The sequence below is a fragment of the Culex pipiens genome, chromosome 3 (assembly GCF_016801865.2).
Source record: "Culex pipiens pallens isolate TS chromosome 3, TS_CPP_V2, whole genome shotgun sequence".
In the NCBI taxonomy this organism is placed as follows: Eukaryota; Metazoa; Arthropoda; class Insecta; order Diptera; family Culicidae; genus Culex; species Culex pipiens.
The window spans coordinates 65,461,305-65,594,660 of NC_068939.1; the positions used below are offsets into that span (position 1 = coordinate 65,461,305).

General features: G+C 37.7%; 12 protein-coding genes across 12 annotated transcripts; 5 read left to right on the plus strand and 7 right to left on the minus strand.

Moving 5' to 3' along the window:
• Positions 1–2,970: 2,970 nt before the first annotated feature.
• On the plus strand, positions 2,971–100,327 carry LOC120421624 (uncharacterized). The gene is made up of 4 exons (XM_039584852.1): positions 2,971–3,246; positions 54,232–54,419; positions 54,496–54,982; positions 99,837–100,327. The coding sequence occupies exons 1-4, from the start codon at positions 3,220–3,222 to the stop codon at positions 99,912–99,914; spliced, it is 780 nt and encodes a 259-aa protein (XP_039440786.1). The 5' UTR covers positions 2,971–3,219; the 3' UTR covers positions 99,915–100,327.
• LOC120421623 (juvenile hormone esterase-like) lies at positions 14,670–21,395 on the minus strand. The gene is made up of 4 exons (XM_039584851.1): positions 20,847–21,395; positions 19,751–20,779; positions 14,894–15,186; positions 14,670–14,826 (listed from the first exon to the last, which is right to left on the minus strand). The coding sequence occupies exons 1-4, from the start codon at positions 21,084–21,086 to the stop codon at positions 14,670–14,672; spliced, it is 1,719 nt and encodes a 572-aa protein (XP_039440785.1). The 5' UTR covers positions 21,087–21,395.
• On the minus strand, positions 60,565–64,608 carry LOC120421648 (cuticle protein 19-like). Its single transcript, XM_039584881.2, has 3 exons — positions 63,847–64,608; positions 63,545–63,790; positions 60,565–62,394 (listed from the first exon to the last, which is right to left on the minus strand). Exons 1-3 carry the CDS (start codon positions 63,853–63,855, stop codon positions 62,335–62,337), a joined length of 315 nt encoding a protein of 104 aa, XP_039440815.1. The 5' UTR covers positions 63,856–64,608; the 3' UTR covers positions 60,565–62,334.
• Positions 77,008–77,410, plus strand: LOC120421638 (cuticle protein 19-like). The gene is made up of 2 exons (XM_039584869.2): positions 77,008–77,016; positions 77,078–77,410. The coding sequence occupies exons 1-2, from the start codon at positions 77,008–77,010 to the stop codon at positions 77,408–77,410; spliced, it is 342 nt and encodes a 113-aa protein (XP_039440803.1).
• On the minus strand, positions 78,347–78,735 carry LOC120421651 (cuticle protein 19-like). Its single transcript, XM_039584884.1, has 2 exons — positions 78,712–78,735; positions 78,347–78,652 (listed from the first exon to the last, which is right to left on the minus strand). Exons 1-2 carry the CDS (start codon positions 78,718–78,720, stop codon positions 78,347–78,349), a joined length of 315 nt encoding a protein of 104 aa, XP_039440818.1. The 5' UTR covers positions 78,721–78,735.
• LOC120421649 (cuticle protein 19-like) lies at positions 79,176–79,549 on the plus strand. The gene is made up of 2 exons (XM_039584882.1): positions 79,176–79,184; positions 79,244–79,549. Exons 1-2 carry the CDS (start codon positions 79,176–79,178, stop codon positions 79,547–79,549), a joined length of 315 nt encoding a protein of 104 aa, XP_039440816.1.
• On the minus strand, positions 81,306–82,620 carry LOC120421645 (cuticle protein 19-like). The gene is made up of 2 exons (XM_039584878.2): positions 82,317–82,620; positions 81,306–82,257 (listed from the first exon to the last, which is right to left on the minus strand). The coding sequence occupies exons 1-2, from the start codon at positions 82,323–82,325 to the stop codon at positions 81,952–81,954; spliced, it is 315 nt and encodes a 104-aa protein (XP_039440812.1). The 5' UTR covers positions 82,326–82,620; the 3' UTR covers positions 81,306–81,951.
• On the plus strand, positions 82,790–83,924 carry LOC128093270 (cuticle protein 19-like). Its single transcript, XM_052709439.1, has 2 exons — positions 82,790–82,819; positions 82,879–83,924. Exons 1-2 carry the CDS (start codon positions 82,811–82,813, stop codon positions 83,182–83,184), a joined length of 315 nt encoding a protein of 104 aa, XP_052565399.1. The 5' UTR covers positions 82,790–82,810; the 3' UTR covers positions 83,185–83,924.
• LOC120421642 (cuticle protein 19-like) lies at positions 84,057–84,693 on the minus strand. The gene is made up of 2 exons (XM_039584873.2): positions 84,604–84,693; positions 84,057–84,541 (listed from the first exon to the last, which is right to left on the minus strand). The coding sequence occupies exons 1-2, from the start codon at positions 84,610–84,612 to the stop codon at positions 84,236–84,238; spliced, it is 315 nt and encodes a 104-aa protein (XP_039440807.1). The 5' UTR covers positions 84,613–84,693; the 3' UTR covers positions 84,057–84,235.
• An 8,747-nt stretch (positions 100,328–109,074) lies between the features above and the next one.
• Positions 109,075–109,454, plus strand: LOC120421664 (cuticle protein 19-like). Its single transcript, XM_052709899.1, has 2 exons — positions 109,075–109,083; positions 109,143–109,454. Exons 1-2 carry the CDS (start codon positions 109,075–109,077, stop codon positions 109,452–109,454), a joined length of 321 nt encoding a protein of 106 aa, XP_052565859.1.
• Positions 109,455–115,703: 6,249 nt separating this feature from the next.
• On the minus strand, positions 115,704–116,182 carry LOC120421640 (cuticle protein 19-like). Its single transcript, XM_039584871.2, has 2 exons — positions 116,131–116,182; positions 115,704–116,069 (listed from the first exon to the last, which is right to left on the minus strand). Exons 1-2 carry the CDS (start codon positions 116,137–116,139, stop codon positions 115,758–115,760), a joined length of 321 nt encoding a protein of 106 aa, XP_039440805.1. The 5' UTR covers positions 116,140–116,182; the 3' UTR covers positions 115,704–115,757.
• Positions 116,183–127,283: 11,101 nt separating this feature from the next.
• Positions 127,284–128,055, minus strand: LOC120421628 (uncharacterized). The gene has a single exon (XM_039584856.1). It carries the CDS (start codon positions 127,903–127,905, stop codon positions 127,399–127,401), a length of 507 nt encoding a protein of 168 aa, XP_039440790.1. The 5' UTR covers positions 127,906–128,055; the 3' UTR covers positions 127,284–127,398.
• Between the last annotated feature and the right edge of the window lie 5,301 nt (positions 128,056–133,356).

Genomic DNA, 133,356 nt, shown 5'->3' on the forward strand with positions numbered 1-133,356 from the left:
CAACCCTCTCCGCGGATTTTAACAGGCCGGAATTTTGTACGGAATTTTTCGCATAATACGTATTTGTACAGAATTTAAAAAACTTGATTGCCCTTTTGATTGGGCAAAAGTTTTTGCCAATTAGACGTTTTTATTCAACTGTCAGGTTGATTTTAAAGTGATAACTTGCATAGTTTCGGGAGCGGCCGTGGCTGACTGGTTACGGTGTTCGCTTTGTAAGCGAATGGTCCTGGGTTCGATTCCCATCTGTTCCCAACTTGAAAGCATAGGAAATATAAATCTTGAAACTCTGAACATGAACGAAAAATCAAAGTCACTCGAGTCGGGGTTCGATCCCCCGTCCTTTGGATTGGTAAGCAAAATTGCTAACCACTAGGCCATCGCGACTTGGTGAGCTATGATTGGAATTAGGAATACTGTTACTACCAACTATATACGCGCTGGGTCCCTTGTCCATTTGACAAGGGTTCGGAAGTTCTAAATAACGTTTGAATCCGATGGGTCCATACGTTCTTCAGGGCGGGGCTTGTCGATAAAGCTGAAGTACCTCGCGCTCGGCTAGCCAGCGTAGAAATGGATCACCGAAGCTCGGCAGAGCTAACACCTTCAAAATGCCTATGCGAGTTATTTGCATGTATAGAATGTAGATCTAAAAATACATGGAAACAACTCAATTTGTAAGAAGCGGCCGCGTGGTCCCGTTTGGTTGGTTGCACACACACACACATAACTTGCATAGTTTCCAGGTTTTCCTCAGTTCAAACTTGATTATCAATAATTCTAAAGCAACATTTGAAAGGGGCGGTATGACATTGCTCTTACGGCCTTTCATTACCAGCCCAGGAACATGTTGACAGCTTCCATACAAACTGAGCGTACCTCGTTTTGTGGGCCCAGTAGGCCTAAGATGACGGCCTTCGATATTATCTGGACAAAATAAGCATTCTGGAATCATTTTCTTTAAAAACATGTTCAGAGATACGCCACGTTCAAGTATTAGTCTAGAACAGTTGAAAGGAGCGTGCCGCAAAAACCGTCACGAAAAAAAAAGTTTCCTATGAGAATTTTGAGTAAATGGTATAACCATGGTATAACAAAAACTGTCAAGAAATTATTTGGAGAAGTTTGGAATTTGCGAACCAAACAAATTTTTGTTAAACGTTTAAAGTTTACGAAGTGTCTAGTTTGCTTTTGCGAATAATATCGTTGTCAGTGTTTTCATGAAAACATTTCTAGAGTTTTTTATTGAAAAGGTCCTATAAGCACAAACACAACACAAGGATTTTATAAGCTTTAGAAAGCCTTTGGATCTTTTATCTGATAAATATGTTTTGCAAGGAATTTGAAAAGACCAACTCTGGAGCAACATTTGAAAGGGGCGGTACGACATTGCTCTTACAGCCTTTCGTACCATTTAAACGCGTGTTCCCTGCGTTTACAAATCAAAAAATATAAAAATTTAAATTACAAGCCATGGTTTTAAAATTTGAATGAAATAATTGTTTTAATTTGCATTTTACACCTGCCCAGATGTTTGGCAATTTTCAGTTTTTATAATATCAATGTTTTGGTGAAAATTTCTGTCGACGGAATTTCCCAATAAAAATTAAATATTGTTGATTGATCTAAAATTTTCAAAATTTTATTAAAAACGCATTTTAATTACACTTCTTTTTCCATTAAAATGTTTAAGTTTAAGAAGCACTTTTTGATTTAGGACACAAAAAATCAAGAATTTTGAGTTTCTGTAAATTATTTCGATTTTATAAATTTTCAAAAAAAAGTAGAGCAGAGATAACGGATTTGTATTCATACATCAAAAGTTATTAGAATTTATTGAATTTTAATTTTGATCAGTTAATAGAAGTTCTCATCCCTTTAAATCAATATTGTGTTCTAAAAAGAATTTTGTTCGGAATATTTAAAAATATTCAGAGCATTGTTATTCAAAATTTCTTAAATATTTTTTGAGCATTCGAAATTCGACAGAATGATGCCGAGCTATTCTCAGTTGAAAACTGAGGAAAATTTGGATATTTTTATTGTTTCAATTTTTTTAGGCTCATAGTACTAAGATAATATAGTTCAGTCATCCTACACAGAAAAAAAAATCATGGTAATATTACATCTGGGAAGGGGTACATCTTTTATGTCAGAAAAAAGGTGTAATTTCACCTCTGGAAATGTGTAATTTCACCACTTTTCTGGTGTAATGTCACTTTTTCAGTCTAAATTGAATTTAAATTACATCATAAAAGAGGTAATATTCAACCTTCAAAAATTACAGCTTCCAAATTTACATTATTTTTTTCTGTGTAGGGGAACAGCATCTAATTCCAGCGTACTTCTAATGTTGGCAGGTCAGAACTTTGACATTCAATTAAAGCTAATTAAAAGCGTTTTCAACTGAAATCGAATGATAAATAGCTCAATAAGAAGTAAGCAAGCAAGTTTCTACCAAAAGTTTTGCAAAATTAGTTGTTTAAATAGTGAAAATCAGCAAATTCGATGGAGTTAGGAGCGATTGCTTAACCTGCCAAAAATACGAGAATTTCCCCTACTATCAAAAAATTCAAAATATTAATGCATCATGAAATATTTTTTCCTTAAGTTTTATGCCTTCTTCCGGTCTATATTCCAAAAATACAAAGTTTGTCAACAATTCTAAAAATGTCTCACTTGATAAAAAAAAATTAAAAATGAAAGTTATTAAACGTATTTCAAATAGTTTACAATCAATTGCAAAAGTTTTTATTTACCTTGATATTTTCCAGAAATTTTATTTCTGCCCCAGGATTTTTTGAAAAAAAAAACTTATTATTTGCCTTAAGCTGAATTTCAAAATATTAAATAAAATTCAAATATTGCTATTTCAACAATAAAAGTGTCTCACAATCAATGCTTCAACGAATACTCATGCTTAATTGTAATATCTTAATATTAACGCAACTTCTCTTATTTTCAGAAAAATTAAGTGCAGTTTTAAAAATCTTCCACTTTGAAGCAGATCAAAGAATTGAAGAGCAAAAGTTTTCAGTAAAATTAGTGTCTTGTGAAATCAAGTGTCCTACTAGTCAGAGGGTAAATCGCAAAGTGAAATCTTGAAAAAGTGCACTGTTCAATCTGAAACACCCTAAAAAATCTCCCCCCAAAAAGAGCCAAACCTAAACAGAAGAAGAACCTGCCTCACCTGCCGTGTGGCCAACCCGGTGATCGACCATGGCGCGAGTACTGCATAACGTGGTGGTAAGTTTTGGGGGAAAAAAGTACACCAAATATTAATTTAACACTCTCCTCGGGCGGCTTTCTCAGCGGTGGTGGTGCGCAGTCCATTCAATATTTAGTCGATTAATTTACATTCAGCGCCACCTCTCAGTCAGTGTCGGGTGGAAAAAGCCGCCAAAAACTGGCCTTTCATTTTGGCTTTTTAAATTTATGCTGCCAGTTTGGTTCGCAAAAAAATTCAATGGGTAATTGTTAACTTGATAGATTATTAATTGCACAATATGGGCGTTTAATGGCCGGTCTGCAATATGAAGTTTTCTTTGGAGCATTATTTGGCAGTTTTCTTTCACACTGGAAGGAGGTAAATGTGGATAAAAGTTCAGCAAAAGGCGTTTCCTCCAACGATGATCTGATGCAATTTGAAAATGTTTAAACGATTTCCGCGTCTCACAAAAAAAAACATCATAAATCATTAAGCGGAGTTACAAATGTTGCAAAACGCCCCAAACCAGCACCACCACCAGCGGTGAATTTTTAATTTCTCATCAATGTCATCGAAAACGAAACCAGAGCCGTATCCAACACTGTCAGACGCACACGCCTGAGGGTAATTTGCATAATTATCACCGCCTAGTAATTATCCAATATTCACTGCTATTACTCGAAACAGCTAGGGAGGGAGGGGGGAGGACCTCAGCTGGCACCTATCGATCAATATCCAATTTGGTGGCGGTTACGTTGGTGGCTTAGTGCGTACTTCTAGGTGATTACCATAATACACGACCACAGTTTGGTCACACCTTTTTATTATAATTTTTGGTTTGGTATAAAGTTTAGAAAAGGCTGAAAATTATCTCTAGATCATGTTTTGAGACAAAATGTCAAGGTGTGTTCGAGAAATTATCATTAATCTATAAGCAACTTAATTTAGACCAGTTAATTGATTTTGTTCAGTAAGCATAAGAGAATGTATATGAACGTTATTATGATGTTTAACATTTTAATTGGGATCCAGAACATTTACGATTATACTGATAACAAGTTGATAACGATAATGGCTATGTAGTTGATCTTGCAGAAATATGTTTTCAATAGATTAACAAAAAATCATTAAGTTAAAAAAATACATAAATGCCAGAAAGACTGAAAAAGACTAGTCAGCAAATTTTATATGAAGAAAAGCTTAATTCCTACCGTTTTGCCTTCCTCAATGAGGTAAGGCTATAATCCTGCTCTAAAAATGAACTTTTTACTAAAAGCTCAAAGACCTACCTTCATGTATACATATCGACTCAGAATCGAAAACTGAACAAATGTCGGTGTGTGTATTTGTGTATATGTTTGTTATGACCAAAATTCTCACTGAGTTTTCTCAGCACTGACTGAACCGATTTTGACCAAACCAGTTACATTCGACTTGGTTTAGGGTCCCATACATCGCTATTGAATTGTTTGAAGTTTCGATAACTAGTTCAAAAGTAACGTATAAAAATGTATTTTCACATACATCCGCATCTCATTTATATGCATGTAATCGATGTCCGGATCCATCATCCGACCCATCGTTGGTTAGGTAATTGAAAGATCTTTCTAACGAGTCCACAACATTAAAGATCTAGCAACCCTGTCTCGAGTTATGATCATTTAACTGCCCCTGATCGCATAGATGTCCCATATGCATTTTTTTTTATCAATTTCGAGTTATTGATGCAGTTTGGTTCAAAATCGTGTGCTCTTTCAAAAGAGCCTATAACATTCAGTACCTACTTTGTTCTAGAAATCAGGAGGAAATCCCGTTTTTTCGCGACAACTTTACATGTAGCCTTATGTTTGGGATAAACTTCAAATGCGTTTTTCTCAGCTTGCTGTTTTTGCATATGGGACATTTATACGAACATGGGCAGTTAAGTGATATTTATGTATTTTTTTGAAGCCAGATCTCACTCACTTGACCGAGCCACGTAGCCTAGTGGTAACGCTCCCGCCTAGTAAGCGGTAGATCGGGGTTCAAATCCCGGCTCGGACCAACACAACTGGTGATCGTTTCTCTTCTGGATTCGATTGCTTAGTAAAAGCGAAGGTAGTGTATCGTCACAAACTGGACCTTTTCACGACACCTTAGGAAGGCGACCTATGGAATGTTTTTTTTTTTTTTTTTTTTTGTTTGATTGCCATGAGTCCACTGCGACCATTTATTTGATCTATTGTCGACCTGCTGATCTATTTTTAGATCTGCAGAGGCTGCCAATTTGCTGTTCTTGGGCATTTGGGGAACAAAGCACACGAGCTATTGTTGAGCAAGTGTGTTGATCTGTCCACACGCCGTAACATTTTTTCCTTTCCTCTGTGCTGTTGTACTTTCCATATGTGTCGCTAGAACTGAAGTGCACTTTTTTATTACGCTACTTAGGATGTGTTCCCAGTGAAATCCCAAAAGCCCGGGACTCTTGCTAAGCAGTTTTTTTTTGTCCCTCCAAGCACATTTTGCGGTTGGGCCCAGCGCACTCCGCAGATGCAAATATACAGAGCACAGCCGGTCCTCGAAACATGTGAAAAGTACGAGGAAAGGTGGTGCCAAGCCATGTGGGTTTCAAACCACGACCTTCCGTTTATCAAACGAAACCTGTAACCAATAGACCACAGGAGCTCGGCTTATGGAATGTTAACATTAACCCTAACATGTCAACATTAAGTTGAGAATGAAACTGCCACTGAAACCGCTTTGTAGATGCCGGCCCCGATACTCTTCAAGGGTGTTCCCCTCAGGAACTGGGAAAGATTTACTTTTTTTTTTTTTTTACAGATCTCACTTAAATGAATGTAAACGATGTCCGAATCCATGATCCAACCTATCGTTGGTTAGGTAATTGAAAGACCTTTCCAACGAATCTAATACATTGAAGATCTGGCAACCCTGTCTCGAGTTATGATCTCTTATGTTCTATTTAAGTATCTTTTTTACTCATGACCTAAACAAAATAGCTGAAATTTGTGTCCGAACCACTCATATTACCCATTGTTGGTAAAGGTAAAGTAAGGAAGGCATCAACCACATAGGTGAATTAAGTCAGTTTTTATAATGACCATTGCTGGTACACATTTTTCTTTGGTTTTGATCAAGCCAAACATTTTTAATTTCGAAGCAATAGATATCACATAATCCTTTATAAATTATTACACTTATGCTTCTACCGAAAGTAAACTTAAGATTATTTTTTTCTAAGGTTTATTGACATCTCCGATCGGTGGCCTCAAAATTCAAAATTTCCAGAAAGAATAAAAGTTCTTCATTTAATTATAAATTTTATTCTTTATACAATATAATTCAAATAATTTTTAGTCATTTGTATAAATTTTCATATGCAAATTTAAATTTTCGACAAAATTTATTTTATTTAAACACTTAATATTACTCACGGAATGTACACTTTTTACAAACGCAAAAAAAAATTGCAGCCGACGGGATTCAAACCCAGCACCAACAGTTAGGACTGGCGCCATAGCCCACTTGGCCATCAGACCGATAAAAAGCTGTAAGGATAAACGCATATATCAACTTGACATTTTGGTCATGTAGGTTTCCCATACTGATGGGCTACATATTTCAGGGCGTAAAATTACATAAAATTTCATACAATAATGCACTATTTATTTTACACCCAACACGCAACTGGATTACTACTTTTTTTAGCTGTGTATTCTATGACCAAAGTAGTTATTATGCATCATTAGTGCGTCCATATAAGTTGTCATATATATGTAGCAGTTTTCCATACAAAATTCAAAATATAAAAAAATGTGTCTTGATTATGGATTTTCTGATCGATTTTGTGTCTTTGGCTGCGATGTATGTACCATAATGTTGAACCAAAAATAAAGAGGCAGTGGTAGCTCTGTGTTACTCTGTGGCTAAGGTATTGCTTAGGACTTCTGACTTCTCCAAAAATAAATACACTCTAAAACAAATTTACACATTTTTTTATTCGACTTTTCAAACAAATCATGCGCCATAAAAAAAATTGGACGAACATCAACTATTAACTCTAACATTTTGTATAGTCAAAAATGACAATTTTACATTTTTAATTTATTTTCCACGTATTTCTAAAAATAGGCAACATTGCTGAATTTTGAAGAACTTGTGCATGGCTTAGAAGATAGTATTTCAGTCTTTTTAAACATATCCGGGTATATTTGTAAGAAGAACAAATAAGAAGGCCAAATATTCAATATTACGCCCTCTTGAAATGTTAGTCTTGATTCAAAAAAAAAATAAATTTATTTTTTTTCGAAAAGATCAGAAAATTTCACGAATGTTTCATATTAAAAATTAAAAATCGGAAAACTAGTTGCTGAGATATCGACATTAGAATATGGTGGGTTTTTTGGGTGAGACTTAGAAAACATCAATTTTCATGATTTTAAATCTTTGCATGGCGATATCTCAGCAACTTAGAGTCGTTTCAACAAAGTTCAAAAATGGGTAAATATAGAGAATTTTCTGAGCTTTTCAAAAATATTTTTTTCAAGAGAGGGCAAACATGTGCACTAATTTAAAAAAAAATAACCATGACTTTTTTCAGAAAAGTTACCTAAACTATAACTAGAGCGTCCAATTTCCCGTCCCGGGAAAAAAAATCCCGGGAATTCCCGGGATTTCCAGAAAAAAAATATTTCCCGTTTCCCGGGAATTCCCGAAATTCAAGCAAAAGTATACATTTTCTTAAATTTTTTGAGCTATTTTTTGAAAATTCTCTGAAAAAATAATAAATGAACAAATTCAATATGATTTTGTTCAATTTAATGTATTGTTTGGTTTATATATAATTAATCAGATTATCAGAAATTATGATACATATCAGAATTATTTCTGATAATATTAATTTTTGAAGCAAATGGGAATAGATCTTGATTAATGAGTATTAAATTATTACAATTAGGTAAGCTTTTATCAGATTGATGTTATTTCATCAAAACAATATTAACTCCTTACCTCCAAATTAAAATTGAGATTTTTTTACGCTCTAAAGTAAAAGAACTATGGAGCGCTGAAGCAACTTACAGGTGTTAGAGGGTTAAATGTGAAAAAATAGAAGACTTTTTGTAGAATGATGTTAATTTATCGTATAATTGAAATCATGTTGCATAATAATACAAAAAAAATCATTGAAAAACTACTTTCTATTGTTTGTTCTCAAAAAATGCAAAAATATATTCAAAGCTTGCTTCAAATATTTGAAATCATTGGGTTGTTTGGAATAAAACCAACACTAAAAAGTTTTACCATTTGTTCAAGAGCTGAAACCAGTATATCGACGTCGTCGTGCTATCATGTCGCACCCGCCATTTTGACGTTCCGAGAAAAACGCGTTTTAATGTTTGACCTTGAATATTCAAAAACGAGAGCACGCAATGTAAACAATAAAAAACACGTTTTGTTTGGCTGACCATTCTGTGCATTGTCCCAAAGTTTGGTTGAAGTTGGTTGCTGGAGTCCCGAGTTATAATTACAAATGTTTACGGTAGTCTAGCTTGTACGTGCGACAAACGCATCCTGACTTTCCTGGCCTGAAATCCCTTTGGCCTTTTGTCGCACTTACATCAATTTTCATGGAGTGACAAGATAGCACGACAAGATTGAAACTACTTTCATATGTAAAGTGACAAAAATGCACGGAGTTTTTTCGGTTTTTGTTGAATATCTCAGGATTGAAATCGAATTTTGGGGATCTGTGAAGGTCAAAAGGTGAGGCATTGTGAGCTGCACAAAATGGCGTTCTTAACTCAATTTGGTCCAAAATGCACGTACGACAAGTTAGCACGATGGCGACGATATGTCATGAAAAACATAATTTCTGCGTGTTTTTTTTTCTCATTTCAATAAACTACTCACAGAGGCAAGTTTAAAATACCAAAATAAATTTTCTTGTAGTTGAATGATTTTTTACATGCAGTCAAGCTGTTAATTGATTGTCACACTTATTTAATCCATTAACGTTGATGTCCTATACAATTTTGTTGCATAATATTAATTAAAACCAAGATCATAACAACTTTCAATAAATTTAAAATTTTCCGGGAATTCCCGGGATTTCCCGGGAAATTGGCTGAAAATTTCCCGTTTCCCGGGAAATTTGTAACCCCGGGAAACTAGACGCTCTAACTATAACTATAACTTGAAAACTTTATGAAGATTTCACTAAAGTACTATTTGATTTTAATTTCGATTTTACATCGAAAAATGAAGGTGAAAATAATTTGCGACCAGTATTTGGATTTGAGCATGAGCATGGTTGACTGCCAATGAGCTGCTACTCCGTTATTGACGGATCAGCTGAAGTTACACAATGAACCAACAGATGATTAGTGGGAGCTAATCATCCTCACTGTATAACCCCTGAAGATCTCTGCTTCAAGTCAATACCGGCGCCCCCCCAAGGAGATGCAGTTCAACAAAGGTAGGAATGTTAGTCCGATAGTTGAAGTTGCAGACTCATCAGACACAGAGTTTGTCGCTCTATACCTGTTGACACCGCATGAGACCGTTGAATCCACAGCATCTCCTTCAAGCATCACGGGAAGTGGGGGAATTGTGTTAGTAGGGGAAGGAAAGGGAAGGTCAGGATTCATCTTGGTAGATGATATGACCAGAAAGTGAAACATAATCGTTGCCTTCCGAGCTACGACGCTATGAGAAGGACTTATCAATTCCTCAATCGCGATTTTTCACTTCTACCGCCGGCGTGCCATCCGAGCAACGATGCTATGGGAAGGACTTTCAAAATTAAATGTTATTGTATTTATCGATTTATTCGGCGACGTGCAATTTTAAATAGATCAGGGAAACATACTCGTTGCCTTCTGAGCTACGACGCTATGAGAAGGACTTATCAATTCCTCAATCGCGATTTTTCACATCTACCGCCGTCGTGCCATCCGAGCTACGATGCTATGGGAAGGACTTTCAAATGTTATTGTATTTATCGATTTATTCGGCGACGTGCAATTTTAAATAGATCAGGGAAACATAATCGTTGCCTTCCGAGCTATGACGCTATGAGAAGGACTTATCAATTCCTCAATCGCGATTTTTCACGTCTACCGCCGTCGTGCCATCCGAGCAACGATGCTATGGGAAGGGCTTCCAAAACTAAATGAAAGTGAATATACACACGACGACGTGAATCCCTTTTTCAATGAAATCCTGAAATCTCCACCACTTTCTCGCGGATTCTCGCGCGCAACGTCACACACCGATCCCCCCGACGAACACCACACGACTAATGGCCCAACTTCCAAGGCCTTGACGCGAACTTCTTTTCAATGATTCCAGAATCTTCCACCACTTTCTCGCGGATTCTCGCGCGCGACGTCACACACCGATCCCCCCGACGAACACCACACGACTGATGGCCCAACTTCCAAGGCCTCGACGCGAACTTCTTTTCAATGATTCCAGAATCTTCCACCACTTTCTCGCGGATTCTCGCGCGCGACGTCACTCACCGATCCCCCCGACGAACACCACACGACTGATGGCCCAACTTCCAAGGCCTCGACGCGAACTTCTTTTCAATGATTCCAGAATCTTCCACCACTTTCTCGCGGATTCTCGCGCGCGACGTCACACACCGATCCCCCCGACGAACACCACACGACTGATGGCCCAACTTCCAAGGCCTCGATGCGAACTTCTTTTCAATGATTCCAGAATCTTCCACCACTTTCTCGCGGATTCTCGCGCGCGACGTCACACACCGATCCCCCCGACGAACACCACACGACTGATGGCCCAACTTCCAAGGCCTCGACGCGAACTTCTTTTCAATGATTCCAGAATCTTCCACCACTTTCTCGCGGATTCTCGCACGCGACGTCACACACCGATCCCCCCGACGAACACCACACGACTGATGGCTCAACTTCCAAGGCCTCGACGCGAACTTCTTTTCAATGATTCCAGAATCTTCCACCACTTTCTCGCGGATTCTCGCGCGCGACGTCACACACCGATCCCCCCGACGAACACCACACGACTGATGGCCCAACTTCCAAGGCCTCGACGCGAACTTCTTTTCAATGATTCCAGAATCTTCCACCACTTTCTCGCGGATTCTCGCGCGCGACGTCACACACCGATCCCCCCGACGAACACCACACGACTGATGGCCCAACTTCCAAGGCCTCGACGCGAACTTCTTTTCAATGATTCCAGAATCTTCCACCACTTTCTCGCGGATTCTCGCGCGCGACGTCACTCACCGATCCCCCCGACGAACACCACACGACTGATGGCCCAACTTCCAAGGCCTCGACGCGAACTTCTTTTCAATGATTCCAGAATCTTCCACCACTTTCTCGCGGATTCTCGCGCGCGACGTCACACACCGTTCCCCCCGACGAACACCACACGACTGATGGCCCAACTTCCAAGGCCTCGACGCGAACTTCTTTTCAATGATTCCAGAATCTTCCACCACTTTCTCGCGGATTCTCGCGCGCGACGTCACTCACCGATCCCCCCGACGAACACCACACGACTGATGGCCCAACTTCCAAGGCCTTGACGCGAACTTCTTTTCAATGATTCCAGAATCTTCCACCACTTTCTCGCGGATTCTCGCGCGCGACGTCACACACCGATCCCCCCGACGAACACCACACGACTGATGGCCCAACTTCCAAGGCCTCGACGCGAACTTCTTTTCAATGATTCCAGAATCTTCCACCACTTTCTCGCGGATTCTCGCGCGCGACGTCACTCACCGATTCCCCCGACGAACACCACACGACTGATGGCCCAACTTCCAAGGCCTCGACGCGAACTTCTTTTCAATGATTCCAGAATCTTCCACCACTTTCTCGCGGATTCTCGCGCGCGACGTCACACACCGTTCCCCCCGACGAACACCACACGACTGATGGCCCAACTTCCAAGGCCTCGACGCGAACTTCTTTTCAATGATTCCAGAATCTTCCACCACTTTCTCGCGGATTCTCGCGCGCGACGTCACACACCGATCCCCCCGACGAACACCACACGACTGATGGCTCAACTTCCAAGGCCTCGACGCGAACTTCTTTTCAATGATTCCAGAATCTTCCACCACTTTCTCGCGGATTCTCGCGCGCGACGTCACACACCGATCCCCCCGACGAACACCACACGACTGATGGCCCAACTTCCAAGGCCTCGACGCGAACTTCTTTTCAATGATTCCAGAATCTTCCACCACTTTCTCGCGGATTCTCGCGCGCGACGTCACACACCGATCCCCCCGACGAACACCACACGACCAATTTGCGACCAGTATTTGGATTTTTTGAAAAAATCGGTATTGATTCAAAAAAAAATTTACTGCTCGTTCTGGAAATTTCTGAAATGTTGGCATTTGATGTCTCCTAAAACATATCAGAAAAAAAGAACTAAAAATAGAGTTTTTTTGCAAATCAAGGTTAAGTGACAAAAAGTGAAATTAAAAATCAACAAAAATAAATTTTATCTTGTATCATTTCTTCAGTGTAGTTCTTATCCATACCTACAACTTTGCCGAAGACACCAAATCGATCAAAAAATTCCTTCAAAAGATACTGATTTTTGAATTTTCATGTATCATTTTTGTATGGTCAGCTGACAAATTTCTATGGAAAAGTATATCGACAAACTAATGATGCAAAGGGCTTCTTTGGGCCTATCAAAGGCAAATGCCAATATTAAAAATAAAAACTAAAAAAAAGACCGTTTTCGTAGAGAATTGCTCAAAACATAAATATATTAAATTTCAAATATAAATGTCAGTTTTTTTAGATTTGCTCAAATCGATTTCAGTCTCGACCCTATCAATTTAGTCAAAATACTCCTGGTCTTGAAATCTCCGATCACTCCAATAACATAACATAATCACTTCTAGAACGAGGTGTCGAAAGATCTATTGTCCGTGATGGTCAATCAATCCGCCCATCATCGGCTCGTTCTCGGTCGCTCTAAGAAAGGGCAGCCCGTTTTCATGATTTATGGCAAATTAGCCAGGGTGAGCTCGATCTGGCATCTGGCCCGAGCTGAATTGTGATTGACTGGCACGGATAAGAGCTTAAAATTGATCCCACTTGGCCCCGTAACACGTAATAATCAACGCCCACCCGCCGCACCATAATAACCTAATTGTCGTCGACGAACCACGAAATCGCGGGCATTCGATCCGACGATAAGCGTGAAATTCGTGATAGGCCAAAAAAGGGGGGCCAAGCCGCTTGAACTCAGTTCAAATTTGTTCCGTGTTCCCTTGGCCGCTTAGATTTGGTCCATTTTCGGTTTGACCGTGCAGGGGAGAGGTATTACATCACGTGCAATCGATAGATTGATAGCCAATCGGTTCGGCTGGTCTTTCACTTTCAGCTGTGCGCGGCAGTTGTGGGGGGCGTCGTGACCACTTGACGTCCAACAATCTGCGGGCGAATCTTCGACCGTTGCTTCGTGGCGGGCCTTCGAGAGTTCAAAAACGAGGCCAGCTTTGGGGTTGCGCCCAAATTTGCAACCGCGACCTCACACTGTGGAACAATTGTGTGAATTTTAAACGTCAAAAAGTGTCCAACATGTAATAACTAGTTAAGGTGCAGTTCCATCGACAGCTGGTCATCATCACTTCTTAAGGGTTTGGCTCCTGTCAAACCAGAATTGCCCCGATAAAGAAAGAAATAAAAGACACACCGCCATTAGTAGTTTAATGTCCCCTTTAATCACGATCTAATCAAATGGCCGTAACTAAAAAGCTCCAAAAACACCGTGAAGAACCGCCTTTGGAAGCTTATTTGAATGTTTTTACATAATCTGCGTGGCGCACTCCGACAAAAGTGTGGTGCATTTTGGAAGGCTTGGCGTCGAATCGCCGGTAATTGAGCGTACCGAAACCATCAAAACATTGAACGCTGGCAAGGTTGTTTGGGGCACAGGCAGACAACAGGTCGCTGTACTGTGGAGGATTGGCAACGGGTCTTGTTCAGAGCCATCACGCGGTGGGTCATCAACGATACACACAGGGTCATTGCTACTTTTCAAGTCAATTGTTGTGCATTTGATTGTTTTGTTGAGGTTATTCGATTAGATTCAGTTTAATCTACTTGAAATGCAATAAATATCTCATTTAAAAATAAAAATCGAGTTCCATTTTCAAAAATAATTCAATTCAATTTCAAAAACATATTCATTGAAAATTATTACCTCATTGAATAAATTCCAACAGGTGGCGAAAATTTAATTATAATGTGTCGCTAGTTTTCAGAAATAAAACCAATTAAATATGTTTTCAATGTTTATTTAATCTATTTGTTTTAATCTCCAACTTTATTAATTTAGCTTTAAGCGTAATGCTCGAGATCTTTTGAAGAACTCCATTCAGGGTGCAAGGACAAAACGAGTGAACATTGTGTAATTACTTTTTTTTTCTTCAAATTCCTTGCAAGCTGTAAAACTTTTGCCAAAATTTGTACATTTCTTCGTCGAATCCATTGATCAAGTTGAGTGCTGCTGGAGCTTTGGGATTTCCAGAGTTGGTAAACTCCAAAATTTTGCAATCTTTGGCACTGCATGTGGGACCGGGAATTCTGAAAAGAAAGAAAAAAAAAACATTTATTTGACCCTTTTATCATCATCGCGTAAGCATAATCGTACCTTCCGTAAGCGATTTTAACAAAATAGTCAACAAATCCCTTCGACACGATCCATTCCGGTGAGCCAACGGGGAAGTCGGCTCCTATCGCGGTGTTCCGGAACAGATAGAGCAGCTCGTCGGAATGGACCACGCCAAAGTCTGCGGTCGTGTAGGTGTACGAGTACGAGTGCGAGGCACGTCCCTTGTAGTTGAAGTAGTACACCCCGATGGGAGCTTTGTGGGGCGCTTCCAGCGCCAAGTGCTGCTTCACACTTTGAGTTGTAGAGTAGGTGATGGTTGACTCGGTCAGGAGCTGTTGAGAAGAGATTTTTGTAAGGGTTATTTTGTTGATTTATCTTCTTTTTTTAATTTAAGGCAAAGTTTATATAAATTTTCACTATGTCCAAGAAAGCATATTTGCATTAAAAGTTCTTCCAGCCGTCGATAAAAAAATATATAAACATTGAAAGTCAACCACGGATTCATGATACGTAGAGTGTCTTCAGAATATTTAAGGTACATATTACAAGAAAAAAAATCAGAGAAATCTATTATCTTCCGAGAGCACTCTACCCGAGACTCTACCCACTGTTATGAATATATTATAACCATATTATTGCAAAATTTAAATTTAGATTTTTTTTTAAATTCAATATAAAAAACAGCTGAAAGCTATTTCTTGCAAAAAAAAAACAATGATTTTTGAAAACGTTAATTGGAAAACAATTTTACTGATGTGTAATCGGGTTACAATATTCAAAAGCGACCCCCTGATTCGATTCCTTAGGCAAAATAAGTCAATGTGAAAATTTTGAGCGAAATCGGTTAAGGGCTAAGCATCGTCGAAGTTGGTGAATAAACTCTTTTCATTCAAAACGTAAGGTTTAACTCTGATCATTTTGCGGTCTTCCACAAAGTTGTTTGTCATAAAATTTTACATAAAAATCCCACACTTGAATTTAGAATTTTTTGCATTTCCCATACATTAAAAAAATCCCAACTTCCCATTCCTTATTCAAAAAATATTTTGACACCTAAAATTGAACATTCATCCAAACATGTACCAAAAATATTCATAATTTGGAAGAAATTGGATGAAACTAACTTCTACTGAATATGCATTTCGCAGAATAATTTTTAAATCTGTTATCATACTTTCATGCTCCCGTTAATATTCCTTTTATTTTTCCAAATTCCATTTCACAATCTTTTAATAGCTCGACATAAATAAGCTGAATAAAAGTTTTTATAAATTAATACCCTCTTAAACACTTTTATTGTGTTTGAAAATTTCTTATTTAAACACGGTATAAAAAACTAGAAACAAAATATATGTAAAAAATATAGTTTATTCAATCGTGCCACCGTTTTTTCAAAGCTTTGTGGAAACTAGCTAAAACTTTGCATTGGCCTGATATCGTCAGTTCAACTGAATAGTATATAATATTGAAAACCCATTTTTTTTCGACAGTAAATTTTGACATCAGAAATCATTTGATAGTAATATCTCAAATTAAACACAATTTCTAAATTATTACAATAAAGTTAAAAAAATAACTAAACTGTAAAAATTATTCAGGCTTTGTTTTTCACAACAAAACCTATTGAATTCATGAGATTTCCATGGCTTTGCTGATCCCCTCCAAGAATGGCAATATTCCTCCTCAGGAGGAAATATCTCCCTGTTTTAGAACCCCTGCTCTAAAAATTAAACACAAGTTGAAGCTCAAATGATTTGGCTTCAAATTGGCACAGCTACTCTTTTTTTAACAGGATCGTTTTTTTCATGATAACCTAGAACACTTTTATTATTTGAATAATTCATAAATCAAAATTAGTGATTTGTACAATTTCGTGGACAACGTTAAAAAATGCAGTATATGGAGCCAATTGTACTCGTAAATAACATTTGAGAAGGGCGTAAGTTATTTAATTTTTATTTTTTTTTTGCAATTTAAAAATTATTGTATCTCGAAGCCGTTGCATCGTATCAAAAAGTAGTCAAAGACAAATTTGTAGGAAATTGGACGGGCGCACTGAAAAAAATTACACTGAAATAAAAATACTTTTATGAGATTTTTTGATTTTTAAGTTTAAAAGTCAAATTTTAAGGTGGTGTCACGATTGTTTTTCGTTCTAAATTTTTGAGGAAATAGCCTTAGATGTTACAAAAAGACTGACGAAAAATGCCGGATGGCATGTCTCTCAAAAAAAAATATTATTTTTTTTTACTAAAACTGTATTTTTGAAAGTGGTCTAAAGTAATTTTTTTTAAACCGGTAGTGAAAATCGATTCCCCTGACAATTTTACAAAAAAATCTCCATATTGACCATTGTCCTATGTCCAATCCTTGGGAAGATACAGCGGTTTAAAAACATGTCTACAAAGTTTCATTGAAATCGGAGAGGGTCGGGTACAAATGTACCAGAAAAATTCTTGATTTGAACTGGAATTGCTCTTGCAGATATCCACAAGAAAATAATAAAATTGAAAAAAACTAAACAAACATACAAATCAAATTGCTAAGAAATCAAAAAAAAAGCTAAAGATAAAGTTAACTGTGTTTCAGAATCTTTACATTAAAAACAACTAAAATATAACGTGTTTGATCAATCTTGTCTTTGATTCAAATTTATAGGGTGCAGATATATTTTTACCAAAAATTGATTAAATTAAAATTATTGGTTATGATTATTTCATAATTTCAGAGATTTTGATTTTTTTTATTGCTTATCTTTATTTATATAAACTAGTAAAGAACTTACTCTTACTTCCGGATAAAAGAAAGCATTTGCATAATTTCAGCATTCAGTATAATTTGTAGATATATTCAGTCGACTTTATATGTGTTATTATTGCTTTATACAAATAGAAATATTTTGAAAATAAGAAAATTAACTTTGGAAATGAAATGTATGAATTTATATTGCCATTAGGGCTTGGATGGAAGAACAAATTATGCAAAATGGAGAATGGAATGTTAAAAGAGAAATTCCAGCTCAAATCAGGATTTTTTCTGGTACTTTTGTACCCGACCCTCTCCGATTTCAATGAAACTTTGTAGACATGTTATCCTATGCCTATATAAGTCATTTTTGTGTATGGAGCAAATAGTACTCGAGAATAATATTTGAGAAGGGCGTAAGGTATTTAATTATTTTAGTATTTTGCAATTTAAAAATTACTGTATCTCGAAGCCGTTACATCGTATCAAAAACTGGTCAAAGACAAACTTGTTGGAAATTGGACGGGCTCTCTGATAAAAATACACTGAACCAAAAATACACGCCACTTTTCTGTCATTTTTCAATTTTTAAGTTTAAAAGTTAAATTTGAAGGTGATGTCACGATTTTTTTTCGCTCAAAATTTTTGAAGAGATACCCTAAGATGTTACCAAAAGACTGACGAAAAATGCAGGATGGTATGTCTCTCCTAAAAAAATACAAAAATCATTTACTAAAACTGTTTAGTGCGAGTCGATTCGATTCCCCAGATAATTTTATATAAAAGTCTCCGTATTGACCATTGTCCTATGTCCAATCCTTGGGAAGATACAGCGGTTTTAAAAATAAAAATGTTGAAAAAACGGGATTTTTGGTGGTTTTTGGCATTTTCTATATGACAGACTTAGTTTTTCAGTCTCGTAAATATTTTTACCGGAAAGCTCGTCCAATTTCCCATAAGTTTGCTTTCGACAGCTTTTTGATTGATATCGTTTTTATATTCACGTAATGAAATTTATTATCCTGGTTTCTACCACACTGAAAAAAAAAATTCTATTTTCAGTTATAAGCAATGTAATTAAGCTTATATCTGTAAGCCCTTACATCCAATTGAAATGCTGTCAAAGGCAAACTTATGGGAAATTGGACGAGCTTTCCGTTAAAAATATTTACGAGACTGAAAACTCAAGTCTGTCATATAGAAATTGTCAAAAACCACCAAAAATCCCGTTTTTTCAACATTTTTATTTTTAAAACCGCTATATCTTCCCAAGGAGCCCAGGGCGGCGAAGTCCTTGAAGATAAAAGGAAGACACTAGTGGTTGGTACTAGCAATGGTGGCCGACAGCTATAAAGTCAACTTCGTTTTATATCTTCCCAAGGATTGGACATAGGACAATGGTCAATACAGAGACTTTTATGTGAAATTGTCTGGAGAATCGATTCCCACTGCCGGTTTTTAAAAATTTTGATGTTTAGACCACTTTTCAAAAAAACAGTTTTAGCAAATGATTTTTGTATATTTTTTAGGAGAGACATACCATCCTGAATTTTTCGTCAGTCTTTTGGTAATATTTTAGGCTATTTCCTCAAAAATTTTGAACGAAAAAAAAATCGTGATATCACCATTAAATTTAAGTTTTAGACTTAAAAATCGAAAAATCTCATAGATGTGGCGTGTATTTTTGTTTCAGTGTATTTTTTTCAGAAAGCCCGTCCAATTTCCCACAAGTTTGTCTTTGACCACTTTTTGATACGACGCAACGGCTTCGAGATACAGTAATTTTTAAATTACAGAATACAAAAATATTTAAATACCTTACGCTCTTCTCAAATGTTATTCTCGAGTACTATTTGCTCCATATGCACAAAAATGGCTTATATAGGCCTAGGATAACATGTCTATAAAGTTTCATTGAAATCGGAGAGGGTCGGGTACAAAAGTATCAGAAAAATTCCTGATTTGAGCTGGAATTGCTCAAAAATAAAGAATTACTCTCCTATCAACACTGTGACAAGTCGGTGTTCAAGTCGGTTAATGTAGGTCCTAGAAGATCCACGAAAAAAGGGCAAGAACTAACAGCATTTTATAGCAGCTGTTTAGCTTTAAACCTTATGCTTCACATAACTAGAATAGAACGTCTTTACTTACTTCTTGTAAATTCAGAAAGTTTTGTGCAGTCAGCCACCGCTCGTCCATTCCGTCGGGGAAGAATCGATCCTTCAACATCGGGGTGGTATTAACATTGTCAACTCCCCCGGCCAGGCGAGGAATATAAGCTCTTGACTTCTCATTCAGCTCGTACAGCAGCGTAGCATTCGTGACAATTCCGAGCGAATCGGCAGCTCCATCGTTCGGTACCGTCCCGGTAATCCACGGGACTTGCTGGTATTTTCCCGCCGCCCAGAGCACACGCGGTTCTTCGTTAAGGAATGACCCGTTTGTTAGATGTCGTTCCGCAACTGGTTGATACAGGCCCGTTGGATGGACGTGGAAATATTTGAGCTCATCGATGCTTTTGCCCAACTCTATGGCATCAACCCGACGGAGGGCTTCGACCAACTGTTCTGTGGAAATTTTGTATGCTGCTGGAATACCCACAACTGCTGCCTGCAGTCTTGCAAGCCGCGGTTGGTCAATGTTCCAATTCCAATACGCTAACGCCGTTCCGCTCATGCTCACACCTCGCTGAAAAGTACCTTGGCTCAGCCGGGACATCATGTGCATTTGAACTGCAGCTCCTCCAGCACTTTGCCCAACCAGTGTGACTCGGTTTGGGTCTCCGCCGAACCTTTCGATATTTCTTTGTACCCAGAGCAGTGCCATGCTCTGATCTTTGAGTCCGTAATTTCCCGGAGAACTACTGTCGTCGGTTGAGAGGAACCCAAATACTCCAAGACGGTACTGAATCACTACCACTATGACCTTCCCGGTGTCCATCAGTCGCTCAGGACCGTACTCGGCAAAGGATGCCGAGCCGGATGCATAACTGCCACCATGGATGTAAAATATCACCGGGAGTTTCTCGCGCACATTCTGGGGTCGGTACAGATTCAAATACAAACAGTCTTCACCTCCTTCCACCAACGACATGGGCCGGGCGTCACTCTTCTGTACACACTTGCCTCGTTCGAAACTGGCATCGTAATTTCCGTCCCATGGTTCAACGTCCACAGGGTCCTAAAATATCGCAAATTCAAATTAAACACTTGCACATCACCAACACAAAAATCTCCATTCATCTCACCCTGAAACGTAACCGCCCTACAGGAGGTTTCGCGTACGGAATGCCAAAGAATGCATCAAACTGACTCCCCTCGAGGGCATCCCGTGTGGTCCCGATAAGGCACCCATCCTTGATGCAAACCAACGGAGCTGGCAACACTATCGGGAACTGGGGAAACACGTTGCCCGAACTGCTGGCGGCCACAATTGCGCACGTGGCCAGTAGGGTGGCCAGGAGCGTTTTCGAGACTGGGTCTAACATGTTCACCGCGCGCAAATCTATCGACAATTAACGACCAGTCTCAACACTTGGAGTGGTTTTTATCGGTTAGAAGAATGTTCTGCATCGCTAGTTTTGGTGCAGGCGTGTTTGCACGAGCTTTTTGAGCTTTAAACTGTTTGAGGTAATTTTAAAACTTGTACACTCGACATGTTTAACTCACTGTTTGAGGACTTACATGAAAGGTTAGTGTGAAACGAGTTTACTTTGAAACGATGAGGGTTAAAACCTCACAACTGGGGGTCAATATGGGCAAACGAGAACAATGGGCTAAATAGGGACATAAGAAGCGTGGAGTAGTCATCCAAGGTGTTGTTCATCAAATAATGGCGACTTGAACCGAATTTCGTTTTTTCGTCAATTCAATTTTGGGGTCAAATTATTAATGCAGAATATTTATTTTTAGGTTTTCAGTACAATTTTAGTTTTAAAACAAGATTTCAATAACTTTGGGAAATGCTTTCTACTTGTTGAAAAAGGTCTCAAAATCTGCGACTACAAGTTGAATTCACTGGCTTTTTAAGACACTCTAAAATACATATAACCTTGCAAAATTAGAAAATAAACCCGAAATTTTAAAATTTAAATTTTTAATCTATACGAGAAAATACCTTTTTGGGTTATTGCAGATTCGAAAAGTACTTTAAATTTTCCCTAATGATGACATGTTCCAAAAAATGTAACAGTCGAGTAACGATGAATTGCAGAATTTTTGAAGCTATTTTCGGACATGAAATTTCACATAAAATCACTGCAATTTGAAATAATGAGTTGGTTTTCAAATATTTTTTATGAGGCCCTTCATTTCCCATGTAATTTTTTTGAAACATCAAAACGTAGAATGAAAAATGAAGGTTATTTGATATTACTTGGAATTTCTTAATGACTGTTTTACATTAGTTAGATTTTTTCAGCTGATATATTTTTTCAGATTTTTGTTTAATAAAACAGTTAATCCTAGATTGAAAATATATAATAATTTTTCTGAAAAAAAAAGTTATGGAATAGGCATTGGTTTTTGGGACTTCAAACTTTTCTTTTAAAACTTCAGTTGAATTTGACGATTCAGAAATAAGCAAAAAAAAATATTTGTATATATTAAAAAAAGAGTTGAAAACATATCCAATCGTCGGGACGATAACGATATTCTAGTGTTATCATTATTTCTATAAATCTATCGGCGATAATCTTATCGCCGATAATGGACGATAAATCATTTTTATAATCGATTCATTCAACCATATCGTGTTAAATTTTCAATGTTCTCACTAAGAATATTTTTTGGAAATCTCGTAAGTTTGAATGTATAAATTTGTACTACATTTTTTTCATAAAATACCGTATTTTTTCGAAAATACTTAAATTTTCAAAATTTGCAATTTAGGTATCAAACGAAGCGAAATTTTGTACGTTTTTTACACTTTATTAAAGTATTTTTGTGAAATACCTAAATTTACACCAAATACCGCATTTTTTCGAAAGTACTAAAAAATGTCTTATTAGCTCTATGGGTATCAAGCGAAACGAAATATTGCATGCTTTTTGACATTATTAGATTTTTTTTGGAAAATACTAAAACTTTCACAAATTGTCGTAGTTTTTCGAAAATATTCCAATTTTTAAAATATGCAATAAGGATATCAAATGAATTGAAATTTCTTATGCTTTTTCAATTTATTGAGAGTATTTTTTGGAGAATACTAAAATTTTCACAAATTACCGTAGAGTTTTTGAAATTACTCAAAATTTTAAAACATGCAATATGGGTTTGCATGCTTCATACATACATTCAAATTGTGTATGTTTAGTATAATTGACCGAGCCACGTAGCCCAGTGGTAACGCTTCCGCCTCGTAAGCGGTAGATCGGGGCTCAAATCCCGGCTCGGACCAACACAACTGGTGATCTTTTCCCTTCTGGAAACGATTGCTTAGTAAAGGGAAGGTAGTGTATCGTCACAAACTGGACCTTATCACGCCACCTTAGGGAGGCGACCTTTGGAATGTTAACATTAACTTTAACATGTTAACATTAAGTTGAGAATGAAACTGCCACTGAATCCGCTTTGTAAATTGGAGTATTTAAAAAAATTGGAGTATTTTTGAAAAAAAATACGATAGTTTGTGAAAATTCTAGTATTTTCCAAAAAAAAACTAATAAAGTGAAAATCATACAACATTTTGATTCGATTGATAACCGTATTGCATATTTTAAAAAATAGAGTATTTTCGAAAAAATATGATAAATTGTAAAACTTTGTATTTAAAAAAACTCTAATAATGTGAAAAAGCATGCATAATTTTGCTACGTTTGATACCTAAATTGCAAATTTTGAAAATTTAAGTATTTTCGAAAAAATACGGTATTTTATGAAAAAAATTCAGTACAAATTTATACATTCAAACTTACTAGATTTCCAGCCATATTGCAAACAATGATAATTTGAGTATTTTCTAAAAAAAAACGGTATTTTGTAAACAATTTTGGGTACATATTTTACTTTGAAACTTACTAGATATTCTAAAAAATATATTCTTAGTGAAAGCATTGAAAAATTAACATCAAATGGTTGAATTATTCGATTTTAGAAAGATTTTAAAAATGATATTTCGTCCATAGCGATTTTCCACGCTCCAAACAAAAAAAGAGATTTCAAAAAAGTGTCCACGTTGGATATGGTTGGTCTCATTGTAAAAAAAATCAATAACTGCCCGACAGTGGGTGCTCCATTGTTTTATTTTATGCTACATGTATTTGGGTAATTCTCTATCAACTCACACGAAATCGGGAAAAGTTGCTCCGACCCCTCTTCGATTTGCGTGAAACTTTGTCCTTAGGAGTAACTTTTATCCCTGATGACGAATCCGAGGTCCGTTTTTTTATATCTCGTGACGGAGGGGCGGTACTACCCCTTTCATTTTTGAACATGCGAAAAAAGAGGGGTTTTTCAATAATTTGCAGCCTGAAACGGTGATGAGATAGAAATTTGGAGTCAAAGGGACTTTTATGTAAAATAAGACGCCCGATTTGATGGCGTTCTCAGAATTCCGAAAAAAAGTATTTTTCTTCGAAAAAAACACTAAAAAAGTTTTTAAAATTCTCTCATTTTCCATTACTCGACTGTAAAAATTTTTGGAACATGTCATTTTATGGGAAATTTTAAATAAGTGTGAAGATCAATTAACAGCTTGACTGCAAGTAAAAAATCATTCAGATACAAGAAAATGTATTTTGGTATTTTTTGATGAGAAATTTTCAGCTCATTAACAAATGGTAGAGCTTTTTAGTGTTGGTTTTACACCAAACAACCCAATGTTTTCAAATATCTGAAGCAAGCTTTGAATAAACTTTTGCCTTTTTTTAGAACAAACAATAGAAAGTAATTTTTCAATGACTTTTTTTTATTATTATGCAATATGATTTAAATTATACGATAAATTAACAATATTCCACAAAAAGTCTTTACCTGTAGTTCATCAGTGCTCCATAATTCTTTTACTCTAAATTGTAATTTCTTTAGTACTAGGTATTCAGCCAATTGAATTAATTCTTTTTGCACAAATTCGATTTTCATCTCATTTGATCATGGTAAACAGAAACGTAAAAAATCTCAATTTTAATTTGGAGGTAAGGAGTTAATATTGTTTTGATGAAATAACATCAATCTGTTAAAAGCTTACCTAATTGTAATAATTTAATACTCATTAAGCAATATCTATTCCCAGTTGCTTCAAAAATTGATATTATCAGAAATAATTCTGATATCATAATTTTGATAATCTAATTAATTATATATAAACCAAACAATACATTTAATTGAACAAAATCATGTTGAGTTTGTTCATTTATTATTTTTTCAGAGCATTTTCAAATAATAGTTCCAAAAATTTAAGAAAATGTATACTTCCGCTTGAATTTCGGGAATTCCCGGGAAATTTACAAATTTCCCGAGAAACGGGAAATATTTTTTTTCGGGAAATACCGGGAATTCCCGGGAAATTTTTTCCCGGGACGGGAAATTGGACGCTCTAGTCGCGGCTGACCGTGAACGACCATGATCGATGACGACCAATTTTTTCAAAACTTTTTTTCGTAAAATCGCGATAACTCGTGATGTTTATAAGCAAACCCCTTATGTCTATATATTAAAATTTTTGTAGTTATCTGTTCTACAACTTGGTAGAACATTGTTACACTCTAAAAAATAACCCTGCAAAGTTATAAAAAACACGAAATTTTAAAATGAAGCATTTTGTTCTACATGAAAAAATGACCCTTCTGGGTCAATGTAGATTTAAAAAGTACATCAAATTTCCCATAAAAAAAATGTTCGAAAAATTTTTACAGTTGAGTAACGGAAAATGGGAGAATTTTTAAAACTTTTTTAGAGTTTTTTTCGATGAAAAATACTTTTTTTCGGAATTCTGAGTACGCCATCAAATTGGGCGTCTTATTTTACATAAAAGTCGCTTTGACACCAAATTTCTATCTCATCACCGTTTCAGGCTGCAAATTATTGAAAAACATCTCTTTTTTTCGCATGTTCAAAAATGGATGGGGTCGTACCGCCCCTCCGTCACGAGATATCAGAAAACGGACCTCGGATTCGTGATAAGGGACAAAAGTTACTCCTTAGGACAAAGTTTCACGCAAATCGAAGAGGGGTCGGGGCAACTGCTGTGTGAGTTGGCGGAGAATTACCCATTTGTCTGTTTCAGAATGAATTTCCATCTTTAAAATTAATGATGAAACGAAAATTTAAAGAAAAATAATGTTCAAGTTTATTTTTCAAATGAAAACAAATATATATTTGTGCTATATTTTAGTTCAACTGCTCGATAAAAAAAATGATAAATCAAATATCCGAAGTGATTTATGTTTGATGATTAAGGATACTCAAGTCACACACACTCACACAAACACATATACACACACACACACACACACACACACACACACACACACCATGGATCCTGTAAGTAGACTAGTGCAGAAAATGCAACGCCTCCCCCCGAAGTTATACCGAAAGGTGGTCCCGGGGGGACAAGGGCACGGCGTTCAAGGACTGGTTTAGTGGGTCGGGAAAACTCTTTTTTGTTTTCCCAACCCCACACTACCTGAGAAATGAATTCTCAGGTGTCTGGTAGCAGATTCCGACCTTGTAAAAAAAAAAACACACACACACACACACACACACTGAAATTTATAAACATTTTTTGAACAAATATTCCTAAGTAGTGAATATAACTTGAAAACGACGCACTTTTTAAAATAAATTGCAAAGTGGTTATCAATTGAAAATTCTGGTTTGCATCTAATCATTTATTTATGATTCTACAATAGTTAGAACTTTTTCAATATTGAAAAAAAACTGTCACCCTTAACTGTTTTTTTATTGTGCTTTTTATAATTTAAAAAAATAATAAAATAAAATAGAATTCAATTCTAAATTACTTAAATATAACGATTTTATGGGTTCACCTTTTTTCAACACAGTCCTAATGATAAACCAACATTTTATCGAAGATATCAAATCGATAAGAAAATCACGATCGATAATAAAGCACGGCATTTCCTGACATATGAAACGCATGAAAGAAAATTTCGAAAAAAATAACAGAATGAATCGACTTAGTTAAAAAATCAAGAAGCTAAATTTTGGTCAAGTTTTTTATTCTTATTTTAATATTTTTGGCTGGAAACCCCGTTACCAGAGTGCGGCCTTTTTGTAATAAATTTAGAGAATAATGTGTTTCAAAGTGTGTATGTATGTTTAGTCAATATTCTTGAATTTGCACCATTTTGGACAGATGCATCCGATTTTTTCATGTTTATATGTTATATGGGTTTATATATTTGGTTTATAATCGGATTGCAATTTTACTGCGGAGCTAGATTTGTTTCATTATGTTAAATGTTGCGTAAAATTTAGCTTTTTTGTCCTCCAAAATACGAAGAAAAAAATTGTTTCATTTTGGAATATAAATTTTATTAAGAATATGGATTTTTTTGTGTGACTATAAAAACGGTCTTTATTAACAAACAAAACTACATCGTGCCTTTGTGTAAAGTTCTTTACATTTTTTCCTTCTCAGTTCGACTGAAAATCTCTACTCAAGTCCCACTTTGCAAATCGAATTACCAAAGAGTATCGAACTGACGGGAACCGTCAAGGTCTGCGTCACCGCGCATCAGTTGCGGAAACCCATCATTAATTAGCATTAGCGCATCCGGCATCGGCAAAACAATCAACCAAACGATGCTTGATGCTCTTCTGCCTTGCGACCACAGCAGCAACAACAACAACGGCAAAACTTGTGAGGATGCACCGATGCGCACATCAGAGCTGTCGGAGATCGTTCAGTGTTTTTTAATCACATAGGGGAACTATACCCTTTCTCAGCCTATTTCTATTATCGGCCTATCAGCACTTTGGTCATGAATTACAGCTTAAATAAAATGTTTTTGACTGTTCCAAAGTAATAAATAGCTCAAATAAAAGTGAGCAAGCAACTCATCATTGTTGTTACATCTGAAAATGTTGATTTAATAGCGGAAAAAGGCAAAAGTGATGAAAATTGGTCGAACGGCTTAGTGTGATTAAAATGGGTATATTTCCCCTAATATACAATTGCAATTTGTGCTGTTACGACGACGACGTCGTCTAGAAGACGTCTATTGTATTCTAAGGCCGGTGTGCGACTTCTCACGACACCGCGTTGATCTGTGAAGTGCGCTACATAATCTGTAATCAACACCTTTGACGTGTTTGTATTTGATGTAACGAGCAAAAAACTATGCCAGCAGCAATGCGAAGATGACTCACGAATCAAGTCGTACATTTATACAACACTTCTCACGGCAATAGATCATCGACCGGCACCGTTGACGTTTCTAAGACTTGAAGCACGATCGGGAAACCTTAAACGCGATACACTTATTCAGCAAATTAGGCTGAAGATCATCCTTATGGAGGATGTTCACGACCTCCCATAAATCTTGGCAGAGTGGCAGGTTCGCTTCCTTGTACTCGGCACGACGTCCAGTCCGGTGAATCTTCAACTCTTGAGTGGGCTCCCCGTAACAAAAAAAAATATAAACAGATGTTCCGTCGTTAAATGACCAGCAGGTTCCAAACCGCGGCACACTGGAAACGAAGCCGCGCGGTTTAACGAAGCAAAGCAAAGCCCCAAGTGACCTTGATCTTGAACGCTAGCGAACTTGCGATCAGCAGAAAAGACCTGCAGAGGCAGAAAAAGGTAGTAGACGATGGAAAATAAGGGGGTACACTGGGGACAACAAGTTTTGATTCGTGGAGAAATCGTGAGCCATTCGAGTGATCTGTGTAGTAGCAATGTTTTGATCTGGTTTGATGAGGTTATTGACATATTTGAATTTTTCTTTTAAGTAGTGGATGATTAATCCTTTCGACTGTATTTATCACTTTAAAATTGCAAAAAAAATTGATCCAATCATCAACTAACTTCGTAAAATAAATGTTCGTACATTGTCAATAGTTTTCCCTCGACACCTTACAATTCAAGGTTTCCAAAGGTGTGCCCAATCGCTTTGTTTGGGATAAGGACCGCGGGTAAACCTTCCTCATCATTAACAACATCACAGCGATAGAGCCGGTTCGTTTATGGCAATCTATGGCTTCGGTTACGATAGACACTGTTGGCGTGCCCATAACCTGTACGGAGATGTGTAAAAACCGGCGAGAATCGATCAGTTAGCGATTAATTAAGGTATGCAATAATTAACTGACACCGGACAATCATCGACTGACACCAGGCAAGGTTGGCAGAATGTCATCTTTTATTGGATGTGTGAGATACATACTTGTTCGCCTTAGCTTTTCCAATTGAATAGTTGTTTACGAATCGTTGATATTGTTGTTGTTGTTCATTTATTTATTTATGGCAGCTTTAACCAACGTGGTCATTCGCTGCCCCAAAATCGTTGATGAGATTTGACATCCAAAGTTATGTAATTTTCTAGTACGGGATTATTTTAAAATAACTATTACTCTTATTAACGCTTTTTAATAATTAAGTTTTAATCAAAAAAGTTAGCTAACATTATTTTTGCAATTCCGTCGTGAAACTACTTTCTTTTCCTGTCATTCTTGAACGACGAAATAGCCTACTTTTCTGTACCAAAAATAACAGAATCGAATAGCAACACTTTTCAAAATAAATGCTGAAAAGTTCTACTATTCAGCACTCAAATGGGTGCTGAAAAGTTGAACTTTTCAGCACTTGTTTCGAAAAGTAACACATTTCAACATTTTTTTGATTTAAACGATTTATTGACAACATACATGAAAATTTGACATAAAATTTCACTCAGTGTGTGTTTTTTGGAATTGCAAAAAATGTTGTATGGAACTCGTTGCAAAACTTGATTTTTTCAGCACTCTTCGTATTTATCCAACTCGGTGAACCTCGTTGGATAAATGTACGACTCGTGCTGAAAAAATCCTCTTTTTGCAACTTGTTGCATAAACTACTATTTTGCAATTTCGTCGTAAACCTACTCACTTTTCCTGCCATTCTTGAACGACGAAATAGCCTACTTTTCTGTACCAAAAATAACAGAATCGAATAGCAACACTTTTCAAAATAAATGCTGAAAAGTTCTACTTTTCAGCACTCAAATGGGTTGGATAAATGTACGACTCGTGCTGAAAAAATCCTCTTTTTGCAACTTGTTGCATAAACTACTATTTCATGTGAGAAGAAAATAAAACTAACTTACTGAGTAAATGGAGAAGAAAACATATTCAAAGGTCATTTAAAACCAAACTCTGTTTTGAATATTATTTCTATTGCAGAGATTTTTTTTATTGATTGATTAACTCGATTTTTTTGTACTCACAAATTCGTTTCCAACTTAAACTTAATCAACTCTTAAAAGGTTTAGAATAATAACTATACTTAATAAAAAAAAAAACATTGACCGAATAAAATAAATGAAATCAAACGAAACTAAACTAATTTCATTTAATGTACACTTCTAATGATAGAAAGACAGAATTTGATATAAACCTAACGTAAGACGGTCCCTAAGAAGATCTCCAAAAAATCTATTCATGTAAATAATCATTAATTAAATTTAAAAAAAAGATAAAAGTTTTGTTCCTGTTTTCAATTGAGTTAAAGTGTTATATTCAATCTACCGAATTTTCTGACAATTCTGCAAATTATTCATAAAACTTGATGGCTGCACCATAGTGCATTTAAACTTCACATTTTCAAATCATTTTGCAGAATGCTTCGGAAAAATCGTTTCGAAACATTTCACAAAGTACAAAAGCAATCATTTTCGTTTTTTATCCAAAGTGTCAGAATTACTGCAAACATTTTGGCCTTTTTTTTTTTGTTTAACAGTGTTTATATGAAAATGAATCAATTTTAATTTTACAACTTGAAAAATTTTCATCGATTTTATTATTCATTCAATTAACTTTTATAACGTTTTCACTTTCTTGAATGAGATCATTAGTTATAAATAAGAACAGCGGCTCTCAACATGAAGACATGTACTCCTAGAGGTACCACGAGTGGTCTCAGAGGGTTTTTTCAAAAATATTATTTTTAAATATGTACTGGGGTACGCCACACAAAGTCCATGCTCTATTTCTGAAAAAAAAAAAATGTTTTTGTATAATGTTTAGAAAAATAGTTACGTAAAAAAATTTCATTTTAAATTCCGGGGTTACTTTGTTAATTATCGATTTATATTACATTTTGAACATTATTATTTTTCCTTTATTTTTTTAATTATATTTAATTTTTGTTGGCCAAACTATGAATTAAAAACAATTTTTTTTGTGAAAGAATCAGTTTTAAAAAAATACAACATGGAATGTTATTGAAAACTGTGCAGTAGTAAAAGATCTTTTCTGATTTTAAAAAGTGCATTATTTTTCAGTTTTTCCCTATTTTGTACATTTTCAATTCGACCGAAAATTAAATTTACAAAACATGTTTTTGCGAGGTGTAATTCAATACGCCTACATTATTTGATATTTATGAATTTTATTAGCAAAATGAAAAAAAAAAAAAACACAAAAGAAAGTGAAATTTGCTGATATATTGTTTTTTTTTAAATACTTGAACCAGGGATGGAATAATCGTAAAAAAATCATTTTCGCTTGCGAACTTCCTTCACCCGCAAAAGAGAGAGGAGGCAAATCATGCATAAGAAAATCGCTTCCTAAATTCTTCAAGAAAATCAATTTCCTGATGATTTATTGTGAATTTCCATGTCAGCACCACTTAAAAATATTGATTTCATTTTGTTTACACACATTGCCCATCTACAAAATGTGACAGGTCATTTATCGACGTGTGACGTTACACTTTCAAGTGTAGTAGTGAAAAAGATGTTTCGCCGAATAATCAAGATGGTGATTTTTTTAAATTCCTTTTACCGATCTTTTGTGTACGAGAGAAGAGAGCCAAGCTCCCGACGGGTTTTTTCTCTTGATGAACGTCCAAAATTTTTCTTTTGGTGATGATTATTCCATCGCTGACTTGAACACTTAAAAATAAAGACTTTTTCTTAAATGATTAGAGAACATATTATTGTTGTTTTAAAATATTTGTCATGGCAAAATTAAATATTAATATTTTTTTTTAAATAATGATTAAAGATGGTTTTAAATGACTCTAGTTAAAAATATGTAGAAATGCCATCAAAAATTTGACATTCAAACATTATTCATACAAGTTTGCTCTTAAAGTCCATTAACACAAATAAAAATGAAGCGATTTAGGTTTGTAAAATTCAAGAAGCCTTTGAAATGTAATAAAAAGACTAACTTAATCCACCTATGTGGTTGGAGCCTTCCTCACATATTACCAAAAATGGCTGATATGATGGAATTGTACAAAAAATTTCATCAATTTTTAGATCCGGAATAAAAAGTACATAAATATCACTTAAGTGGCCATACCGCGAAGCAGGGTTGCCAGATCATCAATGTTTTGGACTCGTTGGAAAAGTCTTTTGATAACCTAACCAACGATAGGTTGGATGGTGGATCCGGACATAGTTTACATACATTTAAGTGAGATCCGGCATCCAAAAAGTACATCAATATCACTTAAGTGTACATATCTCGAGACAGGGTAGCCAGATCTTCAATGTTTTAGGCTCGTCGGAAAGGATTTTTGATTACCTAACCAACGATCGGTCGGATGATGGACCCGGACATAGTTTACAGACAGTTAAGTGAGATCCGGATATATGTGTATTTTGCCTTCCTCACTGAGGTAAGGCTATAATCCTGCTCTAAAATTGAACTTTTTATTTAAAGCTCGAAAACCCACCTTGATGTATACATATCGACTCAGAATCGAAAACTGAACAAATGTCTGTGTGTATGTGTGTGTGTATGTGTGTGTGTATGTGTGTGTGTATGTGTGTGTGTATGTGACCAATAATGTCACGCAGTTTTCTCAGCACTGGCTGAACCGATTTTGACCAAACCAGTCGCATTCGACTTGGTTTAGGGTCCCATACGGTGCTATTGAATTGTTTGAAGTTTCGATAAGTAGTTCAAAAGTTATGTATAAAAATGTGTTTTCGCATATTTTCGGAAGTTGAATAAATTGCAGTAAACTGAACCAAACATCATCATGTTATACATCGTTAGTTAGGTAATTGAAAGACCTTTCCAACGAGTCCAAAACATTGATAATCTGGCAACCCTGTCTCGAGTTATACCCACTTAAGTGATATTTATGTACTTTTTTGTAGCCGGATCTCACTTAAATGCATGTAAACAATGTCCGGATCCATCATCCGACCCATCGTTAGTTAGGTAATCAAAAGACCTTTCCAACGAGTCTAAAACATTGAAGATCTGGCAACCCTGTCTCGAGTTATAACCACTTAAGTGATATTTATGTACTTTTTTGTAGCCGGAACTCACTTAAATGCATGTAAACAATGTCTGGATCCACCATCTGACCCATCGTTGGTTAGGTAATCAAAAGACCCTTCCAACGAGTCCAAAACATTGATAATCTGGCAACCCTGTCTCGAGTTATACCCACTTAAGTGATATTTATGTACTTTTTTGTAGCCGGATCTCACTTAAATGCATGTAAAACATTGAAGATCTGGCAACCCTGTCTCGAGTTATAACCACTTAAGTGATATTTATGTACTTTTTTTGTAGCCGGAACTCACTTAAATGCATGTAAACAATGTCTGGATCCACCATCTGACCCATCGTTGGTTAGGTAATCGAAAGACCTTTCCAACGAGTCCAAAACATTGATAATCTGGCAACCCTGTCTCGAGTTATACCCACTTAAGTGATATTTATGTACTTTTTTGTAGCCGGATCTCACTTAAATGCATGTAAACAATGTCCGTATCCATCATCCGACCCATCGTTGGTTAGGTAATCAAAAGACCTTTCTAACGAATCTAAATCATTGAAGATCTGGCAACCCTGACTCGAGTTATAACCACTTAAGTGATATTTATGTACTTTTTTGTAGCCGGAACTCACTTAAATACATATAAACAATGTCCGGATCCACCATCTGACCCATCGTTAGTTAGGTAATCGAAAGACCTTTCCAACGAGTATAAAACATTGAAGATCTGGCAACCCTGTCTCGAGTTATAACCACTTAAGTGATATTTATGTACTTTTTTGTAGCCGGATCTCACTTAAATGCATGTAAACAATGTCCGGATCCATCATTCGACCCATCGTTGGTTAGGTAATCGAAAGACCCTTCCAACGAGTCTAAAACATTGCAGATCTGGCAACCTTGTCTCGAGTTCTGACCACTTAAGTGATATTTATGTACTTTTTTTGTAGCCGGATCTCATTTAAATGTATGTAAACAATGTCCGGATCCATCATCCGACCCATCGTTAGTTAGGTAATCAAAAGACCTTTCCAACGAGTCTAAAACATTGAAGATCTGGCAACCCTGTCTCGAGTTATACCCACTTAAGTGATATTTATGTACTTTTTTGTAGCCGGATCTCACTTAAATGCATGTAAACAATGTCCGGATCCATCATCCGACCCATCGTTAGTTAGGTAATCAAAAGACCTTTCCAACGAGTCTAAAACATTGAAGATCTGGCAACCCTGTCTCGAGTTATAACCACTTAAGTGATATTTATGTACTTTTTTTGTAGCCGGATCTCACTTAAATGCATGTAAACAATGTCCGTATCCATCATCCGACCCATCGTTGGTTAGGTAATCAAAAGACCTTTCCAACGAATCTAAAACATTGAAGATCTGGCAACCCTGTCTCGAGTTCTGACCACTTAAGTGATATTTATGTACTTTTTTTGTAGCCGGATCTCATTTAAATGTATGTAAACAATGTCCGGATCCATCATCCGACCCATCGTTGGTAAGGTTATCGAAAGACCTTTCCAACGAATCTAAAACTTTGACGATCTGGCTACCCTGTCTTGAGCTATGACCACTTAAGTGACATTTATTTACTTTTTTGTAGCCGGATCTCACTTAAATGTATGTAAACAATGTCCGGATCCACCATCCAACCCATCGTTGGTTAAGTAATCGAAAGACCCTTCCAACGAGTCTAAAACATTGAAGATCTGGCAACCCTGTCTCATGCTATGACCACTTAAAATGCGACTTATGAGCCCTTGAGTGACATGTGTGTTTTTTGTATTCCGGAACTTAACGAAATCAGACGAAAATTGTGTCCAAACCCATCATATCACATATCACCCATTGTTGGAAAAGGGTGAGGAAGGCACCAACCACATAGGTGGATTAAGTTAGTTTTTTTATTAAGGCTGAAACTTTTTTGGTGCCTACGGTATGCCCAAAGAAGCCATAATTAGTTGGTCCTATAATTTTCCATAAAAATTTGGCAGCTGTCTATACAAAAATGGTGGGTCTCGTGGCGCAGGGGTAGCGGCTTCGGCTGCCGATCCCGATGATGCTATGAGACGCGGGTTCGATTCCCGCCTTATCCACTGAGCTTCTATCGGATGGTGAAGTAAAACGTCGGTCCCGGTTTCTCCTGTCTCGTCAGAGGCGCTGGAGCAGAAATCCCACGTTAGAGGAAGGCCATGCCCCGGGGGGCGTAGTGCCAATAGTTTCGTTTTTCGTTTTTCTATACAAAAATGATGCATGAAAATTCAAAAATCTGTATCTTTTGAAGAGATTTTTTGATCGAGTTGGTGTCTTCGGCAAAGCTGTAGGTATGGATAAGGACTACACTGGAAAAAATGATACACGGTAAAAAATTGGGGGATTTTTAATTTTACTTTTTGTCACTAAAACTTGATTTGCAAAAAACACTTTTTTATTGTTTTATTATTTGATATGTTTTAGGGGATATCAAATGCCAACTTTTCAAAAATTCCCAGGATGGAGGATCCAGTGTACCAACATCATTATAGAACAATCAAGCTGAGCAAGTTTGCGACCTTTTTCCTCTATCCTAGTTGAATTCCAGTGACTCAACAAGAATGAGATCGAGTTTTCATTCGTAATTATTACTTACTTATAATTACTCGAATTCAAGCCATGATGCCAGATATAATAACAATTATCTGTACGACCTGCACGGATACAAATCTTTGTAGTGTCGTTTAGCATCTTGAGCGAGGCACAACTCAGTGATTTATTTTCAATTACATCTACTTAATAACTAGGGACAGAGATCAGTTCAGTATTGACCCTTTACTACTAAATACTTCGCCGTAACTTTGCAACCCTTCAATTGCACCACAGTTTTGTCACGAGCCTCAAAGTCAAGTTTTCATGTTTGGTTATAATTATAGGTGATTTATGTCCGTTAGTTAGTTTCAGAGTTCATCATAAATTAAAACTAGTCTAGAGCGTTGAGGTTGGGATTGTTCACCCCTTTTCAACGGCTGTAAACCCCACTAATCAACAAACCGCAAAACAAGAATGCCACTTTGACAGCGTACAGTTTTGCGCGCAACGGAAAGGGTCAAAGTCGTTGTGGTGAACTCCTCGGGGATTTGCAATTATTGTATTATCACTAGCAGCGGGCCAATGCAACATTATTTCCATAGAGTGACAGGGTTCAGGCTTCAGGCTTTAAACATTATTGAAACCAACTGGCTCCGGGTCATGCTTGCAGGAGATTTATGGTCTGAAATAAGCAATTGCACGCTTAGAGTTTGATACTTGCGAAAAATTGCTCTAAGTTCCTTCGGAGTGACGTTAAAAGGTTTGTTTTCTGTAAGTAATGTTTTTGGGAAAATGTTATAATGTCACTCGAATTTTTGAATACCTTATTCAATGAATTGATATCTCACCAACAAAATTAAAACACATCGTTGGCTTTTCATATCACATATTTATTGAGGAGCATGATTTGAAACTTAGCATAGTGGTGTCGCAGACGACAATCGAAAGATAGACACGACTTTGAGGGGTTTCCTCAAACAAGAACCCCCCTCGATGAGGCACGCCCGCGTTACATCAGTCTCTCAACATAGTTACTCGTAAGATTACAGAGGATTTCAGGGTTTGGAACGTATGTACAAAGTTATGGCCGCTGCAATCAGTCCTGTCTGCAGTTGACGCCCTACAGAAGGTGATGCTGCTGGTTGTTGTAGCTGAAGGCATCGTCGTGATGCTCGTAACCACCCTCGGACTCCAGATGATGGTGGCTTCCCTCGTACAGCTGCGGATGCTGACCGTGGCCAACGCGCTTCACCTTTGCCTCGAATCCGGAGTGCTTGTCCGCCTTGTACTCCACGATCCGCTTGGTGCCGTCCGGTTCCTGCAGCGAGTACTCACCCTTAACGACGTCCCCGTCGCGGATCTCCCAGTGGCTCTTGTGGTCACCGGTTTTGTGGTCCTTCACGCCGTACTCGAACTTGTACTTGGGGTACGCGTAGTAATCCTTGTAGTGCTCATCGCCACCCTCGAAGCCGCCTCCCTCGCCGAACAGTCCGAGGCCACCCGAGGAGGACAGACCTTCGCCACCACCATAGTATTGGGCCCGAACGGTGGAACCGGCCAACGCTACGGTTGCTACGAGGATAATCTGGAATAAAAAAGTCAGTCAGTTTTGGAAAAAATGGATGACGATTTTTTATGATAATATTCCACTTAAACCATTTCTTTTATGTGCAAAGGTATAAAAAATCACAAATACTCGATTTAACTAACTTTTCTCACACCAACCAATATTTTTCTAAGGTATAAAAATGGCACAGAAAAATTCAAAGAATCATTTTTAATGTAAAATTGAATTCCAATTCGAGAAGTACTTTTGCAAAATTCGAATAATGTTCACCGTTTTTGAGTTAAAATTATTATTGACACTAGTAGCACCAACGGGTTAAAACTTACGCGAAGCACCAAGGGGGTCAAAAAAGTTGGAAATGCAACTTCTGCCGGCTGTATCTCTGCGAAAACTCAACCGATTTGTATGGTTCTTGTTGCATTTGATTCGGAAGAATATCAAGAATCTAGATCCAAAACAGATGCGTCTACTCTAAGTTACAATGAAAAAGGCATTTCCAACTTTTTTTTCCAATGGTTCAAAGAGCCGATGAAGTTACATTTCCAACTTTTTAGACCTCGTTGGGGATACAAGTGTTAGGTTAAATTATTTAACAAAACTGACTTTGATTAATTTTTACATTAACCCTCTACAACCCAGCCCCACCACTAGAAGGAACCAATGTTTGATCTTTGCAAGCATTGAAAAGAAGAAATCTTAAAATTTTAGAGTTGGAAGTTTGACCTCTTTTGTGTGACGATGTCAATATTTTTTAAAATGTATTTATTATGGGTCATCTTTGGCTGCATTTTTATTATTATTTTTTTTCATATTTTTAGTTAAAATAAGTATGCAGTAATTTTTGTAGTGCCCCAGACTATGCTTCTAAATTAAATGAGAATGGTATCATTCTATAGCGGAAAATGTCAAAAACAAGAAAAAACTAGAAAGGCAAAAGTTAATGATAGGAGGTGGTAAAGTTGGTCAAATACTATCAAAAACATACATAAACTAAACATGATAGGGAGTGTGGGGTAATTTGGACACCCTAAGGAAATTGCTCTGCCACGGGCTGTATGGATATTTTAAAGGAATGTGGATGACACCAGAGGATAATAGAGACTATATCTTATGGAAAAATTTCATTTATTTCGATAAATTTTGATGAAAAACCCACTTTTATCGTAAAAATTAAAAGGTGTCCAAATTACCCCCACATTTTTGTGTGAGGGTAATATGAACACCCCTATGGGGTAATTTGGACATGCCTTGTGGGGTAATATGGACATACCTTGTGGGGTAATATGGACACCTTTTTTTGGGGTAATTTGGACACACGTTGAAGAATAAGTTTAACATTTGATTTTTTGAGCATGTTTTATATCTTTCAACCTGGTTTTCTACTTCCTTTTTTTTAGTGTTTTTTGCTCACAATATTTCATAAAAGGTTTAAATAATGATGTTGTGATAGAATTATATTTCAATAGGAAGATAACAAATAGTTCGGTGTAGTATACATAATTTAATCATTCATTCTGAAAATGATTTAAACATTGATTCTGGATTATGCACAAGTAATGTTTATAGTGATTAAGGTATCGTTTAGATTTATCGAAACCAATCTTTATATAGAACTAATAAACCTGAAACTATATTTTTTCAATTTTAGATTCCGTAGCCCTTTATATTTGAATATTATTGTAAACCAGCATAAAGAAATTAGAAATGTCAAAGAAATTAATTTAAAAAAATCTTCATTAGAGTTTAGATGAACTCCAGTTATCAGATTTTCATAAATACGAATATTGAAAAAAAAATATCTTAATTAAAAAATAAGCGTTTTGTGAAAGTTCTCATGGCTCACATTCCTTTTTGTGTGTTTTGACATTTTAAATCCCCCTAAATTTATCTTCATCGCTTTAAAAACTCGACCAACCATGAATGTTACTTTTTTGTTGCCTGACAGGTAGACTTCCAGGTATGTCCAAATTACCCCACAAGCCATGTCCAAATTACCCCCATAGCATGTTCTATCAAAAATTACAATTTTTGATGATAAAAGGTGCAGATGGTTATGTTACACATGACCAGTATGACAAAGAACTTTGCAAGATGATTGTTGAAATTTTCGATTAGAATGTCCGGTCCAAATTTCCCCTTTATAATAACCGTCCTATCGAACTAAGGGGACGGAAATTGCAAGTGGAGCTGAAATAGAAATCGAAGTGAAATCAATTTACTTTCCTTCACCACTCGTAAGTTACCAAGATGCGGGAATGTTATTGCAAGGCTGTTGCAAGCAATCGGTGGAAGTAAAGGAAATTTGAACAGCAGACTTTAAAAACTACCCTTTACAGGGCTCTTGATGATAACGAGATAGTTATTCTAAATTTCCAGAAACAGATTTTCGCAGTGGCACAAAAAAATGTGCATCGCAGTAATCTATTTATTACATCCTGCCTAATAAGCAATATATTTTAACTCTCGTTTTAACTGCTTAATTTCAGATAATGGCCAAATGCAACTTGTTATGTACAGTATCAAAAATCATAAAGTATAATACCCATATTGCCCCAACTCTTACGGTTCGGCAAATGTCCCCCCATCGGAACATTCGCGGAACCTCCGGCCACTCCGGATTGTGGCCACTACTGCCAAAATATCAAATTTCATGTCCAGTATCAAAAACCATAAAGTTTGATACCCATATTGCCCCAACTCTTACGGTTCGGCAAATGTCCCCCCATCGGAACATCCGCGGGGCCTCCGGCCACTCCGGATTGTGGCCACTACTGCCGAAATGTCAAATTTCATGTCCAGTATCAAAAACCATAAAGTTTGATACCCATATTGCCCCAACTCTTACGGTCCGGCAAATGTCCCCCCATCGGAACATCCGTGGGGCCTCCGGCCACTCCGGATTATGGCCACTACTGCCAAAATGTCAAATTTCATGTCCAGTATCAAAAACCATAAAGTTTGATACCCATATTGCCCCAACTCTTACGGTCCAGCAAATGTCCCCCCATCGGAACATCCGCGGGGCCTCCGGCCACTCCGAATTGTGGCCACCACTGCCGAAATGTCAAATTTCATGTCCAGTATCAAAAACCAAAAAGTTTGATACCCATATTGCCCCAACTCTTACGGTCCAGCAAATGTCCCCCCATCGGAACATCCGTGGGGCCTCCGGCCACTCCGGATTGTGGCCACTACTGCCGAAATGTCAAATTTCATGTCCAGTATCAAAAACCATAAAGTTTGATACCCATATTGCCCCAACTCTTACGGTCCGGCAAATGTCTCCCCATCGGAACATCCGTGGGGCCTCCGGCCACTCCGGATTGTGGCCACTACTGCCGAAATGTCAAATTCCATGTCCGGTATCAAAAACCATAAAGTTTGATACCCATATTGCCCCAACTCTTACGGTCCAGCAAATGTCCCCCCATCGGAACATCCGTGGGGCCTCCGGCCACTCCGGATTGTGGCCACTACTGCCGAAATGTCAAATTCCATGTCCGGTATCAAAAACCATAAAGTTTGATACCCATATTGCCCCAACTCTTACGGTCCGGCAAATGTCCCCCCATCGGAACATCCGCGGGGCCTCCGGCCACTCCGGATTGTGGCCACCACTGCCGAAATGTCAAATTTTATGTCCAGTATCAAAAACCATAAAGTTTGATACCCATATTGCCAAAACTCTTACGGTTCGGCAAATGTCCCCCCATCGGAACATCCGCGGGGCCTCCGGCCACTCCGGATTGTGGCCACCACTGCCGAAATGTCAAATTTCATGTCCAGTATCAAAAACCATAAAGTTTGATACCCATATTGCCCAACTCTTACGGTCCGGCAAATGTCCCCCCATCGGAACATCCGCGGGGCCTCCGGCCACTCCGGATTGTGGCCACTACTGCCGAAATGTCAAATTTCATGTCCGGTATCAAAAACCATAAAGTTTGATACCCATATTGCCAAAACTCTTACGGTTCGGCAAATGTCCCCCCATCGGAACATCCGCGGGGCCTCCGGCCACTCCGGATTGTGGCCACTACTGCCGAAATGTCAAATTTCATGTCCAGTATCAAAAACCATAAAGTTTGATACCCTTATTGCCCCAACTCTTACGGTCCGGCAAATGTCCCCCCATCGGAACATCCGCGGGGCCTCCGGCCACTCCGGATTGTGGCCACTACTGCCGAAATGTCAAATTTCATGTCCGGTATCAAAAACCATAAATTTTGATACCCATATTGCCAAAACTCTTACGGTTCGGCAAATGTCCCCCCATCGGAACATCCGCGGGGCCTCCGGCCACTCCGGATTGTGGTCACCACTGCCGAAATGTCAAATTTCATTTCCAGTATCAAAAACCATAATGTTTGATACCCATATTGCCCCAACTCTTACGGTCCGGCAAATGTTCCCCCATCGGAACATCCGTGGGGCCTCCGGCCACTCCGGATTGTGGCCACTACTGCCGAAATGTCAAATTTCATGTCCAGTATCAAAAACCATAAAGTTTGATACCCATATTGCCCCAACTCTTACGGTCCGGCAAATGTCCTTCCATCGGAACATCCGCGGGGCCTCCGGCCACTCCGGATTGTGGCCACTACTGCCGAAATGTCAAATTTCATGTCCAGTATCAAAAACCATAAAGTTTGATACCCATATTGCCCCAACTCTTACGGTCCGGCAAATGTCCCCCCATCGAAACATCCGTGGGGCCTCCGGCCACTCCGGATTATGGCCACTACTGCCGAAATGTCAAATTTCATGTCCAGTAGCAAAAACCATAAAGTTTGATACCCATATTGCCCCAACTCTTACGGTCCAGCAAATGTCCCCCCATCGGAACATCCGCGGGGCCTCCGGCCACTCCGAATTGTGGCCACCACTGCCGAAATGTCAAATTTCATGTCCAGTATCAAAAACCATAAAGTTTGATACCCATATTGCCCCAACTCTTACGGTCCGGCAAAAACCATAAAGTTTGATACCCATATTGCCCCAACTCTTACGGTCCGGCAAAAACCATAAAGTTTGATACCCATATTGCCCTAACTCCTAACGGTTTGGCAAATGTCCCCCCTCCGGAACATCCGCGGGGCCTCCGGCCGCTCCAGTCTAGGTGGTGGCCAGTTGCAATGATCGACTCCCGCGACAGGCATGTCTTAGCTGGTCCTTGCCTCCAAGCCATCTGCTCCCGGACCTCCAGGCCATCTGCTTCTGATGTGTTCTCGTCGACGTCCAGCAATAGAATGAATTTTCGGGACCGACCGAGCCGAGTTTTGTTGGCTCATCGACGATCCGAAAATTATGAGGTGGAGTGGGGGTGATTTTAGATACATCAATCTCACGTCTCTCGATTGACTGATTGGGAAACGTTCGTTCATCCAACCAGCGTGCACCAAAAAGAGGGGAAATTTGCCGAGAGGGGAATTCGTCACGTAACGTTTTCACTTCGCGAAAATTTTGGATTGACACCACGTATAGAAACCTTAGGACAAAGTTCTTTGTCAAAAATGGATAAAATGCACAATATTTATACGTACATATCTCAGGCATCGTCCAAGCAACCCCCTTAAACAAGAACTGTCCACTTTTTTGCCATATATCCCCTGCAAAACCTTATTTCCCAACCCACAAATATTAGAACTTAAGGCAGTACCAACCGGCCTTTGGAAACTTTTACATATTATACCAAAACTACTTAACCTATTCCAACTTTTTTGGTTTGTTCATACTCCTAGGCCATTACTAGTACTAGCCTTATCACTTAAATTGCCGTTTTCACTTTATATCCGAAGAAAAGGTGCTTTTTAAAGGGGTGTACAAAATACCCCCACTGTCCATATTACCACAAACTCCCTAAATGCAAATAAAAATACTTAAAATAACAAGTTTCTCAAAATGGAAAAAATAAAACTTTTCGACAAAAAAATTTGAGCAGTAAGGGTTTAATATTTTAGAAATATACTAAAACGAAGTAGCAACTACCGGTAGGCACTAATTCTTATCCCGAGCAGACGGAAATTACTCAAGAATATTTTTTTTTTGAAATTTGAAAATACTAGGCCAAAAACATTTTATGTTATTTATAACAATATTTGTTATTCCCGAGCAGACGGAAATAACTTGGAAATATATTTTTTTTGATATTGAAAATATTAGGCCAATAACATTTTATGTTATTTTTAGCAAGATTTTTTATTCGTCGATTTGATTTTTTGTTATTGTAATAATAGATCTTTGTCATTATTTTTTGTTATTTTAACAACTAATCCGATCCTCCCAATAACAGTTGGAGGTATTCTACCACAACAAAAAAATCAGACCAATAACAATTTTTATTATTATAACATAATGATAACATTATGCACATCCTTAACAGAGATATATATCTCACTGGATGGTGCAAGCCGTCCGAGCCTCACCTCAAAATAAACATAGAGGTAGGTGAATGTTCCCAGCTTTGCTGTGGAGTGAGAAATACGGAATTAATAAAAAAAAGTGTTATTAAACCCTTATGCAAAAACTGTTTTTTCAAGAAGATTCCATAACATTTTCTGTTATTTTAACAGTATTTGCGTCTGCCCGGGTTCATCGCTATGCTTGTTTGTTATTGGTTTTTTATTGTAATAATAGACTAATAACATTTTTAGTTATTCTTTGAATAAATATTTGTTATTATTTTTTGTAATTTTAACAACTAATCCGATCATCTCAATAACAGTTGGAGGTATTCTTCCATAACAAAAAATGTTATTCCAAAGTTGTTTTGGCTGCCAACCAATATCAGATCAATAACATATTTTGTTATGATAACATAAACTGTTATTAAACTCTTATGGGTAATTCTCTACCAACTCACACAAAATCGGGAAAAGTTGCCCCGACCCCTCTTCGATTTGCGTGAAACTTTGTCCTAAGGGGTAACTTTTGTCCCTAATCACGAATCCGAGGTCCGTTTTTTGATATCTCGTGACGGAGGGGCGGTACGACCCCTTCCATTTTTGAACATGCGAAAAAAGAGGTGTTTTTCAATAATTTGCAGCCAGAAACGGTGATGAGATAGAAATTTGGTGTCAAAGGGACTTTTATGTAAAATTAAACGCCCGATTTAATGGCGTACTCAGAATTCCGAAAAAACGTATTTTTCATCGAAAAAAACACTAAAAAAGTTTTAAAAATTCTCCCATTTTCCGTTACTTGACTGTAAAATTTTTTGGAATATGTCATTTTATGGGAAATTTAATGTACTTTTTGAATCTACATTGACCCAGAAGGGTCATTTTTTTCATTTAGAACAAAATTTTTCATTTTAAAATTTCGTGTTTTTTCTAACTTTGCAGGGTTATTTTTTAGAGTGTAACAATGTTCTACAAAGTTGTAGAGCAGACAATTACAAAAATTTTGATGTATAGACATACAAACATCACGAGTTATCGCGATTTTACGAAAAAAAGTTTTGAAAAAGTTACTTTTTGCGTTTCTTTTTGTTTCGTCGTCCGTGTCTGTCGCGGGTGACCATGAACGGCCATGATCGATGACGACCAACTTTTTCAAAACTTTTTTTCGTAAAATTGTCATAACTCATGATGTTTATGAGCAAACCCCTTATGTCTGTATATCAAAATTTTTGTAATTGTCTGCTCTACAACTTTGTATAACATTGTTACACTCTAAAAAATAACCCTGCAAAGTTAGAAAAAACACGAAATTTTAAAATGAAAAATTTTGTTCTAAATGAAAAAATTACCCTTCTGGGTCAATGTAGATTCAAAAAGTACATTAAATTTCCCATAAAATGACATATTCCAACAAATTTTATAGTAGAGTAACGGAAAATGGGAGAATTTTTTAAACTTTTTAAGTGTTTTTATCGATGAAAAATACGTTTTTTCGGAATTCTGAGTACGCCATCAAATCAGGCGTTTAATTTTACATAAAAGTCCTTTCGACACCAAATTTCTATTTCATCACCGTTTCAGGCTGCAAATTATTGAAAAACACCTCTTTTTTCGCATGTTCAAAAATGGAAGGGGTCGTACCGCCCCTCCGTCACGAGATATCAAAAAACGGACCTCGGATTCGTGATCAGGGACAAAAGTTACCCCGTAGGACAAAGTTTCACGCAAATCGAAGAGGAGTCGGGGCAACTGCTGTGTGAGTTGGCGGATAATTACCCTTATGCAAAAATCGATTTTTGAAGAAGATTCCATAACACTTTCTGTTATTTGAACATTTCAATAATGCAAAATACTATGATTAGATAAAGTAGGTCGTGATTAAAAAAAATCAGAAAAAAATCAAGGAATTGAGAAAATTTCACCCAAGTTACATTGCATATTTTTTTAAGCTTGTTTTAATTAGTTTTATATATAAATTATAACAATGTGTAATGTAGAAAGATAATTAATAAATGTTTCAAGATATTAATAATATTGATACAACTTTTCCGAATCTCCGATCATCGGCGGTCCCAAAAAGTATTGATTATAATTCATTCCATGATTAATATTAGAGGTGGGCAAAAAAACGTGCTGCACAAAATTACCGGTTCACTGAAAAAAGAGAAAGAACCGTGACTTATAAAAAAAGAACAGCGGTTCTTTTTTAATTTTTCTAATCGGCTCAAGATGGCACGATTTTTGTTATAAAAATAATTTATTGAATTTCCGAAAAAAATGTAGTATTAAATTTGTTTTAGAGGATTGAAAATGCAATTTCAAATATTTCAATGCTTATACAAATTATTCCCAAAAGTAGGTAAATCCCGAGCATGGGTAAATAACAAGGGAAATGCGTAATAATACCTTTTTCTGGTATCAATACCAAATTTTGGTATTCTTGGACCCTTTAAAATTTGTCTTAAGGATTATGCAAGAGCAAAATGTGGTATCATACCAATTTAAGGTATTGTTTTGATATTGCAAAATTGCAGAATTTTTCAATGATCGAACACCACATTTTGGTATTCTTTTGGTATTACAGTATTTTATCAAATTCCTCTGCAACCATGGGAAAATTTCGACCAATTTTTACAAAATAATTAATTTTGCGCTTTTAATGATGTCTCAAAGCGAATGTTTTCATTCAAAACCGGAAATTTCAAACTTGATTTTAAACATTTTTGATATACCCCCTATAGAAATGGCTTGAAATTGTGGAAAATTTTCTAAGTCAGGATGGCACATTTTGGTATTATTTTGGTATTTAAGTGTTTTATCAAATTTCTCTGAAACTATGGGAAAATTTTGACCAATTTTGACAAAATAATTAATTTTGCGCTAAAATGATGTCTCAAAGCGAATGCTTTCATTCAAAACCGGAAATTTCAAACTTGATTTTATACATTTTTTGATATACCCCCTACAGAAATGATTTGAAATTGTGGAAAATTTTCTAAGTCAGGATGGCACATTTTGGTATTATTTTGGTATTTAAGTGTTTTATCAAATTCCTTTGAAACTATGGAAAAATTTTGACCAATTTTGACAAAATAATTAATTTTGCGCTAAAATGATGTCTCAAAGCGAATGCTTTCATTCAAAACCGGAAATTTCAAACTTAATTTTAAACATTTTTGATATACCCCCTACAGAAATGACTTGAAATTGTGGAAAATTTTCTAAGTCAGGATGGCACATTTTGGTATTATTTGAATATTGAAAGGTTTCATCAATTTTCTCTGAAACTATGGGAAATTTGTTAAAAAAATTTTAAGAGTTAATTAATTTTGTGCTATAATGACTTGAAACCCAAAAATGTTAAAGATGATTTTAAAAATTAGTGTGATATACCCACTAGTATTTTTTTCAAAAACGTTGAAATATCTCTAAGTCGGGATAACCAAATACTTTGAAAAACGAGTCAATCGACAGATTAATGAATTTTGATGAATTTCAATTCAGTTTCATTTTAATAATACTTATTTTTCAATCTTGTTATTTTTCAGAAGCTTCAAGAACTTCAAGCACAGGCCGTTCATCAATGACAAATGCATTCGGTGTGGTGAAGAATATCACTAATAACAACATGGAATCATCAGGTGAGTAGATTTGGCTGTTGCATATGAATAATTTCCGTTTTTTCACTAACTGCAACTGCTGCACTAAAAATGGTATGAAAATACCAAATTTTGGTATTACTTGTTCAAATACCAGCGACCAAAATGTGCTCTTAGTTGCCCAGTAATAGATGGTAAAATACCATGAAATCATACCAAAATCATGTATGTGAAAGACCACAGAAATACCAAAATATGATTTTCCAAGGGCGCGGGAATACCTAAAAATAAAACCATGGCAATACCAAGTTTTGGTATTCAAGCAATGTTCAAAAATCCAGAAGACCTCAACTTGGTATTGAAATGGGTCTATTTTGAGGTATTATTTTACCCTTGGAATAACATGGTTTGGTATTGTTGTGCCCTTACACATACAAGATTTTGGTATGATTTCATGGTATTTTACCATCTATTACTGGGCAACCAAGGGCACATTTTGGTCGCTGTTATTTGCCCAAGTAATACCAAAATTTGGTATTCCCGTGTTATTTACCCCTGCTCGGGTTAAGCAGCATTTAAGAAACTTTTCACTTTACAACTGATTGTACATTAAAGTATTACCAGAATACAAATTTGAGCATTTCAAATTGCATTATTTGTAAAATATTACTAAAAATCTACTGAATAGTTTAGCGATTTTGAAAAAAAAATAAATCCATATGTCTGATTAGACATTAGCGTTTATAGACTTTATCGATTAAATCAGAATGTAGAAAAGAGTTCACAGAATGTTTTCTCCAAAGAAAATATCAGCAATAGTTTAACTCTTGCAGGAATAAACGCAATTTTAAAATAAAAGCAATTTTTCCAACATCCTAGATTTAAGTTTTGATGCCATTCAATTACTCGAATGTTTAGGTTCGAGTAGAAATCTTGACATAGAGACCGCCAAGACCTATGGTTGTCAAGGGCATCTTCTCGTGTTTAGCTTAATTTTTTTATCAAATAATTTAAAAGTCCAATGTGAAATCTTCTATATGTATAAAAAAAAAATCGACGGTTTTGTTCGAACGAGAATCAGTTTAATACGGAGCGTCAGATCAAGGTGCTCTTTGTTGCGTTGGGCTCGTATAAGTTCAAGGAAGGTTCTTACGCCAAAAAGTGACAGCTTTGGCCACTTTGGAACCGATTCCGGAAAATATGCAGATCGTATGGGAATATTACGTAAAATCAAATTTTATTCACAGGTGGCTGAATAAGCAGCGCACGATTCTTAAGAAAAACCTTTTCATCCAAACTTTGAAAAAGAGCTAAAGAGCCGTTCAAAAGAGCGGCTCTTTTTAATGAGCGAACGAAATTGAGCGGCTCATAATAAAAGAGCGGGTTTGCCCACCTCTAATTGAGATAACACTTAAATAACGCACCAGTACAATTAATTGCTTTATCGTTCATCCTGCAATAATTAAAGTTGCAATAAAAAATAAAAATAAAATAAGGATTTTTAACGCTTAAAATCAATCAAATTTTAAGAATACTTAGGATTTTTATTTTTTTGGTTCATCACAAAAACATGTCAAAAGTTCCTCAAAATTTGTGATGATATCGAATCTTATTTAACCATTTTTATTCAATAATAAGAACTCTGGTTTTATTGGCATCGATTGGATATTGAATGTGTAACAAAAGTGGCTGTTAGGGGCTTGTTTCGATGGGCGTACTAATAATCAAATACCGAATATAAGCTTAATTGGATGTTACAGGATCTAACCCGTAAAAACACAAAAACAAAATGACATTTTTTGTGATACTTTTTTCACTAATTAACTTTCAACATCATTGGCGTGAAGGCTAGATTTTTGCGCAAGGCATTTTTTAGAAAAATCGGCCAAGCTAAAAAAAATGGACTCAGTACGCCCACTGGCACAAGCCCACGAACGCCCGCCATTTTTTGTTACACTCTAGTCATCGAATCGGTAAGCATTTTTTCATTCTTTTTTATGTGAATCTTTTATTTATTTTTTTCTTGATGACTACCAACATTGCATTCCCACCGAATTATTTGCATTAATCTTCAGTTATGATCCCGATTCTTGCACCCTTTTTGATTCTTGATCACTTGAACTCACTTTGAACATTTCTTCGCTAGAACTGCACTTTCACTGCACAACGAACACGGGCCTGCACTAGATTCAAATCGCCGTCGCCGACTGATAAAGCCCTGCCGCATAAACTGCAATTTTATACCACCGGCTTTCCCAAAAAACCCTAGAGCACACACCCGCAAGTTTGCGCCAACTCTTGGATAACTGTACACACTAGCCCTTTGTACCAAACTCTGCAAGAAAAACAACATACGTCTAATTCGTGTAACAATGAAAACGTTATGGAACAGTTTTTATTAAAGCCGGGTTGCGCGAATTCTTTGCCGCTTTTTACCCACCCAAAAGGGCTTGAAAAGTCTGTGATGAGCCCCCGTCAAGTTGGGGGGAAATGTTGGTCAACCCCACCCAACCAACCACCTGCTCCGTGGAAAAAGCCCACGTGTGCGTTTTCCGTTGAAGTTGGCAGCAGCTACCAAGCCTACCCCAACTTGAGTTTATTGCTTTGTTTGAGCCGCCCAAGAAAGCCGGTGGCGTTTGTGTTTGAAGAATAATTTAATTAGTGCATAGCAAAGGGGGCACAGAATTAAGACACATTTTTTATTGGAAGATTTATGGCTGAATTGATCAGGTGGAAAAACGATTTCGTGCCACACTGGCTGGGGCTGACGACTTGTGACAGCAGGTGCAACTGATTTACCGGGGTGATAAAATTAACTGACTGTGTGGAAGTGCCCGTGGATAAGTGGTTTTATGGAAGGTGACTACCTGTCAAATATATTTAAATTTTTGTGTCAAATATATGGGTAAAGAGAGTAGACTAAAGTAAATGGTGGTTTAACAATTAAACTGAAGCTGTTTACTTTGTGACTTGAAAAGTTGTCTAATTGAAAGTTAAAGATGGTAGGGAAATATACCCTTTCTAATCAAACACCTATCTTCGTCATATGGAGAGTTTGATGCTCGATTAAAGCTCCAAAAATACTATTTAGGCTATAAACTTACCAGCAACAGCACCGCCTCGAGTAAGTACGCAAATGTATGCCATTTACTGGCCAAAAAGATCAAATTTAATGCAGTTTTGATCATAATTTCTATTTTGCGAGACCATTTCTCATCATTTTGTTGGCAAACACACGCGAGAAATCCACAAACGATTAATGAACATCACCAAAATCAACTTTTCACTTTCGCTTATTTTTTCACGGCGCTTTCGATACAAAACTGCCCCAAACTTTCAGCAGCATCTTCTTTTGAACATTAGTTAGTCAATCACTTGAAAAAAAGCCCAAATCATGTGAATAATTAGCAAGCTCCATAAAAAAACAAAGGCGGCAAGTCTTTTGACGTTTGAATGATAACGACCCATTCCAATCGAAGGCTGAAGTAAACCGAGCGAAAAGCGAAGGCAAATAAAGAACAAAGGGTGGCCACCAACACCACCAGCAGCGCCTGTTGGAGTGAGCCTATAAGTAGCCTTTCTCTATAAATGCTACTTTTCGTGAGTGTTCGCTTAAAATTTTATCAATTTTGGCAGCACTAAGCAGACCCAGTATAAAAATAAACTAAGCTGAAAATAGAAAAATGGGCGTGGCCCAGTGCATTCTCGATTGATAAGAATACATTTGGGAAATATTTTTTTAATGCTTGTAAAAGGAATTGAATAACTTTTAGTAAAAATGAGAATAAACAGAGATCATCACAAAATCCGATTTCATCCCAGCAGGGGTGAGATAGAGCCTTTCTTACTAAAGAATATAACTTCTTTCAATTCATAACATCGACTTTGTTTATTTATAACGTCAGCACAAAAGAAAGTGACATGATACAAAAAATCTTATGGTGAAAGCAAGGTATTATCAATGATGTGTTTTCCAAAAGAAATTGAAAAAGCAATTTTCACCAAAAGAATATTTTTAATCGTACAAATTATTATCAAACAAGTGTTTATGATAAACGCGAGCATAGTAAGCTTCCCATGCGCCAGTGACGACGCACACCGCGGTTTTGGGGTTTAATTTTAGCCCATAAACCGAACAAAGCAGGCGCAAAGCAAAACTGAGGTAAAAGTGAACCGCGTGTGCCGCACAGTGCAGGGAAGCTTGCCATTCAGCATCTACGAATGTGAGAGAGTCAGAAATAACTACTTTTACAACCGCACCACTACACACTCAATCGCGATACCTTAGGTAGATAGCCATTGGCGTCGCGAGCATTGAAAACTTTGAAAACGATATAAACGATGAAAAGCTTAGAAAGCTCCTATTGGAATCCAATGAACTCTATTAAATATACTTACGAAATCGCGACAAAATGAAGCCTTCTTAACCCTTTCAGGCCTGATGGGTAATATATGTCCCATAACGAAATTCGGTTGTATAAAATCACACAGTACTCAAAACATACAGCATTGTTCAGCAAAGTTGTAATTTATGAGTTTTTCTATTAAGGAAAAATGTTTGAGTGGTTGTTAATGGCCTTTTGGACGACCTAGAACATCCTGAAAACATGAAATTTGGAATCTTCCGAAATTTTTGAATAAAAATCAAGCTAACAACGATTTTTCCAGGCAAATGAAGTTAAGTTATAACCAGCCACAACCTTGCGAACATTTGGCACCACTTCGATCCCTTTGGATCTCCTTTGGGATGATCTAGGTCCTCCAAAGTGTCCTGGAATACAGATCTTGGAGTCTACAACCGTAACAACACGATTCTATCAAGTTTCCGATTATTGTTCATATTCAGTGATGACCCTGGGACCCTTTGGCAACACTATGAGCTATTTGGATCACTTTTGAGATGTTCTGGGTCCTCCAAAGTGTCCTGGAATACAGATCTTGGAGTCTACCGCCGTAACAACAAGATTCTACCAAGTTTCCGATTATGGTTCATATTCAGTGATGTCCCTGGGACCCTTTGGCAACACTCTGAGCTATTTGGATCACTTTTGAGATGTTCTGGGTCCTCCAAAGTGTCCTGGAATACAGATCTTGGAGTCTACCGTCGTATCAACAAGATTCTACCAAGTTTACGATTATGGTTTATATTCAGTGATGTCCATGGGACCCTTTGGCAACACTATGAGCTATGTGGATCACTTTTGAGATATTCTGGGTCCTCCAAAGTGTGCTGGAATACAGATCTTGGAGTCTACCGCCGTAACAACAAGATTCTATAAAGTTTACGAGTATGGTTGATATTCAGTGATGTCCATGGGACCCTTTGGCAACACTATGAGCTATGTGGATCCCTTTTGAGATATTCTGGGTCCTCCAAAGTGTGCTGGAATACAGATCTTGGAGTCTACCGCCGTAACAACACGATTCTATAAAGTTTACGAGTATGGTTGATATTCAGTGATGTCCATGGGACCCTTTGGCAACACTATGAGCTATGTGGATCACTTTTGAGATGTTCTGGGTCCTCCAAAGTGTGCTGGAATACAGATCTTGGAGTCTACCGCCGTAACAACACGATTCTATAAAGTTTATGAGTATGGTTGATATTCAGGGATGTCGATGGGACCCTCACTGAATATGAACCATAATCGTAAACTTGGTAGAATCTTGTTGTTACGGCGGTTGACTCCAAGATCTGTATTCCAGGACACTTTGGAGGACCCAGAACATCCCAAAAGTGATCCACATAGCTCATAGTGTTGCCAAAGGGTTCCAGAGACATCACTGAATATAAACCATAATCGTAAACTTGGTAGAATCTTGTTGATACGACGGTAGACTCCAAGATCTGTATTCCAGGACACTTTGGAGGACCCAGAACATCTCAAAAGTGATCCAAATAGCTCAGAGTGTTGCCAAAGGGTCCCAGGGACATCACTGAATATGAACCATAATCGGAAACTTGGTAGAATCTTGTTGTTACGACGGTAGACTCCAAGATCTGTATTACAGGACACTTTGGAGGACCCAGAACGTCCAATAATGAAATGTAACTTTTTTTGCCTGTTTCTGTTTAGTCATGTAAAAATTTAACTACTGATACCAAAATTTTAGAATAACACAGTTCAGAAAAATTCTGGCCTGAAAGGATTGAAGGCGATTTTAGGAGCACACGGGAAACAAATTGTTTGTAGCCGGTTGAATGTCCTATGTCACAAAAGTTTTTGCATAAACATTGGACAGTTATGCAAAAACGGACAGGGCAAAAGAAACCGAACACTACGATATCTTACATGTTGTAGAAAACACCGGTATGTAGATGAGCTACTACAAACGAGTTTATCTCGAGCCACAAAATATATGCGCCAGCATTCTAGCGCCAGTATTCGAAGCTCAACTTGACAACTTGGCGACGAAGCGTCGAAAATCGATGCAGTGTGATTTTTTAGCGATTTTTCCGATTAAAATTAATGCTGAATCGTCACATGAAAATGATGTCCAGCCATAAAGTAAAACCTATACCTTTCTTTAGTAAGAAAGGCAAAAGTTGCTCTACTTGTTGGTGTACTTGGTTTTAGTAAATTTCAAGGAACACTCCAGATTATGCAGCATCATTCAAACACGAACGCTTATTAGGCTTAAAATGGGTATATTTCCCCTAGATTTGAGCAATTTTCTGAGATTTCGGACATTCGATTTTCTTTGTATTTTTTAATCCGGCTCAATCTTTTTTGGTGCCTTCGGTATACCCAAAGAAACAAATTTGCATCATTAGTCCATATTATTTTCCATACAAATTTGGCAGCTGTCCATGCAAAAATGATTTATGAAAATTCAAAAATCTGTATTTTTTGGAGGAATTTTTTGATCGATTTGGTTTCTTCGGCAAAGTTGTAGGTATGGATATGGACTACAATGAAAAAAAGTTATACAGGGAAAAAAAATTGGGTGCTTTTTAATTTCACTTTTTGTCACTAAAACTTGATTTGCAAAAAAACACTATTTTTATTTTTTTTTTATTTTCCGATATGTTATCAAATGCCATTGTCATTTTCACATTATTTCTCAACATTCTTTTCCTATCTTCCAGGGGCTGATAGGACTGCTAGCCATCACAGTGCCATTTGCCAGCGGGATCCGCGTGTACTGGAACACGAACACCGGTCCGATCGTGCCCCCCACGTCAACGCCCGCCCCGGTGCCCCAGCCACCCTTCCGGGATCCGGCACCGGTGTGGGAGGACCAACGGGACGACGTGCCCAACCCCAATCCCTACGTGTAAGTTTTTCAGCTCGAATATTGTATTTTTTTCCCCCGCTTGAGTACCAATCGTGTCCGTCTTTAATTAATCCAGCTACATCCTGCCCCCACCATCCCGGCCCAAATACAACGACATCACTGCGCAACGCAAGCAGAACCAACAGGTGTACTCCACCGCAGCTCCGTCCCAGCCAAGCCCAACGACTCCGGCGCCAGTGACTCCATCCGTCAACCAGACTCCAACGCAGGCACCCAACACTGGACGCATCATCGAACGACCCGTTCAAAACCAGAACAACCTCAGTCAGAACCAGCAGCAGCAGCAGCAGCAATTAGTTCCTAGCTTAGCCGTCCAGTACGTGCCCAACCAGGGCCTGAAGTACTACGCCGTGGTGCCGGTCGTCCAGAACGGACTGGGAGGAGGAGCACCGGCACCGGGCAAGAGCGCTTACCTTAAGACGAACGATGCCCAGCTGGGCAAGGAGTACGAGCGGTACCCGGAGAAACCCAACGGAAGGTACAACGCCAAGCTGAAGAAGTACAAGGCGTACGAAAAGGTGAAATATGTGCCGTACTACGTGGTAAGTAAACGAGCCACTGCATTTTGACTAAAAATACCAAACTTGATGGAAATTTCGTAACTAGCGGGTGGGAGGGATAGCTATCAGTGACGGTGGCGTTTCTCTGCGAAGTTAGTAGTTGTTTCATGTTTGTATTTAAGTCTGGTATAAATTTTGAAACCAGATTGAACTACTACTAAGTTAACAGCATCTCCCAGAGAATTGCCCTACCAAGTACTAGAAGACAGGTTTTATGCAAATTTGTACCGTTTGCTGATTACCAGGTTCGTCGTCGCCTTCCGCTCTCTGCACTCGAGACTCGACTTAATAATGCTTGAAAACTAACCCCCTTCGTCTAGGTTCGTACCCGTAATCAATTCCGTCCGAGTTTAAGGCTATGCAGAAAATCTGCTGCTACAAAAGAGCAAAAGGTCTCTCGCAGGTTCCCTTATTATGCAAAAATGTGTGCGCGTTATGGAGAGTTTGAACATACAGAAGGGGTTATATCATAGAAATGCTGGCTGGGCTTTTACTTTTCTTTGCTCTTTTCTCCACCCGGCATTATTGGCTGCTGTACCAGAAGAGAGTCTATTTTTAAAAAGCGGTTATATGCGAGAACGGAGCAAATTTGAGACCATCTGTATAGGGGGAACAGGCTTATTTTGAGTATTTTAAAAACAATCTCAATTTTATCGATTCACATATCGTTATTTGGTATGATGTTAGATTTATAGTTCAATAATTTTATTTCTAATGTTTTAAAATGAATATTAAATGTAAAATACACCATTTTAAAATGCAATTGATTTTGCCGGTATCAAATCTAAATAATATTAAAAAAAACATCACTTTGATCTTACAAACTACTATCCCCTACTTACAACTTACTACTTTATCCAATGATGGAAATGGCCCCTATGTCGAACCTCACGGTAGCACGAGCCACCCAACCCTACACGTGTGCGATTATGTTGCAGCACCAAATATGATCGCAGGTGAAATGAAAGTAATCTGTTGTTTCCTTTTCTGCAGACTTCAGAGACATTCACTTCCAGCATCCGAACAATTGTTTGTTTTGTAACGTCGTAAACCCTCAACCGCTCATTTTTTTTTGTTGTATTTTTTTGTGTAAATTTTGTTTCTTTGAAAATTTAACTTCTGTTGATTAATGTTATTTCTTGTAATTAATAAATTTTTGTATTTATAAATCTTTTGTTTGTATTGCATTTTTCATATTTTTCTACTTTTTTCTTATTTTAGGCTTATTTAAAACATTTTTGCTTTAAACATAATCATTATGCTTTAAAGTTGTAACGAATAGCGTTGAAACATAAATGAAAATATGACAGCAAATGCAATATACGTATTCGACTTACTGTATAGGGGCAGTTAGTTAAAACACGATCAAGGCTAACTCTTCAAAATTTCATAATTAATTTATGCAAAATATAACAATCCACCAAACTTATAATTTTTCTTTTCAATTTCAAATTCAAAAAAAATGACAACACCTCCTCGAGGGCAGAATTTATTCCTTTTCCACTAATTCATGCAACGCGCTAGGGTGTAAAATCGTTGCAATTATCAGCAATTTATGGGGTTTCCTCCCTCGATCAACACAATCTCACAAAGCTAAAAAAAAATGCCACAGGCAATTATGTTTATTTTACGCCGTTTCTACTCATGGCTTTTGCATCGAACTCATAAAAAATAAACGAACGAGCTGGTCCAACAACGATTATCTGCTTCAATTCCTCAAACCTTTTATTTTTTTCAGATTAAATATTAAGTTTCTACAATATTTTTTTGAGGAAATGGCATTAAATCGTGTTTCATAAACCAAATATTTTTGAAATTTTATTTTGCTCTTGTAGAACTATATAAATCTAAACAAATCAAAGTCCATTGTCAAAACATAAATAAGTTCACCGTATCAACAAAAATGCTCGATCTCGAAGTGTTATCTACCCCAACTAATCGTAAGTCGTTAATCTCTTGCCGTGTTCTGTTCATTTTTTTTTCCTATTCTACCTGCCTACCCCCAGGCAAATCAAAGACTATAGACTTTTAATTATGTAATTTGTATCCGATCACAGTGTTGCAAACATGAGTTAAAAAAGCATCGTGAAATTTAATCTTATTCAGATGAAAATTTGATTTTTGAAAAATAACGTATTTGAGCAACTTTCTACAAAATCGGCTGATTTCGACCATTTTTATTTTTTTTATTTGGCTCAAACTTTGTGGGGGCTTTCTCTATGACCAAATAAGCTATTTTGCATCATTGGTTCACCCATACAAGACTCCATACAATTTTGGCTGCTGTCCATACAAATATGGTATGTAAATATTCAAATAGCTGTAACTTTTGAGTGAATTTTCTGATCAATTTGGTGTCTTCGGCAAAGTTGTAGATATTGTTGAGGACTATTTAGAAAAAAATAGGTATCGTCAGTGGGGGTGACATTGGGTCTGGGGGGTGAGATTGGGTCAAAGTGATTTTTTACGGATTTCACCATTTCTCAGATTCTTCTCAATTAAACTGAATTCTGTTAAAAGGGTTGTGTAGGGGACATCTTAAGATGGCTTCGCTGAAAAAATCTCGTTCCTAGAGCAAATCCTGTTATTTTGACAGCTGTCTAAAGTTGAGGTACGTTTTTGGCCAAAAATGACCTCTTGAAAAATCATTTTTCTAAAATTTTTGTTGGGGTTGCTCAAAAACTACCCAAATGTTTGAAAATCTCCACTTCAAACATTGTAGTATGTCAATACGATTCCCTCGAACAAGAAACACTGTTGGATGACTTGTTTTTACCATATCGTTGTATTTGAGCATCATTTTTGTTTTATTTGACCCAATGTCACCACCTCTAAGGGGTGAGATTGGGTCAATTTTCAAACTATTGGCATTTAAGGTAGTGTTCATCAAAATCCACCATATTTTGGGAAAATTTTAGTAAACTATCTAAGAACAAATCTACGTTGGAAGATTTTCGATGTTATTTAAATTGTTTTTGTTATTAAGTGATTACGAGAGGTGTATTGTTTTTTGACCCATAGTCACCCCCACTGACGGGACACGGAAAAAAATTGCAAATTTTTTTATCAACTTTTATTTCACTAAAACTCAATTTCCCAAAATAAGTATTTTTTGATTTTCGAAATTTTTTGATATGTTTAAGGAGACAAAAAACCGTAACTTTTGAGCCATAGAAAAACATGGGTAAAAAATTTGCCGCCGAGTTATGATTTTTTTAAAAAATTATGATTTTTGGAAAAAATCGAAATTTTATGCTAAAACAAATTTGACGTTATTTTTTAATGCAAAATTGAATTTGCAATCGAAAATTACTTTACATATTTTTTGATAAAGGGCTCCGTTTTCAAGGTATAGCCACCGAAAGTTTGATTTTAGCGAAATATTTGCAGTTTTCAATTTTTAAAAATAGTGACCATGAGTGACCGTTTCTAATTTTTTTTTTTTTGAAAAGTTCATAAAATTTGCTATAAAATTGTCTAAGAGACATTGAAGATTGGACCTCTGGTTGCTGAGATAAAGCCGCTTTAAGAAAAAGAAACACGGAAATTGAAGTTTTCTTAGTCTCACCAAAACAACCCACCATTTTCTAATGTCGATATCTCAGCAACTAATGGTCCGATTTTCAATGTTAAAAGATGAAACATTCGTGAAATTTTTCGATCTCTTCGAAAAAAAATATTTGGCATTTTTTAAATCAAGACTAACATTTTAAATGGGCGTAATATTCAATGTTTTGCCCTTTTAAAATGTTAGACCTGATTTAAAAAATTTCAAAGTATTTTTTTCGAAATGATCGAAAAATATCACGAATTTTTCATGTTTTAACATTGAAAATATACAATACCTACAACTTTGCCGAAGACACCAAATTGATCAGAAAATTCACTCAAAAGTTACAGCTGTTTGAATATTCACACACCATTTTTGTAGGGACAGCAGTCAAAATTGTATGGAGACTTGTATGGGTGAACCAATGATGCAAAATAGCTTATTTGGTCATAGGAAAGACCCCCACAAAGTTTGAGCCAAATCAAAAAAATACAAATAAAATCCATTTCCGGTTTTGGTAGAGAATTGCTCATTTGGATGATTCTCTGCCAACTCACACACGAAATCGGAAAAGTCAAACGCATTTAAAAATCACGAAAATAAAAGAATACGTAATTCAACAGTCCTTAACAATATCTGGGTAATTCTCTACCAACTCACACGAAATCTGGAAAACTTGCCCCGACCCCTCTTCGATTTGCGTGAAACTTTGTCCTAAGGGGTAACTTTTGTCCCTGATCACGAATCTGAGGTTTAAAAATTTTTGAAACATGTCAGTTTATGGGAAATTTAATTTACTTTTCGAATCTACATTGACCCAAAAGGGTAATTTTTTCATTTAGAACAAAAAATTTCATTTTAAAATTTCGTGTTTTTTCTAACTTTGCAGTGTTGTTTTTTTAGAGTGTAACAATGTTCTACAAAGTTGTAGAGCAGGCAATTATGAAAATTTAAATATATAGACATAAATGGTTTGCTTATAAACATACGAGTTATCGCGATTTTACGAAAAAAAAGTTTTGAAAAAGTTACTTTTTGCAATTCCGTCGTGAAACTACCCACTTTTCCTGTCATTCTTGAACGACGAAATAGCCTACTTTTCTGTACCAAAAATAACAGAATCGAATAGCAACACTTATCAAAATAAATGCTGAAAAGTTCTACTTTTCAGCACTCAAATGGGTGCTGAAAAGTTGAACTTTTCAGCACTTGTTTCGAAAAGTAACACTTTTCAATTTTTTTTTTGATTTAAACGATTTATTGACAAAATACATGAAAATTTTACTTAAAATTTCACTCAGTGTGTGTTTTTTGGAATCGCAAAAAATGTTGTATGGAACTCGTTGCAAAACTTGATTTTTTCAGCACTCTTCGTATTTATCCAACTCGGTGAACCTCGTTGGATAAATGTACGACTCGTGTTGAAAAAATCCTCTTTTTGCATCTTGTTGCATAAACTACTATTTTGCGTTTCTTTTTGTTTCGTTGTCCGCGTCTGTCGCGAGTGGCCATGAACGGCCATGATCCATGACGACCAACTTTTTCAAAACTTTTTTTCTTGAAATCGTGATAACTCGTGATGTTTACAAGCAACCCCCTTATGTCTTTATCTCAAAATTTTTGTCATTGTCTGCTCTACAACTTTGTAGAACATTGTTACACTCTAAAAAATAACCCTGCAAAGTTAGAAAAAACATGAAATTTTAAAACGAAAAATTTTGTTCTAAATGAAAAATGATCCTTCTGGGTCAATGTAGATTCGAAAAGAACATTAAACTTCCCATAAAATGAGATGTTCCAAAATTTTTTACAGAAAAATGAAATTTTTTACGGAAAATGGGAGAATTTTTAAAACTTTTTTAAGTGTTTTTTCGATGAAAAATACGTTTTTTCGGAATTCTGATTACGCCATCAAATCCGGCGTCTAATTTTACATAAAAGTCCCTTTGATACCAAATTTCTATCTCATCACCGTTTCAGGCTGCAAATTATTGAAAAACACCTCTTTTTTCGCATGTTCAAAAATGGAAGTGGTCGTACCGCCCCTCCGTCACGAGATATCAAAAAACGGACCTCGGATTCGTGATCAGGGACAAAAGTTACCCCTTAGGACAAAGTTTCACGCAAATCGAAGAGGGGTCGGGGCAACTGCTGTGTGGCAGAGAAGTGCCCATCTAACTTTGCCGAAGTCACCAAATTGATCAGAAAATTCACTCAACAGTTACAATATTAACATACCATTTTTGAATGGACTGCTGGCAAAATTGTATGGAGACTAGTATGGGTTATCCAATGACACAAAACAGTTTCTTTGTTCATAGGGAAAGCCCCCACAAAGTTTGAGCCTAATCAAAAAATACAAATAAATTTTTTGGTTTTGGTAGAGAATTGCTCATTTACCTTCTACAGGCTACAGGCTGCAATTTATTGATAAACATGTGATAAACATGTGAAAAATAGGTATTAAAAAGTGAAACAATTGAAATAACGTCGTTGTTGTGTTTGCGTGTCGCACGTGCATTGTGGGCCAAATTTAGTTGAGAAAGCCATTTTGTGTGGCTCACAATGTCACACCTTTTTACCTTCAAAGATCCCCAAAATTCGATTTCAATCCTAAGAAATTAAACACAAACTGAAAAAACTGTCACTCTCCATATGAAAAAGTTTTGATCGGATCGTGCTATCTTGACGTACCATGAAAATTGATGTAAATGCGACAACTGGATTAAGGAATTTCAGGTCAGAACGCGTTTGACACACGTGCATGCCTAACCATTCTGTAAACAAATTGAAATATAACTCTGGACTCCGGCAACCAAATTCAACCAGACTTCGGGTCATTTCGCAAAATGTTGCGTGCTCTATTTTTTGTTCATACAGGGTCAAACATTAAAACGCGATTTTTCGGAACGTCAAAAAGCGACGTGCCTCAAAATAGCACGATCACGTTGATATGATTTGACACTGCATCTTTTAATTGAGTAATATTTAAATTTTTTGAAGAACACTTAAAAAATATTTGTTTGACATCCATGAAAAACCTTGCCATAATAAAATATTCACAAAATTAAAATTAAACAATTGTTTAAAACGAAAATAGATAACTACAATTTGCTTATTCCACATCACAACCCCTGATAGCACGTCCGGAGGTGAAGACAATTTGCGAGAACTTCTCCGCGCACCACATCACACCGATGACAGTGACAGTGAAGGTCTCTCGCCGCGGCGTGATGCCTCGTCGTCGGTTGACACCCACAAGGCCGGCGGATGGCACATGTTGGGGCCGGCCGAGGAAATTGAGCATAATCTCTTCCTCATTGTTCTCGCCATGGTGGCCAGACAGGGCCAGTCAAGAGGGGCAAAGTGAGTTCTCTGGAAAATTTTCTGAATTTATTTTCAGAAAAGTGTATCACTTATATTTGTTTTGAAAAAAGAAACTGATAGCGCGTTGCAAAATTATTGCAGTTAGGAAATTTGAAACTAAATTGATTGTGTTGTTTCCATCCTACAGAGAAAACAATTCGCACAACTTGTTTCAGTATCTACGTGTCGTCAAGTACGACACGAGTGCGTGAGGTCCCCTGCCTCGTAAAAACTAATTGACCATAATTATTCTTCCGTTTGCTTGACAGACACTTGAAAAACAATTTCTTGCAAAGAATTGATTGACGAGTTTAACGTGGATGGAAGTATAATCAAAAACAAGACAGCAGTTGACATTGGGATGAAACGGGAAGAGAGGAATCAGACTTTATTACAGGGGTTTTAGTACAAAGTACTTTTAGTAATGCTGCTTAATGTTGGAGTAGCTCTCGCCATGGGGATGATGGGCATGACTAGGCTTAGTGATTTTTCACGCTCGAAAATTGAAAATTTCACGGGGACCTCTATTTCAAAACACTCAATTTCACGCAAATTTCGCGGAACGTGAAAAATGTTAAAATAACTCTGAAAATCATATTTTTAAATCAAGGAAACTACTTTTTATGCTTTATTATATATTATTCTTCAATAAACTAAAAAAATTCTTCACTAGATTTGAACGTGACACCACAAAATTCTCCTATTTTTTTAAAAAAGTTTCCACCTGGTTTATGGATGGGCTAGATATACATATATTTTGAAACAAAATGTAGGGCATACGTATTCTCATTTACTGAACTGCTTTTTTAATATTCGACTAATAAAGCTAAAAAAAATTCGCTGATTTGCTTCTGTTACATCATTTTACATTTTAATGAATTTCATATCAAAACAAGATTTGACAATCTTGTAAAACCAAAATGAGTAAAATAATTTGAACTCTCTGTGACTTTTAGCCCATTTTAACGGTTTTCAACACACTTTTCATAAACTAAATGTAAAATCAATAGACAAAAGTAATATGATTTGTATCGAAATCTAAATTTTTATTCATACAAAAAAAGTGTTTAGTTTTTTTTTATTTTCACGGGAATCATTCACCCAAATAATCAAATATCGTTAAAATTAAACAGGACTCAGAAAAAAAATCTGAAATGTTTTTAGAAGGTGAATTCAAAGACAAAAAATACTCTTAATTTTACCTTTCATATAAAATAGCATTAAAAATTGTATAACAGCGAATGAAAATATTACTAATTAGTTTCTAATAACACCTGAAAAATCTTAACAATTCTTCAAATGGTTCATATCAAACTTTTCAATTGAAAACTAATAAAATTACTTAAATAGTCTTTAGGCATGAAATATTTTTGTGTTGATCCACGAAATCGTCAAAAATCACTATTCCTATATTAGTGATTAAACCATGGTATTTTTTCGCTTAATTCTACAGTCGTTCTTAGGATTGTTTTTATTCCTATTTGAGTTTGATAAATTATTTTGAGAAAAATCGTTACAGTTTCACACAAACATAAAATTTCACGGGATTTCGCGGAAAAAGCCAAATTTCGCGGATTTCACGCTGTCCGCGAAATCGTGAAATTTCACTAACCCTAGGCATGACCCACTCGCTGCACATGGGGCTGGAATCCGGTCTTGTGGTCCGAGCTGTAGTCCACCACGCGGTGGGTTCCATCGGCCTCATCCACGGTGTACTGTCCCTTAACATGGTCTCCATCCCGGGACTCCCACTGGCTCTTGTGGTCATGGGTGTGCGAGTCCTTGACTCCGTACTCGTACTTGTAGCTAGGATGGCTGTTGTAGTCCTCGTAGGCCAGGACGGCGACGGCCAGACAGGCAACCAGGGCGATGATCTGTTATAAAACAAAGGTCAATCCCTCGTACCAAAACCACCTCCATCAAAACCTACCTTGAACATCTTGAATCTCCGGTAAATTTTCTTCGGTTTGTTTGGGGTGTGAGCTGCTCGTAGACTGATGTTGGTTTCAAATGGTCACAGAATTTTTATACTCCGAAAACTTGGAAGCCGTCGTCGAGTTTTGTCGTGCCGCCGTGGTTCGATTTCCACTCTCGTTTTCCATTTTCCACGGCAATGGCGACGGTCATGTGAATATGTGCTGCCGCCAGGTTTGGGTCTGGGTGGCCACATGACGGAAACCTTGGTTGCCGGTCTTACCTCGACGGCGGCGGCGGCGCACCAGACACATTGACCAATGAACCGTTTCGGCAAACCGCAATCAAATGGTTCTCGGAGAGTCCGGTGGTTACCAAGTGGCGCTGGTTGGGGGCATGTGTGTTGGTTGACGTTTTGTTTATGAAGAATTTTGTCAATCGATTTTTTTATGCAATAAATTCTCAAGCAGTTTTTCGGAAGTTCCAACTTCGGCTCGAACCAACATAAATAGTGATCGTTTCCCTTCTGGGTTCGATTGCTTAGTAAATGAAAGATTGTACTGGACATTATCAGAAAACCTTTAGGAAGACAGCCTGTTTTTAAATACCTGGACAGCCGTTTTTAAATACTTGGGCAAAAAGTAAGTTTGATCCACGAGAACAAAAATTACGAAAGTCCATACATTTTTGGCAGGTTGCTCAAACAAAACCATAACAACGTTTTTGCCTAGGTATTTAAAAACGTGGGTTTTATAGAAAACCTAGATGTATGGGTATCATAAGATCGGAAATTGTATGCCCTTTCCGATGCCAAATAAGTTGGCTTGTGAATTGTGGACCGGTTCGGATGCCGGCGGATTTTCCGACGACGTAATTCCGGGTTGGAACGAAATTCCAGCGAAAAATCTATTCTAGCGATACAAAGACCCCCAAAACGGTGTTATACTTACACCATTATGTTTATTTAGCAATTCTATGGTAATATTTTGACATTTAGTTAAACTGAAAGTTTGCAAAATTATGTTTAGATAAGTTTTATATAGAATTTCCAGAGTTATATAAACTTTAATACTAAGTAATTAGTGAACTTTATATTTAATCCAAATTATTTTTTTAATTAGTCAAAGATGCCTATTTGGAATTGGGAGACTGAATTTATGTTGATTTGTCAACAAATAACTTTATTTATGTAAATTTTTCAAAGGCATACAAACTTTTTTAGTACCTTTTTTTTATTTCAGTAATAGTATTAAAAACAAATAACTTTTTGGGAAAATCATCTTTTCATGAGTTTTTTATTGCAAAATGATCGGCATGAGTTTCTGAACAAAACGTAGTACTAGGTTTCTGTCAAACTTTAAATTGATTACATGTTTCATTACAAATGTTCATAGTGCCCAAGGGGTGTAATAGTAGTTTATGCAACAAGTTGCTGAAAGAGAATTTTTTCAGCACGAGTCGTAAATTTATCCAACGAGGTTCACCGAGTTGGATAAATACGAAGAGTGCTGAAAAAATCAAGTTTTGCAACGAGTTCCATACAACATTTTTTGCAATTTTAAAAAAACACACACTGAGTGAAATTTTTTGTCAAATTAACATGTATTTTGTCAATAAATCGTTTGAATCAAAAAAATGTTGAAAAGTGTTACTTTTCGAAACAAGTGCTGAAAAGTTCAACTTTTCAGCACCCATTTGAGTGCTGAAAAGTGTTACTTTTCAGCATTTTTTTATGTGTTGCTATTCGATTCTGTTATTTTTGGTACAGAAAAGTAGGCTATTTCGTCGTCCAAGAATGACAGGAAAAGTAAATAGTTTCACGACGGAATTGCAAAATAGTAGTTTATGCAACAAGTTGCAAAAAGTGAATTTTTTCAGCACGAGTCGTACATTTATCTAACGAGGTTCACCGAGTTGGATAAATACGTTGGATACGGTTGGATAAATGCTAAAAAAATCAAGTTTTGCAACGAGTTCCATACAACATTTTTTGCAATTCCAAAAAACACACACTAAGTGAAATTTTATGTCAAATTTTCATGTATGTTGTCAATAAATCGTTTAAATCAAAAAAATGTTGAAAAGTGTTACTTTTCGAAACAAGTGCTGAAAAGTTCAACTTTTCAGCACCCATTTCAGTGCTGAAAAGTAGAACTTTTCAGCATTTATTTTGAAAAGTGTTGCTATTCGATTCTGTTATTTTTGGTACAGAAAAGTAGGCTATTTCGTCGTTCAAGAATGACAGGAAAAGTAAATAGTTTCACGACGGAATTGCAAAAATACTTTTTTTACATGCTGTTAATACATTGTGTGCAATTTTCTCTTATCCATCACCAAAAATTGCCGTTTTCGAGGAAAATTGGACATGTTTATAAGGGTGATCACATTACCCCCAGGAAAGTTTGTGGAGTTAACCTTTGAATATTAAAACTAAAAATTAGTTTTTCATATAAAATTCAAATAAATGACCCATCCATGGATAAGGTTTTTGATATACAGGTGTGCTATCATTATTTTTTCCAACTAGTTACTCATGTAGTTTATGGGTGTGAAAACTCGTTAGTTCAAACTCTTGTCCAAATAACCCCCAAATTTCCTAATAAAGAAATATTTCAAAAAATAATAGGTGATTTTATTGCAATCATTTCAAAGTTGAATGAATGCAATACATTTTGCTATTTGCCAAAACACAAAAAAATACTTCCGGCTATATTTAAAAAAAATCCTATAGAATTGTTTGACTGTTGCTCAATGCGACTCTCTAAATAGGGCAAATTTCTTTGCTAGGGTTGTCTTTTTGACTGAATTGATCAGGGTTTATTTGTTTGTTACTTTTCTATATTTGAAATGCCTTAACTTTAAATTTCGAAATTTTGTAAAACAATTATAAAAACATTGAGTATACTACATAATTCAATGATTTAAAAGATTCATACTTTTCCAAGAAAGAAGCTACAAACGTGTAAACGACGTGTTCAAATATTTCCACGATTATTAAGTTTCGGATTGATAAATCAAGATTAAATTGTTCTTTTGAAACGATTGTAGCAATATTTTAACTGCAAGAATATTCAATCCAAAAATTAAAAAGTCCAATGTTAAAAAAGGGTCAGGAATAAAACGAAACAATCTATGACGCACGATCAAACAATAAAAACTAAAACAGTGTAAGATTTCAAAAATCCCCTTTTTTTATTTCAGTCGGTAGGTTGTGTTAGTCTGACTTTAGTAGTGTTGCTTAATGTTGGAGTAGCTCTCGCCATGAGGATGATGGGCATGACCCACTCGCTGGACATGGGGCTGGAATCCGGTCTTGTGGTCCGAGCTGTAGTCCACAACACGGTGGGTTCCATCGGCCTCATCCACGGTGTACTGTCCCTTAACGTGGTCACCCTCACGAGACTCCCACTGGCTCTTGTGGTCGTGGGTGTGCGATTCCTTGACTCCGTACTCGTACTTGTAGCTCGGGTGGCTGTGGAAGTCCTCGTAGGCCAGGACGGCGACGGCCAGACAGGCAACCAGGGCGATGACCTGTTGAAAACGTTATGAAGGTCAGAGGCTACACATATTTTTGGTTATGAGTAACTTACCTTGAACATTTTGGATCACTTGTTTTGGGATTGGTTTGTTCTGTAAGAATGACGTGAGTTGACTGATGTTGGTTGAAAATGGTTCTCAGTTTTTTATACCGTTAGCTTTCCGATTTTCCGACTCTGAGTTTGCTTTCCACTCTGTTCGTGTCTTGGACCTGTGCATGCTCTCAGGTGCATGGCAGTGGAATTGGTAGTTGGGCCAACAACTCTATTGAAAATTAATTAACTTATTGCCGTCAATAAACTAATCGTATGACAAGGTGACACCTTCACAGTTTGCTGCATGCATTTTGGTTCTCCAAAAAAGTGCATATGGGTAGTTAAGCAATTAGAAACCATGCAATGCATTTTGCATGCATGCAGTTTCACAGAACATGTCTGGTGAAGTCGAGAAATAAACAGTATAAAAACTAGATGATTTTTATGACAAGTATCAGTTCTCAAGTATCGATTCAACCAATCGTTTCAATCAATCTAACGATTCAAAATGTTCAAGGTAAGTTACTTAAATATCTTTAATTGTACAAACTCCAACCTCCAAATCAAATTCAACAGATCATCGCCCTGGTTGCCTGTCTGGCCGTCGCCGTCCTGGCCTACGAGGACTTCAACAGCCATCCGAGCTACAAGTACGAGTACGGAGTTAAGGACTCGCACACCCACGACCACAAGAGCCAGTGGGAGTCTCGTGAGGGTGACCACGTTAAGGGACAGTACACCGTGGATGAGGCCGATGGAACCCACCGCGTGGTGGACTACAGCTCGGACCACAAGACCGGATTCCAGCCCCATGTCCAGCGAGTGGGTCATGCCCATCATCCCCATGGCGAGAGCTACTCCAACATTAAGCAACACTACTGAGTGAATTACTTCAACTAAGGAATATGATGCATCAATATCGAATAAAATGTTGATCTTGATTATTATCTTCAAATTTTCTTTTTTTGTTTTTATATTACTTTTAATATTTAATGTTTTTTTGTGAATCTACTCAAAAGTATGATCATTTTTCCTGTAAATGAGAATTATTTTCTATCTATCAGCTGTTTTATTTTTTCAGCAGACCAAATGCCGAACTAAAGCAAATAAACCAAATTTTCACTTAAAAAATATTTCTTAAGTGTTTTTTGGAATTGCAAAAAATGTTGTATGCAATTCGCTTCGAAACTTATTTTTTTAGCACTTTCCGTTTTCTTCGTACTTAGAAAAATATCAATCTGCAAATTGTTGAATAATAAACCATTACTGGATGAAAATAGTTGAATAGTTATTTATGGGTCGTTCCAGGTCAACTTAGAACACTTTTGGACTCGACCTTCACCGATTTGGATAAATCTTGGAGGGAACGTTCATCTATCGATAACACTACTCGACAAAACAAAACTTGTGTCAAGGGATTGACGATATCTCATCGGTTCCTCAGAGAAAAGGCATCCCCGAATCCGATGCAATCGACAGAATTTGATTTTATGTCCACGCGGACTGACGAGAAGCTGGTAAATTTTTTAACATAAAAAAATCGAACAATTTAAAAAAAACTTGCGTCTCCTCCCAACTATATGAGCCATCTACAAAAATATGGAGGCGCCTGGTGCATAGCCATTTCCTTTAAGCACAACGGAAACAACCAATACAAATGTATAAAAAAGTTGTCAAGTTCGGGGGGTCCACAGCTAGCATTTTTTGTACGATTATAAAAATAAATATTAAAAGTTTAAAATTAAAATATTTGAAAAACATTTTTTTTAAATATATTTGTTTACTAAAATTTTATGTTTCTCAAAGGTCTATGGGTACTTCGGGATGTCCATGGTAATCCAAGGACTCCCTAGAGTTAAGATCTATGAGTCTACCGCCGTAACAAGCAAGAGGTCGTCGGATTTTGACCCCGGATTATGTGCGTATAGCATCAGTGGATATGGTAGACTACTATATGAATGTAATGGGATGTACATGGTCATCCAAGGACTCCCTGGAGTTAAGATCTACGAGTCTACCGCCGTAACAAGCAAGAGGTCGTCGGATTTTGACCCCGGATCATGTGCGTATAGCACCAGTGGATATGGTAGACTACTATATGAATGTAATGGGATGTCCATGGTCATCCAAGGACTCCCTGGAGTTAAGATCTATGAGTCTACCGCCGTAACAAGCAAGAGGTCGTCGGATTTTGACCCCGGATCATGTGCGTATAGCATCAGTGGATATGGTAGACTACTATATGAATGTAATGGGATGTACATGGTCATCCAAGGACTCCCTGGAGTTAAGATCTACGAGTCTACCGCCGTAACAAGCAAGAGGTCGTCGGATTTTGACCCCGGATCATGTGCGTATAGCATCAGTGGATATGGTAGACTACTATATGAATGTAATGGGATGTACAAGGTCATCCAAGGACTCCCTGGAGTTAAGATCTATGAGTCTACCGCCGTAACAAGCAAGAGGTCGTCGGATTTTGACCCCGGGTCATGTGCGTATAGCACCAGTGGATATGGTAGACTACTATATGAATGTAATGGGATGTACATGGTCATCCAAGGACTCCCTGGAGTTAAGATCTACGAGTCTACTGCCGTAACAAGCAAGAGGTCGTCGGATTTTGACCCCGGATCATGTGAGTATAGCATCAGTGGATATGGTAGACTACTATATGAATGTAATGGGATGTACATGGTCATCCAAGGACTCCCTGGAGTTAAGATCTACGAGTCTACCGCCGTAACAAGCAAGAGGTCGTCGGATTTTGACCCCGGATCATGTGCGTATAGCATCAGTGGATATGGTAGACTACTATATGAATGTAATGGGATGTACAAGGTCATCCAAGGACTCCCTGGAGTTAAGATCTATGAGTCTACCGCCGTAACAAGCAAGAGGTCGTCGGATTTTGACCCCGGGTCATGTGCGTATAGCACCAGTGGATATGGTAGACTACTATATGAATGTAATGGGATGTACATGGTCATCCAAGGACTCCCTGGAGTTAAGATCTACGAGTCTACTGCCGTAACAAGCAAGAGGTCGTCGGATTTTGACCCCGGATCATGTGAGTATAGCATCAGTGGATATGGTAGACTACTATATGAATGTAATGGGATGTACATGGTCATCCAAGGACTCCCTGGAGTTAAGATCTACGAGTCTACCGCCGTAACAAGCAAGAGGTCGTCGGATTTTGACCCCGGATTATGTGAGTATAGCATCAGTGGATATGGTAGACTACTATATGAATGTAATGGGATGTCCATGGTCATCCAAGGACTCCCTGGAGTTAAGATCTATGAGTCTACCGCCGTAACAAGCAAGAGGTCGTCGGATTTTGACCCCGGATCATGTGCGTATAGCATCAGTGGATATGGTAGACTACTATATGAATGTAATGGGATGTACATGGTCATCCAAGGACTCCCTGGAGTTAAGATCTACGAGTCTACCGCCGTAACAAGCAAGAGGTCGTCGGATTTTGACCCCGGATCATGTGCGTATAGCATCAGTGGATATGGTAGACTACTATATGAATGTAATGGGATGTACATGGTCATCCAAGGACTCCCTGGAGTTAAGATCTATGAGTCTACCGCCGTAACAAGCAAGAGGTCGTCGGATTTTGACCCCGGATCATGTGCGTATAGCACCAGTGGATATGGTAGACTACTATATGAATGTAATGGGATGTCCATGGTCATCCAAGGACTCCCTGGAGTTAAGATCTACGAGTCTACCGCCGTAACAAACAAGAGGTCATCGGCTTTTGACCCCGGATCATGTGCGTATAGCATCAGTGGATATGGTAGACTACTATATAAATGTGTTGGGCTCCCTGGAGTTAAGATCTACGAGTTTACCGCCGTAACAAAAAAGAGGTCGCCGTTTGGCTAAAGTGGTAAGCAAGGACTTTTGTTCATCGTTCAAACTTAAATATTTCGATAACTTTACATCGATTGTAGATCTTAACTCCAGGGAGTCCTTGGATGACCATGTACATCCCATTACATTCATATAGTAGTCTACCATATCCACTGATGCTATACGCACATAATCCGGGGTCAAAATCCGACGACCTCTTGCTTGTTACGGCGGTAGACTCATAGATCTTAACTCCAGGGAGTCCTTGGATGACCATGTACATCCCATTACATTCATATAGTAGTCTACCATATCCACTGATGCTATACTCACATGATCCGGGGTCAAAATCCGACGACCTCTTGCTTGTTACGGCAGTAGACTTGTAGATCTTAACTCCAGGGAGTCCTTGGATGACCTTGTACATCCCATTACATTCATATAGTAGTCTACCATATCCACTGATGCTATACGCACATGACCGGGGTCAAAATCCGACGACCTCTTGCTTGTTACGGCGGTAGACTCATAGATCTTAACTCCAGGGAGTCCTTGGATGACCATGGACATCCCATTACATTCATATAGTAGTCTACCATATCCACTGATGCTATACTCACATGTTCCGGGGTCAAAATCCGACGACCTCTTGCTTGTTACGGCGGTAGACTCGTAGATCTTAACTCCAGGGAGTCCTTGGATGACCATGTACATCCCATTACATTCATATAGTAGTCTACCATATCCACTGATGCTATACGCACATGATCCGGGGTCAAAATCCGACGACCTCTTGCTTGTTACGGCAGTAGACTCATAGATCTTAACTCCAGGGAGTCCTTGGATGACCATGTACATCCCATTACATTCATATAGTAGTCTACCATATCCACTGATGCTATACGCACATGACCCGGGGTCAAAATCCGACGACCTCTTGCTTGTTACGGCGGTAGACTCATAGATCTTAACTCCAGGGAGTCCTTGGATGACCTTGTACATCCCATTACATTCATATAGTAGTCTACCATATCCACTGATGCTATACGCACATGATCCGGGGTCAAAATCCGACGACCTCTTGCTTGTTACGGCAGTAGACTCATAGATCTTAACTCCAGGGAGTCCTTGGATGACCATGTACATCCCATTACATTCATATAGTAGTCTACCATATCCACTGATGCTATACGCACATGACCCGGGGTCAAAATCCGACGACCTCTTGCTTGTTACGGCGGTAGACTCATAGATCTTAACTCCAGGGAGTCCTTGGATGACCTTGTACATCCCATTACATTCATATAGTAGTCTACCATATCCACTGATGCTATACGCACATGATCCGGGGTCAAAATCCGACGACCTCTTGCTTGTTACGGCGGTACACTCGTAGATCTTAACTCCAGGGAGTCCTTGGATGACCATGTACATCCCATTACATTCATATAGTAGTCTACCATATCCACTGGTGCTATACGCACATGATCCGGGGTCAAAATCCGACGACCTCTTGCTTGTTACGGCGGTAGACTCGTAGATCTTAACTCCAGGGAGTCCTTGGATGACCTTGTACATCCCATTACATTCATATAGTAGTCTACCATATCCACTGATGCTATACGCACATGATCCGGGGTCAAAATCCGACGACCTCTTGCTTGTTACGGCGGTAGACTCATAGATCTTAACTCCAGGGAGTCCTTGGATGACCATGGACATCCCATTACATTCATATAGTAGTCTACCATATCCACTGATGCTATACGCACATGATCCGGGGTCAAAATCCGACGACCTCTTGCTTGTTACGGCGGTAGACTCGTAGATCTTAACTCCAGGGAGTCCTTGGATGACCATGTACATCCCATTACATTCATATAGTAGTCTACCATATCCACTGATGCTATACTCACATGATCCGGGGTCAAAATCCGACGACCTCTTGCTTGTTACGGCAGTAGACTTGTAGATCTTAACTCCAGGGAGTCCTTGGATGACCTTGTACATCCCATTACATTCATATAGTAGTCTACCATATCCACTGATGCTATACGCACATGACCGGGGTCAAAATCCGACGACCTCTTGCTTGTTACGGCGGTAGACTCATAGATCTTAACTCCAGGGAGTCCTTGGATGACCATGGACATCCCATTACATTCATATAGTAGTCTACCATATCCACTGATGCTATACTCACATGTTCCGGGGTCAAAATCCGACGACCTCTTGCTTGTTACGGCGGTAGACTCGTAGATCTTAACTCCAGGGAGTCCTTGGATGACCATGTACATCCCATTACATTCATATAGTAGTCTACCATATCCACTGATGCTATACGCACATGATCCGGGGTCAAAATCCGACGACCTCTTGCTTGTTACGGCAGTAGACTCATAGATCTTAACTCCAGGGAGTCCTTGGATGACCATGTACATCCCATTACATTCATATAGTAGTCTACCATATCCACTGATGCTATACGCACATGACCCGGGGTCAAAATCCGACGACCTCTTGCTTGTTACGGCGGTAGACTCATAGATCTTAACTCCAGGGAGTCCTTGGATGACCTTGTACATCCCATTACATTCATATAGTAGTCTACCATATCCACTGATGCTATACGCACATGATCCGGGGTCAAAATCCGACGACCTCTTGCTTGTTACGGCGGTACACTCGTAGATCTTAACTCCAGGGAGTCCTTGGATGACCATGTACATCCCATTACATTCATATAGTAGTCTACCATATCCACTGGTGCTATACGCACATGATCCGGGGTCAAAATCCGACGACCTCTTGCTTGTTACGGCGGTAGACTCATAGATCTTAACTCCAGGGAGTCCTTGGATGACCATGTACATCCCATTACATTCATATAGTAGTCTACCATATCCACTGGTGCTATACGCACATGATCCGGGGTCAAAATCCGACGACCTCTTGCTTGTTACGGCGGTAGACTCGTAGATCTTAACTCCAGGGAGTCCTTGGATGACCATGTACATCCCATTACATTCATATAGTAGTCTACCATATCCACTGATGCTATACGCACATGATCCGGGGTCAAAATCCGACGACCTCTTGCTTGTTACGGCGGTAGACTCATAGATCTTAACTCCAGGGAGTCCTTGGATGACCATGGACATCCCATTACATTCATATAGTAGTCTACCATATCCACTGATGCTATACGCACATAATCCGGGGTCAAAATCCGACGACCTCTTGCTTGTTACGGCGGTAGACTCATAGATCTTAACTCTAGGGAGTCCTTGGATTACCATGGACATCCCGAAGTACCTATAGACCTTTGAGTAACATAAAATTTTAGTAAACAAATATATTTAAAAAAAATGTTTTTCAAATATTTTAATTTTAAACTTTTAATATTTATTTTTATAATCGTACAAAAAATGCTAGCTGTGGACCCCCCGAACTTGACAACTTTTTTATACATTTGTATTGGTTGTTTCCGTTGTGCTTAAAGGAAATGGCTATGCACCAGGCGCCTCCATATTTTTGTAGATGGCTCATATAGTTGGGAGGAGACGCAAGTTTTTTTTAAATTGTTCGATTTTTTTATGTTAAAAAATTTACCAGCTTCTCGTCAGTCCGCGTGGACATAAAATCAAATTCTGTCGATTGCATCGGATTCGGGGATGCCTTTTCTCTGAGGAACCGATGAGATATCGTCAATCCCTTGACACAAGTTTTGTTTTGTCGAGTAGTGTAATTAACAGATATCCCAAATTTGGTCCAGATTGGACCATCCCTCTGTTTTTGGCACCTCCCTTTTTTGACGATTTTCTAAAAAACTTTTTTTTCTTTTAATCGTAACTTTGCAACTATTTGAGCAAAAGACTTTCTACAGGTTGCATTTTATAGAAAATTGTCCAAGTAATTTGATAAAAGTAAAATTTTAACCCTTAAATACTTACTAATATTGTATTTTAACGTTTTAAGTATTAAAGTTCAGTTTTGTCCAATTCCTCATTTTTTATTTGTTTTATTTTATCACCATCGTGTTCTACGGATAATTTTACATGATATTAAATATAGACCTCAAACTAAAATGAACTATTGGTGAGATACAGCAATTTTACTGAAAAACCTTGATTTTGCGCTGCACTCTGTCCAATGAATTCAAATCCGAAATAAGTTTCTCACATATAACAACCGAACTATGCGGGATTCATCCCTTTTTGTCGAAAAGTACACCATGTACTTCCAAGTGCTGCGCAAAATCATACTTTTTCAGTAAAATCGCTGTATCTCGCCAATAGTTCATTTTAGTTTGAGGTCTTTATTGATTATTATGTAAAATTGTCCGGGAAAAACGATGAAGAAAAAATAAAACAAATAAAAATATAAGTAATTGGTAAAAACTGATTTTTGATACTTAAACCATTAAAAACTAATATTAGTGGGCATTTATGGGTTAAAATTTTATTTTCATCGAATTCCTTGGACAATTTTTCATAAAATGCAACCTGTAGAAAGTCTTTTGCTCAAGTATTTGCAAAGTTATGATTAAAAGATAAAAAAAAATCTTTGGAATATCGTCAAAATAGAGGGCGGTGCCAAAAATAGAGGGATGGTCAGATCAGCACCAAACTTGGGATTTCTGTTAACTATCGATACATGAACGTTCCCTCCAAGTTGGGTCTAAATCGGTGAAGCTCGAGTCCAAAAGTGTTATCAGTTGAGATGGAATGACCCTTATTTATTTATAAGAATAAAACGAGAGTTGAGTTTAATAATCGATTTTATTTACAACAAGTCAACGATTCTAGTAGTGCTGCTTAATGTTGGAGTAGCTCTCGCCATGGGGATGATGGGCATGACCCACTCGCTGGACATGGGGCTGGAATCCGGTCTTGTGGTCCGAGCTGTAGTCCACAACACGGTGGGTTCCATCGGCCTCATCCAGGGTGTACTGTCCCTTAACGTGATCTCCCTCACGGGACTCCCACTGGCTTTTGTGGTCGTGGGTGTGCGAGTCCTTAACTCCGTACTCGTACTTGTAGCTCGGATGGCTGTGGTGGTAATCTTCATGACCTTGCTCTCCTCCGTAGTACTGAGCAGAGGCAACAACGGCCAGACAGGCAACCAGAGCGATGATCTGTTGAGTAAAAGAACTGTTTAAGAAGTTTGCTTTAATCCAGCTGATAGTACATTACCTTGAACATCTTGGATCTCCTGTATTCCTAATGAATGTTTCAATTAGATGGTTGTTGGTGAACTGATGCCAATTGTTCACCAGCTAAACCATTTTATAGTTTATTGGGCTTCGTTACTCTATCGTTTCAGTTTTCCTTCTTATGTACCGTTTGTCTTAGCTCACATGTGAGGAAAGCGCAGAAGGAAAATTAATAAATTTTCACCTAACTCACTTTAGTAAATAAACTGACCGTAACGAACCGTCACTCAAATCAAATAAAAATCGCAAAAGAATCGTTGACACGCAGCGCAATTAATTGGAGGAATGTCTAAATCAACTCGGATCAACCACATAATATGGCTGCAACATGAGTGACAGGTTTCAACCGTTTGGTGGTTGCATTGCATTTGGTTTGCAATGAGCATTATTTTTTGGAAGAGAGTGGTCGAAAAATGAGCGAAATTATTTGATATATAAACGCTATTGTTTTCCACATCAGTTACAGTTTGCATTCTATACTCAAATCAAACAGTTCAATTCGTTTAACAGGAGATCCAAGATGTTCAAGGTAGAGTTGAAGTTGTTAGATCCTGTAATCAATTTACTCATAATCCCATACAAATACTTAGATCATCGCCCTGGTTGCCTGTCTGGCCGTTGTTGCCTCTGCCCAGTACTACGGAGGAGATCACGGCCATGAAGATTATCACCACAGCCATCCAAGCTACAAGTACGAGTACGGAGTTAAGGACTCGCACACCCATGACCACAAGAGCCAGTGGGAGTCCCGTGAGGGAGACCACGTTAAGGGACAGTACACCCTGGATGAGGCCGATGGAACCCACCGCGTTGTGGACTACAGCTCGGACCACAAGACCGGATTCCAGCCCCATGTCCAGCGAGTGGGTCATGCCCATCATCCTCATGGCGAGAGCTACTCCAACATTAAGCAGCACTACTGAGTGAAGAGACAATAAATAAGGCAATTTTAACTAAATTTTGTTTTGATTTTTTTTTCATTCCATCAAGTTGAGTTATAAATTTATTCAATTTTTATTTCTGGATAGTGAACTAGTGTTATTTTCAAAATATACTTATTTTTGATCACTATACTTTACCCTTTACTATATCAGCACTTCCTGATGCAATTGTGGTCGTTTTGGTCTTGGGATTTCATAAGTGCCAACTGAAAATTATGAAGTGAAGCACTTTAAAAGTTTTGCTAAAAATCAATGTTATTTAAGGCTTTGAATGTTGTTAAAAGGATGATTTTCACTTGATATTATATATTTTTAAAAAGTAATTTCAAATATTTTTGTAATGCATTTAAACGATAGGTTATCCGACAAAGATTTCAAATAGTATAATCACTTAAGTGTCTTTTTTTAAAAAAATCCTATGTACATATCAATGGCGTTATGGTTTTTTGAAAAAAAAAAAAAAAAAAAACTTGATATGAAGTTAAATTTTCAGAACATTTGTAGGACGGGCATTTCTACTTTACAAAAAATTACTAAATTAATGTTAGGAAAGCACCAAACCACGTTATGCTGGATGAGGAAACGTTTTTAAAAATTAATGAAAGAATATTCAGGTAATTTAAATATTTGTTCTGTGTGAAAACAACACATTAAGTGTTCCATTAGGTGACTAAGACAGAAATATGAATCGGCTTATATTTTTGTTATACCAAATATATCAATACACTTAAACACCCAATAATGTTAAGCTCAAAAGCTTTAAAAATTCTGTCGAAATCACCCAGTTTAACAAGTATTGAAGAATGTATACTTTAACATACTCTTAACAGATTTACATAAAATTTAAATGTATGCGCATAAAAACACAAATTACATAAGAATAATTTAAACTCATTTTATTTTCATAAAAGTATTCGTTTAGTAGTGCTGCTTGATGTTGGAGTAGCTCTCGCCATGGGGATGATGAGCATGACCAACTCGCTGGACATGGGGCTGGAATCCGGTCTTGTGGTCCGAGCTGTAGTCCACAACGCGATGGGTTCCGTCCGCCTCATCCACGGTGTACTGCCCCTTAACGTGGTCTCCCTCACGGGACTCCCACTGGCTCTTGTGGTCGTGAGTGTGCGAGTCCTTAACTCCGTACTCGTACTTGTAGCTCGGATGGCTGTTGAAGTCCTCGTAGGCCAGGACGGTGACGGCCAGACAGGCAACCAAGGCGATGATCTGTTGAGTTTGATATGAGGGTTAATGGTCATAAACAATTGTGATTTTGATTTATTTACTTTGAACATTTTGGTTTTAAGATTGATTGAAACGATTGGTTAAAGCGACGATTCAGAACTGATACTTGGTGAAAACGATTGTATGGTTTATATACTGTTCACTTGATTTCTCTAAATTTCGTTCTATGAATCTGCATGCACTTTGGTTGGTTAAATAGCCCATATGAACTTTTTAGGAAAAAAATAAATGCATGCAGTAATTGGGGTCACCTTGTCATACGATTAGTTTATTAGCAGCAATAAGTTAATTAATTTTCAATAGAGTTGTTGGCCCAACTACCAATTCCACTGCCGTGGACCTGAGAGCATGCACTGGTCCAAGACACGAACAGAGTGAAAAGCAAACTCTGAGTTGGAAAATCGGAAAGCTAACGGTATAAAAAACTGAGAACCATTTTCAACCACCATCAGTCAACTCACGTCATTCTTACAGAACAAACCAATCCCAAAACAAGTGATCCAAAATGTTCAAGGTAAGTTACTCATAACCAAAAATATGTGTAACCCTTGACCTTCATAACGTTTTCAACAGGTCATCGCCCTGGTTGCCTGTCTGGCCGTCGCCGTTCTGGCCTACGAGGACTTCAACAGCCATCCGAGCTACAAGTACGAGTACGGAGTTAAGGACTCGCACACCCACGACCACAAGAGCCAGTGGGAGTCCCGGGATGGAGACCACGTTAAGGGACAGTACACCCTGGATGAGGCCGATGGAACCCACCGTGTTGTGGACTACAGCTCGGACCACAAGACCGGATTCCAGCCCCATGTCCAACGAGTGGGTCATGCTCATCATCCCCATGGCGAGAGCTACTCCAACATTAAGCAGCACTATTGAGAAGCTTTAGTTCAAGAGAAATCATGCCATTGAATAATTTTTTTGTGGAATACAAGCCTATTCTTATTTTATAAAAAATTTTAATTTTTTGTATTAATCTTTTAGAATATAGGTTGTTTTGCCTTCCTCACTGAGGTAAGGCTATTATTCTGCTCTAAAAACGAACTTTGTATAAAAACGTCGTAGACCCACCTTCATGTATACATATCGACTCAGAATCGAAAACTGAACAAATGTCTGTGTGTATGTGTGTGTGTATGTATGTATGTGACCAACAAACTAGCTCATGTTTCTCGGCACTTGCTGAACCGATTTGGCCCGAATTTGTTGCATTCGACTTGGTTTAGGGTCCCATAGATCGAGTTTTATACAGATTGAAGTTTCGATAAGTAGTTCAAAAGTTATATATAAAAATGTGTTTTCACACATATCCGGATCTCACATAAATGTATGTAAACTATGTCCGGGTCCATCATCCGACCCATCGTTGGTTAGATTATCAAAATACCTTTCCAACGAGTTCAAAATATTGAAGATCTGGCAACCCTGTCTCGAGATATGCCCACTTAAGTGATATTGATGTACTTTTTGGAAGCCGGATCTCACTTAAATGTATGTAAACTATGTCTGGATCCATCATCCCACCCATCGTTAGTTAGGTTATCAAAAAACCATTCCAAAGAGTTCAAAACATTGAAGATCCGGCAACCCTGCATCGAGATATGGTCACTTAAGTGACATTTATGTACTTTTTTGAAGCTGGATCTCATTTCAATGTATGTAAACTATGTCCGGGTCCATCATCCGACCCATCGTTGGTTAGATTATCAAAAGACCTTTCCAACGAGTTCAAAACATTGAATATCTGGCAACCCTGTCTCGAGATATGCCCACTTAAGTGATATTGATGTACTTTTTGGAAGCCGGATCTCACTTAAATGTATGTAAACTATGTCCGGATCCATCATCCCACCCATCGTTAGTTAGGTTATCAAAAAACCATTCCAACGAGATCCAAACATTGAAGATCTGGCAACCCTGTATCGAGATATGGTCACTTAAGTGACATTTATTTACTTTTTTGAAGCTGGATCTCATTTAAATGTATGTAAACTATGTCTGGATCCATCATCCCACCCATCGTTAGTTAGGTTATCAAAAAACCATTCCAACGAGTTCAAGACATTGAAGATCTGGCAACCCTGCATCGAGATATGGTCACTTAAGTGACATTTATGTACTTTTTTGAAGCTGGATCTCATTTAAATGTATGTAAACTATGTCCGGGTCCATCATCCGACCCATCGTTGGTTAGGTTATCAAAAGACATTTCCAACGAGTCCAAAACATTGATGATCTGGCAACACTGTCTCGAGGTATGACCACTTAAGTGATATTTATGTACTTTTGTATTCCGGATCTAAAAAATAGATGAAATTTTTGTAAAATTCCATCATAACAGCTACTGTTGGTTATTGGTGAGGAAGGTTCCAACCACATGGGTGGATTTAATTAATTTTTTTTTCTCGAACATTATTTTTTTGGCTCTCTCAGTTTTTCTCATATTTTTCATTTTTATTTTCAAAGTTTATTTGCAATGATCTTATCTGCATCTTAAAGTGTTCCATCATGATGTGAATGTAGTATAATTTAACGTATGTTTCCTTGTGCTTTGTTTTGCACAGTGCAACTTAAATTTTTTCTAATCCATAATTTCAAAATAAAAGTGTAAAAAAATAATTTGGGTGATATTTATGGGTGGAATTTTTCTTCTTCAAATCAAACAATTTTTTTGTTAAATGAACATGACAAAAGCCTATATTTTATAGTTGCATAATTATGAGTAACAGAAAAAAACATAAAGAAAATCGTCAAATAGGCGGTGGCAAAAAAGAGGATAGACCATTAAGACCAACAAAAAAGACCTAATCAGTATTATATTTTTTTGGTCCTACTGGGAGTCCAAATGAACCTCCAAAAATTGGCTAGTTCTACGATTGGCACAGAATCATTGAATAACCTCCCGAATAACTTCTTCAAAAAATAGGCTAACTTAAGTTTAAAAAAGAAATAATTAGAAAATTGCGATTTAATTAAAATAAATTTGCCAAGGAGAACCCAAAAACTAAAATTTTGATTTAATATTCATAGTGCATCAATATAGTGCATTTAACGATATTAAATATTTTTATGTATTGACTCCCATAAATTTTCCGAAATTGAGTAAAAAAACTATTTTTTTTTCAGCAAATGGAAGAGACGATACGAGAAAGTATTTTATTATTATATCTAAATTTATTGAAATAAGTCACAAAAACAGGAGAAAATAATAAAAATAAGAATATGTTTGTATTTTACAAAAGTTTTATTCAATGGCATGTTTTCTCTTGAACTAAAACTTCTCAATAATGCTGCTTGATGTTGGAGTAGCTCTCGCCATGGGGATGATGGGCATGACCCACTCGCTGGACATGGGGCTGGAATCCGGTCTTGTGGTCCGAGCTGTAGTCCACAACGCGGTGGGTTCCATCGGCCTCATCCACGGTGTACTGTCCCTTAACGTGGTCTCCCTCACGGGACTCCCACTGGCTCTTGTGGTCGTGGGTGTGCGAGTCCTTAACTCCGTACTCGTACTTGTAGCTCGGATGGCTGTTGAAGTCCTCGTAGGCCAGGACGGCGACGGCCAGACAGGCAACCAGGGCGATGACCTGTTGAAAACGTTATGAAGGTTAGATGTCAAACATATTTTAAGTTTTGAATAACTTACCTTGAACATTTTGGATCACTTGTTTTGGGATTGGTTTGTTCTGTAAGAATGACGTGAGTTGACTGATGGTGGTTGAAAATGGTTCTCAGTTTTTTATACCGTTAGCTTTCCGATTTTCCGACTCTGAGTTTGCTTTCCACTCTGTTCGTGTCTTGGACCAGAGCATGCTCTCAGGTGCATGGCAGTGGAATTGGTAGTTGGGCCAACAACTCTATTGAAAATTAATTAACTTATTGCTGCCAATAAACTAATCGTTTGACAAGGTGACACCTTCACAATTTACTGCATGCATTTTGGTACTCCAAAAAGTACATAATATTATGAGAAGTTAAGCAGTTAGAAACCATGCAATGCATTTTGCATACATGCAGTTTCACAGAACATGGTTGGTGAAGTCGAGAAAAAACAGTATAAAAGCTAGATGATTTATATGACAAGTATCAGTCCTCAAGTATCGATTCTACCAATCGTTTCAATCAATCTATAGATCCACAATGTTTAAGGTATGTTAATTAAATGTCTTGAATTGTACAAACTCCAACCTTCATATTAAATTTGATAGGTCATCGCCCTGGTTGCCTGTCTGGCCGTCGCCGTCCTGGCCTACGAGGACTTCCACAGCCATCCGAGCTACAAGTACGAGTACGGAGTTAAGGACTCGCACACCCATGACCACAAGAGTCAGTGGGAGTCCCGTGAGGGTGATCACGTTAAGGGACAGTACACCGTGGATGAGGCCGATGGAACCCACCGTGTTGTGGACTACAGCTCGGACCACAAGACCGGATTCCAGCCCCATGTCCAACGAGTGGGTCATGCTCATCATCCCCATGGCGAGAGTTACTCTAACATCAAGCAGCATTACTAAAAGTACCATATATTATATCCAAATAAAAGTATCATATTTATCTTCAAATCTACAATCAGTTTTTATTCGACTCATGGATGTAACTTCTGAAGGTCCTGGTCAATAACAGAGTAGCAACTGTGGGTGACACCTATGCATTTTCTTATGATTAAATCTACAATCAGTTGTTATTCCTTTGTAATCGTTAAGAATTTATACTTACTGTTAATTAATTATAATGAAATATGTGCATTATTTGAATTTTGGAGAACGATTTTTTTTTCATTGACGAAATTTGAATGTTGTGGATTAAGAGGTATGATATTTTTGATAATTTTTCTTTGAAACATCAATGTTGTGTTTATATGATTAACGTGACTTTTAAAATATCAATGAGCCAACTACATTTTAGTCAATTCCCTCGAGATTCACATTTATTTTTTATTTCCAAATCATTTAGTTCAAAAATCTTAAAATTGATTTTGTCAATTTAGTTTATTTTTCAAATCATTTTTGATGAATTTTCTTACAAGAGAATAGATTAGCATGGTCAATTTTTATTTTCGGTCATTGATTACTCTTTATAATTCTTTGGTTAAGATTATTGTATTCCTAATCTATTTTTTTATTATCACCCAAGAGTCTCACATTTTGGGCTTTTTAGCAAACTTTGTCTGCAAAAGGTAACCAACTTTGGAGCAAAATGCGAACCCGAATGCAAGTTCCCATTTCATTGCGATAGTGCTTTTTGGAATTTCCATTTCAATATTTAATCATTTGTAAAATTAATTTGCCTTGCCAAAATTCTAACCTTATTTTTTTTTTTCATTAAATGTAACAATCTAGCGAAGTAAATTTTGATCATTATATTTTTAAGAAGGTAAATCCGTTTTGCTATTGAAATTTTTTTTGAGAGTAGATTGTTCTCATTTTTATAACTTTAATGTTTTGTTCGTTATCTGGGACTAACTTTATAGTTATATTTGAAAATAATAAGAAAAAAGAAAAACGTAGTTTGCTTGCAAAAGTTATTTTTATTCAATGGCAATTTGGTTGTTTTATCGTTATCCGTCTAGTAGTGCTGCTTGATGTTGGAGTAGCTCTCGCCATGAGGATGATGGGCATGACCAACTCGCTGGACATGGGGCTGGAATCCGGTCTTGTGGTCCGAGCTGTAGTCCACAACGCGGTGGGTTCCATCGGCCTCATCCACGGTGTACTGTCCCTTAACGTGGTCTCCCTCACGGGACTCCCACTGGCTCTTGTGGTCATGGGTGTGCGAGTCCTTTACTCCGTACTCGTACTTGTAGCTCGGATGGCTGTTGTAGTCCTCGTAGGCCAGGACGGCGACGGCCAGACAGGCAACCAGGGCGATGACCTGTTGAAAACGTTAAAGAGATTAGAAATCTTCTAAATTTTAGTAACCACAGTTTTGATTACCTTGAACATTTTGGATGTACTGTTAGATTTGGGAACTGATCTGCTTGAGTTCTAAATGAAGACTGATATTTTCTCTCTTGACAACCACTTCAATTTAAACTCAACAGCTTGATACTTTAAAAAATGGCATGTGCAGTTCTTTACAGAGCAATTCAAATCAATTTTTCCACATGTTTTGCAATACGTAAAATTTTGCACACCACAAAATTTGTCTCTTTTCCTTTCGCACAGAACGGTTGGTTTCACTGCCTCTGCTGGTGGAAGCTAACCGTGAAAATTTCGTTCAATTCTCCTATTGCCGGTTCGTAATAAGCCGGGTGGCGTTGAGTTACACCCACCAAACGTGCAGAAAAGCGCCACCTTTTGGTTCAACGTCTAAGTGGTGGCCAAGGTCAGTGGCAACTGCACTTGTTCAAAGTGGCTTATTAGACATTGGCAAAAATGGACATGCAAAAATTTGGAGAAATTTTGCCAAACCCAACGGTGAGCTATAAATTTCTTGAGGTAGGTTGAACAAAACATCAGTTCAGTCCCAGCTTTTCAACTATTCAGTTCTAGAAACTATTTCAGCAAGTGCAAGATGTTCAAGGTAGGATACCGAAAATTTAAATGGGGAAGCATGTTTCAAACCACGATTTCTCAAATTGACAGATTACCGCCCTTATTGTGTGCCTGGCCGTTGCTGCCCTGGCCTATGAGGATAGCCATCCAAGCTACAAGTACGAGTACGGAGTCAAGGACTCGCATACCCACGACCACAAGAGCCAGTGGGAGTCCCGGGATGGAGACCACGTTAAAGGACAGTACACCGTGGATGAGGCCGATGGAACCCACCGTGTTGTGGACTACAGCTCGGACCACAAGACCGGATTCCAGCCCCATGTCCAGCGAGTGGGTCATGCCCATCATCCCCATGGCGAGAGCTACTCCAACATCAAGCAACACTACTAAGAATGGCCATTGAACTTCTGTGATGCATTTGAGGATATTTACGCGAAAAGAATAAATTTTTCTGATTGCTCTAAAAACTTTGAATTCAGACATTATAGAATCCGAATTAGTAGTTAATGGAACTTGTTGCATCATGACGTTTTTTTCAGCACGTGTACTACACCCAGAACTAGGTATCGGCATACGAGAGGAAAAAGAGCACGGTTTGGTAGTAAAATGGTACTGTGTGCGGACGGAGAGGATAAATCCCGAAGTTACCGAGAGTACTTTACTCATGGGTTCATTTTCCAAAAATGTTCATCTATCAAATAAAAAAGTACCGGTACTGAAACTCGAACACAAAACCTTCGGTTTTTTGAACCGTGCCTTTGCCGTATGGGCCACCAAGGTACGGTCACTAAGTGGCGGTCATTTGTCCATATAAGCCACTCAATAGAGGAGAAAAGCAACTCGCGAAAAAAATTTGAGGCTAGGAATTTTGACAGGTATGAGTTTCATAAAGTATTCGCCTCCTTTTCTCTCCCACAGAAAACCTGGGAACGAGGTAGCTGTCAAACTAGGCCAAAATGTTAAAGTCACTCACAAAATGAACTTTTGAGTGATTTGAGTTCATTTCTGACGTCACGATTTTCTCCTCTATAGGATGAGCTGTTTCAATGAACGAATGAACACGCGAGAGGTCTTTACTGCCAACATTAGAGGCACGCTGGAATTAGATGCTGTTCCCCTAGTACTTTCCTCACGTTTCTTTTCGGGAGGACAATTCCCTCGGCCTTTAACTTTGGGTGTACGTGTCATTTATTCTACCAAGTTAACCAAGTTGAATAAAAACGACGAGTGCTGAAAAATCAAGTTTTGCAACAAGTTTAGTTCAACATATATATTTTTTTTTTGATTGTGGAAAACCGCTTTGAATTGTATTTTTCAGTGAATGTTTTGTTTTCCCACTTGAATTTCATTTTCTATCAAGATGATGATGAAAGTGTTAATCTCCAGAACAGTATCGAAAAGTTTTATTTTCAATGCAGGTGATCAAATAAATGCTGAAAAGTACTTTTTTACGAGGAAAAGTTTCCTATCTTTTCGTTCAAGTTTTCAAACAACCCTTTCAAAGATAAGGCGAGATTTTTGAAACTCCAAACAACTTTTTTTAAGCTCAACTTTCTTTTTGCGAAAATGGTCAAAATGGCATTTTTTAATCACCCCAACGCACCCAATGATAAAATAAATGCAGGTCTAATATTTCCAGCCAAGGAACCAGTTTTGGGATCGACCAGACAATTTTTCGAATCTTGATGTTTACGTAGGGGGAATCGATGTACAAATATAAAGTGATTGTATTTTTTTCTGAAGAATTTTTTCTAGAAGTTTGAATACATTAACTTGATGATAGGTTTCTCCACTGAAAAAATCATCAGCGAATGTATGATTTTTGAGGTTAGTTTAAACTCACAAAAATAAATTCATGTCTTTAAATAATTTTGGACAATTGCAGGAGTCACAATATCGAACCATTAACTTTTCGGCAGTCGCGCTAGTGTACTTTGTGCACTGTTTGTAAGACCGTTTGTAAGAGAGGCCTCAAAAAACGCGACCGAAAGGTTAAAAAACATTGAATGAGATGGATTTTTGGAAAAATATTGCGAATAATGATCGAAGAAACACACTTTTTTGTTTGGGCAAAAAAAAGTAGTGTACGTAATGCAAACAATAGTCAACTTTCTCCATATACACAGGTGACCTGCCTTCAGCTTCTTGGACCTCCTGTGGTCTTTTCGGCCAGACGCTTTGAGAGCTGTTAGCTAACTGGTGTTTAATTCAATTAATAACAGAACATTTATACTGCACTCAAAACACGATATGCTTGTGTTTATTTTAAGCTGTTGAAAAAGCGTGTTGGCACGCTATTTTCAGAGAAGAGTGTTTAGGCGAATCATAAATCTCTTTATAGGTACGTTCAAACTTTCTTCTTGCTGACTTAAAAAAAACTGAATATCAATTAAATTAAAGTGGATCAGTAGTTAAATTGAACAGGTAGCAAAAACGGAATCGATACAGCTATTTTTAACTTGTCAAATACCGGCACAATTTTTTTCAATTCAATGCAACTTTCCTGAATCTCAAAAATACCATTTTGCTTCATTTTTTCCTCCATAACATAAAAAAACAACAGGCAAAACAAATTTTATAAGCGAAAGAAGTTAGTTTGATTTGGCAATTTATAATCTAATAAATTTAACTAAAATCTCCCTGACTAAAACCAACTTTAAAAAATAAAGTACTAAAACAGCACCCAATTTAATGCTACTCATATTGGAATAATTGTCATTTTCATGACATATAATTTGGTGGTTCAGTCTGGTTTTAAAGCAAGTGGAGCTTCTGAAAAAATAACTGTAATACTGCCTATAAAACTTCATCCGTTTTTCTCAGCTAAATGGAACATTTATAAAACACGGGAATGTATCAGAAAAATGCTAAACAGCAAAATATTTGCGTTATAAGGCACATTTATTAACATTTAATTTCAGTCGTGTTGATTTGTTAGTTCAATCAACCAACATCCGTTTAGTAGTGCTGCTTAATGTTGGAGTAGCTCTCGCCATGGGGATGATGGGCATGACCCACTCGCTGAACATGGGGCTGGAATCCGGTCTTGTGGTCCGAGCTGTAGTCCACCACGCGGTGGGTTCCATCGGCCTCATCCAGGGTGTACTGTCCAGTGACGTGGTCACCATCACGGTGTTCCCAGGCACTCTTGTGGTCATGGGTGTGTCCATCCTTGACTCCGTACTCGAACTTGTAGCTCGGATGGCTATCTTCGTAGGCCAGGGCAGCGACGGCCAGGCACACAATCAGGGCGGTGATCTGTCATTTAACAAATATGATTAAAAACATGTTTTCTTTTTCTTTAAATTGTTGATATCCTACCTTGAACATCTTGAATCTCCTGTGTAGATTTGTTGGTTAATCTTTGAAAAGCTGCTAGAAGACTGATGCCAGTTCCAACGGAACTCAGAACTTTTATACCCAAGCACAATTTTCATTTCGGACGATTCTCCTTGGCGATTGATCTTTTCCACGCCCCTGGCGCAGTTTTTCGTGCACCCACCCAATTGGGAAATTCTGCGTCCATTAGAAGTGGTCCAAGCGCGCGCTCACTCGTTTCCACCTGCTTGGAGTTCATTAGCGTGCAGCACGACCTTGCCGGCGTCGTTTTTGCGGTTTTTGCAGTCACACATCCGAAAGTGGCCACCGCATGAATAAGCAGGTGCCGTTTTTGGAGCTTTTAAATAAGTTATATTCTGTCTGGAAATTGAGTTTATGCATGTAATTTGGAATGTTTGGCAAACTCAGCACCAAGCTTTATAAAACTATAACATGTGCGATTCTTAGCTAGAAGCTACACCAAAATGTCACTCTTTTCAATTTTCAATGTGCTTTTTATTAGGGTGTAACAAAAATGACTTTTTGGCGGGCATTCAAGGGTTTGTTCCGGTGGGCGTATTGAGCCCAAATCCAAAATATGAGCTTGATTGGGCGTAATAGAAGCCGGTGCTTTGCATTTGAATTTTAAATAGGGTTTAACCCGTAAAAAAAAGATTTTTTCAAAAATGTCGCTTTTTGAGGCATTTTGGCTACTGAAGCGTTTATTTTCAACATCGTTGGCGTTCAGGCCAGATCCTTGCGCATCTTTTGGTATATGGGACATTCCAGGTCAACTGAGTACACTTTTGGACTCGACCTTCTCCGATTTGGACCATACTTGGAGGGAACGTTCATCTATTGATAGTTAACAGAAAGCCCAAGTTTTGTGCTGATTTGACCAACCCTCTATTTTTAGCACCGCCCTCTTTTTTGACGAATTTCCAAAAAAACTTTTTTTTTTTCTTTTAATCATAACTTTGCAACTATTTGAGAAAAAAAACTTTCTATAGGTGGGTAATTCTCCGCCAACTCACACAGCAGTTGCCCCGACCCCTCTTCGATTTGCGTGAAACTTTGTCCTAAGGGGTAACTTTTGTCCCTGATCACGAATCCGAGGTCCATTTTTTGATATCTCGTGACCGAGGGGCGGTACGACCCCTTCCATTTTTGAACATGCGAAAAAAGAGGTGTTTTTCAATAATTTGCAGCCTGAAACGGTGATGAGATAGAAATTTGGTGTCAAAGGGACTTTTATGTAAAATTAGACGCCCGATTTGATGGCGTACTCAGAATTCCGAAAAAAAACGTATTTTTCATCGAAAAAACACTAAAAAAGTTTTAAAAATTAAATCGCGATAACTCGTGATGTTTATAAGCAAACCCATTATGTTTTTACATCAAAATTTTTGTAATTGTCTGCTCTACAACTTTGTAGAACATTGTTACACTCTAAAAAATAACCCTGCAAAGTTAGAAAAAACACGTAATTGTAAAATGATAAATTTTGTTATAAATAAAAAAATGACCCTTCTGGGTCAATGTAGATTCAAAAAGAACATTAAATTTTCCTTAAAATGACATGTTCCAAAATTTTTTACAGTCGAGTAACGGAAAATGGGACAAATTTTAAAACTTTTTTAGTGTTTTTTCGATGAAAAATACGTTTTTTCGGAATTCTGAGTACGCCATCAAATCGGGCGTTTAATTTTACATAAAAGTCCCTTTGACACCAAATTTCTATCTCATCACCGTTTCTGGCTGCAAATTAATGAAAAACACCTCTTTTTTCGCATGTTAATAAATGGAAGGGGTCGTACCGCCCCTCCGTCACGAGATATCAAAACACGGACCTCGGATTCGTGATCAGGGACAAAAGTTACCCCTTAAGACAAAGTTTCACGCAAATCGAAGTGGGGTCGGGGCAACTTTTCCCGATTTCGTGTGAGTTGGTAGAGAATTACCCAGGTTGCATTTTATAGAAAATTGGCCAAGAAATTCGATAAAAAAAATTTCAACCTTTTAATGCCAACTTATATTATGTTTTAACGTTTAACTATCAAAATTCAGTTTTGACCAATTCCTTATATTTTTATTTGTTATATTTTATTATCATCGTGTTCCCCAGACAATTTTACATAATAATCAATGTAGACCTCAAACTAAAATGAACTATTGGTGAGATACAGCGATTTTACTGAAAAAGCTTGATTTTGCGCTGCACTGTGATATGAATATAAATCGGAAATAAGTTTCTCGCTTATAACCGAACTAAGTGGGATTCATTCTTTTTTGTTGAAAAGTACATACATACATGCTGCGCAAAATCAATTTTTTTCAGTAAAATCGCTATATCTCGCCAATAGGTCATTTTAGTTAGAGGTCTACATTGATTATTATGTATAATTTTCCGGGAAACACGATGGTAATGAAAGGATGGTAAGGAATTGGTCAAAACTGAATTTTAATATTTAAAACGTTAAAATAGAATATAAGTGGGCATTTAAGGCTTAAAATGTTATTATTATCAAATTTCTTGGACAATTTTCTACAAAATGCAACCTCTAGGAAGTCTGTTGCTCAAAGAGTTGCGAAGTTATCATTAAAATAAATTTTTTTTTTAGAAAATCCTCAAAAAAGAGGGCAGTGCCAACAATAGACGGATCATTACCAAACTTTGGATTTCTGTTAACTATTGATATATAAACGTTCCCTCCAAGTTGGGTCCAAATCGGTGAAGGTCGAGTCCAAAAGTGCACTCAGTTGACCTGGAATGACCCATATGTAATGACATTGGGGAGTTTCTTCTTTTATTTTGCCACTACAGCCAAAACACTCGAAAAAACTTGAGATTATTTTGAAATGGAGCCGAAGAATCGGAAAAAATTGTAAATAAAAGCATACCATTTTATATAAAAAAAAGTTTCTGTGACACCTTTTTCGAATAGCTCATTAACGATTGTATACTTATAGTACATCAATGCCCAAAATAGAAAATTATAGAAAAAATGTCTCAGCCTTTGATAAATATTTTCTTATTACAGGTGCTGTCGTTTGTAAATTATTTTTAAATAGCAAAAAATCTTATATTTAATAATAATTCAACCTAAAATTGCATTTTACTTGAAAACGATAGACTTTATCAAAATCAATTAAATTGAAAATTTCATTAGGCAATTCATATGTATTTTCAAAATCTTCAAGCTTGATTACCAATTTTGCACTACTTATTTCTTGCGCAAAATATGCTTTCTTTTCATATCTCTTATTTTTAATTTTACATAAAAGTATTTTGAAAACTAAAATTTCAGTGACAATTTTGCGTATTTTTTTCCCAATTTTATTTAAATAATTTTAATCCCTATCACAACCAATATCCTTGCCGAAGAAACTTAAGACTGCAGGAAAAAAATAAACAAAAAATTATCCATTGCATGTTTGTCATAATTTCTTGTCAATTAATTTAGTTTTTGATTTTAGCTTTTTCATCCTTTCAGGCCTGAATCCAAAAAAAAACTTATTCAATGGTGAGAAAATAACTCTTATGACCATACAAACATTTAAGGCTAGCGTTGGAAATTTTTATATTTGACCCATCAGAGCTGAAAGGGTTAAACCGACCGGAGCAGACGGTAATAACTTTGGAATAACATTTTTTGATATTTGAAAATACTAGGCCAATAACATTTTTTGTTATTTATAACAAGTTTTGTTATTCGCTGTTATGATTTTTTTGTTATTGGAATGTTATTGTAATAACAAACTTATAACATTTTTAGTTATTCTTCGAATAAATCTTTGTTATTATTTTTTGTTATTTTAACAACTAATCCGATCATCCCAATAACAGTTGGAGTTATTCTTCCATAACAAAAAATGTTATTCCCAAGTTGTGTTTGCTTTCAATCAATATCAGACCAATAACAAATTTTGTTATGATAACATAAACTGTTATCCAACTCTTATGCAAAAATGATTTTTTCAAGAAGAATCCATAACACTTTTTGTTATTTTAACAGAATTTGTTATTGAAATTGCATGAATTTTGTTATTACCGTCTGCCCGGGGAATTAGAAAAAAGATCATCTAAATCCATCGAACTTCTAATGTTGGCATATCAGCACTTTGAAAAGCGTTTCCAACTGAAATCGAGGAATAGGAAGTGACCAAGCAACCAAGCAAGTGTTACATAATAAGTTGATGAAATTGAGAAAATCAGCAAATTGGATGCACAGAAAAAAAAATCATGGTAATATTACATCTGGAAATAATTTTACCACTTTTCTGATGTAATGTCACTTTTTCAGTTTAAATTGAGGTAAAATTACATCATAAAAGAGGTAATATTCAACCTTCCAAAATTACAGCTTCCAAATTTACATTATTTTTTCTGTGTGGAGTAAGAAGCGAGTGCATAACCTGCCAAACAAATGCGAATTTAGGGGCAAATTAATATGATGGTTTTAAAAAAGCTCAACAGTATCACTTAAAGCAAAAACAAAACATAACTTGATACGATAAAACCCCCTGCTCAAAAGTCATTAACTGAAATTACCCGCTTAATTTTCGTCGGCAATAAGTTGACACTGTGCCCTGCCCACTTAATTGTGCAGTTCGACCGCACCAATTTCGTTAATGCTATAATGTTTAAATCAATTCGACCACATCATTCCTCCATTCTTTCGAGACGACATGGAACTTCGCTCCACTAAAAGGAGGAAATAAAAATCCACAAGAAATTTCACCTCACGACAGAAAAGCTCAAGTGCTATTTATTACAGAAAATGAGGTACTTTTTGGGGACAGGAAATTTCGTAATATTCCTCGGAGATCCAAAAATTGCCCCAAAAAAAGCGATCCAACTTAACTTAATTATAGGATCGTCGCACGGTGCGACAAGCTCGACGTATGTTCGCTAATTGCATCGAAGAGAGTACCAATTTTGTGCGCTACATGGAACCCATTTTCACCCCATGACCTCTCTGACGGATCGTGCCTGTTATCACATCACTCACCACACTGCCAGATTGGGTTGGCCGTGCCGCGGGGTTGACTGAGATCGAGTGTGACATGGAACATGGACTGGTCGTCAGGCGTCGAAAGTACATGTCATCTGGACCACGCGGACAATTGTCGTCTTGTCGTGGCGGGCGTGGGAACAGCTTGTGACATAATTGGTTGACGGTGCTAACTTTAAGGTTTTTGGATTTTGGGAGTTTCTTTATATTGAATTTTTACTTCTGGGAGTGATAAAATTTAAATGGCCAGCAAATTTATTTCCAAAAATGTCTTTTTAATAATGCTGCTTAATGTTGGAGTAGCTCTCGCCATGGGGATGATGGGCATGACCAACTCGCTGGACATGGGGCTGGAATCCGGTCTTGTGGTCCGAGCTGTAGTCCACCACACGGTGGGTTCCATCGGCCTCATCCACGGTGTACTGTCCCTTAACGTGGTCACCCTCACGGGACTCCCACTGGCTCTTGTGGTCATGGGTGTGCGAGTCCTTCACTCCGTACTCGTACTTGTAGCTCGGATGGCTGTGGAAGTCCTCGTAGGCCAGGACGGCGACGGCCAGACAGGCAACCAGGGCGATGACCTGTTGAAAACGTTGTGAAGGTTAGAGGTCAAACACAATTTTGGTTTAAAATAGTTTACTTTGAACATTTTAGATCTTTAGGTTTAATGGTTTGGAAACGATTGGTTGAAGTGATACTTGAAGACTGATGACTTACCAAGCTTTCATTCAGTTTTTATACTGTTCATTTCTTGGTTTCACATAATTTTGTTTGCATGCATGCAAAATGCATTGCATCGTTTCTTAAATCTTGACAACCCATATGCACTCTTAAGGAGAACCAAAATGCATTCAGTAAACTGTGAAGGTGTCACCTTGTCATACGATTGGTTTATTAGCGGCAATAAGTTAATTAATTTTCAATAGAGTTGTTGGCTCAACTACCAATTTCGCTGCCATGCACAGGTCCAAGACACGAACAGAGTGGAAAGCAAACTCAGAGTCGGAAAATCGGAAAGCTAACGGTATAAAAAACTGAGAACCGTTTTCAACCAACATCAGTCAACTCACATCATTCTTACAGAACAAACCAATCCCAACACAAGTGATCCAAAATGTTCAAGGTAAGTTATTCAAAACAAAAATATGTGTGACCACTAACTATCAAATCAAATTCAACAGGTCATCGCCCTGGTTGCCTGTCTGGCCGTCGCCGTCCTGGCCTACGAGGACTTCAACAGCCATCCGAGCTACAAGTACGAGTACGGAGTTAAGGACTCGCACACCCACGACCACAAGAGCCAGTGGGAGTCCCGTGAGGGAGACCACGTTAAGGGACAGTACACCGTGGATGAGGCCGATGGAACCCACCGCGTGGTGGACTACAGCTCGGACCACAAGACCGGATTCCAGCCCCATGTCCAGCGAGTTGGTCATGCCCATCATCCTCATGGCGAGAGCTATTCCAACATTAAGCAGCACTATTAGGATAATAATGTTTAAAGACACAAATGCCGTTGAATAAATCTTGTTTATTCTGAAAATCAATTGTTATTTGCTTCGTTGGTTTCTTTTAATCTATTTTCTGAGCTAGTTTTAAAAAAAAAGTTGTCTCTTGAATTTACAAATTGGATATGTTATCCGGAATCTAATTTTTACCGATTACTTTCTTGCAAATTAGTGTCGACAGCAGAGTTGTTGAGTTATCGTTTGTTTTAAACTTCTAGTAAGAAGTTGATTGGAAACAAATAAAAATGTTCTGTTTTCTAGGAAATATAACTGATTCGCACCATTAAATCATTTCTTACTTAATAATGTTCTAAGAAATAAATCATACATTATTCAGGGATATGACTATGGACAACCAAAAGACCTTGGCACCAGTTTGATACCTGCCACTCTCGATGGTTCATTTAATATCAACACAGAGAGAGTCTACTGTATTTCATCCATGAGCAGTTGAAAGGGTAGAATTTAAATAGGGTTTTTTCATATTTATAAAGGATTTATTAAGGCGTGAAACGTCTGTTATTTTTATCCATTTTTGTGAGTTTTTTTGCATTTTTTTAAACATAAACACATCTTTGACTTCATTGAATGAGTTTTTTAAAGTATTTTTTCGGTGTTAGAATTCGAGCAAAAAGTAAAAAAGCATTTCTCGCTCGCGAGCGAGGGAAAAAAATGAAGTACTCTTCTCTTTTCACTCGCGCTCGCATTTTCGTTCACGTTCTTGCTCTCGCCGCGAGCGCTAGCGAGCACCTCGTGCTAGCCGTTCGTCCCAAGCTAGCAATTTGATTATAAGGCTTATGAATACGAACCAGGCGATGGTATAGAGGTGTAACTTCAATCGCTGTGTTGATTTTTTTGTTCGTTTCTAACACGTTTGCTTCTCGCGAACGGGCAATTCTGGCTCGGTTAGCTTCTCTCGGTAGCTCGAGACTCGCGGCGAGAACTCAAGAGAGAAATTTTTCTCGCGAGAGCGCGATAATAGCAACGCTGAATTTTTTAATTCAAAATCAAATCATTTAACGAACGATTACTGACGAAATTTTCAAGAAGCATGTGACCTTTAATAATTCATTTTGAAAAAAAAAAATCATTGGAATCTTTTTCTTTGAATCGAACAAAACCTGCTACCACGTAAAGCTTTTCAATGATTTAGTTTTCGTTCTTTAAGCCAAGGTTGTCACCAGAGGTAGGCTTAAGGACGTATTAGAGCAGGGGTGCCCAACCTTTTTGCCCTGCGGGCCAGATCTGACTTTTCTGAACCAGTGGCGGGCCGGATCAAAAGTTTGCTAAAAGTTGAAAATGTAAACTTTTTTTAAATTTAAGGTTCTTTCATGTCTAGTGTTTTTTTTAAATGTTTTTTAATGTGTCCTATCAATAAATAAACTAAACATTACCTTGATTTTAATAAGATAAACAAAGATAAATGTCAAAAATATGTTTATTTGATTTTTTTTTGTTTAAAATTGTTTGTGTAATTGCTTATGAAAAAATATATTTTTGCTCGCTGATTTCTTTACTTATTTTGGACTTTTTGAAAAATTCTAGAATTTTTTGCAGCAATCTTTATTTTCAGTATGACTAAATTGCTGTCTGTAAGCTTTTTCAAACAAAACTTTATCACTGCAAAGTTTTACTAAAAAAATACTTTGTTTTGCTTACTCACTTATTGAAAAAATCAATTTTAATCAAGTTCCTCAAAAAAGAAAAGCTTCAATTTGCAGTAAACATGGTACAAATTGTAAAATTTTAAATTAAATGTCTTTTGTGCATTTTTAGACAGCGATACAAGTTTATTTTTCATTTAACATTTTTACGAAATGGGTAATTTCGTTATCTTGCGCCATTTTACAGTTTATTGGTTGATTCTGAAACTTTCAATAAAGAAATGACATGATGCATTCGAAAGAAAAAATATTTCAAAATTACAAAGCCAAATCAAAATAATAGTTGAATTCACAACATTTTATCGCAAAAATGATCTCAAGTTTATTTAGACACTCAATTTTTTTATTTAATATTTCATGATCAGCGTTAGGGGCCGGTCATAGAACTATTTTTAAAAGTCGTCGCGGGCCGGATGAAATGGCTTCACGGGCCGGATCCGGCCCGCGAGCCGGACGTTGGGCAGGCCTGTATTAAAGTATGACAAACAGACAAACAAACTCGCAAACGAACAACATTTTAAACAGTTTGGCGGTGTGCTTGCTTTGTTTGTTTGTCTGCATTTGTTTGCAGAAACGTCAGCTTGCATACACACTAATGGCCTATCTACAATCACTTAGCTTAGAAAATTTCACTTAGCTTAAGAATTTGAATCAATGGAAATGAAGCCGAGCTTCTACAATGGAAAAGTAATCAAATTAGAAACTGACGTATGGTTTGAAAAATTTCAAAATCTACGGTAAGTTGACGTTTCAATATCAAAGGTAAACAAACAACTGCATAGCAACGTATATCAGCCCAGCAAAATTTCTAAGTTGATTGTGGATGACGGCCGTAAGTTGCGTACTTTCCTAGGTAACTACTTTACTTAGATGTTCTAAGCTAAGTGATTGTAGATAGCCCATAAGAATTTTTTACAGTACTCGGTAAATTTTTTACCTAAATCTCAACAGCCGAGCGCTCGGTAGTCAGCTCGGTAAAACTATTTTTTAATGAGTACTCAGTAAAACATATCTTGAACATGGAAGGGACGATTTGCCGAACACACTGTAAAATTTACCGACAGCTCGGTAAAATTTACCGAGCATTCAGTTAATGTTATTTTGACAGAAGCTTGGAAATTGTACCGAAGACTCTGTAAGAATTGCCGACAGCTCGGTAAAATTTACCGAGTATTCAGTTAAAGTTATTTTGACAGAAACTGGGGAATTGTACTGAAGACTCGGTAATATTTACCGAACTCTCAGTTATAATTCATGATTGTTTACCGTGTTTTCAGTATTTTACAGATTTAAAGATATCGTCTCTTGGGTGCTATCTGGTGACATATCCTAACTGATTACATCCGACGTGTCACAAAATAGCACAAAAGCGACGATATTGAAAACAGGACACTTGGGAAGAAGATACAATTATTTAATAATTTTTCTGCTTTATAGGGGAAATATACCCATTTTAATCACTCTAAGCCGATCGACCAATTCTCATCACTTTTGCCGTTTTCCGCTATAAAATCAACATTTTCAGATGTATCAACAATGGTGAGTTGCTTGCTCACTTTTATTTTCGCTATTTATTACTTTGGAACAGTAAAAAACACAAGCTGTAATTCATGATCAAAATCACTTAAAATATTGCGCTACTATTCACTTTCACTTCAAAATCACTTTAATTATACTTTAAAATCCGATCAAAAACCACGCCAGCAACCGAAGCGTCGAAGATTTCGCTGTACAATGGCGGTTAATGGCAACGAAATGTCAAAATAAATTTCACTGAGTACTCGGTTAAATTTTACCGAGTGCGTTGTAAACATATCAAGTTTTATCGGGTTACCGGTATTTTTTTACCGAGCTTAAATGAATTACCGGAAAATTCAGTTTACTGAGGAATTTCGGTAAAAAAACAACCGAGGTACGGTATTTTATACCGATTACAGTAAAATACTCTACATTTCTTCAGTAAAATGATTTTTGTTTACCGGTTGCTTGGTAAAAATCAAGTTTTACTGTGCGATTTCGGTAAAAAAATTACCGAGCAACGCGCTCCTGATTTAGTGTGTACATTTGGCTTTGCTTGCAAGATTGCCTCAAATAAGTTTGCGGGTTTGACAAACTGTCAAACACAAAAAAGTGCGAGTTTGTTAGCCATAGTCTAATACCACCTTTATATGGAGAGAAGGACGAATCGAAAAAGAAAAATAATTTCTTCGTCAATGGATTCACATGAATAGAATTCAACAAAAGTTTTATTCAATGGCATTTGCTTCTATAAACTCTATCTTCCTAGTAGTGCTGCTTGATGTTGGAGTAGCTCTCGCCATGAGGATGATGGGCATGACCAACTCGCTGGACATGGGGCTGGAATCCGGTCTTGTGGTCCGAGCTGTAGTCCACAACGCGGTGGGTTCCATCAGTTTCATCCACGGTGTACTGTCCCTTAACGTGGTCTCCCTCACGGGACTCCCACTGGCTCTTGTGGTCGTGGGTGTGCGAGTCCTTAACTCCGTACTCGTACTTGTAGCTCGGATGGCTGTTGTAGTCCTCGTAGGCCAAGACGGCGACGGCAAGACAGGCAACCAGGGCGATGACCTTTTTAAAATTATATTAAAGTTAGACGTCGTATAGGTTTAAAATTTTATTCAACTTACCTTGAACATTTTGAATGACTTGTGTTGGATTGGTTTGTTCTATTAGAAGGATGTGGGTTGACTGATGTCGATTGAAAATGATCGTCAGTTATTTATACCTCATGTTTTCCGATTTTCCGACTCCAAATTGCGCTTTCCATTTTGTTCGCTACTTTGGTTTGAATTTTTATGGGCACCACTCGTTATGTTCTCTGTATGCATTTAAATTGACAGTTGGGGCAACATCTTATTCGAAAATTGGGAATAGAAACGTCTATTACCATCAATTCTGGGTTTGGGAAGATATGCGTTTTTTTTGTTTTAGACTTAATATGTTCAACCTAATTAAAAGGTTAACAACAAAAACGTGCCAAACAATTAACCCTCCAATCAAGGGTTAATTACGACGAACCTGGTTAATTGCTTCGAGGTTAAAGCGTTCTTCTCACCCGCCGTTTAATTGAACCACATATAATTTTAAATTACTTTTGTTGCTTTTCTACAGACTGATTTTTCCTTCTTCTTTTATTCTCGTTACAGTACTTTGATGGAGCGAAGCAGCAATACATCTTGTCCAGTGTGGCGCCCAAAACGGCGTTGCCGACCAAGACCGCATAAATTGGACGCAGAGACCCACCATCAAGAGGGGGGTTATCAAACCAGCTTCATGGACAGTAGCATTTATAGGAGGAGGATGTGGTGTAAGTGGAAGAGGAAGACAGTGGACAAAATGTGACGAAATGAAAATCAAACAAGTGAATCTCGAATGCAAAATTTAAACCATGTTTTGTGTGTTGAAGAGGAAAAATGGGAATTTCAACAGAAAGTGTTTTGAGGAAAAAATGACGAAACTTTGAAAAACTGAATCCATTTATTAGACGTTTAAGATTTTTCAGAATATATACAGTGAAAGAAGAACGATGAAAAATGACAGTGGATCAGACAACGAGTGAAATGTGGTAGGAAAGTGCCGAACCAGTGTAAATTAGGTTAACAAAAAACAACTGTAAATAAATGAAATCAATAAATTATATTCTACCTTTTTGTTATATCCGAAAAACCACTAGCTTATTTTTTTGGCGTAATTCTCTGAAGTTTCGAATAAAAGTATATTTTTCTTATGTATGTGATGAATGTGTATTAGTAACCTGTTATTCCCAAGATATTGCAATTTTAAATTAAAGATTTAACACAATTTTTGCTAGAAAGGCATTTTTTTTGTTCGTCAAAAAAAATCACATCAAATTGGACTTAGAGTGGACAATCCTATTCGCGCAAAGAACGATGATCGATTCTTTAATCTATTTTTTTTTCAAGTTCAACTACACTTTTGATTTAAGGTCTGTGCTCATTAGATTCACCCTCACCGACGACGTTGCATTTAATGATCGTTTCGCAGTGAATAAATTAAACCATGATTAAAAAATATCGTCTAATTTGCCATTCAAATGCGACTTGTCCCCTCCTACTCTACTCCACATCCTCCCTAGCTAGCAAATGAAGGTACGACACCTTTTCAACGATTCGGTGAAATCTTTGTACGGAGAACGTCTCGCGTTCTTCAACCGTTCCACAACCGTATCGAATCATAATTACAGAAGATGATTGACTTGAACCGCGAGACGACACATTCGCTTGCTCTAAATCCGAGGACACATCCCATTCCCTCCACCCCCTTCTCCCTTCCCTCCTCGCAACAACTTGAACGCCAATCAGACCATACAGGTAATGAGTTTAGAATGGGAGGCCGTTAATTAATTTGCTTTAAATTGCGACTGCTCGGCATGGCAATAATAATGGGAGCTTTTAGAGGGCTTCTTCTTGTTTGTCACATCTTCTTCCTCCTCCGTCCAGCTTGAGGACATCGAGCAAACACGAGTCATGATCTGCGTTGGTTGGAGATGTACTATGTAATTGCTGAACCTGGGTGTCACGATTCCGTGTAAGTGCTTGATGTGGGAAGTGTCCTCTAGGAGGTCTGTGATGATTTATGAAAGATTTATTAGAACAGTCATACCATTAATTTGAAACATTTAAATGTAATAAAATTAAATAAAATACTGCTCAAAATAATGACAGACTTTGTATTTGAAAATTGTGTAATATTATTTCTAAAAATGTTTTAATTTACATCTCTTTATGTGTTGTTTACCAATTCCACATACATTATTGTAAAATAAAATCAAATAAGAGTAATATTTAACCATCAAATTTGTCAACCATGGTACTGGTACAATAAAAAAAAGCTGGAATCCTGATTTTCAGTTTCAAACTGAGATATCTCGGGAATTACAAATCTTATAAAAGCAATCAAGGATAATTTTAAAAAGGAATAAAACATGAAACATTAAGCTATGTAGTTGCACAAACAAAAAACTTATTCCAAGAGTCATATATGACTATAGTCTTATTGATTATTTCCTTTTGTAGGGAATATTGATCAAAACATAAATTTGTATTGCTTTAACATGAAAATTAAACTAAATTAATGTAATGTTTTCAATGAAAACATGTTGATTAAGTATAATTTTAAAGTTGAAGCAACAAAAAATAATGTTTTGATTAATATTCTCTCAAACAGTTTATTTTTTACGTAAAATATTCATTGAACTGAGCCATCTAGCGACAAGAACTTTGAACAGAGCCATCTAGTGGCGAAAAGCGGTACTGCCCAGCAGCGACAATGTACGGTGGCGCTGCCAGCGTTGAATAGAATAAACTGCAAAAAGCTTCTCGTGGCGACACGCACACTATCAATGAACTGTCAAATTCGATCCAAAGCAAGTTGAACATCGGATGGTCCAGAGTCTCGGCCCGAAACTTCAAACACGAACAAAAGCAGCGAACCGAAGATTGGCAATGACGTTTTGGAATTTTGACAGTTTGGAACGCATGAATTACCCCATTATCGGTTTCCCGCACGGGTGATGTGGAAATTGTTGCACATGGCTGATGTTGGGAATTTTGCAACTTATTTTAATTTATGCTAAATTTCAAAATTCAAACACGAATCTACAGCGAATAGATGTGAAAATTAAAGATACACTAAAGGTACGATGATTTGATGTGCATTCTTGATCAGAATCTCGATAAAAGAGGTTGAATTGAAAAATAATAATAAAACAAATTCTGGTCTAGAATTAAACGAAATTTTGTCTGTTTTGTAAGACTTAATGTTATTGCACAATGGTTATAGATTTTTTTATAAAAAGAAATTTTTTCGGTTCGTCCACAAACAATCCCATGTTTGTAAACAAACGACGCCATATTGCCAATGTTGTTCGGTAGCTCATATAGGGCCATCGCCGGGGCCCGCTTTGAGCGTCGAATCGTTTATGACCATTCGATGCTCAAAATTTCGATACCGATGTTCAAAGAATTCGCATTGGTTGTTTTGCGTGTCCTTTCTTACTAAAGAAAGGTATAGGTTTTACTCTATGGCTGGACATCATTTTCATGTTCGTAAATATGACGATCCAGCATGAATTGTAATCGGAAAAATCGCTAAAAAAAACCACACTGCATCGATTTTTGACGCTCTATTGATTCATCTTAACAGAACTCATCTATCTCCAACCCTCGAATTTTGAGAAAATATATTCCGTGGAGATCGAGTGATGTTCGTGTGTGGTAAAATTTTGCTAAATTTTGTGTCGCGTCGTTCTCGGCTCCAATTTTTTTGAATCCAATTTTGATTCTTCTGAATGCAGATGAAATCTAGTGTGCTGAACCTGGGCGAGTTGCCGCTCAAATTTCGAAATATCCATCTGTTTTCGGATTTTATAAGATTTTCCAACGAATTACACAGTTTCCAAATGAAAATATGGTAATTTTTTTTCATTTTCATATCTTTTATTTGTCTCAAAAATTGCATTTTTCGAGCTCTACAACCTCCCAAATTTACATCCAGATTCATAGTATGGTTCTGGAGTTAGAGCCGTTTCATTAACCTACCTTAAGAAAAAAAAATCCCTAAAAATAGGTAAAAGCCCACCTGGTGACCTTCGCCAACATTTTTCGTTTCTAATTTTATCCGAAATTTCTTTCTACATTCACAGTACAGACCATGAGTGAGCATCTGAAACAAATTTGACATCTATCGGCAATCCCGATCATTTATTGTTTACTATTTACTGTTTGCCATTCTTACTAAAGAAAGGTACAGATTTTACTTTATCTTCGTAAATATGACGATTCAGCATGAATTTTAATCGAAAAAATCGCTAAAAAAATCACACTGCATCGATTTTCGACGCTTCGTCGCCAAGTTATCAAAGTGAGCTTCGAATACTGGCGCGAGAATGCTGGCGCATATATTTTATGGCTCGAGATATACTCGTTTGTAGTAGCTTGTCTACCGATGTTTCCTACAACATGTAAGATATCGTAGCTTTTCGGTTTCTTTTGCCCTGTCTGTTTTTCTTTAACTGGCCAATGTTTATGCAAAAACTTTTGTGACATAGGATATTCATCCGGCTACAAGCAATTTGTTTCCCGTGTGCTCCTAAAATCGCGCTAAAAATATTTTTTGGTGAAGATTGCTTTTTCAATTTCTTTTGGGAAACACATCATCAATAATACCTTGCTTTCATAATAAGATTTTTTGTATCATGTCACTTTCTTTTGTGCAGACGTTATAAATAAACAAAGTCGATGTTATGAATTGAAAGAAGTTATATTCTTTAGTAAGAAAGGATCTATATTACCCCTGGTGGGATGAAATTGGGTTTTTGTACAGTCCAGACTTTATTTTACGAAGGCCTCGAAAAATTTCACTTCGGATAATGGAATCAAGGAAAAAAAATCGTTTTTTTTATTTTTTTATTGTTAGCTTGAATATGACACCAAAGATGATGTGAATTAGATTTTTTAAATCCAAGATGGCGGGCAAATGGCGATATTGACGTACTGAAAGAGGCAATCAACAACTCAACCGATTGAAATAGGGTCGCTTCGTAACATACCTAATTTACCCAAAGAATGCAACTATATTTCAAAAATACGCTCCAAATATTGGTATACTTTGAGTTGTGATTTCATGAAATAGTGTTTCAAGTTAAAAAGATTTTTAAGGTTAATTCAAAGATTAAATTTTTATTCAAAAGTTGAAAATACTTGTTCTGAGATAAGTTAAAAATTTCAAAAGCAATTTTAAATTTTAATTTGAAAAAAAAGAAAGACGGCATTAAAATTAGAAAAATTATATATTTTCTCAAAGTTGCATGATTTTTTACAAGTAGTCAAGCCATTTATTGATCCTCACACTCATTTTGACCATTATAGTTGCTGTTCTATACAATTTTATTGCAAAAGATTGATCAGAAACAGGATGAGAATAATTTTCGTTAAATTGAAAATTTCCCGGGAATTACCGGGATTTCCCGGGAAATTTGTTGAAAATTTCCCGTTTCCCGGGAATTTAGTAACCCCGGGAAATTGGACGCTCTAGTTAGACTTAGAAAACTACAACTTTCCTGCAATCAAAGGTCTCTTAGGCAATTTTTTAGCAAATTTTTTCGAACTTAAAAAAAAATGTTTTCAGAGATGGTCAAGGTCATTATTTTCTAAAATCGAAAAACTGCAAATATTTCACTAAAATCAAACTTACGATGACTAAGGTACATTATCTGAAATCTGTGAGTAATCTTTGATTTCAAATTCAAATTAATTTTTTTTTACAAAAATCACTTTTTTTCAAACGTTCATAACTCGACGCCAAAATGATTGTCCATACTTCTCTATGCCCCAAATGTTGCGGGTTTTGGTTCCCTGAAATATATTCGAAAAGTCTCGAAAATCAAAAAAATATCAGTAATGAAAAATTTGGTTTTTGAAAAGAGTAATTCTCCACCAACTCACACGAAATCGGAAAAAGATGCCCCGACCCTTCTTCGATTTTCGTAAAACTCTTGCTCTTAGGGATAATTTTGGTCCCTGATCATGAATCATTTTTCTGGTTTTTTACTAAGACACGTTTTTCAGTGATTTGTAGCTCGCAACCGTGAAGAGATAGAAATTTGGTGTCAAAGGGACTTTTGTGTAAAATTAGACGCTTGTGACGCACTGCTTGTGTGTGGCGATTTTTCGAAAATAAAAAAAATAAAACAAACCGGGTACACTCACTCACCACATTTTTTTTTAACATCTGATTCTTGTCGAGTCTCAACAATCGTCCAATGACCATTCTTATGCAAAATCAGCTGCAATTTCTAATCTAATCTAATCTAACTAACCCTATCGCAGCCAGTCTTTCGAGGGCATCCTGGAAAATGCCTTAGGTTGATTAACGCCTAGCATCCTCTTGTCATTATTAACAATTGCAGTGCCCCAATGCAATAAATTGCTTTGAAACATCACAAAAGTTAAAGCGGCCAGGCCAACTGCGTAAAGTTTACCGCAAAGATGATTCGTTGAAGTGGGTTGAGTTTGAGCACGAATGTTCAAACAACAACACAATTCTGAATCTACAGGGGAGGAAGAAACGTGGGGATCCCCCGCTCACGTTCCTGTTTGTTTAAGCAATAAATCGTTGGGAGCACCATGCTAAGAAGTTTTGGTGCTCCGGGACCCTCGGGGATGGGACATTGTATTTCCACAAATGCCCTGGACACTATTTGCCGTGGTTATAGCGCCACAACTCGCTACTCAAAATCAGCTGCAATTTCCGGAAAAAAATACTTCCAAACGCACACGATTGAGTTTTAGGAGTTAAAAATTCGAAAAACTGGTCAAAAATGGTCAAAATCATAACTTTTTCAAAAAACTTTTTTGTAAAATTCTAATAACTTGTGAAGAATACCTGCAAACTTCTTATGTCTATACATCGAAATTTTTGTTTTTGACTATTCTACAACTTTGTAGAACATTGTTACACTCTAAAATGTAACCCTGCAAAGTTAGAAAAAACACGTAATTTTAAAATGAAAATTTTTGTTCTAAATGAAAAAATGACCCTTCTGGGTTATTTTAGATTAAAAAAGTGCATTGAATTTCTCGTAAAATGACATGTCTCACGATTTTTGACAGTTGAGTAACGGGAAATGGCAGCGATTTTAAAACTCTTTTTTTTACCTTTTGCCTTCCTCACCTTACTGAGGAAAGGCTATAAAATCACTCAAAAAATGAACTTCTTAATTCGACCTCGTAGACCCACCTTCACGTATACATATCGACTCAGAATCATGTTCTGAGCAAATGTCTGTGTGGATGTGTGTAGGTGGGTGGATAAAAAAATTGTCACTCGATTATCTCCGGACTGGATGAACGGATTTTGACCGTATTAGTCTCATTCGATTCGTCTTGGGGTCCCATAGGTCTCTATTTAAAATCAGCAAGTTTAGTTATGTACTTCAAAAGTTATGCTAAAAAAACGATTTTGGCGTATGTCCGGAAGATTGTAAAAAGGGTGGTTTTTGCAAGAAACCCTATCATGTTATACATTTTCAGAATGGTATTAAAAAGACCTTTCCAATGAGTCCAAAACATTGAAGATCTAACAACCCTATCAAAAGTTATTAGCACTTAAGTGTTATTTATACACTTTTTGGAGGCCGGATCTCAGATATTTCAGTAAAATTTATGTCCGGGTCCATCATGCGACCCATCGTTAGTTAGATAATCGAAAGACCTTTCAAATGAGCCTAAAACATCAAGGATCTGACTACCATATCAAAAGTTATTGGTACTTAAGTGTTATTTATATACTTTCTGGAGGCCGGACCTAAGATATTGTGATAAAAATATTGTCTGAATCTTCCATGTGAACTTTCGCTGAATAGGTTTTTTTATCAAACCTTGCCGATGAGCCAGAAAAATTGAAGGTCTGCGAACCCTATCAAAAGAAATCAGTAATAAAATTGATTTGTTAAACATGTTAAGGGAATGTTGCTATTTTTACTGAATGTATTGACTTTATGAAAGTGAGGAAGGCACCAACCACCTAAAGGTGGATTAAATATCGTTTTTTGATGAAAAATACGTTTTTTCGAGCGTCTAATTTAACACAAAAGTTCCTTTGACACCAAATTTCACGGTTGCAAGCTACAAATCACTGAAAAACGTGTCTTAGTAAAAAACCAGAAAAATGAAAGAGGTCGTACCACCCTACCGTCAAGAAATATCAAAAATTGGACCTCGGATTTGTAATCAGGAATCAAAATAACCCTTTAGAGCAAAGTTTTACGCAAATCGAAGAGGGGTCGGGGTAACTGCTGTGTGAGTTGGCGGAGAATGACCCAAAAATAAGTAAATTTTCATTCGACATTTTGTTTCCATGTTTTAATTTTTTCTGAACAGCCCTCTACAATACTTACAACTTTGCCAAGATTGAGCAAAAAAATGGATGAAATCGGCTGATTTCGTAGAGAATTTTTTTCAAACATTTTAGCGATATTTCCCATACAAACATTTACGATCAATAAGGACCTTTCAACCTCTACGGATTTGGCTCCAAATTGGCAGTTACTTATTTTTGCCTTCAAATCTGAACATAGTCAGGATTAGGGTGCCCAGAAAATAAGACTTTCTTCAAACCGCGAAAAACATACGTTGCCAGTGCTGATTTATTTTCCATCGACCAATCTGTGTCCTTTGTGTCTGTAGTACCGTAAATCGGGGTTACTTTGATAGTATTTCAATTTGTTTTGGAATATTTTCCAACAGGTAAGGGTTTTCTCAAGATTATAATTTTTAAAACATTTACTGGGGTACACACAAAGTCCATGCTCTGTTTTTGAAAAAAGTGTTTAAAAAATTGTTGCTTTGAAAATTCTAATTATGAATTTCAGGGTGACAACATAGTTTTTCAGGTTTTATGTGTTCATATTTTATTTTTATGTTGAATGCACCATCGCTAAGGCTGATATAGTTTTTAAGAAAAAAATCAATGTTTATATTAAGTAATCTTTATTCTTCAATGTTAAATGTTAATATTAATAAACAAAATACATATAAATTTTAGGTAAAATTGTTCAAAAGCCAGAATTTGTCTGAAATTCATTAAAACTAGTTATGTTCATGAAATTATTGAGTCATGTTGCATTTCAAACTGAATTCGAAGCACGAATCAAAAGTTTTCACATTTTGTATGCAATTTGTTCAACTTTAAATGTCGACAAATTTAGAGATTTTTCAAATAAGGTTTCGAATAACATAATATTTATTATTTACAAACTAATTCTACCATCTAGTAACAAAAAAGGATTGTTCAAAAATCCGAAAATGCATTCCGTTTACCGAATCAAAATCATGTTTATTGAGAAAATTATGACACTTTGTGAAGATTTTATGTATGCTATTCAATAACATTTTCTTGATTATAGTTAACCAACTTTGAAAACTTTTCAACATTTTATGAAAGGTTCCACTTGAGGCTCTATGAGCACTTCTCTACCACGGTCAGTATGATTCCATACCATTCCGTACGTATTCAATTTGTACACTTCATTTTGTATAAACATCTTAAACCCATCAAAGTCACCCCGTTTACGGGTTATTTTAAATACATGTTATAAAATGATTGAGAAATATCAGTAAATTTTGATTCATAACACGGCATTTTTGACACCAAATTTCAATTTCATTCAATGAACTTGAGAACATGCAAGAGAGAACTCTTACATATTGAACGAACCAAGTGGAAAACGAAAATCGATGCCGGAAAATCGAAGTGTAGAGCACTTCGTTGGTATAAAAAACCACACCCAATTACCAACCGACATCAGTCAACTCACATCGTTCTAACAGCACAAACCAGTTAAACCAAAACAAGTGATCCACAATGTTCAAGGTAAGTCTAATTAGCTCTGAAAATTCAAGAGTTCTAATCCTAAGATTTACCCCCAACAGATCGTCGCCCTGTTTGCCTGTCTGGCGTTTGTCGCCGCCATGCCCTACGAGGATTATCACAGCCATCCGAGCTACAAGTACGAGTACGGAGTCAAGGACTCGCACACCCACGACCACAAGAGCCAGTGGGAGAGCCGTGAGGGAGACCACGTTAAGGGACAGTACACCCTGGATGAGGCCGATGGTACGCACCGCGTGGTGGACTACAGCTCGGACCACAAGACCGGATTCCAGCCCCATGTCCAGCGCATTGGCCACGCTCACCACCCGCACCACGGAGAGAGCTATGCCAACATTAAGCAGCACTACTGAAAATCGATGATGAGCTGAGTAACTGGATGGTCTCAAAAGTAGATAAATCGATTTTATAACAAAAACGAATGATATTAACTGTTTTAATAATTCGTGGAAAATAAAAAAGTGATTTTAACAGCTGAAAATATGATTGTTTAGAAACATTGAAACATATCCCGCCCATCTAAGAAAATCTAAAACACAATCTCCACTTCCACTGCAAGTCTTATCTTGTTTGTTCAATCTACTGACAAAGTGCTCGTTTAAGCACTAATAAACCCTCATAAAGTAATCAACCGTACACAACTTCAAAGTGTTTCCAAACACACACCCTTCTCTCGATACGATACCCAACTGCGGCCCCCAAAGGAGTAGAATGGGTGTTAATTCAATTATGATTTTGTCAGCTACTCGCCGTTTAGTCGAGGAAAAACTAGTTCTCCAAGTTTTTCTGTACACACGCGGCAAGGTGGAAAGCTCAGACCTTGCAGCATGATCGATTCACGCGGCACCCCCCACAGTTCACGGGCGCACAAACAATCGATTCCGAGCCGATAACCGATCCCTGATTTGGTCAGCTGGGGCAACATTGTGTCCAACTTGTGGCACGGTCAACGCCAAGATGGTGGGATTGATAACTGCACCGTGGTGGAGACAACCGTAAAAGTGGTGTCGGTACCTTATGGTCGATCGATGGGTGTGAATGACGTTCACCTGACCCCGGCGCAGCTGTTTTAGCAATGTGATTGACAATACGGGATGCAAGTCCTTCGGTAATGTGCTTTTAATGGCATGGTTCTATTGAAATAGTGACATTCGAATTGATGGTAAGAATTGTGACCTTTAAAAATTAATTACCTTCTATTAAATGGTTGCAAAACTAATAATTATTGAAAATGCAAAACAGATTTCTCTAATCATTGAAATGTGAGCGAAGTAAGTTTGACATTCACACCAGGATTTCAAGTGGCAAGCAAAGATTTATTACGGCAAACTACCTCCTGCTGGGAGAACTGTACTGTCTTCATCAATTAGTTAATAATCACGGAACTACTCGTAGAGATTGTCAAACAAATGTCAAGTAACACAATTTTGTTGTCTACAGGGTGATTTTAATCAAGGTAAAATAATGTTATACAACATATCGAACAGAAAATTCGTTGCAGTGATGATATAATTTATAAAGCAATGCTGTACGTTAAATATGAATTGTTTTTATTAACATTCCAACTCCCAAGCACTTATAAAAGGTGGAACCCCAAGTAACCACAAGCACTAAATTGAAGTATTTATTCAGTACTAAATCAGCACTCGAATGTTTTGAAGTAGTAAATAAGCTTTGCGAATGCCTCAAAGTACCAAAACATTGCAGCATTACAACTGGCATTAAATCACCATTTACGACCTTGAAAATGTGCTTCAAAGCATCTGATGTTTATCAACAAAGTAAACCATCCATACGGGAAACATTTCAGCCAGTCACGCTCTTATTGACTTTTATCCTTCTCCCGTTATACTGTTCCAATAAGCGTGCGGGCTAAGGCGCATTTCCCCCAGTGTGCAACAGTTTTATTTTTGCGTGAACTGGGTTCAATTCCCGCTGACTGAAGTGTTTTTTTGTTTATTTTTTTTTTGTGGAAAACTGCAGCCTGTAATTAAGCCAAATTTTTCAAAACGTATGCCCATAGCACAAAGGACATTATCAAAAGTTCTCTGGTAAATTGAATGACTTTTCTCGCAAGCAAAAAGCTGCTTTCCGGAAGTCTGATACACTTTGTGAAATTTTTCCAACCGTGGACCAAGCACTCCTCGGAAAAACAGTTTACGTTAGCCGTTAGCCTTTACTTGTCCCTATTAACCCCAAGCCTTCCGTAATTGATTGTACTGTACTTGACTGGATGGCCGCAATTTGCTGAGTGACTCGTCAATAATTTTCGTCCAACAAAATGACAACGGGTTTTTCTCATGAACCAGAAACTCGAAACAGTATAAAGAAAGTCTTCCTTAATGTTCGATGCATCAACCACATCGATTAAAACTTTCAAAACAAACACTAATTTCAGGATACATCAGTTGGCTGGCGCGCATCCTGGAGATCGACGAGAAAAATGCAAGAATAACATCAAAGTGTCACACTCACACATGAAACGCAACATGAGAAAAAAAAAACAAAGGTGGCCCACCACCAAGTGTGTGGAGCAGCTAGCTGTCCTTTTTTTCCCCCAGCCTTGACGTCGATAAAGCAGTTTTTTTTGTTCGAGCTTTCGGTGAGGCATTAAATCGGCATCACTGTGCGCCACTTGAAATATTTCTCAAGGGAAAAGGGCTGATTTAATGTTTTCAAGCATTATTTGCTGGTATTAAATGCCAATATAATGCTGATTTAATGCCGCTATTTAGTGCCTCTCGGATACTTGGGACGGCAACTTCAACTCGCTAGTTCTCCAACATAACTCAACCAATCGGGACGATTCTTGTTTACAGTGATTAGTAAGGATGTCTAGATGATCCTGTAGAGCCTTGCAGAACTCATTTTGATCAAGTTTGCAGTTTTTGCGACTTTTCAACTTTTCATCATTCCACCTTTTTTCTCGCGTGTAAAACAAAATCGCCAAAAATTCCGCGGAGGCAGTCGTTTTAAAAAAGATGGAACGATGTTTTCGGTCGCAAATATTACAGATTTAATCGAATCGAGTTCTGCCAAATTCTACGATCATCTATACATTCTTACAAATCACTGGAAACAAGAATCGTCCCGATTGGTTGAGTTATGTCCGAGGACCAGCGAGTTGAAGTTACCGTTCCAACTTTTTTGGGAGGCTTGGGCGTCCGTGTGAGTTGGACATGCGTTGGGCGTTCCAGTGTTAAAATAATTAACCATTTATCCTTGGCCTTGGGTACCAACTCATGCTGCAGTGGTGACGAATGACCACTAGGGTGCCTTGAATATTGAAATTTAATTTAATTCAAAACCACCATATTCGCTCCATGTTATGTGAAATTGGCGGCCAGATTTGATGGCGTACTCAAATCCAAAAATAAACATATTTTAGGCAAACAATAGCTGAAAAATTAGATTTTAAATCACTGTCATTTTCTGTTTCTCAGCTGAGCAATTCTCTGAGATTTCGGTCATTCGATTTTTTTTTGTATTTTTAAATCCGGCTGAAACTTTTTTGGTGCCTTCGGTATGCCCAAAGAAGCCATTTTGCATCATTAGTTTTTTCATATAATTTTCCATTCAAATTTGGCAGCTGTCCATACAAAAATTATATGTGAAAATTCAAAATTCTGTATCTTTTGATGGAATTTTCTGATCGATTTGGTGTCTTCGGCAAAGTTGTAGGTATGGATATGGACTACACTGAAAAAAAATGATACACGGTAAAAAAATTTTGGTGATTTTTAATTTCACTTTTTGTCACTAAAACTTGATTTGCAAAAAAACACTATTTTTGATTTTTTTTTATTTTTTGATATGTTTTAGAGGACATAAAATTCCAACTTTTCAGAAATTTCCAGAATGAGCAAAAAATCTTTGACCGAGTTATGATTTTTTAAATCAATACAGATTTTTTTCAAAAAATCGAAATATTGGTCGCAAAAATTTTTCAACTTTTTTGAAAATAGTCGAAGTTTTTCATTTTTTTAAAATTGGTGCCCATGTTTGCCCACCTTTGAAAAAAATATTTTTGAAAAGCTTAGAAAATTCTCTATATTTTGATTTTTCGGACTTTGTTGATACGACCCATAGTTGCTGAGATATTGCCATGCAAAGGTAAAACAAGAAAATTGATGTTTTCTAAGTATCACCCAAACAACCCACCATTTTCAAATGTCGATATCTCAGCAACTATAGGTCCGATTTACAATGTTAAAATATAAAACATTCGTGAAATTTTCCGATCTTTTCGAAAAAAATATTTTCAAAAATTTAAAATCAAGACTAACATTTCAAATGGGCGTAATATTGAATGTTTGTTTAATTGCAAATTCGATTTTACATCGAAAAATGAAGTTGAAAAATTTTTGCGACCAGCATTTCGATTTTTTGAAAAATCAGTATTGATTCAAAAATTCATAACTTGCTCAAAGATTTTTTGCCCATTCTGGAAATTTCTGAAAAGTTGGCATTTTATGTCCTCTTAAACATATCAAAAAAAAAATAAAAATAAAAATAGTGTTTTTTGCAAATCATGTTTTAGTGACAAAAAGTTAAATAAAAAATCACCAAATTTTTCACCGTGTATCATTTTTTTTCAGTGTAGTCTATATCCATACCTACAACTTTGCCAAAGACACCAAATCGATCAGAAAATTCCATCAAAAGATACAGAATTTTGAATTTTCACATATAATTTTTGTATGGACAGCTTCCAAATTTGTATGGAAAATTTTATGGACAAACTAATGATGCAAAATGGCTTCTTTGGGCATACCGAAGGCACCAAAAAAGTTTCAGCCGGATTAAAAAATACATAAATTAAAATTAAAAAAAAAGACCGATTCCGTAGAGAACTGCTCAGCTGTCAAAAATCGAGAAATATGTTATTCAAGAGGAATTTAATTTTATTAACAAATCTGCGATAACCCACAGAGTTTGGTTTTTCGAATACAAATTTTAATGCTTGAAAATGCTTATCGATTACTAATTTCCACAACCAAATCTGAATTTCTAGACCAAAATTTGATATGTTTTCAATTTCGGGAATTCCCGAGACAAAATATGAAAAATCCCGGGATTCGGGATTTCCCGGTTTTAAAAAAATCCTGGCATTTTTGTCCCGGGAATTCCCGGGATGGACGCACTAGTTGTTAAAATTTATTTTACTTAAATTTTTTTTCTTGAGTTGCTACTGTTAAAATAACTATTTCCATGTCCAGTATATTGAACCATCTTATTTGATACCCATATTGTCAAAAGTGGTGATTCTGACCATTTTTACCAGTTTTTCAAGTTCACCTCTGAAATTAAGTCTTTTGCTTTCAAATTTATTTTTTCAGCATTCTGCATTCTGCAATTGCATAAATTACCCTTTGGGCGTTCATTTTGGGCTCGCAAACTGTAAGAATGCAGGGTTTTTTTCTGAAAAAATATTTATATTATAAACGGCAGTATTAAGCTAGAAAAATCCATACATTCAGGCAGCCCTAAGAAACGTCGAGACGCTTTTTATACAAACTTTTCCGAACTTGAAATAAAGTAGTAGTTTATGCAACAAGCTGCAAAAAGACGATTTTTTCAGCACGAGTCGTACATTTATCCAATGAGGATCACCGAGTTAGATAAATACGAAGAGTGCTGAAAAAAAAAAACAAGTTTTGCAACTAATTCCATTCATTTTTTTTTTTGCAATTCCGAAAAACACTTTGAATGGATTTGTAAGTCAAATGTCCGTGTATTTCATCAATCTGCCGTTTAAATCAAAACAATGTTGCAAACAAGTGTTGAAAAGATCGACTTTTCAACATTCAAAACTAGAATTTTGCAGCATTTATTATGAGAAGGGTTTTTCTATTCGATTCTGTTATTTTAGGTACAGAAAAGAAGGCTGTTTCGTCATTCTAGAATGACAGGAAAAGTAAGTAGTTTCACGACAGAATTGCAAAATAGTAGTTTATGCAACAAGTTGCAAAAAGAAAAAAATTTCTGCACGTGTCGTACATTTATCCAACGAGGTTCACCGAGTTGGATAAATACGACAAGTGCTGAAAAAATCAAGGTTTGCAACATGCAACATTTTTTGCATTTCTGAAAAACACCCATTGAGTGAAATTATAAGTCGAATGTTCATGTAATTTGACAATAAATCGTTTAAATCAAAAAAATGTTGAAAAGTATTACTTTTCAAAACTAGTGCTGAAAAGTTCAACTTTTCAGCATCCATTTCAGTGCTGAAAAGTAGTACTTTTCAGCATTTGTTTTGAAATGTGTTTCTATTCGATTCTGTTATTTTTAGTAGATAAAAGTAGGCTGTTTCGTCACGCGAGAATGACAGGAAAAGTAGGAAGTTTCAAGACGGAATTGCAAAAAATCACTTTCGAAAACTCAGGGATGCATTCAAAGGTTGAAACATCGAAAAACTGGTCAATACCATCAGTTTTCAAAAAACGTTTTCGTGATTTTCTGATAACGTGGTGACTACATGCAAACCCCTATATAACATGTTTGCTGTTGTTGTCTACTCTACAACTTTATCCCTTGACCTCCTCACAAAGGGAACTTGCTTCAACGTTTCTAAAACATTCAAACTTTCAGCTGTTTAAAATCACTTTATTTTACATTTGAGACCATCCAGTTACTCAGCTCATCATCGATTTTCAGTAGTGCTGCTTAATGTTGGCATAGCTCTCTCCGTGGTGTGGGTGGTGAGCGTGGCCAATGCGCTGGACATGGGGCTGGAATCCGGTCTTGTGGTCCGAGCTGTAGTCCACCACGCGGTGCGTACCATCGGCCTCATCCAGGGTGTACTGTCCCTTAACGTGGTCTCCCTCACGGCTCTCCCACTGGCTCTTGTGGTCGTGGGTGTGCGAGTCCTTGACTCCGTACTCGTACTTGTAGCTCGGATGGCTGTGATAATCCTCGTAGGGCATGGCGGCAACAAACGCCAGACAGGCAAACAGGGCGACGATCTATTGGGGGTAAATCTTGGGATTAGAAATTCTTGATTGTTTAGAGCTAATTGGAACTAACCTTGAACATTGTGGATCACTTGTTTTGGTTTGTACTGTTAGAACGATGTGAGTTGACTGATGTCGGTTGGAAATTGGGTGTGGTTATTTATACCAACAGCACAGTTCGATTTTCCGGCATCGATTTTCATTTTCCGTTTTGTTCATTCGATCAAACTTTCGTGAAACTCTGCATGTCCTCTGTGCATGAGTGGTAGTTAAATTGAGAGTTGGAGTAGCAATTGCATTGAATGTAATTTAACAGTATTGCCGCTTAATGTAGATTCTGCTCAAAGTTAATTCTATAAAACGTATCCAATATCAATTAATCAATATTTTTAAATCTATTTTTTAAACCGAGTCTTTTGGAAGCAAAACATATTCAACCTTGATAATCAATTAATCCTTGGCGGTATTGACAATTTAAGTTCAATTATGATGATGCTGCTGAATGTCTCATCTACTTCATGCACTTGAGAACATGCACCATAGTTCATGACCAAATTCTTGCAAATTGAGCGAGCAAAATGGAAAACGAAAATCGCTGCCGGAAAATCGAAGTGCTCTATTGGTATAAATAACCACACCCAATTACCAACCGACATCAGTCAACTCACATCGTTCTAACAGCACAAACTAGCCAAACCAAAACAAGTGATCCACAATGTTCAAGGTTAGTTTCCATTAGCTCTAAATGTTCAAGAATTTCTAATTCCAACATTTGCTTCCCAACAGATCGTCGCCCTGTTTGCCTGTCTGGCGTTTGTTGCCGCCATGCCCTACGAGGATTATCACAGCCATCCGAGCTACAAGTACGAGTACGGAGTCAAGGACTCGCACACCCATGACCACAAGAGCCAGTGGGAGTCCCGCGAGGGAGATCACGTTAAGGGACAGTACACCCTGGATGAGGCCGATGGTACGCACCGCGTGGTGGACTACAGCTCGGACCACAAGACCGGATTCCAGCCCCACGTCCAGCGCATTGGCCACGCTCACCACCCACACCACGGAGAGAGCTATGCCAACATTAAGCAGCACTACTGAAAATCGATGATGAGCTGAGTAACTGAATGGTCTCAAATGTAAATAAATCGATTTTATAACAAAAACGAATGATAATAACTGTTTTAAGAATTCGTGGAAATTCATAACAATTTTTCAAGCAGAACAAAATTTTTATCCTGTCATCCTGACGTCAGCAAAGACCTTTTCTCGCTATGCCATAGGTCTTCTTAGACTTAAAAAGTTGCCTACTTTCGTTACTTTGCTTTCGTATTAACAAGAACAAGGTCACCAGAACACGGCCGTCACGTCCCACCTGAAGACCATCTTAAATGTCATCCCGAAGAAACAAACAGAAACAACCACATCGCGTCATCACGCAAAAAAAAAACTCGTCAGAAAAAGTGAAGAAGGAAAGCGAAACCCCCCATCGCCGCCAGCAGTCAGTAACATCAGCTGAATACCTCAACGCAATGAGTCTCTGGCGGTGATCTACTTTGCCCAGCATGGTTTCTGTTTCGTTCTCTGGGAAACTGATTGTTTACGATTCCAAATGTAGCGTATTCCTCTATGTGGTAGAAGATCACTGTTTACCCAGAGAATCGTCTTTTATCTTGATCACAGTACTACCTGCAGTAGCGTCATGGCAATGACGAAGTGGGAAGCCACCCCCTCACCCCCTTCGTTACGGAGGTGAAAACCAAGGGGGGACACATTCCGCATCTCCACACACTGGTTTTAAAGGTCAAGATCATCGACGGCGAAAAGGGGCATCAGCAGCGCGGTTCCGATCAACTCGATCGTGTTTACGTTATTATGTATTATTTCTTGCTTTCATTCACGCAGAATGTATGGGCAATCGCGGGTTATCGCGGTCGAGTTTCACATCCTTATGGAAGAGTCGGCGCGGGACGGCTTTTTTTTCATTACCAACTTGTTACCATTTCGGATGCGAGCTACTTGCGCGATGACTTTTAATGTGCCGGTCAGTAGTCCGGTTGGCATTTTGGCTGGAAATGACTGGAGGGCAGGCAGTGAACAATTTGGGGGATTGGAAGTTTTGGGTGGGTCAATAAACCAAAAGTGTGAAATTAGTGCAACGTTTTAGCACGTTTTAAAAAAAATGAAGAAAAAAACAAAGGCCATGTTTATTTTGATTTTCTTGCTTTTATTATTTTAAATCTTTTGATCCCTATCAAAGTTAGTAAGCCAAAAAAAAAAACGTTACTTAATCCACCCTTAGGTGGTTGGCACCTTCCTCACATTTAAAGGGTGCTATCCAAAATGCAAAAAGTGCGTAAATAACACTTAAGTGCTTATAACTTTTGATAGGATTGTCAGATCTTCAATGTTTTGGACGCGTTGGAAAGGTCTATTAAATACCTTTCTGAAAATGTATTCTAACAAAAACCACCCTTTTTACAATCTTCCGGACTTTTGTTAAAATCGTTTTTTTTAGCATAACTTTTGAAGTACTTTACTAAACTGCATAATTTTTAATAGCGACTTATGGGACCTCAAGACAGACCGAATGACGCCAAAACGGACAAAATCGGTTCAGACAATGTCAAGATAATCAATGACAATTTTTTGATCAACATCCCACCACACACACAGACATTTGCTCAGAATTTGATTCTGAGTCGATAGGTATACATGAAGGTGGGTCTAGGTCTAGGTCCTAGACTCTAGGACGTCAAATTAAGAAGTTTCATTTCCGAGTGATTTTATAGCCTTTCCTCAGTAAGATGAGGAAGGCAAAACAGTTAAAACTTGCTAGTGAAACTCAGCAATTTAGTAGTAGAGCTGCTGCAGTCCTCTACGAAATCGATCATTTTTTTTTAATTTTAATTTTTGTATTTTTTAATCAGGCTGAAACTTTTTTAGTGCCTTCGGTATGCCCAAAGAAGCCATTTTGCATCATTAGTTGGTCCATATAATTTTCCATAAAAATTTGACAGCTGACCATAATTTTGAATTTTTTGATCGATTTGGTGTCTACGGCAAAGTTAAAAAAAATTTAGGTATGGATAAGGACAACACTGAAAAAAAAAATGATAAATTGTAAAAAATTGGGTGATTTTTAATTTCACTTTTTGTCACTAAATCGAGATTTGCAAAAAAAAAACACTTTTTAATATGTTTTAGGAAACATCAAATGCCAACTTTTCAGAAATTTTCAGGTTGTGCGAAAAATCATTCACCGAGTTATGAATTATTGAATGAATTCAGATTTTTTTTAAATCGAAAAAATGGTCTCAAAAAATTTTCAACTTCATTTTCGATGTAAAATCAAATGTGAAATTAAATGGACCAACTAATGATGCAAAATGGCTTCTTTGGGCATATCGAATGAACCAAAAAAGTTTCAGGCTGATTAAAAAATACAAAAAAAATGAATGACCGAAATGTGAGAGAATTGCTCAGTGGTAATTGAGTCGTTTAAAAAAGAAATTCAAAATATTGAAATACAAACGAAATTAACATAAAAAATACGAACTGTAAAGATTGTATGCAAAAAAAAAAATAAAAGAAATGTAAATATATTTATAACCCCAGCTTAATATCTGAGACATTGACATTGGGGTTATAAGGTAGTTGAACACCAACGCAATACAAAAGAGTACCAAAATCGTTCATTCATCTGAGGTATTGATATGATGCAACGTTAAAATGGAATTGAATCATTTTTTTTCCTTTTTTTGTTGCAGTCAAGAAATTAAGTAAAAAAAAGTTGATTTGGAGGTCATTTCCCGGTGGATTATATGTCTCGGTTACACAGATATTATTTCGTACCAACTTTCGATGCGCTCGTGTTCAAAATTAGTGTCAGTGAATTTTTTAAACAAATAATTTTTATTTTTAGGTTTAATCAACCTTCGAAAAATAAAAAGTTAAGAGTTGGTTTGTTTGTTTGATTTTGGAAGATTGAAATATTGTTTGGTTGAGTATAACCTCTTTTTGAGTAATTTTACTTAAAAAATGTGAGAAAATGTGACCCTGTTGAAAATTTATCAGAAACAAATTTGGACACCATTTCGACGTCGTCGTGCTATCTTGTCGCACCCGCCATTTCGACGTTCCGAGAAAAACGCGTTTTAATGTTTGACCTTGAATATACAAAAACGAGAGCACGCAATGTAAACAATAACAAACACGTTTTGTTTGGCTAACCATTCTGTGCATTGTCCCAAAGTTTGGTTGAAGTTGGTTGCTGGAGTCCCGAGTTATAATTACAAATGTTTACGGTAGTCTAGCTTGTACGTGCGACAAACGCATCCTGACTTTCCTGACCTGAAATCCCTTTGGCCTTTTGTCGCACTTGCATCAATTTTCATGGAGTGACAAGATAGCACGACAAGATTGAAACTACTTTCATATATAAAGTGACAAAAATGCACGGAGTTTTATCGGTTTTTGTTAAATATCTCAGGATTGAAATCGAATTTTGGGGATCTGTGACGGTCAAAAGGTGAGGCATTGTGAGCTGCACAATATGGCGTTCTTAACTCAATTTGGCCCAAAATGCACGTACGACAAGTTAGCACGATGGCGACGATTTTCTGAAGAAAATTACCATCATTTTTTTCTGTGTATTTTCGGTGAGCAATCTCGTTGTTAAGCCATTTCTAACACCCTTGCTGTAATCGATTTTTTAAGGAATTATTTGAACATATAAAACTAGCATCTGGGCCAAATGTGAGCACCCTAGGTCAACGGTAAGTGAGGCAAATCGGGACAAAAACTTTGAAGGTTCAAAAACGTCAAAAATCTTTAATAAAAATGTAAAAATTTCAACATATTTTTTAAAGGGTAAAATTGGATGAAAATAAACTTTTATCTGCATGTTTCTATTGTTAAATTGACTCAGGAACACGAATTTGATAAAATTATCACCAGCAAACGGGATCCAAGCGCCCAACAAAAATTTACACCCAGTTTGTAACATAAATATTAATCTGCCTTATTCAAAGCGTTCTCAGTCTGTGATGGTAATCCCAGAAAAACGGAAAAACGGAATCGACGTAACACCTTATAATGTGGCCCTCTTAAACCTTGCGTTTTCGTCAACGGATCCACAGGCGTGTTTCGTTCTTTTTGCGACAAGAGTAATCCCAGATGTTCCAGCGATTGTCCACGCACCATACAAAAAAAGTTTTTTTTTTGTATTGACAATAAATTGTTGTTGTGCGCCGTGCACATCGGTATTGTTTTTCGTACCGTTCCCGCGAAAGTGCAAAATTTACACGAAAATACGCGTTAGTGGGGTGTGAAATTCATTGCATCCGTGTTCTGAACCCGTCTCCTGGCCCGGGAAAGTGATAGTCCGTGTTTTACGACCGCGAGTGAGACAAATCAATCGCCAGATTTGACCGAATATCGCGTTCCGCCACGGGCAATAGAAAAAAAAATACAAAGAACTGCTAAGGCATCGTCGTCGTCGTCGCGATCGATGGTCGTTGTATTGTGTCGCGCGGCGTGTGGAAGTGTACCGCGAAGACCATACTGACGCGTGTCGTCGTCGTCCTCGTCACTGTGTCTGTTGCTACGAGAGTCGTGTATAGAAGAGAAGCCGTTGGTGCACGGTGGGGTGAATTGCTAGGAAAGCTACAGAAAAAAAAAGTGCTGCAAAGTTTTTTGGGTGAAATTAAAAAGAAGGAAAAATCAAGAAGCGCAACCCTGCTGCATACACAGCCCCCCCCCCCCCTCTCTAGTTCCGTTTTTGGGCGTCTGCACCCCATGTTAGGGGCGGCCCAAACGGACTAGGTGGTCGATTCCTTCTATCAGTGAGCGGCTGTTCCCCACGTTAGGGGCGGCTCGAAAGAAGTGGTCGACACCCCCCCCCCTCCCCCCACCCTTCTTTGAGCGTCTGTTCCCCAGGTTAGGGGCGGCTCAAAGAAACCGGTGTCCTGCTCTATCGTCGAGGTAAGCGTCTGTTCTCCAGGTTAGGGGCGGCTTACAGCAGATAGAGTTCGGACCCCCCACCCCCTCCCCCCATCGAGCGTCTGTTCCCCAGGTTAGGGGCGGCTCGAAACAGCGTCTGTACCCCAGGTTAGGGGCGGCTGAGTAAAAGTCCTTGTGTCGGCGTGGGACTGTAAACAGTACCGGCACGATGGTCCTCCGGCGAGACAGGGGGTTGGTGCAGGCCACACGAACCCGCCGTAAAACACCAGTGCAGGAAGCACACGATGCGAGCCGGACCAATCGGCACGGAACTGGACATCATATGAGGTCCCACGATTGGAAGCTCGGGACGTGGAATTGCAGGTCTCTCAAATTTGACGGGAGTATCCGCATACTTTCCGACATATTGAGGGTCCGCAAGTTCAGCATCGTAGCGCTGCAGGAGGTTGGCTGGATAGGCGCGGAAGAGGTACAAGCGTACCCAAGGATTGGCTGTACAATCTACCAGAGCCGCGGCGAAAACAAGAGGCTGGGGACAGCCTTTATAGTGCTGGGCGAAATGCGCGATCGCGTGATTGGGTGGACCCCGCTCACCGACCGAATGTGCGTGCTGAGGATTAAAGGCCGTTTCTTCAACATTAGCATCATAAACGTGCACAGCCCGCACTCAGGAAGCGAAGATGACGACAAGGACGCATTTTACGAGCAGCTGAACTGGACGTACAACAGCTGCCCAAAACATGACGTCAAAATCGTCATCGGAAATTTTAACGCTCAGGTTGGCCAGGAGGAGGAATTCAGACCGGTGATAGGAAAGTTCAGCGCCCACGTACGCACGAACGAAAACGGCCTGCGACTGATCGACTTCGCCACCTCCAAAAACATGGCCGTACGAAGTACCTGCTTCCAGCACAACCTCCGAGACAAGTACACCTGGAGATCACCGCAAGGAACGGAATCACAAATCGACCACGTCGTAATCGACGGTAGACACTTTTCCGACATCATCGACGTCAGGACCTATCGCGGCGCCAACGTCGACTCGGACCACTATCTGGTGATGGTGAAAATGCGCCAACGACTCTCCCTGGCGAAAAGCGTTCGGTACCGCCGCCCTCCGCGGTTGGATCTGGAGCGGCTTAAGTTACCGGAAGTCGCATCCCGGTACGCGCATTCGCTGGAGGCTGCGTTGCCAGGGGAGGGTGAGCTGTTGGAAGCTCCCCTCGAGGACTGCTGGAGGAGCGTCAAGGCAGCCATCACCAACGCAGCGGAAAGCACCATCGGATTTGTGGAACGAGGACGAAGGAACGATTGCACAGTGGGCGAAATGGAACCCAAAATCGGACTTAATTGAACGCGGCTGGTTCCCTGATATGAAAAATAGTGTTTCTTATGTAAAAAAATCCGGGGAATCGATTGGTGATGGTTTCATCCACCGCACAAAACGGCAAAGGGTCCATTTTGCCCCAATTCCCCATTTTTTAACATTTTTTCTTGAAAATCGGTCTGTATTTAGAGCGGAGGCTTCATGCGGTCATCAAAAATGCACTTAATATATGTGAAAATGTCCCAGGAATCCAGTAAAAATAACCACTTGCACCGCAAAAATCATCTAGGGTCCATTTAACCCCCATTCCGCTGTAAAAGCATTTTTGATCGTTTTCAAATGTTAGGTCAGATTTTACAAATCTGAAAATATTTTTATCGTAAAGATCAGACAATTTTACATAAGAATGACGATTTACACTTGATTTTTTGACACATTTATGTTGATATCGAAATTAAACTAAATAAAAACATTGAAGAATCAGTTTTGGGCCAATTTTCCCAAACGCAGAATAAACTGCCTTTTACATAATTTTTATTTTTATCAACATAAATGTGTCAAACTATCAAGTGAAAAGTGTCATTCTTATGTAAAATTGTCTGATCTTTACGATAAAAATATTTTTAGATTTTTAAAATCTGACCTAACATTTGAAAACGGCCAAAAATGCTTTTATAGTGGAATTGGGGTTAAATAAACCCTAGATGATTTTTGTGGTGCAAGTGGTTATTTTTACTGGATTCCTGGGACATTTTCACATAAGTTAAGTGCATTTTTGATGACCGCATGAAGCTTCCGCTCTAAATACAGACCGATTTTCAAGAAAAAATGGTAAAAAATGTGGAAATGGGGCAAAATGGACCCTTTGCCGTTTTGTGCGGTGGATGAAACCATCACCAATCGATTCCCCGGATTTTTTTACATAAGAAACACTATTTTTCATATCAGGGAACCAGCCGCGTTCAATTAAGTCCAATTTTGGGTTCCATTTCGCCCACTGTGGATTGGTTCGACGAGGAGTGTCGAGCGATTTTGGAGGAGAAGAATGCAGCACGGAGGGCAATGCTGCAGTACAATCTCCGTGATTACGAGGAGGCGTATGGACAGAAGCGAAGGCAGCAGCACCAGCTCTTCCGAGCAAAAGTGCGCCACCAGGAAGAGTTGGAGTTTGAGGACATGGAGCAGCTGCATCGCTCAAACGAAACGCGCAAGTTCTACAAGAAGCTCAACGGATCCCGAAACGGCTTCACGCCGCGAGTCGAAATGTGCCGGGATAAAAATGGAGCTATCTTGACGAACGAGCGTGAGGTGATTGACAGGTGGAAGCAGCACTTCGATGAACACCTGAATGGCGCAGAAGCAGAGGCAGGGGTCCAAGGCGGCAGGAGAGAGGACTTCATCGGTACAGCGGGAGAAGGAGAGGAGCCAGTTCCCACGATGAGGGAAGTTAAGGATGCCATCAAGAAGCTGAAGAACAACAAAGCAGCGGGTAAGGATGGTATCGGTGCTGAACTCATCAAGATGGGCCCGGAGAAGCTGGCGTCCTGTCTGCACCGACTGATAGTCAGGGTCTGGGAGTCAGAACAGCTACCGGAGGAGTGGAAAGAGGGAGTAATATGCCCGATCTACAAGAAGGGGGACAAGTTAGATTGTGAGAACTACCGTGCCATCACAATCCTCAACGCGGCCTACAAAGTGTTCTCCCAGATCCTCTTCAGCCGCCTATCGCCAATAGCGGAAGGTTTTGTTGGAAGTTATCAAGCCGGATTCGTCATGGGGAGATCAACAACCGACCAAATCTTCACTGTGCGACAAATCCTCCAAAAGTGTCGCGAGTACCAAGTCCCTACGCACCACCTTTTCATCGACTTTAAAGCCGCGTACGACTCAGTCGATCGCGAAGAGCTATGGAAAATTATGGACGAGAACGGTTTTCCCGGGAAGCTGATCAGACTGATCAAGATGACGATGGATGGGGCTAGGTGTTGTGTGAAGATATCGGGTGCGGAATCGGACTCGTTTACTTCACTTGGGGGGCTTCGGCAAGGCGATGGGATCTCTTGTCTTTGTTTCAATGTCGTGCTAGAAGGTGTTATGAGACGAGCGGGCTTCAATATGCGGGGCACGATCTTCAGCAAGTCCAACCAGTTCATCTGCTTCGCCGACGACATGGACATTGTTGGCAGAACGTTCAAGGCGGTTGCGGATGCGTACACCGACTTGAAGCGGGAAGCAGAGAAGGTTGGGCTAAGGGTGAATGTGGCGAAGACAAAGTACCTGCTGGCAGGAGGAACCGAGTCCCTTAGGGCTCGCATTGGGCCAAGCGTTACAATCGACGGGGACGAATTCGAGGTAGTGGAGGAGTTTGTATACCTCGGATCGTTGGTAACGTCGGACAACAGCTGCAGCAGGGAAATTCGGAGGCGCATCATCGCTGGAAGTCGTGCCTATTTCGGTCTTCACAAGAGCCTAAGGTCCCGGAAATTCTCCCTACATACGAAGTGTTCCATCTACAAGTCGCTGATAAGACCGGTCGTCCTCTACGGGCACGAGACGTGGACAATGCTCGAAGAGGACTTACGAGCGCTAAGCGTCTTCGAACGTCGAGTGCTAAGGACCATCTTTGGCGGCGTATATGAGAACGACGGATGGCGGCGGAGAATGAACCACGAACTTGCACAACTCTACAACGAACCAAGCATCCGGAAGGTCGCGAAGGCTGGACGGTTGCAGTGGGCCGGTCATGTTGCAAGGATGCCGGAACGTACCGAGCAATTGAGCCAACGGAACCAGAAGATCAATCCTGCGAAGTTGGTGTTTGTGTCGGAACCGGTAGGAACAAGACGTAGGGGGGTGCAACGTGCGAGGTGGGTGGACCAAGTGGAGAGCGATCTAGAAAGTGTGGGTGCACCGCGAAATGGGAGACATGCAGCCATGGACCGAGCTTGTTGGCGGAGAATCGTGCAGCAGGCCAAGCTAATGGTGTAGCGCCAATAAAAGTAAAGTAAAGTAAGTAATAAATTGTCCACGAGGGGGGGGGGGGGAGGAGTGTCCACGTGGTTTGTGGATGGTCCCTTAGTAAGGTTTTTGAATTAGGTAACTATCCAAGGATAAGCCGTTTGATGAATCTTAAATCTAGTTTTCATTCAGATTTGGCTTTCAAAAAAGTACACATTAATATCCCTTAAGTGGTCGTTACTTAAGACAGGGTTGCCAAATTTTCAAACTTATTGATTCATTTGGAGGTTATTTTGATCAAAAATCGAACGATACGTCTAATGATAGATTAACACTTTTTATAATTAGTGCACTTTTTAAGCAGCTCCTTAAGCAGGAAATATGAAACATAAGTATTTTTAATGGTTCTTTAAACGTTGCACTACTCGTCGCACAAAAAACTGAAAATTTACTGAGATATTCACTATTATCTTGCTTTTCCTTCTGTTAAAAAATCAACAAAAAAATTAAAATATCCGCAATAGTGCCAATCGTCATCCTATAATTTATCAAACCACGACCTCATCCCATCCTGTCAGGCTCAAACGGCAGCAGATGTGTTGCTGACTCCATCCAACATTCCTCGGCGCGCAAGGTAATATAAGACACCTTAATCAATTGAACCCGCGCGTCTGTCGCGGGACTCTCGCGTATAAGGTGCTCACCAGCGGTGATGCGCACACTCTATAATTTTCCTCCACCGGCGGCGATCGCTATCGATTCTTGTTCAATTCAAATGACTATTTTTAAATCTATTCCGCGCCGTCTGTCGGCGTCGGAGCGGATCATCCTCGGTTAGAACTCACTAGTATTTGTGCGATGCTTAAGGTGAAGTACTGTGCTGTAGATGAGACTATTCTTAAAATTTATTCTAAAAGCTGTTCCATTCAATTTAATAACAGCTTTACGTTTGCCGAGAGCAGAGGATTCATTGAAAATAATCGTTCACGCGGACGTCATTGCTTGGCACTTGTTCGCTGAACACAGGTAAATAAATTCCAACGCCATTCATGGTTCAATCACACAGTTTATTCACACATTTTTCCGCAGTTCGTCTCAATTGAACTTTTTCAACTTGCTGTAGCTCTGCCCCACGTGATGCCCGACGTGGCCTTGCTCATCAACCAAGTGCAGCTTCTGTGGCCGCACGATTGTCTTCACGATGGCCTCGAATCCGTTCTTGTCATCGGCGCGATACTCCACGATCCGCTGGGTGCCGTCCGGTTCGTCCAAAGTATATCCGCCCTTCACGATGTCTCCGTCCCGCATCTCCCACTGACTCTTGTGGTCTCCAGTTTTGGTGTCCTTGACCCCGTACTCAAACTGATACTTGGGATACGAGTGGAAGTCGCCATGATCTCCAGCCAGTTCACTCTCCACCTCGCCCAGATGATGCGGCTTCTTGAGCTCCTTAATTCCTTTGGACTTGATCACTCCCCCAATCTCGTGATGCTTCACGGGAACCTCGTGCAGGATGTCCGTTCGGTAGCTGGATCCCCCCAGCTTGGCAGGCTCCACCGTAATGAACACCACGGCGGACAGCAGAAGCAACGACTTGAACATCTTCAGGAACTTTAATGGTTACGTAACCAGTGGTAACACGGAACTGATTGAACCTACCCCAAAGATATTGGTTTTTATATTGTGGTATCTTCTTCAGTTCCTCTGCCTGGCAGAGTGTTTGATCCGGATAGCACACCCTCATTTTTGACGGGCGGCCTCATCGATGCAACGGTCGAGTGCGTGCCACGCGCCGCTCAGAGACTGGCTGGGGCGATGGACTAGTTCTGATAGCTGGTGTTAATGGTTTTGCATGTGGTTAAGGAGTAAACTAGAACCGTGACCGTCTGAACTTGCTACGTTTAAATATTCACTCCAGATAACGGTATCATCAATTTGATTAAGTATAGAAACATAGATAGAACTGATAAAGTTTCTAGATTAAAATTAAACTTTTTTCAGTAAAATCGTTGTATCTTGCCAATAGTTCATTTTAGTTTGAGATCTACTTTGATTATTATGTAAAATTTTCCGGGGAACACGATGGTAATGAAATAAAACAAATAAAAATATAAGGAATTGGTCAAAACTGAATTTTAATACTAAAACGTTAAAATATAATATTATAAGACATTTAAGGATTAAAATTTTATTTTGAATCGAATTCCTTGGACAATTTTCTATAAAACTCAACCTGTAGAAAGTCTTTTGCTTAAGTAGTAAAGCTATGATAAAAACGTTTTTCAAAACGACGACGACGGTGTCAAAACTAGAGGGATGGTACAATCAGCACCAAACTTGGGATTTTTGTTAACTATCGATAGATGAACGTTCCCTCCAAGTTTGGTCCAAATCGGTGAAGGTCGAATCCAAAAGTGTACTCAGTTGACCTGGAATGACCCATATTGTTTGGAAAATGTTGGGGAAAGTAAAGCTAGAACTGCAATTCATCTGGCTCACAAAGAAAGTTATTGTTAAAATCGAATTTGTCATCCATTTTTAAACACTGTTTGAAAATATTTGATTTTTTTTTTTTTCTATAAACTCATGTTTTAAAAATTCATATCTTTGGTACCAGATTTTGAAGCATCCAAAAATGTAGCGAAGAGATGTTTTTTTTTCAGTCATCTAAAACATATCATAAAAAGTCGAAAGTAAACATAATGTTTTTTTTTTCGGAATTCAGCACTAATACAAGTAATCAGGATTTTTCCATGCATCATTTTCTGTAAAATCATAAGTCCTTAGGGATCGTTCATAAACTACGGTTTCCAAATTGTAAATTTTACCCCTGCAAGACAAGCCTTAATCATAACTTTGGTGAAGACACTAAATCAATCCGAAAATCCTTTCTCAAGACACAGATTTTCACATACCTATCGAGGGAAAACTAAAAATTCAAAATGGGTTCTTTTGACATTGGAAATGCATGGACAAAGATTCATCAAAATAAAATTATAAAAAATTACAAATCATGAACAAAATTGAAACTTTGGAGAATTACTCTTGAATAAATAAGAATGTTAGTGTTTCAAAGATTTTTATAACATCAGAAAATTTACATGTTTTGTTGCATTCATGTCGTTATAAATTTTGTTTAATATGTACGTTAAGATAATCAACAAATCGTTTGATGATATTTGATGAACAAATAGGCCATAGCAATTATTTTTCAACGTTTCTGTCGACCCCTCCCATTTTTCCTAACCTGTAAAAATCAGAAAATGTTTTTATTTATACATCAAAATTTCAATAATTCTTGCGTTGAAGTCATTTTGGCATATTCATAAAACACATTAAGGGTGCACAGCAACGAAGAAAGTTGTTGTCTTTTTATTCCAAGATTGTCAAACTTACGGACCAAATCCTGCAACAACGGAATTGTAAAATTAGTCAAACTTTGTTGTAAATAACTCTTTGGGCAGTACTTTAGGGGCTGAATAAAAAATATTTCAATAGTATCCGTAATTTTGAAGATACAAAAATGTCTGTAACAAAAATCTGGGTGCAAAAGCTCTGGTTGATGTGCACCGTTAATAATTAAAATTAAATTTTGATAATATGATTTTTTGAGCCATCATTTACAACAAGGCGCAAAATGAAGATTTTTTCAGCACGAGTCGTACATTTATCCAACGAGGTTACCGAGTTGGATAAATACGATGAGTGCCTAAAAATCAAGTTTTACAATGAGTTCCATACAACATTTTTTGCAATTCCGAAAAACACCCTTTTGCAATTCCGTCGTGAAACTACTTACTTTTCCTGTCATTCTTGAACGACAAAAAAGCCTACTTTTCTGTATCAAAAATAACAGAATCGAATAGCAGCACTTTTCACAATAAATGCTGAAAAGTTCTACTTTTCAGCACTGAAATGGGTGCTGAAAAGTTGAACCTTTCAGCACTTGTTTCGAAAAGCAACACTTTTCAACATTTTTTTTATATTTAAACGATTTATTGACAAAATACATGAAAATTTTACTTAAAATTTCACTCTTTCTCTTCGTATTTATCCAACTCGGTGAACCTCGTTGGATAAATGTACGACTCGTGCAGAAAAAATCCTCTTTTTGCAACTTGTTGCATAAACTACTATTTCAATGGTATTCATCCATCCATTTCGGCATTTGTTTTAAAAGCGTTTCCATTTGATTCTGTTATTTTTGTAGCGAAAAGTAGACTGTTTCGTCGTTCGTTGATAACAGCAAAAATAAGTAGTTACACGACGTAATCACAAAAAAAAACATTGATACTATTTAAGTAATCCTGTTTATCAAGCTCCCATAATTAAACGAAACTATTGGCACTACGCCCCCCGGGGCATGGCCTTCCTCTAACGTGGGATTTCTGCTCCAGCGCCTCTGACGAGACAGGAGAAACCGGGACCGACGTTTTACTTCACCATCCGATAGAAGCTCAGTGGATAAGGCGGGAATCGAACCCGCGTCTCATAGCATCATCGGGATCGTTCAAAATTTCATAATTAGCATTATTGAAATTTTGAACTTTTCAAAATTTGTGGAAATCTTCTACCTCAAGTACTTTAAAAATTTCTCTACCACGTTCAGTGACATTTCATAACCAATTCCGTTCACGATTAATGCATATTTTTGCCTTTCTTACTAAAGAAAGGTATAGGTTTTACTTTAAGCCAGGACGTCATTTCCAGCTTCGTAAATATGTCGATTCAGCATGAATTTTAAACCGAAAAAATCTACACAAGTTGACAAGTTGAGCTTCGAATACTGGCGCGAGAATGCTGGCGCATATGTTTCGGCTCGACTTATACTCGTTCGTAGTAGCTTGTCTACCGATGTTTCCTTCAACATGTAAGATATCGTAGCTTTTCGGTTTCTTTTGCTCTGTCCGTTTTTGCATAACTGTCCAATGTTAATGCAAAAACTTTTTTGACATAGGACATTCATCCGGGTACAATCAATTTGTTTCCCGTGTGCTCCTAAAATCGCCTTTAAGTAGGCTTCATTTGTCGTGATTTCCTATGTTTATTTAACAGAGTTCATTGGATTCCAATAGGAGCTTTCGAAGCTTCTAAGCTTTATAGCGTTTTCAAAGTTTTCATTGCTCGCGACGCCAATGGCTATCTACCTACACCCAAAGGAAAAATATATCTCAAAATCTGCAACATTGGATTTGTTGCAGAAAATGTCATATTTTATAACATTTTTTGCAGCATGCCCATAGGGGGATGGCGTCGCTATTTTTAGACCACGTTTTCCACTTTTTCTCCATCGAAACCGACTACTTTATCGACTTCATTTTGCTGGGCGAGATAGGACGCCGTCTATTTTTAGACGATGACTCAGCACTTTTCCACTCTTGCGCTTAAAAAAACCAGATGGCAGCACGATGTAACGCCACGTCCCTATAGATCATTTTTGCCCGCGTGTAAAAATTTCAGCGATCTGCAGTTCTCACCAACACATATAAAGCTGGCCCGTCCCCGAGCAACACTCCAAAGAGAAGCATATGTTGGTGCTCTTTCACTCACTTTTCATCAAGCGTCCATGGCGCGGTGGTAGCGTGTCGGATCAATAACCAAGAAGTTGGTGGTTCAATCCTCGTTCTGCTAAGTGTTTTTTTTTTTTGTGAAATACAACCAAAAAGCCGTCGGTAATGTCGATAATTGTCGGTAACGGGCAAAAATGTCATACTCCTATATCGCAAAAAATGCATGAGGACAGATTTCATGCAGATTCTGATATACTTTCATGCCGCCATGCATCACAATCATGCGACTGCCAGTTGGGTGTAAGGTATTGCGATTGAGTGTGTAGTGGTGCGGTTGTAAAAATATCTATCTCTGACTCTCTCACTTTCGTAGACGCTGAATGGCAAGCTTCCCACTGTGCGGTTAACTCGGTTTTGCTTTGCGCCTGCTTTGTTCGGTTTTTGGGCTCGTACCAAAACTAGAAAACCAAAACCGCGGTGTGTGTCGTCACTTGCGCATTGGAAGCTAAGAATTTGTACGATTAAAAATATTCGATAGGTGAAAATTGTGTTTTCAATTTCTTTTACAAAACACATCATTAATAATACCTTGCTTTCATCATAAGATTTTTTGTATCAAGTCGATGTTGTGAATTGAGAGAAGTTATATTCTTTAGTAAGAAAGGCTCTATCTCACCCCTGGTGGGATTAAATCGGGTTTTAATTAAAATAAAAACTTCAGCCTATCAATGTCACCCTGGTTCACGAAACCAATAAATCAACTAAAGAAAAAAAGTTAAAAATTAGGTAACCTTTCAAATAGACAAAAAAAAACGTGTGAATTTACTCGACACGGAAAAAATGAACCACATGTAAACTTGAGATTCGACGTAAACGGTTGAATCAAACGTAAAAACATGTTTGTACACTAGTTTTTACGTATAATTTGTTGCAAATTCACATCAAATTGCATTTAAATTCGAACGTTTAATGACGTGCAAAAGTGTTACAGCATAAATGATGTATTATTCGGAAACATTTTTTTTTTGCGTGTAGAAATTTTCTACAAAATTGCCCCAACAATTCTTTAATATAACACACAAATCAAATTGAAGTAAAAAAATTGTAGTTGCCTTTCATAAAAAAAATTCGTTTTAAATATGAATAAAAATCATTGTGAAACAACTTAATTCGTAATTCTTCAGCACTTGTTTTAAAGTTTTGTTCAGAAAAAGAATATTTTAAAGAAAAATAAATTTGTTTAAATATAAATAAACAAAACATTCATCGATCGCTTTTCCAGAAAAATTAAATTTCTTGAACAATTATGATATTTTCGAAACTCGAAAGCTCTTGAGTATCTCTCAATATCGTTAATATCAGAATGAAATCATAGGCGAATTCCTGGCGAAAACGAATTCATGATTCGGAATAAATTTGATTGTATTTATTTTTAAATTGTACGTTACGTTTTTTTTTTCTCAACATTGACTGATATTAAAGGATATTAACTATAATCATTAACAGTTTCATCAAATGATCATTTTTTTTTTGTTTATTTAAA

What these genes read in the sequence shown, in the direction of transcription:
- LOC120421624 (XM_039584852.1), top strand. Translation starts at nt 3,220, where the DNA reads ATGGCGCGAGTACTGCATAACGTGGTG. An exon ending in GAGTACTGCATAACGTGGTG is followed by an intron (nt 3,247 to 54,231) that starts GTAAGTTTTGGG and finishes CCTATCTTCCAG; the next exon opens with GGGCTGATAGGACTGCTAGC. An exon ending in AATATGTGCCGTACTACGTG is followed by an intron (nt 54,983 to 99,836) that starts GTAAGTAAACGA and finishes TTCTCGTTACAG; the next exon opens with TACTTTGATGGAGCGAAGCA.
- LOC120421623 (XM_039584851.1), bottom strand. Translation starts at nt 21,086, where the DNA reads ATGTTAGACCCAGTCTCGAAAACGCTCCTGGCCACCCTACTGGCCACG. An exon ending in TAGGGCGGTTACGTTTCAGG is followed by an intron (nt 20,780 to 20,846) that starts GTGAGATGAATG and finishes GCGATATTTTAG; the next exon opens with GACCCTGTGGACGTTGAACC. An exon ending in GTTAAAATCGCTTACGGAAG is followed by an intron (nt 14,827 to 14,893) that starts GTACGATTATGC and finishes CTTTCTTTTCAG; the next exon opens with AATTCCCGGTCCCACATGCA.
- LOC120421648 (XM_039584881.2), bottom strand. An exon ending in TCCAGCCCCATGTGCAGCGA is followed by an intron (nt 62,395 to 63,544) that starts GTGGGTCATGCC and finishes AAAATCACTAAG; the next exon opens with CCTAGTCATGCCCATCATCC.
- LOC120421628 (XM_039584856.1), bottom strand. Translation starts at nt 127,905, where the DNA reads ATGTTCAAGTCGTTGCTTCTGCTGTCCGCCGTGGTGTTCATTACGGTG.